This window comes from Trichosurus vulpecula, chromosome 3, assembly GCF_011100635.1.
Source record: "Trichosurus vulpecula isolate mTriVul1 chromosome 3, mTriVul1.pri, whole genome shotgun sequence".
NCBI classification, from domain to species: Eukaryota; Metazoa; Chordata; class Mammalia; order Diprotodontia; family Phalangeridae; genus Trichosurus; species Trichosurus vulpecula.
Window position 1 is genome coordinate 46,028,117 of NC_050575.1, and position 144,179 is coordinate 46,172,295.

General features: G+C 37.0%; 2 protein-coding genes across 2 annotated transcripts; one reads left to right on the forward strand and one right to left on the reverse strand.

Moving 5' to 3' along the window:
- Positions 1–10,475: 10,475 nt before the first annotated feature.
- SNX6 (sorting nexin 6) lies at positions 10,476–118,574 on the forward strand. Its single transcript, XM_036750319.1, has 13 exons — positions 10,476–10,502; positions 10,678–10,725; positions 51,999–52,103; positions 52,997–53,107; positions 57,111–57,232; positions 58,820–58,943; positions 81,888–81,993; positions 83,672–83,747; positions 86,951–86,990; positions 96,594–96,680; positions 98,699–98,858; positions 98,946–99,031; positions 117,452–118,574. Exons 1-13 carry the CDS (start codon positions 10,497–10,499, stop codon positions 117,503–117,505), a joined length of 1,125 nt encoding a protein of 374 aa, XP_036606214.1. The 5' UTR covers positions 10,476–10,496; the 3' UTR covers positions 117,506–118,574.
- Positions 46,748–47,615, reverse strand: LOC118842967 (proteasome subunit beta type-1-like). The gene has a single exon (XM_036750320.1). The coding sequence runs from the start codon at positions 47,591–47,593 to the stop codon at positions 46,859–46,861; it is 735 nt and encodes a 244-aa protein (XP_036606215.1). The 5' UTR covers positions 47,594–47,615; the 3' UTR covers positions 46,748–46,858.
- Positions 118,575–144,179: the final 25,605 nt, after the last annotated feature.

The window sequence follows — 144,179 nt, forward strand, 5'->3', positions numbered from 1 at the left end:
TCCATATACACAAATCCAGCAGTCAGTTAAGTGAAGCTGTCAGGCAAACCCATGGAGGGGTTGCTTCAATGGGTGCAGGACTCACCCATAGCAGAAAGAAACTTGAAGTCCCAGCAAGAGGGATAAGGTCAAGTTGGCCCAGTGGGCAAGGCTTTGTGAGGGCCTACCAAGACAAGGCTCAAGATTAACCAGGTGGGGAAATTTCCTTTTCAAAAAGGAAATATACAATGGGGAAATAAAGTCAAAGGATCCTACCTTAGGCCATGCCAAGGTTGCCCCCAAAACTTTTCCCAGGCTCAGACATCTACCTTTAGCAATTCCCAGACTGCAGCACATGGATTTTCTACTATTGGTTTCATGATAATTCAGACAACTATCCTTTTAATCAAAGCTCAAAACAACAGTAAATTACAGTCCCCAAAATTTTTATCCCATATAGCAAAATTTCACTAACCACAATGTAGGGTTTGAATATCTTTCCTGATGTTTCCCTAACAGTTAAAATCTCATTTATTGTTTACTTATAAATTAAAATTAACCATATTTTGAGGCTTCAGACACACAGCAAATACCTGATAGTTGACTTACAAATTACGCTACACACTTTCATAATAGACAAAAAATTTTCAAATGAAAATTTACTATTACAATACATTTATCATCATCATCATTATCATCATTTTTATCTGTTGTATAAGAAAATATACCTTATTAAATTTTAAGCTTTCAAATATCTATTTTTAACACATCTTTTGAAAAGCTCAATTCCTGTATAATAGTATCCATATTAAAAAGTTGCTTTGTCGAACAGCATTTCTATTATAACAGTTCCTCAAATTTCACAATGTAAGAGAATTTATAAATGCAACAATAACATAAACAATATCATGTATTTAAAACATGAAACAAAACTTCAGATGACATCAATTCAATTAATGGCATTTCCAAATTATCTTACATAAAAATCACTAATCTTATTACCTTTGACATTTTAAACTCACTTGAGAGTTATCAGGAATGGTGTTCCATTATATTCAATTTTAAAGGTAATAATTATGTAGTACTTAGCATATATTAGTCACTGTGTTAAGCACTTTAAAATCATTATATTATTTTGGTCCTCACAACAACCTTGGGAGGTGGGTACCATTACTATTTTTCTCTTTATAGATTAGGAAACTGGGACAAGCAGAGATAAGATAACTTGCTTAATATTACATAGCTAATGAGTTTCTGTGACCAGAAGGTAATTCAAGTTTCCCTACATTTTTCCAGCATTTTTTCCCCTAACACCTTCATTTGGGAACCTGATCTTAGGTGAGAGAGGTTAACAGGATCAGAGGGAGAAGGTCTCTGAACTAGGGGAGTCACAGGAGATCTTTGGTTTAAACAATCTTTTCTCTTTTCATGGTCAAGGAAAGGTTAACAAGAGGTAGCTATAAGGTGCGATTGTTGGCCCCTTCCTTTAGCAAAGATGAGCAATTGTGAGAAAACTCCTTGCATCAATCCTTGGATCTGAGTTTCTGGTCAGCATAACATAGGTCCTTGGTTGAGGATCTCTAAACAGCACATAGAAATGGTCTAGTTTCCCAGCATTCAGGGTTAATTTCAAACAGTGCAATAAGGTTTTCTCCAAATTCCCATAATTGCGTAATTACATTAAATCAGGTACAGATCAAACTACTTAGAGGGCTCACAATGGGCTAGTTTTGAAAAGGGAGATTTACATGTCACCAAGGTAACCAAGAAAACTTAAACAAAAACATCATGAAACAAAAGACAATAGAGTAATTATCACCAATATTAACTAACATCAAATCTTCTTGTATCCTAGTATCCCATTCTCAATGCTCATTTAACTAGCATGTTTTGAGTCCGAAATGTCTCATGACAGCTGGTCCCTAGATATATTTTCTTGGACAACAGGCTTTATCCTCAGGACAGCTCTGAAGGGGCTCTGTTTCCTTAGTTCCAAATCTAGAGGTTCTTAGATATTCTGACTTAAAAGTACAATCATTTAAATTGAGTACTTCAAGTCTGAAACTTCAGAGAATTTCAGTTTAAATACCATTGGCTGTTTCTGTCCTTATCTCAACCCTGTACCTGATACAAGAATCTTTAAAAATTCATGAGGATCCAACTGTAAAATGAATTCCTCTGCCCTTTAATATGCTCAGAAAGATGCTTTAAAAATGGGAAACTAATTTCACTTTCTTTACCATTATCAACACAATTTATTTGCAAAATCCTTAATCCAATTTATTACTTAATCCATACTTAAAACATACTTAAAGCCTACCTTTCCATGATAAATTTGGAAACCAATCATATACATATGTATATAATTCTTAGAGACAACAGTCTAATCCTTTTGCTTTTCTCAAAATGTAGTATTCCATCTAATTAGAGAACTTTTTCATTACATCTTCTTCCTATTTGTCTAATCATTTTGGTTGTAAGGAGCTATATACCTATATTTTTCCTCTTCACTCTGGGATTACTTTCAAACTAGCTTCTTTCCTTCATTGCTTTGAACAATGAGACTATCCATCTTCAGGGTATTTTAACTTTTATAGAATCTAATTTTTTTAAACAAATTCACTAAGATATTTCAGAACAGAGTGAGTTTCTAGAATTACTCAAAATCCCAGGAGTTCCCCCCTGCAATCTTAAAAATAATAAATCTTCAAGCTCCTTAATAGTTAATCTCCAAACCTTTGAAATCTACCAAGATGTTCTTAGGAGTTTTTTCTTATAACCTAATCTCCTGTGGAAAGCCTAAAGTGGGAATTAGTCCTGATTACAAGACAATTGCAATAAGCATGAAAGTTTATTAATCTTTCCCAGTGTTTTAAAGTCTTAGTCTACAACCCTTAGAAGTTTTTCTGGCTGGCTGCATTTTAAATCTTTAAAGATAACAGAATCTACAAACAACACAAACATAATGCAAAACAAGATTTTCATACATTTTACAAAGACACAAACACAAGTTTTTCTTAAGAGAATCCAAGTTCTGAAAGGCTTCTTGCATGGTGGTTTTGAGTAGCCATTTATTAAAAACATTCCATTCAGGGTTTTTAATTTTTTTGCTGGCTTCAACAAGACATTTGTTAAGGCAATTTATTTTATCCCCATCTGAAGAACTCCAAGTTGGCCAATGGTGACGTGGGTCATCTTGCGTCAATTTCTGCCAATTAATTACATACGTGTAGGACTGGATTGCCAAAACATGCAGTAGGCTACTGTCCAGACAGGAGAACAATTATTAACCTTTTTCTCAGAGTTATTATTATCTATGGTGTGAGATAGGCAGCTCTAAGGCTATAGAAGTACAACAGAAAGTTTCTAAAGCCGAAGAACTACAACAGATGGCTTGTAGTCAGGAACAGGAGCTCTTACCCATAGGTTCCTCCTAGTGAATCACCTTCTGAGGCCTTTACCAAGTCTTCACTCAACAGAAAGAGATGAGAGTCCAGAATTGGAGTTGGGGCAGAAGACTCACCACACAATCATCCACAGAGGATGGAACACAAAGCGTTTTTGCTGGCCAAGCTCAGTCTCAGTGGTGATAGTGGGTAATGATCCCAAACCCACAATCCACTTCTGACACTGATTAATTGTCAATTTGATGATTTGAGGCACAGTTTCCTCCTTAACAAAGGGGATGAAGTCACAGTTTAAGTGCAAAACCAGAAGCATTTACTGGGTGAATGCAGCACATGTGCATGCAGAGAACAGTAGAACCTTGTCTGCTGCTCTAAAGATTAGGGGTTTAGGAGGTGGTTTATATGGTCTTACAACAAAGTGAGGAAGGAGAATAGGAAGAATTCAGAATGCCCAGAACAAAGACATTTGTGAAAGTTCTGTCCATCTGGGGTCGGTACGAATCAGTTTGAGCCAGCCCTGTGGTTGCTGGCACAGCAGAGGTGTTCTTAGTTCACCCAGTGGACACCACAAAGGACCACTGGTGTGTCAAACTTAAGCAACACTCATTCTGCCTCCTGATTGGCTAATTTTGATTCCCAGGTTTGATTCAGCCTCTCCTGGTTAATAAGGGAGCTCAAGCAAATCAAGTAAACTCGGTTTTCATTCCATTTTTACAGTGGTGATGGCCCAGGATGCAGTTGATGACTTTGGTGTATTCGATGTCTGACCAAGCTCTAAGCATTCCACAATGCCTGCTTTGGCTGCCTTCGTGGACAATATGCCCATGTTAGGGGAAGTCTTCATATGCTGGAGGTAGACCCTCAACCTGGTTTAGCCCTTCTGCTGATATGGTTTTACTGGGGTGTGGCCACTGCATATGCTACAGCTTCTTGGAACATGTGAGAGTTATGTGACAGGTGGACACCAAAGGTGTATGAGCAACCTGGAAAACGGCTTGCCAACTCCTCACACCAGAAAGGTCCTCCTGAACACCCCCATAACTCTTATTTTTTTGTTGAAGGACCTTTTCTATTTTTCCTGATTGATAAATGAATTTCTATTGTGACTACAAGAAACCATTTAGAATAAGATAAACCATTCAATGGGTCAATTTATATTTCATCAAGGCTCACCAGAGAAGCCCAAGTAGCCCCATCTGCTGTTCTGCTTTTGGAAAATGAGGGTTAATTCAGACAAAGGAACTTCACTCAGCTGATTCAGTTTGGAGTATCCTTAGTGTAGCACCAGTTGAATATCCTTCTCTTTCTGTGGCTACAAAAATCTCCTTTTGTTAACTTTTGAAGGATAATCATGTCTCCTTTTGTTCCAATACTGAATGAACCTGCATATTTTATTGTGATATTGAATATGGCACTGGCCTGAGCCAGACTAGAACATGCAATGCTTACCACAGTGCTTGACACTGTTTAGGTATTAATTCCTTACAATCCAGCTTCAAAATTCCTCTTTCTAAAGCCAATAATGATGTCTTAGTTGCCAAATCCAATGTTGTTGTTTTTTTCTCAATCATTCTCCTTTACCTCTGCACCTTTTGACATTATGGCTCACCCTTTCCTCTTTGATACAGTCTTCTCTAGGTTTTTGGGATATCACTCTCTCCTGGTTCTCCTCCTACCTGTCTGACCATTCCTTCTCAGTCTTCTTTTTGTTGGATCATCTTTGAATTCACACCCCTTAACAGAAGATACCCTTCAGGGTTGGTGCTGGACCTTTTTCTCTTCTCCCTCCCTTCATTTGGTGATTTCATCAGCTCCTATGGATTTAATTGCCAGATCTATGTTGATAATTCTTTAATCTACCTATCTGTTTCAACAATCCAGCTAGTGGCTGCTGTGGGGGTGTAAAACCAACCACAACTAGCTCACAGAATGTTGCAAGCCCAGGTTCTTTTGATCTGCTTTACCAAGGAAAGCAATGTTAAGGGGTTAACAATCTTACTTTAATCCAGCATACAAATATCATTCACTTAGTTCAGGGGAAAAAACCAGTACCCTGAACTTCAGAGCAAATACAAACAAATTACAAACATACATTTATAAACAGACCAAATATAATTCATAGTTACCAACATCTGAGTTCAGCTGGGAGCTCGAAAACGGCTGGCTCAGAGTCACACATCACTATTGCTGCAGCTCAGAGCTCCGAAAAAAGAAAGCCAACTCCTGGTTTTATATATCTTGTTCAGGGTCAAAGGTGAGTCACACATGAGACTTACCCACGTGACCTAAAATCGTCATAAAAATGAGACTTAAACCCACGTGATCTAAAAGCCTCTGACGTCACAAACATGTCACTCAAACTCATGTAAACTAGGCTTTCCCTTGAGGCAAGGAGGCCATCAAAGACTCCTAATTTAATCAAGGAAACAAAGGCCAAACTCTTCAAGAGCACTTAGTTGAATAAGTGCTAAGAGCCCATCTTGATTCCCAGCACACTATTCTGCCCAAACTCTCTCCTGTCAGTCTCACATCTCCAACTGCCTTTCATACATCTCAAATAGGATGTTTAGTAGACACCTTAAATTTAACACATTCAAAATGGAACTGATTACTTTTTTCCCTTAAAACTCTGCCCATTCCTACTTTACCTATTACCACAAAGGGCAACACCATCCTCCCAGTCCCTCAGGCTCATAACCTAGGTGTCATCCTTAACTCATTACTACCTTTCAGCCCCTATATTCAATCTATTGCCAACGCCTGATGAGTTCATCTTTCAAATTATGTCCCCTTCTCTCCTTTGATACTGCCAGTACATTAGCCCTGGAAGTCAATCCCTTATACCTAGACTATTGTAATAGTCTGCTGGTAGATCTGCCTGCCTCAAGTCTCTCCCAACTCCAATCCATCCTCCAGTCAGATACTAGTGATTTTCCTAAAGCACAGGTCTGGTCATGTCACCCCCTCACATTCAATAAACTCCACTGTAACCTATTACCTCCAGGAGCAAATACAACATGCTCTGTCATTCAAAGTTCTTCATAACCTAGCCCCCTTCTATCTGTCCACTCTTCTTACACCTTCCTCCCTAATATGTTCTTTTTGATCCAGGAACCCTGGCTTCCTGGCAGTTCCGTGAATAAGACACTCCATCTCTTGCCTCTGGGCATTCTCTCTGGCTGTCCCCCATGCCTGGGACACTCTCTCCCCTGGCTTCCTTTAAGTCACAACTAAATTCCTACCTTTTTCAAGAAGCCTTCCCCAAACCCTCTTAATATTAGTGCTTTCCCTCTGTTAATTATTTCCTATTTATCCTCCATATAGTTTGCTTTGTATATATTCATTTGCATGTTGGTTCCCCTATTAGATTGCCTTTTTTTGTATCACCAGTCCCTGGCACATAATAAGTGCTTAATAAATTTTGATCTATTGATTACAATTAATTGGTCAGAGTATTGGCTCTGGAGTCAAAGCACCTGGATTTAAATCACATCTCTACCACTTAAGTGTTACTTTGAACAAATCACTTCACCTCCTTCAGTCTGTTTCTTCAACTGTAAAATTAAGGGATCAAACATGATGGTCTTTATTATCCCTTCCAGTTTATAGGCCTTTAAATTGAATTGAATTCAGAGCCAAGTTCTTTGCTTCATTTCAAAATGATAATCTGGAAATGGAATGTCATACTTGACTTCTGACCAGGCCTAGTTCCTGAGGTACTATTCCAGGAGAAAGACAAGTTCGTTGTTGCAAAAGCCCTGGCACAGTCAACTGAGAGGCCAGATACCTGAGTTTTGTTTTCTTTTTCCTTGAGGCAAACAGAGTTAAGTGACTTGCCTAGGGTCACACAGCTAGAAAGTGTCTGATGCTGAATTTGAATTCAGGTCTGGTGCTCTATCCACTGTGCCACCTAGCTGCCCCAAGTTTTCAATAATGAAATAGGTTCTTTGTTTTTCTTTCTTTTCCAGTGCAGGCTGGAAGTATGGAGGCTGCTCATGGGCCTGATTCCTCTATCGATTTACATGCGAGATTTTACCTGTTCCTTTTGCAACTAGATGAGTTTGACCCTCCTTAGGCAACTGCTATGCTGGAGATTCAGCATATTAATCTTGAACTTAATGAAGAAACCTAATCATGATAGCCCACTTGTATTTCCAAGCGTAAAATATCTGCCAGTCTCATCCCTGGCCCTGTCTCCCCTCCTCCCACTCCTCAGTAACTGGATTACAAGTATGAACTACCCCAGCTAATGGTTAAAGAAGCTTGAAAACTTGTTGCCTTTCTTAAATCATTTGGTGAAACAACGCAGTATGGGAAGTGCCTACCTACAGATATAACGATAGATTCTGAAGGAGGTTTCCAAATCTGATCCTTAGGTACTAATCTTGAGGTGATAGAGGGGAGAGTATAAGGAGCCTACACACAATTCCATAATAAGGAGGCTTCTAAATTCAGCCCTTCAGAAAAACTGGAGTTGCAGAGACTCACAGGACCTATTAAGATGTTTTCATAGACCAAGCTGAAACTTTATTCATCTTGTGACTTGTATATAGAATATACCCCTTGGCTGCCTTAGAACATAATTAAGGAATTATTAAGGAAATGAGCTTGTAGCAATTAAAAGGGGCGGGGGAATGACTATCCTGCCAAGGCTATACAAAGGTAAGATTTGACGTTTATTTGTATTGAATTTCAGCAGCTAGTTAGGGCAGTGGATAGAGCACTGTGCCTGGAGTCAGCAAGACCTGAGTTCAAATCCAGACTCAGACACTAGTTGTGTGACCCTGGGAAAACTTAACTCTGTTTGTGTCAGTTTCCTTATCTGTAAATGAGCTGGAGAAGGAAAGGGCAAACCATTATAGTATCTTTGCCAAGAAAATCCCAAAGGGAGTCATGAGGAGTCAGATATAACTGATCAACAATAAAACAATTGAGTTTTATCTTATTAGATGCAGGCCAATTTTCTAATCTTTTATTATCTTTTTGGACCTTGTCATCCAGAATGATGGTCATCTCTCTTTGCTTTGTGCCATTGTAAATCTGATAAGAATTTCATCTATGTTAAATTTCACCTATGTAGGTTCTAATAGAAACATCTTCATAGAGCACTCCAATGGAGACCTCCAGCCAAGTTGACTTGAACCATTAACAGCTACACTTTAAGTCATGCCATTCAATGAATTGCAAATCTACATTTCTCTATCTTTTCCATAAGAGGAATATGATAGTTTATTAAAAGTTAACATCCTGTTACAATAACTAGGTCATTTTAAGCTGGGGAGCGGGGGGAGGCAATATAATAGTCCCTAAGGTCCATTTGATTTCCTTCTCTTTGGCTTGGGGAATATATTCTTGATGAAAAGTTCAGTTCAATCACTGAGCCCTCAATTAGGAATAATCCCTAATTCCTTGAAAGAGGTTGGGTTTTCTATATAACCTTGCATTTATTTAAATCTATCACTAGTTAAGCTTTGGTCTTTTTGTGGAGGCAAAATCCCATTTACTAGAAACGTGGTTTAATGCAATAGCCTCTTTGTGGAGGCAAACTCCCATTTACTAGAAGCATGTGGTTAATAAAACGTGTGGTTAATAATAATAAAAATAAATCTATAGTGTCTATAGATAAGACATTGGGACAGGGAGTTGGGGGAAAAGCTGACCTTTTCTTGGAACTTCTTTTGAAGAGGTTTTGGGCAGAGGTTAAGGGTGCTGGGACCCTGATTATGCCAAGGCAGAGTTGCCTGGGAGGAATTCACACACTCAAGCCATCTTTCAGTCAAGAGACAGTTTATTGTAACTCCAGCAAAATCCCTTTGGGGAACTTGAGCTCTAACAGGGGTAAATCTAGAACTTATATAGAAAAGGGACATGGAAAGGAATTCCAGGATACTAATTAGGTAATTTAAGGGTCCATGTGTTTTTGGGAGGGAGTATACCAGATATTGAGGCAGTTATCAGAGGCATTAAATCTTGGTGAATCTGGTGCCAAAGAGGGAGTCCTTGGGTCAGTATTCCTGTCTCTGTTCTGATAAGGGAATTACAAAGAAAGGCCTACAACAAGGGAAAATTTCCGGGAGGGAGGGACCTTGAGACACAACCTTAAAGTTTTTTGGAGTCCAAGTCCCACCACCAGATCACTTTCAGCATGCATCCTCCTCTCCCCATGCCTGTAAATAAAGCCTTTCCCCATTATAAGCCCTTCCTATTACAGATCAGTCTACTTTTTGCTTCAAGCTTGCTCCAGTCTCTCCAATCTAGAGATCAGAATTTCTTATTTCTAATTCTGAGATAGCTTCTACCTTTTATTTGAACTCCTCTAATTGAGACCCAGTCTGTCACATAATGACTCTGATCAATTCAAGAAGGCGAACATGCCCTATTCCCATTCAGTTTTGATTATTTGAAATTTTTTTAAAGCATACTCCCCTAATTAGGGCACTAGAGATAGAGTAGTTTTGATTCTACGGTGTATTAAGATCTAGATAAACTCTATAGCATTTCCCAGATCTACATGTCAGAAACCCCAAAAAGTGAAAATTTTAAAATAAAATAAAAGTTAGTGTGGAATGACTTGTTTTTAATGAAGGGATGCCTGGCTATTGGTGATCATGGATTTTGTTTGAAAATGTTCACTAAGCATATCCTTAAAGATGGAGCCTTTCTACAGTTTCCCCAGGAATCCCTGCCCATCTCACTGGCTTACAGTTTGCAGACGTTGTTTTCTTCCCATTGGGGAAAATTAGATCATTTGTAAAAGGAGGTCAGAACCCGTGAAGATTTCAATTGAAAACTGATGGGAAGATTTCAATTTCCCTCCGATTCCTATACGTACGGACAGTGGTTGTGAAGAAGAGCCCCAGACAAACTGAGAACACCCGCCTCCTGGAGGGGTAGAGATGAGACGAGTTAGAGATGAAGTTGTCAGGGTGTTTCCATAGTCTCTACATTCTTTTCCCCCTCAGGAGACAAGCAGCTCCACAGCCCAGGCGGCCAGCAGCTGGAACTCCTATGTCTAGGACCGGATGTCTCTTCCGCCCCGCCTGCCTCCTGCCGACTTCCCCCGCCCTCCGCTTCCTGCGCGCATGCGCGGGCCCTTGGCTTGGAGCAGCCATGATGGTGGGTGTTTTCGGCTCCTTGGAGCGTCCGGGCGCGCGGCCGGGGCCGTGGGGACAGCGGGACAGCAAACGGGGAAAGATGGGGGGGCTGCTCCCGCTTCGCACTAACTTCTCTCCTTTGTATTTCCCCTTCCTCACATTCTTCCTGGGTGCCCCCGGCGCCGCCAACCCTGCAGGAAGGCCTGGACGACGGCCCTGACTTCCTCTCTGAGGAGGACCGCGGAGTAAGTTTTGCTTGGTTTACCTCTGGCGTCCCCTCCTCTTTTTGGGGGGGTGGCTCGGGAGGGCACCTCTTTTGTCTGCTCCTGCACTTCTGGCTCTTGACCAGCCTTACGCTCTGCTTCTGCCGGCCTCCCTGCTTCGCCCCGCCCTTCTGCAATTCGCCTTCTTTAGGGGACGCCCCTCTTCCTGTGTCCCCGGGAGTTTTAACCTGCCCTTTTGCTTTTCGTTCCTCCATCTCTACCTTCTTGGGCTGCCTTGTGTTGAGGTTCCCGGCTACGCCGAGTTCTCAACCCGCCCCGCAGTCTATTTCTTCTAAGAGGCTGAGAGTGAGACCTGGGCCGATCTTGTTGTCTTTCCCTGTTCCTGCATCACTGCCTCACTACTTGAGGCTTACCATTCCACTCCAGTGTGCATGAAAATTCATCCTTCTACCGTCCAAGGTGGTTTTATGTGAATTTGTATATTCCCCTACACACTCTTATGCCTCTTAATCACTCCAAAACAACATTTTTAGCAAGTTTCAGTTTCCAGACCTTAACTCCATACCTCTAATAATCTGGTAAGTTTAAAAAGTATGTATATACAAAAATGACTGTAGTTGAGAACATCTGACACTATGAAAACTTTCTTTTGCCCTAGTAAGAGAACATTCTACTCCTCAGAGTAATTATTTCAGAAGTGGTCCCCGGAGATCCCTAAACTTCTCTTACCCCATTTTCCGTTGCTGAAGGGTAAGGTCTCAACTGTACCTTGCAAATGTGATCTTTACAGTTATCAATGATGATTAGTATAGCCTAGCAAGGTTTCCACTGATTTACAGTCAGTACTTGGTTTTCAGGTGATTATTTTCCAAAAGTATTTGCATTTTGCAAATCTTTATTTATTTATATTTATCTTAGATTATGTAGGAACTGTGAAAAATTGGTGAATTCTTCATAGATAACATTAAGGATAGCATATTAATAATATAGGAAGACATTGAGAGAAGGGCAATTGTTTTTTGTTATAAGACATTGATACAAAAATGCAAAAAAAAATCTGATAGAAAAATCAGATTTCTAAACTTGGTCAGATGACAGTAATGCGTAAATTATAATCTCTATTCAAATATGAGAAGAATTTATTGTTTTGGGGAACTCCCCACCAACGCATATCCCAACCATTAGTGACTTACTAGACTTACCAACTTAGGGAGTTGTGGTTTTTTTTATTTTTTTATTTTTTTTTTTAATTATTGTTCAGTCACAACCAGCTCTTCAGGACCCTATTTTGGGGTTTCTTGGCAAAGATACTGGAGTAAATTCGCCACTTCCTTCTTCAGCTTGTTTTACAGATGAGAACTGAGGCAAACAGGGTTGAGTGACTTCCCCAGGATCACATAGCTAGTGAGGTCAGATTTGAACTCAGAAGATGAATCTTCCTGACTCCAGGCCCTGCTCTGTATCCCCTATGTTTTATAACTGTTGATTGGTTTAAAAAAATGCAGTTTTTTTGCCATCTTAAGACCTTATCTTAATTTTTTGTTTGTGTTGCAAAGGACAATGAAGTTAATTGGCTAGGTATCCAGTCAGTTAAAATATGGGAAAATGATGCCAAACTCTTCAAATACTCCTTAGTGAAGCTGTTTTCTGATCTTTTGACAATTTCCTGATCCAATTTATGATGACCTTGCCCTCTACCACATATAGCACTTTTTGTTCCTCTCACATGCACTTATTTTATAAGATATTTTAATGTTACATTCCTTTATTGTTTCTTATCTAAGCATTGTATATCACCTCCTATGGTGATAGGCACAGGTAGTGCTTAAATAATTATTTACTTAGTTAAATCAGCAAAAGTTATTTAATAAGTTGAAGTAAGCTGTTTCATTGGGCAGCTAAACTGATTTTTTTCTTTCTTAAGTCAAAATCACAGCAAAGGGCACTTGCTTGCCAACTGTAAACCAAATAATTTTGAGTGGTAAATTATATATAATGGTGCTAAAGTAGTACATGTGTTTATTTATGCCATTAACAGTTGCTTAATGGAGTTCTTAACCTTTGGGGGTGATGGAACCCCTCCTCAGAATGTTGTCAAATGCATAAAATAAAATACATAGAATTACAAAGGAAACTAATAGTGATGAAATAAAGGTGAATTTTTTTTTTCTCTCCTGAAACCAATGACTCCCTGAAATCTATCCATGGATCCTTTGGGGAAGCAATAGAGCTAGGTTATATAACCCTTTGATGAATGGAACTGGAAGTTTGTGAAAAGTGTGTCCATTTAAAAAAAAATTATAGGATTAGAAAAGAATGTTTGAAAAGGAGATATTTTCTTAATGACAAACCTTTTAAATGAGAATAGGCAAATACTACCATGAATTTGGACAGTGATTATATTTTGATAAATTGATATTTAAATTTTTTTAATTAACAAAAATCTATTATCTCTCCTCCAATTCTTGCCCCGGTTTGAAGTTGATAAAGGAGAACCTTGTAATAAGTATGCACAGTGAACAAAACAAATTCCTGCACTGGCCATTTCTCAAAACTATGTCTCATTCTGCATTGTGTGTCAAGAGATGAGTAGCTTACTTTATAGTCTGTCCTCTGAAATCATGGTTGGTCATTGCATCAATTCAGAGTTCTTTAGTCTTTCCAAGTCCTTTGTTTTTACAGTGTTGTTACTGTATGGATTGTTATTTTAACTTCATCGTGCACCAATTTTCACACAAATCTCAGATTTCTCTGAAATTATCTTTCATCATTTCTTACTGCACAGTAGTGTTCAATACATTAATATACCATAATTTGTTCAACTGTTCCCCAAGGGCACCTCCTTAGTTTCTAGTTTTTTACCACTACAACAAGAATTGATGTAAACCTTTCAGTACATATGAGTTCTTTTCCTTTCTTTGGGAGTATTATTGTGTCAAAGAATACAGTATGTACAAGTTTGTGACTTTTTTGTCGTAGTTCCAAGTTGCTTTCAAAAGCTCTGGACCAGTTCATTAATGTGCTTGTTTGGCAAGCCCCTCTAAGGTGTCATTTTCCTTTTTTAGCGAACTTTCTCAACCTCATGGATATGATGTGGTGCCTCTGAGTTGCTTTAATTTACTTTTCTCTTATTTTTGATTTGGAACCTTTTTTTATGTGACTATTGATAGCTAACACTTTTTCCTTAGAAGGTTGCCTATTTTGTATCCTTTATTTATTGATTGGTATTGGCTTTTATTGTTAGAAATTTGAATCAGTTAGGAGACCTTTAACAAATAACGTGCTGCTAAGATTTTTTTCCCCAGTTAATTGTTTAGTTTTTTAATCTTAGCTATGTTAGGGTAAAACTTCAATTTTACATAATCAAAATTGTCCCTTTCTGTGGTTCTCTTTATTTCTTACTTGATTTTGTTTGCTCACCCTCCCTAGATTTGAAAGTCAATTTCTTTCTCACACCTCTGATTCATTTATGATTCATCTAAGTCACAGGTGTCAGAGGGTGTTAAGATGTAATTGGGAAATGTTTAACAAAAAAAAAATACCATACAACACAGGTAGTGGTGGTTTTCGAAGTCAGTATGCACGCAGCACCTCTGCTGTAAGTCATATGCCCATTTGGAGCTTATCTAACTAAGTATAAACCAACATCTACAGTCCTTTCCACTTTTGAATAGCTTTAACTGATAGGAAGTTTCCCATTATATCAGCCCTTTATAGGAAAAGGGTTAGATGTTGCTTTAAACTTAGTTTCTGCTGAACTCCTTTCCAGTTTTCCTAGCAGTTTTTGTGGAATAGTGAGTTCTTTCCCCAGTAACTGAGGTCTTTGGGTTATCAAAAACTAGGCTACAATGTTCCTTTGTTTCTCTATGGTAGATTACTCTTTTCAATCTACAAAGTAATCCTCTAGTATTTTAGGATGGCTCTGAATGAGTAAATTAATTTAGGTAGTATTGACACTTTTATATTGACTTGGACTTACCCATTGGTATTGAAAATTTTTAAATTCTTTTGTGAATTTATAAGTTTCTTTTGAGTGGAGATTGTATTATTTTTTTTCTGCAGTGGTAACCTTCCTTTCATCTTAGCACTTAATTGACATTCAATAAGTGATAATTGATTAAATTTAATTCAAGAGGTTTAAAGGAAGAGAGTAAAGAAATATTCATCCCCAATAAATATTTATTGAGGATCTATAACTAATAGTCTTCAAGTCTTAGTTCAAATCCCCTCTGCGAAGGCCTTCCCTCTAAGATTACCCTCCATTTACACTATATTTTTATACTCTGCCTATCTTGTATGTACATTGTTATTTACATATTATTCTCTCCCATTAAGATCAGAGATGTTGATTTTTGCCTTACCTTGTATCAGTACTGCTTAGTATAGTACCTGGCACACAAGCTCTAAATAAATGCTTCTTGCCTGACTAATGAGGGAACTCGTCTTATTCTTCCTGACTGGGGACTGTAGAGCTGGGTGAGTGCAGAAATGAAACTAACTTGGTCAAATATAATATTTCCTTAAGATGTGTTTGAAAGTTTGGCTTAAAACACTTGTGGGTTAGGTCATTAGACTTTAATTTTTTTGTTGTAACTTAAGAGCAAAACCAAGTATACAGAATAAAAATAAAACTTTAACATAAAACCTTTAACATTTAACAAAATATAATAAATTAACAGACATAATTTGTTTGCTTTTTCTTTTATATCCATCTGAAGTTCTTTTGCCTTTAACTTTATTAAAGCTTAAAACAGCACTGAAACTTCTGGGATACCTTGTGTGTGGTGTGTGTATGTATGTCTTCTAGCATCGGTGTGATTAGTCCCCCAGATTGGGGAGCCACCAGGTTTCCTAAGGAGGGACAAAGTTGGAAACAGATTAGATCCCTACTAGTGAGATCAAACCCATGAGGAGCCATTGTACTTCCAACCTGGGTGAGGTAGGGAGAGCCACCTTCTCTCTCTTTTTTTTTTTTTTAGATCTCTTTTGGGAACCTAACTGTCCCCCTGTTGTGTTAGCTATTTTGGATCATCTTTATTTTTGATAAGCACACTGTTTAAGACTTTGATAAAACTGTCAAGGCAGAGCCAAGCACAGATCCCTAGCAGTCTTAATTAGAGACCTCCTTCCACGTTGACATTAAACCTTTAATCACTAATGTTTGGGTCTGACTGTTCAACTGGTTTTAAATTCAACTAACTTTTATAGTTTAGCCCATATCTCTCGATCCTGAGGTGTGTAGATAGCATAGGAAACTATCAAATGCTTTGCTAAAATCTGTGTAAACTGTATCTCTTGATCTACCAATCTAATCAGTACATCAAGAACCAGTGATTTTATCAGTATGGAAAGGGCATTCCTTGATGCATATTACAGCTTGTCAGAAACATAGGTTTTAGGTAATTGAGTGAGTCTTAGAGAGGTTAACTGACTTGCTTAAAATAATTATGACTAGGAAATGTCAAGAAAAGGAATTTGACTCTTAAATACAGTACTTTATTCACTATGCCACATTTGTTCCCTGTCAATATGAGACCAAGGAGTCTGCTGTTACTTGTTTTTAATGAAGCCATATCTAGATGTTTATTAACCACAGAACTTTGCCAAGAATTGATGTTAAGTTCTCTGTCATAGTTTGCTGACTTTTTTCCTTTTTCCAAAAATCAGACATCTGTCCATCTGCAGCCTTGCTGTACCTCTCCTGTTCTTTCTGAAATCTTTGACGATAGCTCTGCAATCACATCCAATGATTTTTTTCAGTTCCTTGGGATGTAGTTTTTCTGAGCCTGGTTACTTGAACTCAGCTCATCCAGGGCTATAGGCGCATTCTTGGTGTCTACTTGTTTGTCTTAAGTGGCAACTTTTAGCCATTTTTAGTCTCTTTTTTCAATCTAGAAATTCTCTTCGGAACAGAAAGTAGAAAAGTAAAAATTGCATAGTTGTAAGTTGTCAATTTTTATCTCCCCATCAACTTTGAGCAGTTCTTTGAGCCTCTTTTCTCCCAATATACTGCCCCAAAATCATTTTTGTTGTCGATGTCATTCTTAGCTATATTCAACTCGTTCTGAGCTTTACTGATTCTAATAGAATTCTTTATGACTATATATGACTTTTGTACTTTACTTTTGCTAGCCTGCATGACTCTTTACAGTCTAAGTTGATCGGGAAATTCTTTGTATAGCCTCCTTAGTTTCTTTAGATAATTCTGTATTTTTTTCTCTTACTGGAAATTTTTTCTCATTTTGCCTTCAGAATTTCATTCTAAGAGAGCTTGCTTCCCCCTATAGAATTTTAGTTCCATAGGAGCCTACCTAACTTTTCTCTGAACACTTTGAAATCAGGTATCCCAAAATCAAGGGTACAGAAGCCTATGCTCACCTTACCTAGAGGTTTTCATCATTGTACCTCAGATATGTTACTGGGCATATACATAATTATATGAAGCATCTCTAATTGTCGCTGTGCCAAGTAGTGTGCTAGACTCTTCACAGTCACAGACAAAAGTGAAACTATTCCTTCCCGGAAGGAGCTTGCATTCAATAAAGGGAGACAATATGTACAATTGCACATACACAATTCTTGGACGTATCAAGAAAGATCTGTTATAGGAGGGTAGCCATGTGAGCTGATGTGTTGGAGTTGTCTGAGATAAATAAGGTGTCGGGTAGAATTTCAACCCAAATCATGCTGCCTCCATTTATTAGAATTATGTCCAGAATAGCAGTTTCTTTGATTGATTTTTCCACCTTTGGAAGGATGAAATTATTATTAAGTAGGTTGAGATACTACTTTTGACAGAGAGCGCTCCAGTAGATTTTCAGAGAATGGATGTCCTATATAACTACTATGTCATACCCCTGTGGCTGACTTGTGACCTTTTGGACAAATTCCTCATCCTTTCTTCCTTAAATTCTTTTAGTCTTTAGTGTACTCTGATAACAGTATTGCTTCTGTTTTCTCTTTCATTGAAATTCATGCTCATGCTTTATTTCTACCAAGCTTCCACAGCAGAATGAAGTCATATATTCCCTCTGCTTCTCTTTTGTCTTTTTCTTTTTGAGGCTTGATGATTTTTTTACCATAATATTTATTTCCATATATACACCTCCCTCCTCCCACGCCCATCCCTCCTTCAAGTTTTTCTTTTTCTTCTTTGGTTTTACTTTTAGGACCTTCTGAGTCTTAATTCAGTGCCATTTCACCAGAAACCAAAAGACAGGCTAAATATACATAATTTGGTTTAACATGCCTTCATCTTTTTAGCCACATCTGCACACAATAAGGTATCTTCCTCTGTGTGAAGGACAGAACATTGCCCTGGGAAGTGTCAGCCTTGGATTACTCCCCAGTAATCTTAGATTATTTGTCCTTTGTTCCTGCTAACATGCTTTTGAATGAAGATGGAGAAAATAATGAAACTGTGTTAACTGGCTCCAACATAAATTTATGTTATATTATCTCAACCGGATCCTACCCAACTGCAAGGTAATCCTTTTACGTCTCCCTAACTGTTGCACTATCCTATTTAACGCAGGAGTTTTTCCAAAACATTTTATTCCTCCTCAAACAAATCAATCAAAATTGCACATTTTATCTCCTGAAATTATCTCTGTTTGGCTAAGAACTCTTCCACATCCATAGCTGTGAAATCTTCCTCCTGTCCTGCTCCTCAAATTTGTTTATGGTAAGACCATTTATATCTAGGGTGTATCTCCATTTGGAACTTATCGTACAGTGTGGCCTAAGATGTTAATCTAACCCTAATTTCTCTCAGACTACTTAACCATTTTCCCAATATTTTTTGTTGTTGTTGTTGAATAGTGAGTTCTTACTCACCTAGTTGGTGTTCTGAGGTATAGCAAACACAGTTGTTTCTGGAAACAATTCATTTCATTGATCAACATTTTCATTTTTTAACCACCACCAAACTATTTTGATGATTAGTACTTTACATGAGTTTCTTTCAGATTAATTTTTTTTCATATGACACTTAGTAGTTTAGTATGGTACTGAATCTGTAAATTTATGTAGGTAGTATTGTCATTTTTGTTACATTAGTATGCATGGTCTACTGACAAGCAATTATTCAATCATTTCAGTCTGTACAAAGAGATTTATAATTATGTTTATTTCGTCTTTGTATGTCTTGTTAGGTATTTTGTACTCTATAATTATTTTGAATGGAATTTCACTTTCTTGCTCTCTCTTGGTTTTGTTAATAATATTCCAAGTGGCTAATGTTTTTCATGGGTTTATTTTACATCCTGTTACGCAACTGAATTTAGCCATTAGTTGTTTCTGTTAATTTTTAGTTGACTCTTTTAGGAGATTTTCTAGGTAGATCATACCACCCGAAAAAAGTGATAGCTTTGTTAATTCTTTTGCATATTCCCTCAATTTTTCTTTTCTTGTCTTATGACAGTGGTGACAGTGAATATTCTTGCTCTTCCTCTGCCTTTATTGGAAAGGCATCTAGAGTTTCATCATCTCAGTTAATGATAGCTCTTGGTTTTAGATAGAAAAATATCGATTCAAATCTACCAGAACAATTTTTTTTAACATTGGATATCCAAGCCATTTCTGGCCTAGAAAGAATGAAGTATTCAGAATTGTCCTCATGACCTTGTGACATCCCTGCCCCCAAGACAATTTTAGATAATGTTACTCTTTTAAGGACAAATCTTGAAGACAATCACAGTATCTAAAAATTGCAATTGAGTAAGAAATTCCAATTCTTTCCTGTACTAACTGTCCTAAAGGAATTAATAGGACTTCTCTCATCCATCAATATTAAAATGTCTCCTGAATTGGAAAGGAGAATATCTTCTGAATAATAAAAGAGGATTCTTCTCTTTAATTGAAACAGCAGACTGGTCCTTTTTAAGGAGAGATAAAGAAAATTAGACTTCCTTAGAATGGTCAGTATCCCAATTAACTTAAGGAATGTGTTCTAAATTACCATTCTTAGTCCATTTTCTTATAAGAGACTGTTTTGCCCTCAAACTATCCCACCTTCAAACCCAGGAAGTCTTGAACTTTTTTCCACTTTTTTTTTAAGACCAGAAAAATATTGCTTTGATATTTTCAGTTTTACAAATGAGGAATTACCACACCATGGTAAGGTAAAGGTCATTGTGATTGTGTTTTCTAGATTTTTTTGTTTGTTTTACATAAAAGGGTATTTTCCCCTTTTCTTTGTTTTTTTAAAATTTTATTTTTATTTTCAGTTCAAAATTCATTCACTCCCTTAACCTCCTGCCCTACCCTTTGAAAAGACAAGAAATACAATATTTTTATATTAGCCATATTCTGGGGTGTGGGGGCAGAGTAAGCAAGAAAAATAAAGAGGAAAAAAATGTGCTTCAGTCTGTTCTCTGAGTCCATCAGTTTACTATCTGAAGGGTGATAACATTTTTCATTATAAGTCCTTTGGAATTTCATGAATTGTTGTATTTATCGGAATTACTTGTCTTTCACAGTTAATTATTTTTGAAATGTTGCTGTTAACATGTAAGTTGTTTTTTTTTTTTTGGTTCTGCCCACTTCTCTTTTCATCACTTTATACAAGTCTTCCCAAGTTTTTCTGAAACCATTCCTTTTATCATTTTTTACAGCACAATAGTTTTCCATCACATTTTTATATCAAAAGCTGTTCAGCCATTGCCCAGTTGATGGGCATCCTCTCAGTTTGCAGTTCTTTTGCCACCACAAAAAGAGCTGCTATAAATATTTGTTTTTATAGGTCTTTTTTCTTTGACTTCTTTGGGGTATAAACCTAGTAGTAGTATTGATGGGCAGTTTTATATCCCTTTGGGCATAATTCCAAATCATTCTCCAGGATGGTAAATAGTCCAAAATGGTACATGATTGGACGTTCACAGCTCCACCAACAGTGCATTGATTTTCCCATATCCCCTCCAGCATTTGTCATTTTCCTTTTCTGTCATCTTCGCCAGTTTGTTGAGTGTAAAGTAGTACTTAGAGTTGTTTTAATATGCATTTCTCTCATTATTAGGGCTTTAGAGAATTTTTTCATGTGATTGTTGATAGCTTTGATATCTTCCTCTGAAAACTGCCTGTTTATATCCTTTGACCATTTATAAATTGGGGAATGGTTCTGATTTTTATAAATTTGACTAAGTTCCCTATATAATTGAGAAATGAGACCTTTATCAGGGAAACTTGATATAAAATTTCCCCAGTTTCCTAATTTTCTTCTAATTTTGGCAGCATTGGATTTTTTGGTGCAAAAACTTTCTGATTTTATGTAATCACAATTATACATTTTATCTCCTGTGAATCTCTCTCTTATTTGGTCAGTAACTCTCCTACCCATAGATCTGACAGGTAATTTCTTCCATGTTCCTCTAATTTGGTTATGGTATGACACTTTATGTCATATAATGAGTTCTTGACACAAAAGCTTGGATCTTTGGGTTCATGAAGAACTAGGCTAATGTGCTAACTTGTACCTCTATATTATGTACATAATCTGTTGATCACCTACTCTATTTCTTATCTATATCAAACTCTTTGATGATTACTTCAGGGCCCCATTCCTTCATATTTTTTTTCCTTTATTACCTTGATATTCTTCTAGGTCTGTAAAGTAATTCATTGGCAGTGTGATTGGAATTACATTGAATAAATTAATTTAGGTAGTATTTTTCCAATTGTTTAGCTTTGTCTTTATATGAAGAGTGTTTTGTAATTATGTTCATATAAATCTTGTATGTGTCTTGTACTTTATTCTGCCTGCAGTTATTTCAAATGGAATTTCTCTATCTCTTCCTGCTGGGTTTTGTTAGTAATATATAGAAATGATGATACATGTAGATTTATTTATATTGTAGCTTTGCCGAAATTGTTCATTGTTTGATCTAGTGTTTTAGTTATTTCTCTGGAATTCTCTAAGTATACCATCATATCATTTGCAAAAGAGTAATATTAATGAATATGGATGCAAAAATCCTAAATAAAATACTAGGTTATATCGCCAATGCGATACCCACAGTGGCTGCTATGAATATGCCGACATATTGCCAGGTTTGAATCGCAAGATACAACAGATTCTTTTCATCGAAGACAAAACTAAAACATTTATTCAAACACCAGAAAGCCAAATCCATTATAGCAACAAAGAAATCTGTGTACATTATCAGTGAAGGGGGCACTACCATCCCCAAGCCTTCCCTCTAGCTTCCCCACAAACTCCCTCAAGCAAGATCACTCCCTCACTTACACTAGCTGCTCTGCTCTCTTTAACTCCTCTCTCTCCCAGCTCCAACTTACTCTGTCTCCCAGCTCTTACTCACTTCAACTTCCTCCTCTACCTCTTCCTACTCCATGCATTCATCAAGCTCCTCCTACCAAGACTTATATGACTCAGGCTTCTGTGTGGCTCAAGCAGGTCACATAGGCCTATTAATGGATGAGAAAGATCTTCCCGTTCTATTAATAGACATTTGGCCCCAAGATCTTTCATATTCATTAAATAGTTCAATGGGAGTTTAGGGGTAACTGGTATCAACAGAACTGGAGGGATTATAACAGTGATAACATAAAATAAGCACATAGAACAATATCTTAGGGTGGGGCTTGAGCACATGCACCCCATCATTCACTTCTCAAACGAATTGGGCCCAAAGTCCCTTGCAGGAAGAGGCAAAAATCTGTTCATCCATAGCTACTTCCTGCTGAGATTGGACATAGTGCTGTCCTTGTCCCAAGAGGTCATATTCGAGGGGTCATTTCTTTAGCTGGTATCCAGAGCTTGGTCGGTTCCAGGTCCAGGGGTGACACAGCACAGTCTTGGACAGGGGGTGACATCCGGCTCAAGTGGTCAGGCATCTACAAGTAGAGGGTACTAAGCCTATAGGAAACAAATCTAGCAAACAAGTTGAACAGACAAAAAGCCAAAAAGAATAAGGAGACAATAACCAGAAGCAGGGTAGATATAGGGTCAGCTGTGCTTCTGGAGTCCATGAACCCATTATCATAGCCAAATTCTTGGTAAAATATATGAGTTAAAGGTACAATTTCATAATCCTCTTCTCCCAAATAAAAAACAGTTGCAGTATTATGTTTCCCATGTCGTATAATTTCCACAGCTTGAACTAGTCTGTCATTTTTACAAAACTATAGGTTCTTCACCTAAATTTTGCAACACCATAATAATTTCTCCTTGATAATTGGAATCTATTACTCCTGCCAATACATGTATTCCTCGAGCTGCTAACCCTAATTTAGGTAATATCCATCCAAGATGAGTGTTAGGGATTCTTGTACATATTCCAGTAGAGATTTTCCTTATTTCTTTTCTATCCAACCAAAAGTCCTCTAAACAATGTAAATCATATCCTTCCAAACCAGGTGTTCCTGGATGTGGTACTGGGACATCTTGCCTCACAGGCCAATACTCAATATTAGCAATCTTATGTGTTTGTTGTTTTCTAATTTGCAGATCTGGGGTCATCATTCTGGCTAGATGTATATTTTCTCCCAATGGTCTATTATTCAAATTATGTAAAGCAGTAAACAAATATCTTTCCAATGTTGATAAGTATTATTAGAACTTAATTTCCTTAACTGTTCTTTCAATAATCCATTCATTCTTTCAATTAACCAAGATGCTTGTGGATTATACGGAATGTGGTATATCCATTCTATATTATTTAATATACAATATCGCTTTATTTCATTACCTTTGAAATGTGACCCATTGTCACTTTGAATCTGCATTGGGGTTCCATAATATAGATTTATGATATTTAGAGTTTTACAGGTGTCTTTCTGGGTCACGTTCTTATAAGGACAAGCCACTAGTACACCTGAATGGGTGTCAACACAAGTGCATATAAATTTGCACTCTTTGTGTTGGGGTAGTAGTCTAATATAATCTATGTGCCTCATTTGCGCTGGAACTTTTCCCCTTGCTATCTCTCCAGTTACTACCCAAGGAACAGTTCATTCCTTTTCCAATTGACGTATATAACATTCCTCCACTACTTGTTTTAACAATGAATGAGAGATACTAATACCTTGATCTTGAGCCCACTGATGTGTGACCTGAATCCCTAAAGGGCCTGCCATTTGATGGACCCATTTTGCTAGTACTGGATCATCAGTTGGTTTCAGAGTAGGAACAATATATTGAGTAACAGTCTTTGGTAGTTGATCAGCATGTACATTGTATTCACGTTCTGCTGTGGTGAGGGCCACATGAGCAACTACATGAAAAACTAACAAATTAGTAACCAGAGACATGTCCCATGTATCTTCCCATAATTCTTTGCCCCAGACTTGTTTGCCATGTATTTCCCAATTTTAATTTTTCCACATGGGCATCCATGTAGCTAACAATGTCTTTTATGGCCCAAATATTTTGCTGACCATGTATGTCTCTTGTTAAGTTTATCATATCCCTCATTCCATTTTACCAAGAACTGTACCACCTGTTGCTTTGGTTCAGGGGGTATGTCGTTTCCCTCAGTATCTATGTTTCCTATAGATTGTTGTGAAGCAGAAATTCCACTTTTGCATGTTTTAGATCTATTTGGAATATATCACTTCTATTTAATTATGCTAGCTTCTTGTGCATGTCCAATTCTGTGAGAAGCTGGGGTACTCATTACATGCAAGTCATAATCAGGATTCCAGGCCTTAATATTACTTCATGGCCCAGAGTCAGTTGTTCAGTCTCTACCAAAGCCCAATATGCAGCTAACAACAGCTTTTCAAAAGCAGTATATTGAACTCCAGATGAAGGGAGTTTTCCTAGACCAAAATCCTAAGGATACATTTCGGCTTTGTCGTTTTTGCCATAAATTCCAGTTAGCATGTTCATCCTGTACAGTCACTTGTAATTCCACCGGGCCACTTCGCATAAGCCATAAATCTAGGCCCAATTATATAGCAGCCTTGGCTTCTTAAAAAGCTTTACTCTGCTCAAGTCCCCAATCAAATTCATATCTCTTCCTAGTAATTTCATATAAGGGTTTCAAAATCTGTCCTAACTTAACTTCACTTAATTGTGAAATCTCATCCAGTACCTTCAAAAGAGGGTGCCCGATTTCTCCAATTAGTATAGTCAGAATTAGGTGCCTATAAGCAGGAGGAGCCATCTTCAGTCTTATATTTCTGTGAGGAACCGTTAAGGGAGTGCTATGATAAGCTTCTGGGTCTCTGACCAGTATTGCTGTTTTCATTACCTCTTTAACTTTCTCATACAGTCTAAGTGAATACCAGGGTCTGTCTCCATTAGGCCACGTAGTGAGTGGGATATTGCTTACTGCATTCTTCTGCAGCCAAAGCTAACAAATTAGTTCCCTTGTTATCTCCTTGCCTATGGTAATCGCTAAAAGATTGCTGTACAAAAGGATTCTGACTAAAACCTGTGAATTTCAAACCATCTGTGTTATCTATAGATCCGCCTCTGACCCCTTCATCACTAATTCTCACCATCCAAGATACTAAGGATTCTCCCATTTTGGGGGTGAATTGACTTGGAATATCTGTGACCTCCTGCTGAGTAAAGTCCTCAATTACTTCCCTAAACACTCTGTGGCCCCCCTGGTTCTCCTGCTTCCTTCTTAGTATTCCATAAACATCTGCATTCCTAGAAATCTCTTCATCTGTATCTTCCTACCAAATGTCTGGGTCACAGTCAAGCCCAGTCTGTGCAAGGGCTGCATGCATCTTCCTCTTGTTAACTTTTCATTTCTTTTTCTGAGCTGAATTCATACTTACTTTTTCTTCTACTGGCTGAAACTTTCTAGCTTGCCCTTCTAAAGGAAAATTTGAATGCTGTAGCATAAAAAGCTTCTCATGCAAATCAGCTAACTCCTTTTTCATCTGAACCTTTTCCTTCAGCAGTTTGTCTCCGCTTTTACATAAAATAACTGTTAGCAAAGCCCAGCCTCTTCTGCGCACCCCTGCCATTTCTTTCCCCAGTTCTATTGGTATTCTTTGCAAACATCTTTCTAAATCTCTGGGTTCTACCTTCTGTAGCCTCAGGTCCCAGTTTTCACAGAGAGTGAAAGTCCTCTGCTTTTAGCCCATTTTCTCACCAGGGAGGAACAAGGTAAATCCTCCCAGCCCAGGATACCCATTTCCTTCCCTAAAGCCTACCTATCTCCAAGTAAAGGTTTTGTATCTTGCAATCCTGATTGTGATGCCAAATATATTGCCAATGTGATACCCACAGCATCTGTTATGAGTATGCTGGTGTATTCCCAGGTATAAATCGCAAGATATATAGCACTCTTTTCATTGAAGACGAAACCAAAACATTTATTCAAACACTAGAAAGCCAAATCTATCATAGTAACAGAGACATCTGTGCACATTATCAATGAAGGGGGCACCACCATCCCCAAGCCTTACTCTCTGTATGACTTCCCCACAAACTCCCTCAAGCAAAATCACTCCCTCTCTCACTCAGGCTGGCTGCTCTGCTCTCTGACTCCTGTCTCTCCCAGCTCGGACTCAATCCAACTTTCTCCTCCACCCATTCAGCAAGCTTCTCCCACCACAGGCTCATTTGACTTAAGCAGGTCCATTAGGCCTATTAAATGGATGGAAAAGATCTTCCCATTCCATTAACATCACATAGGTAAAAGATTACAACATATTACAAAGATTAAACATTATGACCAAGTGAGATTTATCCCAGGAATATAGTGATGATTTAATATAAGGAAAACTATTAACAATTGATTATAAAAAGTTTAAAATAATAACAATTATATCATTAGAGGCAGAAAAGTGTTTTGGTAATGAGTGGTAACACTCATGTCTATTAAAAAACACCTTAAAATATAGGTATACATGAATTTTTTTTCCTTAAATTGAAAAAAAAAGCATTTACCTAAAACCATAAGCAAGCATTATTTGTCATAGGGATAATTTAGAAGCCTTCCCAGTAAGATTAGGTATGAAACAAGGACAATATAATGATATACTGGGGAAATCTCAAAGGCTCAATTAAAAAGTTAGTTGAAATAATTTTAGCGAATAAATTTTAGCAAAATGAGATATATCTGCATAAATCATCAGCATTCTCATATATCACAAACAAAACCCATCAAGAAGAGATAGTAGAAGATATCCCATATAAAATAACCCCAGACTAGACAGTATGAAATACCTGGGAGTACACTTGCTAAAACAAACCCAGGAACTGTATAAGCAAAATTATAAAAAAGTTTTTGTACAAGTAAAATCAAATTTAAATAATTGGAGAAATATTTATGGTTCATGGGTAGGTAGGGTCAGTAAACTTAAGGTGTGACAATTTTACATAATTTAATTTATACAATCCCGTCTCAATGAAATTACCAAAAAAATTTTTACTGAATTAGAAAAAATAATAAAATTCATTTGTAAAAGCAAAAATAGCGAAAACAATATCAAAGGAAATAATGAAAAAAATGTAAAGGAAGTTCAGCTATACCGCATCTTAAATTATGTATAAGGTAGTAATGAAAATTAGCTGGTACTAGCTAAAAAAATAGAAAGGTAGATCAGTGAAACAGCAGCAAATGAATATAGTAACTTTGTGTTTGACAGATGTAAAAATCTAATCTTTGGGAATAAGAATTACTTGTTAAAAGCTGGGAAAACTAGGAAATAATATGGCAGAAATTGGGCATGGACCAATATCTTACACCATTTACCAAAATAAGGTCAAAATGGATACGTGGCAACCAAGATTAGGAGGGAAGCAGAAAACTGGGAAAGAATTTTTACAATCAATGGCTCTGATAAATGTCTCATTTCTAAAATATATAGGGAACTGAGCTAAATACATAGGAATACAAGTCGTTTCCCAATTGATAAATGGTCAAAGGATATGAACAGACAGTTTTCAAAGGAAGAAATTAAAGCTATCTATAGTCATATCAAAAAATGCTCTAAATCACTATTAATCAGAGAAATGCAAATCAAAACAACTCTTAGGTACTACATCATACCTCTCAGATTGGCTAACATGACAAAACAGGAAAATTATAAATGCTGGAGAAGATGTGGCAAAATTGGAACACTAATGTATTGTTGGTGTAATTGTGAATTGATCTAACCATTTTGGAGAACAATTTGAAACTATGCCCAAAGGGCTATAAAAATGTACGTACCCTTTGGCCCAGCAATACCACTTTTATGGCTGTATCCTAAAGAGATTATAAAAAAAGAAGAAAGACCCATGTGTACAAAAGTATGTGTAGCAGCTGTTTTTGTGGTGGCAAAGAATTGGAAATTGAGAGGAAGCCCATCAACTGGGGAATGGCTCAACAAGATGCAGTATATGAATGTAATGGAATACTATTGTGCTATAAGAAATGAAGAGCAGAAAAACCTGGAAAGACTTATATGAACTGATGCTGAGTGAGGTGAGCAGAACCAGGAGAACATTGCACACAGCTACAGCTACATTGAGCAATGACTAACTTTGATAGACTTAGCTCTTCTCAGCAATGCAACATTCTAAGAGAGCTCCAAAAGTCTCATGATAGAAAATGCTATCCACATCCAGAGAAAGAATTGTGGAGTCTTGAAAGTAGATCAAACCATACTACTTGCACTCTCTCTTTTTATTTTATTTTGTTTTGTTTCTTCATTCTCATGGTTCATCCCATTGGTTCTAATTCTTCTATACAACATGACTAATGTGAAGATATGTTTAATATGAATGTATATGTAGAGCCTATATCAGGTTGCATGCCATCTTGGGAAAGGGGTTGGGGAGAGAAGCAGAGAAAACTTAAAATTCAAAAGCTTGTGAAACTGAATGTTGAAAACTAAAAATAAATTTTTTTTAAAAATGGATACATGACCTAGATCTAAAGACAGCTATTACAAGAAAAATTCAAGAGCAAGGAACATACTACTTATCAGATTTATATATTGGAGAATAGTTTATGAATAAATTAGATAGGGAGCAGAGTGAGGTATAAAGTGATTAATTTCAATTACAGTTATCCCTTCCACATTGCTATGGATGTGGTACCCTCATGATCTGGAAGATTTGCCCAAAAGTTTTTGACCCTCCCTTCGTGCTAGAGAAGAAGTGTCAATTTCTTTTTTTCCTTTTATGGGGTGTTTAATTTCTTATTCCAACCCGTGATTTATGCCGATCCCCATACTGCTGTAGGGAAAGTTGTGATGTGGAAGGGATAACTATACATTGTTTAAAGGTTTTTGTAGTAATAAATGTAGAAGGAAAGCAGAAAATTGGGGGAATTTTTTTATAGTTTCTCAGTTAAAAGTCTTATATCTCATATATAAAGAACTTTTTCGAATCTATAAGAATATGAGTCATTCCCCTGTTGATAAATGGTAAAAGGATATGAATAGGTATTTTCCAGTGAAGAAATCAAAACAATTTATCATCATTATTTAGAGAAATGCAAATTAAAACAACCTTGACATATTTTACACCTATCAAACTGGCTAACATGATTGAAGGGGAAAGTGACAAATGATGTAGGGAGTGTGGAAAAATTGGGACACTGATTCACTGTTGGTGCACTGGTGAACTGATGCAACCATTCTGGAGAGCAATGTGGAATTATGCTCAAAGGTTATTAAAATGCCTGTATACTCTTTGACCTAGTAATACCACTATTAGGTCTGTTTCCAAAGATGGTTAGGGAAAAAGGAAAAGAACCAATAAGTTCTAAAATATTTTAGCAACTTTCTTTGTGGTGGCAAAGAACTAGAAGTTACAGGGATGCCCGTGAATTGGGGAATGGCTGAACAAGTTGTAGTATATGATCATGATGGAAGACTACTGTGCTATAAGAAATGATGAGCTCATTGATTTTAGAAAACGTGGGTAGACTCATATGAAATAATGAAGAGTGAAATGGACAGAACCAAGAGAACTTTGTCTACGGTAACAGCAATATTGTTTTTTGAACAACTTTGAATGACTAAGTCATTTTGACTACTATAAATATCCAAGTTAATTATAAAGGACCTCAGAAGGAAGGTACTATCTGCATCCAGAGAAAGAACTGAGAAGTAGAAATATATATAAATACACACACACACGCACACACACTTTGTATAGAAGAATTTTACATATACATGCATATCTGTCTAATGGTAGCCATGTCTATGGGAGGTGGATGGGGGGGGGCGGGAGAAAAGAAAAAAAGAAATTTACACAATAACTTTATTACGTATTTTAAAGGAATAGCAAGTTGTCTATGATCGATTTGCAGTTTCATGTGCAATCATCTTTTTTTTTTACTATGTTGTGGAAATGCTTGTTTTATTTCATAAATTTAAAATTAAATAAATTTTTTAAAAGAGGAATAGTTTTGTTCCCTTAATCCTTCTATTTCTTTTTGAGGATTTTTGAGCCTCTTCATGTGATGTAATTTACCCTATTCTGCCTCCCTCTTTCCTCTTCTCTCAGTACAATCCTTTTTACCTCTCACTTAATTTTTTATCATCACATGGAAGTCAGTTTATACCCACACACTCTGTCTACATATACCCCTTCTCACTGCCCTATTAAAGATATAGTTCTCATGAGTTACAAGTATCATCTTCCCGTGTAGGGATGGAAACAGTTAAACCTTATTGAATAACTTGTTTATTTTCTTTTCTGTGTACCTTTTTATGCTTGTCTTCAGTCTTGTATTTGAAGATTGAATTTTCTGTTTGGCTGTAATCTTTTCATCAGGAATGGTCGAAAGTCCTGTATTTCATTGAATGTCCATGTTTTCCCCAGAAAGATTATGCTCAGTTTTGCTAGGTAAGTGATTCTTGGTTGTAATCCAAGCTCCTTTGCCTCCCAAAATATTATATTTCAGGTCCTTGAGTCCTTTAATGTAGAAGCTGCTAAATCCTATGTAATTCTAGCTATGGCTCCATGATATTATATCAATTATTTCTTTCTGGCTGCTTGCAGTATTTTTTCCTTGACCTGATAATTCTGGAATTTGACTACAGTATTCCTTGGAGTTTTCATTTTGGGATCTCTTTACAAGGTGATCAGTGGATTATTTCAGTGACTATTTTACCCTTTGTTTCTATGACATCAGGGCAATTTGCCTTGATAATTTCTTGAAAGCAGCTGTCCAGGCCCTTTTTGTAATCATGGATTTCAGATAGTCCAGTAATTCTTAAATTGTCTCTCCTAGATCTGTTTTCCAGGTCAGTTGTTTTTCCAATGAGGCATTTTACATTTTCTTCTATTTTTTTCATTCTTTTGATTTTGTTTGACTGACTCTTGATGTTGCATAGAGTCACTAGCTTCCACTTGCCCGATTCTAATTTTTAAGGAATTATTTTCTTCTCTTATCTTGTGTGCCTCTTTTTCCATTTGGCCAATTCTACCTTTTAAGGAGTTATTTTCTTACTGGGCTTTTTTACATTTGGCCTATTGCATTTTTTATGGAATTGTTCTCTTCAGTCAGTTTTTGTCCTTCCTTGCATACCTCTCATTTCTTTTCCCAGTTTTCCTTCTACCTTTCTTATTTGACTTTTCAAATCCTTCCTGAGCTCTTACAAGAAGGCTTTTTGGACTTGAGAGCAATTTGTATTCCCCTTTGAGGTTTCAGATGTAGGTATATTGACAATGTTATCCTCTTCCCTATCACCATGGTAAATTTCTGTTGTCAAGGTTCTTTTTATTTCTTACCCTTTTTTTTTTGGCCTAATTCATGTCTTCTAAAGTTGAGCTTTCCTTCTGGAGGTACAGGGAGCACTGTCCCAAGCTTCTTGTGCTAGGAGCCAGGGCCTTGGTCACTGGCTTTCTGAGCAGGGGCCTCAGGTGCTGGCAGCTTGCTTACTGGGCTGGCATGGCATGGCCTAGTTGCACCTGTTGTTGCCCAGTTTCTGGGGCTGGCAACCTGTGTTCTACCCTGGTGCTTAGAGGCCTTATGGCTGGGCTGCTGAGCCAGAAGAGAGGCTTGCTGATCTGTGCTGTGGCTAAGAGCCTTCCTCTGGCTCCCCCAGACACTGTCGGGGTTGGGCTGCGCTCCCCTGTAACCCGAGTCAGACCTTTCCTGAAGTCCTTCTAAGTTATCTTAAGCTGGAAAATTGTTTCATGCCATATTTAGGTTCTGTTGCTCTAGAATACATTTAGAGGCTTGGTTTAACATTTTTGAGGGAAACTGGGAAGAGCTCAGACAACTTTCTGACTTTTCTCCGCCATCTTAATTTTGTTTATTCTTAGCTGAATTCCTCAGTGTGTCAGATCTTCCTGGCTCCTAATACATATTTTTAACCTGGAACCTCAGGACTTTGGCCATGGCATTCTTGAGAATATTCAATTTGATGTTTCATTCAGGACATGATTGGCAGATTCTCCTTATTTTGACTTTATGATCTGGTTGTAATAGATTGAGACAGTATCTTTTTATGATTTCTTGAAATGTGGTATCCAGGTTTTTGTTGTTGTTCGTGCTTTCAAGAAGTCAGATAGTTCTTAAAATGATCTCTCCTTGACCTGTTTTGTAGTTTGGTTGTTTTTGGTGGGAGATTTACTTTTTCCCCAAGCCTTTTTACTTTGTTCTAATATTTCTTTGTCTCATGCAGTTACTGAGTTCTGATTGCTTCATTATATTTTTTGGAGCCTACTACTTGTATAAGGGCTTCCACCTTCTGTCCTTTTATTAATAAAAAAATGTTTCTCATATATAGATTATGTTCTAAAGACTGTTTTCGCTACAGTTCAAAAGTTTTAGTATATGGTCTCTTTGTTGTCATTTTTAATGAAATTATTAGCGTTTTTTGTTTTGATTTTTTGACCCGTCATTTCTTTAGAATTAAATTTAGAGTCCAATTAGTTTTTTATTTCATTTTTCAATCCATCAGTATCCCATTATTCAATATAACTTTTATTGCTTTGTGGTTCAAAAAAAATGAGTTTAATTTTTTACATTAGCGTGTAAGGTTTTTATCCCCTTATTCATGGTTAATTTTTATTATGATGCCATATTTAGCTAAGAAATCTGTATACTCCTATTCCCATTCAGTATTCTCCAGAGGGCTATCATTTCTAACTTTGTTAAAATCATATTCAAGCCCTTCACTTTTTTTTTTTGCAGTGAGAGAGAAGGGGTAGATAATCCTTGGACTGTGAGGGGTGAGATTCACCTGTATTTTTCTATTTCTCTATGTAACTAATGTAACTTTTCCTTTAAGTGTTTAGATACTAAGTCATTTGATACATATATGTTAAGTCTGTTTTTGCTGTTTTGTCCAAGATCATAATTTTTCCCTGTCTTTTCTTACTTCAGCTGAACTACTTCAACAATAGATTATGGTCTAGCCTCTTATTTTAATTCTTCATCTTTCTGTTTCAGGTCTAGAAAAACAACATATAGTTGGACTCTCCAACCTCATTTTCTGGATTGGGAATTTGTGCTTGAACTCCACACTGATCCCTTTCATACTCTTGGATAGGTCTCCTATGCAGTCTAAATAATGCTACTTCCATTGTGAATGTGGTGGCTAGGAACGAGCCCTAACCTCAGTAGGCATCCCTAGCTTCTTACTCAGTCTTCTTATGATTGGGCTCAGGATTTAGTTTCTCTTTGGTCCTCCACTTTCCTTTGCACTGTACCCAACTGAAGGTTAGTAACATCTCTTTTTGTAGCCCTGACAAGCCCCAGCTGGATGTTGTCAGTTGAAAGATCAGGATCCCTGGGCCTATAGCTTCTACTTAGGTTTGGATAACATGAATTTGTACTGTCACCCATTCAGTGTGGTTTTGTGACTTCTTCCAGCTCTGTTCAAGATCATGTGAATGAGAGTCAGAGAGGCTAAATAGTGGGAGAAATTCAGGGCTTAGATTTGGCAAGGGATGAACAGTCCAGGGGAGAATGAATGAGGGACTAGATGATAGAATAAACCTGAATTGTTAACTATAGGGTCAATGTTGGAAGAGGACAAAAGTATAACCAGAGTAGTCAGCCTTGCAAAGTACTGAGAGATGTATCGGGGGTTATAGTGAAGATAAAATATTTTTTTAGCTAAGATAATTCTCCCTTGCTTGTTCTTAGTCCCTCATTTTGGATTTAAGTGAGGGAGGGCTGTGCAGAGTCATCAGTCTCACTTTCTCCTCTGGAGCCATCTGAGTCCAGTGGCAAGATATGGATCAGGACAGCTGGAGATGGCCCTGGATGCAGTGAGAGACTTTGGCCTTTTTAAGCTAAAGTCTTCACTTCCCTGATGTCATGGTCCTCTTAAAGAATGAAAGACAAACAATAATCTTTGTGAGTAGCTGTAGGAGCTGGCCCGTTGAAACTCAACTGGAACTGGCCAGTTGGGCAAAACAGTTCCATCTGGTGTTCTCACTCTCTCTCTCAATCTCAATGTAAATAACAATTATTTGTTTTAATCAAAAACCCTGAGGGTCTTCCCCTCTCAGATTTTTTTTTTTTGACTAGGTAATAGAGTCCATTCTCCACTTCATTTCTTACCTATCTTTAATCACTGAATGGGCATTGCTTCATTCACACTGAGACCCGTTAAAGACCTTGGCTTTATAAAGGCCAAGATCTCCCACTATATCCAGGGCCATCTCCAGTTGTCCTGATCTGTATCTTGCCACTGGCCCCAGATGGATCCGGAGGAGAAAGCGAGACTGGTGACTTTGCATAGCCCTCCCTCATTTAAGTCCAATTCACTTACATGTCATGGCATCACTTCCATGATGTCATGGTTCTCTTTGAGAATGAAGCACTAACAACAATAATCATTGTTACAATGTTATTGTATTGCTATAGCTAGCATATGTGGCACCATCTCAAACACAGTGGTTATTCTTGCTTTACCCTTAATTTTATTGGAAAAGCTTATAATGTTTCTCCAGTACATGTGATATGTAACATTTGAGTTTAAAGAAATGATGATGGTTTTAGTGGTGGAAGAGGAAGAGAAGGAAGAAATAAAATGTGATATTACTGAATGACTTTAATGTGTGTGTGAACGTGTGCATGTGTATACAGAGAGGGAGAGAAAGTCGTTATATATAGCATATAGACAGCTAGGTAGAATGGTGGATAGAATGCTGGCCCTAGAATCATCTTCCTGACTTTAAATTAGACCTCAGACACCTACTAGCTGTGTGACCCTGGGCAAGTCACTTAACCCTGTTTGCCTTAGTTTCCTCATCTTTAGAATGAACTGGAGAAGGAGATGACAAACCACTCTACTATCTTTGCCAAGAAAACCCCAAATGGGGTCGTGAAGGATGAGGACATGCCTGAACGACTACAAAATCTGCCTTCGGCTCTTCATTCACCCAGATAGTCATATTTAAACACTACCCTACCCCCTACAAATGAAGATCTTGAATGTATTTTTTAAAATGGTTTTCCCCCAATTATATATAAAACAATTTTTAACATTTGTTGAATTCCATCAATTTTTTCTCAGGAGGCAGATAGCACTTTTCATCACGAGGCCTTTGGGATTTCCTTGGATCATTGTATTGCTGAGAATAGCGAAGTCATTCAGTTGTTCATTGTATAATATTGCTTTTACTGTGTACAGTGTTTTCTTGTTTCAGCTACTCAACTCTATATCAGTTCATGTAAGCCTTTCCAGGTTTTTCTGAAAGCATCCCGCTTGTCATTTCTTATGGCACAACAATATTCCATTATAACCATATGTCACAACTTGTTCAGCCATTCTGCAGTTGATGGACAGCCCCTCAATTTCCAATTCTCAGTCACTACAAAAAGAGCTGCTATAAGTATTTTTGTACAAATAGGTCTTTTTCCCCTTTTTTGGATGTCTTTGGGATATAGACCTAGCAGTGGTATTGCTGGATCAAAGAATATGCCCAGCTTTGTAGCCCTTTGCATGTAGTTCCAAATTGCTCTCCCGAATGGTTGGATCAGTTCACAACTCCACTAACAGTTTTCCTACATCCCCTCCAACATTTATCATTTTCCTTTTCTGTCATATTATCTAATCTGATAGGTGTGAGGTGCTGCCTCAGAGTTATTTTAATTTGTATTTCTCTAATCACTAGTGATTTATATTATTTTTTCACATGACTATAGATAGCTTTGGTATCTTTGAAAACTGCCTGTTTGTATCCTTTGACCATTTATCAATTGGGGAATGACTTGTACGTATTATTAATTGACTCAGTTCTCTATATATTTGAGACATGAGGCCTTAAGATCAGAGGTACTTGATGTAAAAATTTTTTTCTAGTCTTTGGCATTTTCATTTTGATTGAATTGATTTTGTTTGTACAAAAGCTTTTTAATTTTATATAATCAAAATTACCCCTTTTATATTTTGTTATGTAATCTACTTCTTGTTCCTGAATTCTTCCCTTATCCATAGACCTGACATTTAAACTATCCCATGCTTTGCTTTGTCTAAATCGTGTACCCATTTTCACTTTATCTTTGTATACACCATGAGATATTGGTCCATACATAATTTCTGCCAAACTCCTTTCCAATATCCCAGTAGTTTTTTGTCAAATGCCAAATTTTTGTCCCCCCAAATTTGGGTCTTCGCGTTTATCAAACACAAAATTACTGTGCTCATTTTCTATTTTTTAACATGCACCTAATATATTCCACTGATTCTACCACTCAGTTTTGTAGCCAGTACTAAATTGTTTGATGATTACCATTTCATAATACAGTTTGAGATCTGGTGTGTTTAGGCCATCTACCTTTGCAATTTTTTCCCATTAATTCCCTTGATATTCTTGGCCTTTTATTCTAACAGATGAATTTCATTGTTATTTTTTTTGTAGCTCTGCAAAATAATTTTTGGTAGTTGATTGGTATTGTCATGGAATAAATAGAAATTGTTTAGATCTGACTTTATTTGTGCTAGGAATAAAATTTTCTGAAAGAATGAGAAAGACTCCCAAGGTAGATGAGGCAAGCTCATTTATTCTACAATTCTTGCAAGAAGTGGGATATGCTGCCTGAACAACAACACATCAAAAGTGAAAGCCAGCAGTTTAAATCCCGTCCCGAAACTCAAAGTCCCTCCCTTATTTCCTCATTGTCTGAGTACTCTGATGTGTACAACTTCCCTATACGCCTACTTCGTGTTTCCCCCTTAACATGTTCCCTCCTCCCCCCACATACATCCACATAGATTTCATGTGCATTAAAATGAGCCTTAACTCCTCTGGGGGAGGAGAAGATACTATTAATGAAGCAACTAAGCATAGGTATTTGAAGCCTGGCTGACCCAGTTACCCTATTTTAACCACAGACTTGGTTGAGACTGATTTGCCCCCTTTTCCGAGAATTGTTTTTGCAAAAAGAGGATAGTTCTTTGAAAAGAAAACCCACTTCCCTGCATCTGTGTGAAAACATAATTTTTTTATGCCTCACATTTGTATGAAACATGTTCTGTAATTTTGTTCACATAGTTCCTGGGTTTGTCTTGGCAGGTAGAGTCTTTTTTTTTTTTAATTATTGTATTTTTATATTGTCTGTAATTGTTTTTAGTGGAATTTCTTTTTCTATCTCTTGCTGCTAAAATTTATTAGTAATATGTAGAAATGGTGATGATTTGTGTGGATTTATTTTATATCCTTCAGAGTTGCTAAAGTTGTTAACTATTTCAGATTTTTAGTTGATTATGTAGGATTCTTCAAGTATATAATCTACAAAGAGTGAAATTTTTGTTTCCTCATTGCCTAGACTAACTCCTTCAATTTCTTTTTCTTGTCTTTGCTATTGCTAGAAGTTCCAGTAACAGTATTGAGTAATATTGGTGACAGCGAGCATCATTGTTTCACCCTTGATCTTATTGGGAAGATTTCTAGTGTATCATGATTACAGATAATGCTTGTTGATGGTTATAGATCGATACTAAGTATCATTTTAAGGAAAGCTCCATTTAATCCAATGCTGTCTAATGTTTTCAATAGGAATGAGTGTTTCTTAAATAGTTTTACCTAACTTAGAAGTGATAATTTTGAGTTCCAAATTCTCTCCTTTCCACTCCTCTCCTACCCATTGTGAAGGCAACAAATATGATATCAATACTCTGTGAAATCATGTAAAACATTGCCATGTTAGTCATGTTGCAAAAAAGAAAGTTCAAAAATTATTCTTCAGCCTTCATTCGGATGCTTATCAGTTCTTTCTTTGGAAATAGATAGCATTTTTCATCATAAGTCTTTTGGTCTTGGATTATCTTGGATCATTGTATTGATCAGAATAGCTAAGTCATTCACATTTGATTATCATATAATATTATTACTGTATACAATATTCTATCTTCCTTCATTTATCCCCTTTCCTTCCAACTTCCCCTTTGGGTAAGATAGATTTCTATATCCACTGACTGTCTGGGTTTTTCCCTCTTTGAGCCAATTCCAATGAGAGTGAGGTTCAAGTTTTGCCTGCCCATCCTATCTACCCATCTTTCCCTACACTGTAAAAACTCTTCTTGAGTACATCTTTAATGTGAGATAGTTTTTCCTATTCTTCTTCTACTTTCCTCCTTCTCCAAGGACAGCCTTCTTTCTCACCTCTTAACTCTTTTTTTTTTTTTTGAGGTCATCTCATCATAGTCAACTCACACACATCTGTCTGTCTGTACTAACTGCTCTAATAACGATAAAGTGCTTAGGAATTATAAGTATCATCTTCCCATATAGCAATGTAAACAATTTAACCTTATTGAGTCCCTTATGATTTCTCTTAAATGTTTACCTTTTTAGGCTTGTTTTGAGTCTTGCATTTGAATGTCATATTTCCTGTTTAGCTCTGATCTTTTCATCAGGAATGCATGAAAGTCCTCTATTTTATTAAATGTTTGTTTTTTCCCCCCCAAAGGATTATACTAAGTTTTGCTGGGTAGATTTTTCCTCATCCTAATCCTAGCTCCATTGCCTTCTAGATTATCCTGTTCCAAGCCCTTTGTTCCTTTAATGTGGAAACTACTAAATCTTGTTTGTTCCTGACTGTGGCTTCACAGTGTTTGAATTGTTTCTTTCTGGCTGTTAGAAATATTTTCTCCTTGACCTGGGAGCTCTGGAATTTGGCTACAGTATTCCTGGAATTCTTCATTTTTGGCTCTTCCAGGTGGCAATCAGTGCATTCTTTTCATTTCTATTTTACCCTCTGGATCTAAGATATCAGGACAATTTTCCATGATCATTTCTTGAAATAATATGTCAAGGCTCTTTTTTATTGACTTTCAGCCAGAATAGTAATTCTTAAATCATCTCTTTTTGATCTGTTATCCAGGTCAATTGTTTTTCCAATGAGGGATTTCAAAATTTTTTTCTATTTTTTTCATTCTTCTGAGTTTATTGTGTCTTGAAGTCTCATGGAATCATTAGCTTCCACTTGCGCAATTCTAATTTTTAAGGAGTTATTTTCATCAGTGAGCTTTTGTGCATGTTTTTTTCATTTGACCAATGCTGCATTTTAAGGAGTTCTTTTCTTCAGTGAATTTTTGTGCGTCTTTTACTATTTGACCAATTCTGTTTTATAAATAGGTGTTATTTTCTTGAGTATTTTTTGTGCCTCTTTTACGAAGCTGTTGATTCTCTTGTCATAATTTTCTTACATCACTCTCATTTTGTTTCTAATTTTTTTTCTTCTACCTCTCTTATTTGCTTTTTAAAATCTTTTTTGAGCTCTTCCAGAAAATTTTATTTGGCTTGTGTATAATTCACATTTTTTTCCTTGAGGGTTTGTTTGTAGCTTTTTTGATATTGTTATATTTTTTCTGAGTTTGTGTCATGATCTTCCCTGTCACCATAGTTGCTTTTTATGATCAGGTTCTTTTTTGTTGTTGTTTACTCATTTTCCTGGGTAGAGAGAGCACTGTTCCTTAAGCTTCAGGCTTTTCTTGTTGTTTTCAGAGCTATTTCTGGGGATCTGTATGTTTTCGGTGCTTCCTAGGTGGTATTATCCAAGGAAAGGTGTGGTCCCTCTTCTCCTGGCCTGTGTCTTTCTTTCCTGTCCTTTTCTCTTTTTTTTTTAAATAGTATTTTATTTTCTCCATTTACATGAAAGTTTTGAGTTCCAAATTTTCTCCCCTTCCCCCCCTAGATGGTTAGCAATTTGGTATAAATTATATATGTGCAATCATGTAAAACATATTTCCATATTAGTTATGTTGTAAAAGAAGAAATGAAAAAAGAAAACAAAAAAAGTAAAGAATGTGAGAATAGTATACTTCCATCTGCATTCAGACTCCATCAGTTCTTTCTCTGGATGTAAATAGCAGTTTTCCTCATGAAACCTTTGCAATTGCCTTCAATCATTGTATTGCTGGCACTAAGTCATTCATATTCATCATCATACAGTGTTACAGTTAATTTGTACAATATTCTCCTGATTCTGCTCACTTCACCTTTATCAGTTCATGTAAGTCTTTCCAGGCCTTTCTAAAATCTGCCTGCTCATCATTTCTTATAGTACTGTGGTGGTCGATTACATTGTTCAGCCATTCCCCAATTGATGGACATCCCTTCAATTTCTAATTCTTTGCCACCACAGAAAGAGCTGCTACAAATATTTTTGTACAAGGAGGTCCTTTTCCCCTTTTTTTGATCTTTTTGGGATACAGATCCTAGTAGGGGGTATGCACAGTTTGATTGCCCTGGGCATAGTTCCAAATTGCTCTCCAAAATGTTTGAGTTGGTTCACAACTCCAACAAGTCTGGTCTGTGTCTTTACACAGGAAGGAGCTTTGTGTGATCAGAGCCCCTACTTCTTGTGAGTGACACAAGCATTCTTTTCCACCCTGGAGCTGTTACCTGTTACTCTTCTGTTGCTAGTGTTTCTCTTCATTCTAGAACTGCTGCCTGGAACTACATATGGGAAATGCAACAGGGTCCTGAGCACAGTGTCCTCAAATGATCCTCTGTGATCTCTGTTTGACCAGTTGTTTGAGCCTCTTATCGTCTGGGCTGCCAAAGCTGCTGCTGCCGTTGTTGCAGCTGCCTCCAAGGCCTGCTGCTGGTGTTGCCTTGGCATGTTGCTGTACCCTGGACCAGCTGCCACCCCGGTGTCACTCACCTCTCCTTCAGATTTCCTAAGTTGTCATGGCTAAAAAATGTATTACCCCGACCTTTTGTTGACTCAGAGAGTTCTATAAGTTATTCACATTTTTTACATCATCATGTGTTTGTGGGAGATTTGATTTTTTAATAATTTTTTTAAAAGAAAAAATGAAAGACAAAAATTGAAGTCAGCAAAACGCTTCGATACATTAAAAAAAAGTCTGGAAATATATACAAAATTCCATACCCCTGGCCTGTGCTAAAGAGTGCAATGGAGGTATCTTACTTTGGTGGGAAAAGACATGCTTTTTTTAAAATGTGCTTCTGCAGTATTTACCTTTGATTGATTTGTGATGGTTCCATTTATATTGTTTTTGTCATTATGTATTTGGGTGTATATGGTGACTTCCTTCTCATCAACTGCAACTTGTTTTTGCAAAAGCTTCTCAGTTCAGTGTAGTCAAAATTATCCATTTTATCATTCATAATTGCCTATGTCTTTTGGTAAAGAATCCATGTCCTATCCATAGCTATTGAAAAAAAAAATATATATATATATATATTTTTTTTTAAGTGGCATAATCTTCTAATATTAAGGCCATTACACATTTTTAATTCATTAAGGAATGTGGCAGAAGATGTTGGTGTAAGCCTAATTTTATCAGACTGCTTTCCAGTTTTCCCAGAGACCATTGATTGTATCTCCATTTTCTAGGTTATTTGTCTTTGATTTTGAAGGCCTTGCTTATTTCTTCAAATTTTTCTTTTCTTTATTCTTTTTTTTTTTACCTGGCTTCAATATTTCTTGTTCTAATCATTGAATTTTAAACTTTTTCCTTTTATTCTTTTGCTTGAGTTTTGTAGTTTTGTTTTAAATCAACAAACTCAGTAGTTGGCAAATGTCAGCTTATTGTGTGCCAGGTACTCTGATAAGTGCTGGAGATAGAAATACAAACAAAGACAGTCCCTTTGTCAGTTTTTGATTAGTGTAAGCAATCTAATTGGGGAAGACAACAGACAAAAGGAGGCTGAAAAGCTGGAGGAAAGGAGATTGCCTGAGAAGTCCAAATGTCAACGGAAAATGGGGACAAGACTATGCTGATAATAAAGGCCCTGGGAGCCAAGATGGTGGAGTAAGCAGTAAGTTGCTCTCTGTCCCCCTGATTGACATCTAAAAACCCAGAAAATATCGCCCCAGGAAGAATCCTGTAACAGTGTAGCTAGCAGAAAAATGCGGAGAAGCAGTCTGTTAGCTCAAGAGGTTTGGGGGATCAGTGGGAAAGGTCCCTTTCGCCCTGGTGGAAGAGGAGTGCAGTCTAGGACCTGATGCATCACAGCAAGCTCCACCTCAGCAAACCAGTGGGAGATCCTGATCCCCAGGGTGGTGGTGCAGGCAAGCACCAATACCAGGCCCCCAAATGCTTTGGCACAGCCAGGGAAACTGGCACACTCTAGCTCAAAGAACCACCACATGTGTTGGTGGGCAGGTGTCTTCCAGAAAATGAACTTCCTTGTACTTCAGGACAGCTCCAGGTGGGCAAGCAGCCTCCAGCAGCTAAACCCCCATGTACTTCAATGCAGCCCTGGCCAAAAAGGTGTCCTCTAGTTGGGAGTCCTCCAGCAGTCAGACCCCACCACCCACCGACCCTGCGAGGTTTAGTGTAACCCTGGGTAAACATAGGAAAACCCCATGTAGTTTCAGCACATGCCAGACACCACCACTAGGACCCCAGCTCAGCACCAGGTAAGCTGCCAGACCCCTACAGCATCCAGCTGCCAGCTCTTGGCACCCCAGCACACAAAGCCAGTGACCAGGCCTCTGGCCCCCCAGCACAAGAAGCTTGAACAGTGCCCTCTGTGCTCCAGCAGGAGAGCTCAACTTTAAAAGCCAAGAATTAGGCAAACATCATGAGCAAAAAGCAGAAATTGACACTGACCATGGATTCTTTCTACAGGGCAGGGAAGATCAAAGCACAAATTCAGAAAGAGCCCTATATTGTCAATATACCTACATCTGAAACTTCAAAGGGGAATATGAACTGGTCTCAAGCCCAAAAAGCCTTCTTGGAAGAGCTCAAGAAGGATTTAAAAAGTCAAATAAGAGAGCTAGAAGAAAAATTGGGAAAAGTAATGAAAGGTATGCAAGAGAGAGTCAACAGCTTGGAAAAGGAAGGACAAAAATTGATTGTAGACAACAATTCCTTAAAAAGTACAGTTGGCCAAATGGGAAAAGATCCACTGACGGAAAAAAACTTCTTAAAAAGTAGAATTAGCCAAATGGAAAAGAAGGCACAAAAAACTCATTGACAAGAACTCCTTAAGTAGAATTGGCCAAATGGAAAGGATGGTACAGAATCTAATGGAAGAAAACAATTGTTAAAAATCACAATTGAGCAAGTAGAAGGTAGTGATTCTATGAGACCTCAAGAATCCATCAAACAAAATCCAAAAAATAGAAGAAAATGTAAAATACCTTATTGGGAAAACAAATGACCTGGAAAATAGATTCAGGAGAGATAAAGAATTCTTGGTCTACCTGAAAGCCATGATCACAAAAAGAGACTGGACAGCAGCTTTCAAGATACTATCAAGGAGAAGCTATCCTGATGTCCTAGAACCAGGGGGTAAAATAGTCATTGAAAGAATCCACCAATCTCTTCTGAAAGAGATCCCAAAATGAAAACTCCAAGGAATATCATAGCCAAATTCCAGAATTATCCAGTCAAGGAGAAAATACTGCAAACAGCCAGAAAGAAACAATTTCAGTATCATGGAACCACAGTCAGGATTATGCAGAACCTTCCAGCTTCTACATTTAAAGATCAGAGGATTTGGAATATGATATTCCTCTACTTCTCTTACTCAGTTTTCACAATCCTTTTGAACTCTTCCATTGCCTGAGACCAATTTATATTTTTCTTAAAGGATTTGGATGTAGGAGTTTTGACTTTGTTAGCTTCTCCTGGGTGTGTTTTTTGATCTTTCTTCTCACCATAGTAACTTTCAGTAATCAAGAGTTTGGTGGGTTTTTTTTTTTCCGTTTGCTTATTTTCCCAGATTATTAGTTGACTTTTTAAGTCTTTGTTAAGATAAGGAGTTTGTGCTGCTGTTTTCAGAGATACTTCCAGAAACCTGTAAGTCTTCAGTTTCTTCCAAAGTGGTATGATCTAAGGAGAGGTGTTCACTACTCTCCTGGCTTGGGCTCTGATCTTTGATTGGCCACAAGCACTTTTCCACCCTGGAACTGTGAAGAAAATTCCCCCTTCACTGTGGCCACAAGCTCTACTATGCTAGTACTCCTCACCTTGGAACTGCAATCTAGGACTGTGACCTTCGTCTGAATATTAGCAAAGCAATACAGTCCTGCCTCAGAGCTAGCAAAAAGACCCCTGTAATCTCCTTCTAACCAGTGTTCGATCCCCTGGCTGTCTGTGGGTTGAGAGCTTGGGAAGCAGCTGGTGCCAGTGCTGATTCAGGCACTCCCAAGTCCTGCTCCTGGTTTGCTGGGCCCGAGGCTGTGCTGGCATGGCCTGCACTGGACTGTACTCCACTCTCACCCGGGTGAGATGGACCTTTCCTGTTGCTCTTCTAAGTTGTCTTTGGCATCTATGGGCTGAGCAGTCTGGAAACCGCTACTGCTGTGAGTGAATCAGTCACCCTGAGGTCTTCTCGGGTTTTTTTAGTGCCTGGTCTGCCCTGGAACAGCCTGCTCATCCTGATGCAACAGACCTTTCCTTCTGGCCTTCCAAGTTGTCTTGGGCTAGAAATTTGTTTCACTTAATTGTTTTATGGGTTCTGCTGCTCTAGAATTTTAGAGTCGTTTTTTAAAGATATTTGAAGTGGTTTAGGGGAGTGCTCAGATGTCCCCTACCTTTACTCTATCATCTTAGCTCCACCTTGTGGAATATGATATTCTGTAAGGCAAATGAGTTTGGATTAAAATCAACTACCCAGCAAAATTGGACATAATCTTTCAGGGGAGGAGTGGATATTTGATGAAATAGGGGATTTCCAAATTTTCCTGATGAAAAATTCAGAACTGAACAGACAATTTATCTTCAAATAAAATCCTCAAGAAAAGCATAAAAAGGTAAACAAGAAAAAAATGTTATTCAATAAGAGTAAACTGTCTGTACATCTTCATGGAAAGATGGTACTTGGAACTCTTGAGAACTATATCTTCATTATGGCATTTTGAAGGGGTATACATAGAGGGTGTGGGTATAATTTGATTTTGATGTGATGATAAAAAAAAATTAAGGGGTGAAAAAAAGATTGTACTGGGAGAAGAGGAAAAGAGTAAATTACATCACATGAAATGGCACAAAGACCTATTACAGTAGAGGAAAAGAAGGGAGAGGGGCAAATATTGTTTGAATTTTACTCTCATCAAATTTGGCTCAACGAGGGAGTATCATTCACAATCAATTGAGTGTAGAAATCTAGCTTACTCTAAAGGAAGTAGGAGCACAAAGTAGGAAGAAAAGGGAGTGGGTCGATAGAAGAGAGGGAAAGAAAAGGGATGGGGGCTGTTAGGAGGGAGGCAGTGGTCAGAAGCAAGACAGGTGAGAAAGAAAAGGGAGAAAAGAGAGAGGAAAATATAAATACGTAAAATAGGGTGGAAAGACAGTAATCATAACTGATTGTGGATGGGATGAATTCTCCCATAAAATGGAAGCAGATAGCAGAGTGGATTAAGAATGATAGTCCCACTATGTGTTGTTTATAAGAAACACATTTGAAGCAGAGGGATGCACACAGAGTAAAGGTAAAGGGCTGGAGCAGAGTGTATTATGCTTTAGCTGAAGTAAAAAAAGCAGGGGTACCTGTCCTGATCTCAGACAAAGCAAAAGCAAAAATAGATCTAATTAAAATAAGGAAGGAAACTACATCCTGCTGAAAGGTACCATAGACAATGAAGTAATATCAATACTAAACATACATGCATCCAAATTCTAGGGAGTTAAAAGAAATAGACAGCAGAACTATACTAGTAGAAGACCTCAATCTCCCCCTCTCAGAACTAGATAAATCTATCAACAAAATAAAAAAATTGAAGTGAATGAAATTTTAGAAAAGTTAGATATGATAGACCTCTGGAGAAAACCGAATGGTGGATAGAAAGAATTATACCTTTTTAGCACCATACATAACACCTACGCAAAAATTGACCATGTATTCGGGCATTAAAAACCTCAATCCATTGCAGAAAGAAATATTAAATGCATCCTTTTCAGACCATGATGCAGTAAAAATTGCATGTAATAAAAGGTCATGGAAAGACAGACTAAAAATGAATAGGAAACTAATCTTAAAGAATGAGTGGGTCAAACCATAAGTCATAGAAACAATCAACAACATCATCCAACAGAATGACAATGGTGAGACAACATAGCAAATCTTATAGAATGTGGCAAAAGCAGTTCTTAGGGGGAATTTTATATCTCAATGCTTATGTGATTAAAATGGAGAAAGACAAAATCAATAAATTGATAAGCAACTAAAAAAGCTAGAAAAAGAACAAGTTAAAAATCCCCAAATACCAAATTAGAAATTCTGAAAACCAAAGGAGTGATTAATAAAATTGAAATTAAGAAAACTATTGAACTAATAAAACTATGAGCTAGTTTTATGGAAAAAATAAAATAGATAAACCTTTGGTTAATTTCATTTAAAAGAGAGAAGAAAACCAAATTACCAGTATCAAAAAAGAAAAGGGTGAATTCACCACCAATGAAGAGGAAATTAAAACAGCAATTAGGAGCTATCTTGCCCAACTGTATGCCAATAAATCTGACAATCTAAGTGAAATGGATAAATATTTACAATATAAATTTCCCAGATGAACAGAAGAGGAAATAAAATACTTATCCCCATTTCAGAAAAAGAAATTGAACAAGCCATCACTGAAGTACCTAAGAAAATATATCCAGGACCATGTGGATTTACAAGTGAATTCTATCAAACATTTAAAGAACAATTGATTACAATACTACATAAACTATTTGGGAAAATGGGTGAAGGAGTTTTACCAATTTCTTTTTATTTTTATTTTTTTTTCACTTTCCAACAACATTTTAATAAGACAAATTAGTCATACAATGTTACAAGTAGACTAAATCTTGCAAAAACTGAGATCATGTTTTCAAATGATTAAGGGTAATAGTGTACAAATCAATCCTTCCTTAATGGAACGGTCTCCTCTTTAATGCCATCTTTAGTAACAGTGCAAATCTTAAGTGCGTCCCCGGTGTATACATCTCTCTCAGCTGCAGAAATAAAGACAACCTTCACTAGCTGCATGGCCCTTTCCAAGGACAGAGGAACATGCTCCACATTCTGCATGTTCTTAAAACCAACCTGATTGTCAAGCAGAGGCTGAAGCATAGCACTTGAGGATCCTCCAGCCTTGAAAGAGTCTCTCTGATAAGATCCTACAGGATTAAAACTGTACACAGCTCCTTTCCCTTCTTCATCAAGTCCACCAATGATGTTATAAACATAGTAAGGAAAGAAACGTCTTGAATAGAGGATTGTAGACAACATTGCTGCAATTGCTCCTGTTGTCATGGCCTTATTATTGGAATGCTTGTACATCTTTAATCTTGCTTCAATAATTTTAGTAAGTGTAAGGCAGTCTCCATGAAAACCACTGCATCCAATGACTGTTTTGTCTGTTAGTTTATAATATTTGGGACTATCCCGAGTGTGAATTGAAAAACCTTCACTCAGTCGGGTATCAGAGGCAACAATGGAAAAATCTTCTCCAGCAATTGCCAAAACAGTCCCTCCATTGAAGACGTAGGGCGAGAAGCGGCGCTGCGTGGGGCCCGCTCTGCTGTGAGGCTCCAGCTCCCACTCCGTCCCGGGCCCCGGGTACATAGCGGCAAAGGGGGAAGCGGACAACATCCTGAGGTGGCGGCAACCAGAACTGCTCCGCCGGCTGCTGTCTCACCCCAATTTCTTTTTATGATACAAATATGGTGCTGATATGTAAACTGAGAAGAGCCAAACCTGAGAAAGAAAATTATAGACCAATTTCCGTAATGAATATAAATGCAAAAATTCTAAATGTTAGCGAAGAGACTACAGCAACTTATCATGAGGATAATACACTGACCTCTTGGGATTTATACTAGGAATGGAAGGCTGGTATATTAGAACTATCAGCATAATTGACCATATCGATCACAAAACAAAAATCATCATCTTGCAGGAAAAGCTTTTGACAAAATACAACACTCATCCGTATTAAATACACTAGAGAGCATAGGAATAAATGGAGTCTTCTTTACAATGATAAGTAGCATCTACCTAAAACCATCAGCAAGCATTATATTTAACTGGGACAAGCTACAGTAAGATCAGGGGTGAAACAAGGATGTCCATTATCACCACTGTTATTCACTATTGTACTACGAATGTTTTCTGTAGCAATAAAAAAAGAAAAAGAAATTGAAGGAATTAGAATAGTCAGTGAGAAAACAAAGTTTTTAGTTGATTCTCTAAGTATGTCATCCTATCGTCTGGAAAGAATTAGAGAATCCCGGAGAATCAACTAAAAACTACTTGAAATGATAACTTAAGCAAAGTTGCAGGACATTAAAAAAAAAAAACCACATAAACCATCAGCATGTCTGTATCTTACTAACAAAGCCCAACAGCAAGAGATAGAGAAATTCTATTTGAAGTCACTGTAGACATAAAATATTTGGAAGTCTGCCTGCCAAGACAAACCGAGGAACTATATGAACACAATTATAAAACACTTCACACAAATAAAGTTCGATCTAAGTAATTGGAAAAAAATAATTGGTTGCTCATGAGTAGATGAAGCTAATATAATAAAAATGACAATTCTGCCTATATTAATTTACTTGTTCAGTGCCATGCCAATTAAACTACCAAAAAAGGTCTAGAATCTCGAGGGAATTAATGAAAAGAAAGGCAAGGGAAGGTGGCCTAGCTGTACCAGATGTTAAACTGTAGTACAAAGCAGCAGTCATCAAAACTACTTGGTACTGGCTAAGAAACAGAGTAGTGTATCAGTGAAATAGGTTAGGTACACAAGACACAATAGTCAGTGACTATAGTAATCTACTGTGTGACAAACCCGGAGACTCCAGCTTCAAGGATAAGAATTCACTAACAAAAACTGGGAAAACAGGATGGCAGAAACTATTATGCCATATACCAAGATAAGTCAAAATGGGTACATGATTTAGATAAAAAGGCTGGTACTATAAGCAAATTAGGAGAGCAAGGAATAGTTTACCTGTCAGATTTATGGAGAACAGAAGAAAAATTTTTGTATGAATAAAGCTAATGCAACCAAGACTAGAAGGGAAGCAGAAAGCTAGGAAACAATTTGTACTGCTTGTGTTTCTGATAAAGGCCTCATTTCTAAAATACATAGAGAGCTCTGTCAAATTTGTAAGACTACAAGTCATTTCCCTATTGAGAAGCAATCAAAGGATATGAACGGGCAGTTTTCAGAGGAACAAGTTGAAGCTATCTATAGTCATGAAAAAATGCTCTAAATCACTATTGATTAGAGAAATGCAAATCAAAATAACTGAGGTACCACATCACACCTATCAGATTGGCTAATGTGACAAAACAGGAAAATGATAAATGTTGGGCAAGATGTGGAAAAATTGGAGCACATTCATTGTTGGGAGGAATTGTGAAATGATCCAACTATTCTGGAGAGAAATTTGGAGCTATGTCCAAAGGGCTATAAAAATGTGCAATACCCTTTGATGCAGCAATACCATGTCTAGGTCTGTATCCCAAAGAGATCATAAAAAAGCAAAAAGGACCCATATTTACAAACATTTCTAGCAGCTCGTTTTGTGGTGGCCAAAAATTGAAAGTTGAGGGGATTCCCATCCATTGGGGAATGGCTGAACAAGTTGGGGTATATGAATGTGATGGAATACTATTCTTACGTAAGAATGATGAGCCAGCAGACTTAAGGAATTCCTTTAAAGAGTTGCGTGAATGGATGCTCAGTGAAGTGAGCAGAACCAGGAGAACATTGTACACAGTAAAAGGGATGTTGTGCAGTGACTAACTTTGATAGATTTTCCTTTTCTCAGCCATACAGGGATCTAAGACAGCTCCAAAAGACTCATGATGGAAATTGCCACCCACATCCAGAAAAAGAACTGTGAAGTCCGAATGCAGATTGAAGGATGCTGTTTACTCTTTTTTTTTTCATGTTGTCTTTTTTTGTTGTTTCTTCTTTCTTGGGGTTTCTCCCAATGGTTTTAATTCTTCTGACTAATGTGAAAATATGTTTACAATGAATGTGTCTGTGTAGCCTATGTCAGATTGCATGCTGTCTTGGTGAGGAGAAAGGGGATAAAATTTAGAACTCAAAATATTATGAGACTGGATTTTGAAAACTAAAATAAAGGAGAAGAAAAATAGGCCCTGGAGCCAATGTCCTGTCCTCCGGTCATAGGGTCCAATTAGAGGGGCAGAAAGTGTTGATAAAATGAGATGACCAGGCAGATTCATTGACATTCCTTGTTTTTGTTTAAGAACTCTTATTTCAACCCACAGAAATAGGGACAGGATAGGGATGGAGATGTATTTGGAAATGAATATAAAATCAGAAGGTAACAATTTTTTTTAATGAATTCTTATATTACTCCTTCATACTTCCTTCAGTTCTTCTGTTAGACCTGTCTACCCCTTGGGGGTGGGGAGAGGCGGGGGGTGGTTCTTGTGGCTATTCAAGTCTCTTTTCTTAAGTTCTTTTGCAGCTAAAACAGAATTTTTTTTTATTTTTTATTTTTTTGCAGCAGTGGTCAAGAAGTTACTTAACTTCTCCAAGCAGCATTTTTTTTTTAGTTAAATAGCTACCTTAGAGGGTTTTTACAAGGATCATGTGATAGTAAAGCACTTTGTAGACTTTAAAGAGCTGCATAAATATTGGTTAACATTACTATAATTATGATGGGTATGATCTTAATTAAATTGAGTTCATATAGGAATTTTCCAGGGGAAGGTTACCGTTCAGCTATTATTTTCTTATGTATTATGTATTATAAGCATATATTCTCTGTACTCTTTGAATGAAATGACTGCTTTTTATAATTTCATGAAGTATAGCGGTTAAAATATCATCTGTCCCTGAAAGCATTTTCAGAGCAACTTCAGTAGTAAACAGGATGACAGAGATTTTTTTTTTAATCTTATGCCCAGATTGTTTTGATTTCTTCTACTAGGTCTTTATATTGTGAAAACTTTTCATTCCTTATAGTTTGTTTCTAACATGCCAGAATCTATTTATAATGTTATTCTTTAATGTTTATGGATCAGTGTTGTGTCCAGGTGTTTGCGAGCAACAGTTTTTTCTGTGATGATGCTCTGGTTCCCATGCAGTTAATTTTTTAAGTTCTCTACCACATTTTGAGGTCTTTATTTGTAGTATAAAGAGTTTTATTTGAGTTCTTTTTCTCTTTCAGGACTTTTTTTGTTACAAATTTTTTTTTATTATTCTTTCATTGTATTAATAATTTTCTTTGCCTCCTTGTTTCAGCAGCATGTCTGCTAGGTTTTTCTTTGGGGGCTTAATTCATGGAATTCTATTTACTGAGGCTTGAAAGATTCTGGTTGAATGTCTGCTTTCACTGAGATGTTGAGTGGAAGCCCTTGGTATGGGGGTTTGTTATACTTGTAGTTTGATCAGTAATCTCTCTCATTGGAAATGGTATCCAGTAGTACACTCCTTTGATACTTTTTCCATGATTACCTTTGGATGTTTTCTTTTCTTCCCTTTGTGTTATACCTTGATTTGGCACATTCCTTGCTGTTTTGAGTTGGTAAGGGGCAGCTTCAATTAGCCATAATCTCTGACTAACCAAGTTAAATTAATCCCAGTTAAGGCAGCCATTTAAAAACACTATATTGTATTGCTTTTTCTACAGATTTTAAACTGCTAGTAATTTTAGAAGACTTCTAATATAATGGATATTATAAATTCTACCCCTTATACAGAGCTCTAGAGAATCGTTGTTTGCTTTGATGTGAATTACTCAGCCTTACTGGAAAATTTAGTTGGACAGAATCAAAGATGGTTTGGAAAGCCTTTTTACTTATGATATATCCCAAATAGTCTCCCTTCTTTTCCCTTTCCCTCCCCCCTCCACCCTTCTCTTTCTCTTTCTCTTCCCCAAAGTTTTTTGTCTTAAAGTTCTCTTGTTGCATGGGGGTGGGAAAGGAAAAGAATATGAAATACTATTTAAATACTATTTTAAAATTCAATATTTTTATTAAGGTGTTGTTGATTTTCTTTGTCTAGCTTAGAGCAATAAATGTAGATCTCCAAAGTGATGCTGCCCTGCAAGTGGATATTTCTGATGCTCTTAGTGAGAGGGATAAAGTGAAATTCACTGTTCACACAAAGGTAAATTTGTTCCTCCTCCCTCCCCCCTTTTTGGATTAATTCATAGCTGTTTCTTGTTAATGCTGCTGGGCCAGAATGCATTTGTCTGGACTGTTGTTTTGAGAAAAGGGTAATAAATTAACCAGAAAAGAAATATATTTAGTTTATAATTAACTATTACATTCTTTTAGCAGAATAAGTATTAGGGAAAATACAGACTTCATTGATTTAAGAATATTTTCTGTGTAGACTCTGAAGGTATTAAAAACTTAATACTCTAAATCAGTGGTGTCAAACTCATACGATAAATAAGGATCCCTTGTGGGCCCATATTGGAAAACCACATATTGACATTGTCTGTGTTTCATAGTATATTCATTTTGTTAAATATTTCTCAGTTACATTTTAATCTTGTTCCTCTGCGCTTAGGAGTGTTGTAAACCACATGTTTGATGTGTTGTAGGAAACATGTTTGACACTTCTACTCTAGATCATTAGATAGTATTTTTTATTTTAGTTATCTATATTCTGATATTCTGATCACTTTCCACTTTTTTTTTCCATTTTAAAGTTAAACTGCTATCTTTTAAATTCCCTTTTGACATATATTTCCTTCCTAGGCACCTTTACTAATTTTGAACCAATTTTTCCTTTGAATGGTTGAGCTCAGTATTTATTGAAAGTGACTTTTAAATCATGTAGTAGTCCAACAAAATAAGACCATGGCCACTTATATTCCCAAATACCATTGTAGTAATTTGTATCTTTTTCTGTTTTGTATTTTTCCTAATAAAATAAAAGTCTGAAATATTCTTTTCCTTGAAGAATAATCTTCATTTGAAATTAAGATATAATCATATCTGTAAAAATTTTGAACATTTTTTTTTCACTCAAAAGGATCTCTATCTTTGCAGAGTTCATTACCAAATTTTAAACAAAATGAATTTTCTGTTGTTCGGCAACATGAAGAATTTATATGGCTTCATGATTCCTTTGTTGAAAATGAAGATTATGCAGGTTACATTGTAAGTACTTTGGTTGCTTTTTTTTTTAAGCCCTGATTTGTATAATTAATTAAAGGTTCTTGTTATGAATTAAATTTTTTTGTGCTTTCAGTGAAATGATCCAGTTTCTAATACTGCCTTTCATGCTTGAAGTTATCCTTTTGTATGGGTAGAAAGGAGAGACATCTCCCCTGGGCTTTTTCATCATTTAGATATTATTTTAAAGGCCTTTTCTTTTTTTTTTTAAACTGGACCTATGATTTAAAATTCCTTCTAACAGTAGATCTGCACCTGCTTTACAACTTGTGATTTTTACTGTTACCTGGGTAACGTACCTGTATGTGTCAGAGATGGGACTGGAACCCAGGTCTTCCAGACTCTAAGACCATCTTTATTCACTGTGCTACACTGCCTCTTTAAATTGTACTTAATAGAACACTGTTCATTTCAATAAACCACTTTTAAAGTTATAATTCTTAAAATTAAGTTTAATTTCTCGTCACTTTGAAAAAACTGAGTTAGTTTAATTATAAAGAACATGGTACCAGTTTAATTATCTTAAGTTCTAACTTATTTTAATTTGTTATATGGTATTATTTTAGGGACTGAATATCTCAATAGATGTCATTCATATAGTGCTTTTTAGAAGCACTTCACAAATACTATCTCATGTTATTTTCACAACAACCCTGGGGTGTAGGTGCTATTAATAACACCATTTTACAAATGAAGAAAATGAAGCAGACAGGTTAAGTGACTTACACACAGCTAAGTATCTGAGGCTTTCTTTGAACATATCTTCCTGTCTCCAAGTTCAACATTCTATCCACTGTATCACTTAGCCTAGGTGGTTATATGATGAAAAGAAATGTCTGTTATGACAGTTGTCTTCAATGCTAGCATTTTATTCTGATTTGGTTTGACTTTTTATTTTGTAGAATCATAGTCTTTTCAAGTTGGAATGTACCTTAGAGGTCATCTAGCCCAAACTCCTACCCAGTTCAAGAAGTCTTCCTTCTGTGTTCCTCTGAACATTTCCTGTAATGAGTTCATAATTTATTTCATAAAGCAGGCGGTTGCATATTGCAAGTTGTTAGAAGGTTTTTTTAATTTTCACCTTCGAATCCTAGTTCTGTTGTTAGGTGCTACAGAGAATCAACTATTCCACATCACAGTCACATAAATATTTAAAGACAGCTCTCTGTCTTTCCCACTAAGTCTGCCTGGTTCCCTTCATATGCCAGTCCTCTTAAAATGTGAAACATAGTACATTCTACTCCAAGACCAGTGTACAGGGTACATTAAAAGTATTATGTTTACTTGTCCTGAACACTGTGCTTTTAGTAATAGTTTTGGCAACCATGTCATTTACTTTGTATTAATTTTATATTATATTGTATTATTTTTTATATTAATTTCATAATGACCGTAAAACCTTTACTACTTCTCTCAACTTTTCTTGTCTGTTTCTTATAGTATAGCATATTTGCATATGGAATGTTGCAAGTAAATTGACTCAGTTAAATCTGACTTAATGCTAGAAATCAATAACTGTTCTGTGCTTTATTTTGTTTATGTGACATTTTTGTGGCTCAGTGGCATTTGTCCATAAGATCAGTTTTCTAACCTTTTACCTTTATTAAAAAGAATAAATAGTAATATTAATGTTAGCTAACATTGTTACCTTAATGTTTGCGAAATATTCCTCATACCTCTGTGAAATAGGTGTTATTATCTTCACTTTACAAGTGAGGAAACTGAGGCAGACAACGATTAAATGACTTGTCCTGGGTTATACACCTGCTAAGTAGCTGAGGCAGAATTTGAATTGTGGCCTTCTTGTCTCTCGCTCCTGGGTGAAAATCTTTTTATGATATATATTTAAAGTATGCATTTTAGTTCCAACCAACTTAAGGTAATCACTTTTAAGGTTCCATAATGTTTAATTAAAGTAGGGATTTCTTATGATAGAATTAATGAGATGATCAGGAACAGTTCTTTCTTTTATAGAAATCGTAATTATTGAGTTCTGAATTCATTTCCAACCTTTCTTCATTTTTTCTCTCTGAACCATCGTCTTATACCAGTAATATGTTTTTTTAAATCAGTCAGCAAGCATTTGTTAAATGCCTTAATCTTGGTCCTCAGATAAAACCAAAATTAAGTAGTCCCTGCTCTCAAGGAGCTTATTTTTTTGGAAAGCATTATCCCTACCTCATCCCCAGGATTAATCGTAATACCTAGGTTTATAGAAACTAGAGCCAGAGGTTATCTCTTCCAGCCCTTAGGTGAAAAAACTGAGAGAGTGATTTGCTTAAGATTACAAGGATAGTAAGTAGAGCTGGATTTTTAACTCTTCTCTGATTTCAGTGCTCTTGCTACTTCATCATAGAGGCCGTTTCCCCCATCTTTTATTAGATCATTTAATCCTTGCCTCTTAGAATACTTTTCTTCCCTTTTAAACTCAACCATTTTTTCTACTCTCTCATTAAGTCTTTGTCTAATACCTATCCTCATTCCTTTATGCTCACCTTCTGTTAAATCTTCTGTTTCCCTGAGATATACAATCTTCCCTTCCCATTTACAATCACCCACCCCTATCTAATTTTTCAGAGTTAATCTCTAACATACATTCTCTCCTTTTTGCTTAGTTCTTTCTTGCTTTCTCCTCTTAAGTCATCTTAAGCTCCAGAATTAAATCATCTTGGGCATCCAGTATTCATCTCCAGGACAACTACAACTTACTTGACTATAGGGTGGAGTCCACTAGAGATTTTTAGCACCAAAAACCTAATTCTGTAATCAGGTGATACAAGAGAACCAGTAGGCCAATAAATCTCAATCCCTGTCTCTCTCTCTCTCTCTCTCTCTCTCTCTCTCTCTCTGCATGTGTGTGTGTGTGTTTGTGTGCATGCATATATAATATGTATATGCATGCATATAAAACTACTGCCTGATATTGGTGTAGCTATAACTAGCATATAAAATAACTGGTGACTGCCTGCCAGCAAGGATTTTTTTCTGTTCCAGTTGTGTGTGATTTTCTTTGATATGGGGAGTTTTCTCTCTTCTCCTTGTAGATATTGAAAGGTTAAATTATTTATTCTAGGTCATATAGCTATTACGTGCTAAACACAAGATTCAACTCTACTTTCTCCCTGATGCTAAGGCCAACCTTATATCTACTAACCTGTGTTGCAACATTTAATAATTGTAAAATAGTGATGTGGCCAAAACACTTGAATTCCTGATCATGTAGCCTTCTACTGAAAAATATGCAGAAAACTTGCCTTATAGCCTTCAAAACATTATGAGTACCGCCTCATTTTTTTAGTCAGTCATTCTTAAAATCTTTTCATTCTTTCTTAAGTCTTCTTCCCCTAACTAATCAGTGTCTCTTAGATCCTACTGTTTTCTTGATGGCATAAGACTACTAACAGAATAAAGTGGTTGCAAAGTAATTGGGATTATATAGTCTCTATGGTTCTCGTCTAGCCCTATCTTATTATGAGTCTATTAGAACAAAGTAAAGTTAATAATTTTATTTAGCCTTTGCCATGGTCTAAGTATTTTTGAGATAGCTCCAATTCTGGGCTATTGTGTGGTATATGGCTATATATAGACTGACTACAGGAAGCATTGTTCTAATCAGTGATGTTACAAAGACTATTGATTGGGAAATAGTAAAAGGCTTCACTTTTTTCCCCCTTGACCTAAAGGGAACCCCTGATGACCATTAATTTAATTAAAGGAATGATTTTTTTAATTGCACAAAATAGTAAAAATTAAAATTTGATACATGTTTAATCTGAATTTATTTTGGGTCAGTCAGGTTTTTAGGACGTTCTTGAGAAATTTTGAGGACCCAGTTTAATTCATTGCAATATTCCTTCAGATTTTGCAGTGCTTCCAAATTGCTAGACTGATTCCAGAATTGACTCTAAGCCTAAATCTTTGACTAGCTATATGCAATGAAACAACTTAAAACTGAGTAGCTGTCCATTCCTGAATGATACCATTCCAGATACCACCAGCACCACCAAGACCTGATTTCGATGCTTCAAGAGAAAAACTACAGAAACTTGGTGAAGGAGAAGGGTCAATGACTAAGGAAGAATTCACAAAGATGAAACAAGAACTGGAAGCGTATGTACATCTTTTTTTCCCAGTCATTTTTGGTAAATATGCTTTCATTATGATGTCTTTTTGAATGTTCTCTGCTCTATTGTTCTTCTGATCATTTCAGTACGATAACCCTTTCCGGAACATTCAGGTTTGCACATTCACCAATACTCCATAACAAATGTTAACTATCATGATCAGAGCCAGCAGGAAAATTGTAGCAATTATTGCTCCCACAGTGAAAATTATTTAAATGATTGTTTTAAATCTATTCTGCCAAAATACTTTATTCATAGGCTTACAAAAATAATTGCTGAACATGTTTAACTCTTAAAAACTTCAACTGTTGTCAACCTGGTTCTTTTTCCAGCATGAAATTTCTGTTTCCTCATATAATTTTGCAGTATGCTACTCATTACAAGTATCTTAATATCCAAAATACACATCTTATTTTGTCTTCTTTTTTTTCCTGTCCCAATGTTAATAAACTGCTTCTGGACATAAAAACAAAAAAAACATTAGTGTATAATGAGCAAAATAGCCATGGCATAGGAGCTCTTTTCCCTTTATTTTTGTGATGTAATTCTAAACATACCATATATTTATTATCAAAAAAAAGTTAAAGCAATTGATATTTTACATTTATACTTTGTCCAAAGTATAGAGACTTTCCCTTTTTTTTCCTGAGGAAAAATATATTTTATTTTGATACAATTTTTATTTTTTATGTCAATTTAGGCTTTGCTCTGTGCTAGTTCTCTGCATTATGAGAATCACACAGAGTACTGATTTTCCTTTAGTCATTTCCATCCATTTCTCTCAATTCTTTTTTTTGTCATTTCTGCCCTTCATATATGTCCTTTCACATTTGGTTTCCATTTCCAAGTATATATTCACATTGCTACTAGGCACTTCTGCATTTCAAACTGCCAAGAAAAATCTAGTTTCGGAAAACTGGATTCTTTTTTGTTTGTTTTTTTTTAGAAACTGTCTACAAGAAGTAGTCTGTTAGCAGATGTATATATATACTTACAGATTGTAAAATTGAAAAACTGGAAATTAACAGAACACACTTATATTGAAGAGTCTGTGATTTTCCAGTGGCCCTGATCATGATTCTTTTGTGGTCTGGTTAGGGGTTGGATAACACAGAAACCTTGGGTTTCTTCTACTGCCACCTCCATCCTCTGCATCCTTCTTTTTTGTCTTCACTGAATGACTACTCTCACAGAGATCAAACTTCTCCCAACATTGATCCTGCTGGTTTCCTGGTATGTAAAACTTATGATCCTTCTTGCACGTAGTGAAGCAAGAGTATCAACTAGGTCTTTTTTTTTTTAAAGCATATTTTTTGTGGTACCAGAAACTTGACACACTTGTAATAATGATGTGGTTGGAAATTATTAAATACCACCTTTTTGTAATAAAATAAAATCTAAAGAGCCACAAATATACTTAGGTTTAATAAGCTTCAGAGGCAAGGTTTTGCATTTTTGATAAAAAGTTTAACACTTTTGTTTACCGTGAGTGTAATACTTTTGTCTCTTCTGTTAGCACATTTGATTATTTGAGTTGATTGACTTAACCTTTAATTCTATTCATTATTTCCAGTGAGTATTTGGCAATATTCAAGAAGACAGTTGCAATGCATGAAGTCTTCTTGTGTCGTGTTGCAGCACATCCTGTTTTGAGAAAAGATTTAAATTTTCATGTCTTCTTGGAATATAATCAGGATGTGAGTATTGATTGACTTGATTGAAGCAATTATCAAGGCTTATTTCCAAGATATTTTGGAAAAGGGTTAGGTGTATTTAGAATAAGAATTTAGAAAATTCTTATTTAAAAGATTTTGAAATATAGTGCCCCAGGAGTAAGGCAATATTTCAGAAATTTGAAAAAAAACTTGAAGGAATGGGAATTCTTCTGATATATGGATACTGGGGTTGATTTTCTTAATGTGTGAATCTAAGTAATTGATAATGCCATATTAGGGATTCTCTTAATGGGATAAGATATGCTTCCTTTATTATGTTTTCTTCTTCATATTCTTTCTCTTCAGTCCAAAGGAGGCTAGAATTGTAGACTTACGAACCTTCAAATAAAAAATCTTAAGTTTTAAAAATAAAACTTTTAAAAGTTGTGGTAGAGGGATGTCAGTCAATAAATATTTATTGAGCTCCTACTCTGAGTCAGGCATGGTGCCAGGCATTGGGGAAACAAAACAAGGTAAAAGAGCTCACAGTTCAGTGAGTGAGACGACATGCAAACAACTACATACATATGAGATATATAGAGGATAAATTAGAGATGATCGACAAAGGGAAGACACTAGTATTAAGGGGAATCAAGAAACGTGACTTATAAAAAGTGTAATCTTAGTTGGAACTACAAGAAAGCCAGGGAGGATAGATGAATGGGGATAAGGAGAGAGAATTTCAGGCATAGGTGAAAAATCATGAAGTCAAGAAATGGAGTATTTTATTCAAGGAACAGCAAGGAAGCCAGTGTCACTGAATTGCTGAATGTGGTGGAGGGTATAAGGAAGATTTTAGGAAGCACCCAGGTTGTGAAAGGCCTTAAAAGTCAAGCAACTTTTATGTTTGATCTTGAGGGAAATAGGGAGTCACTGTAATTTATTCAAGCACAGGAAATTGATGTGGTGATGTTAAATATTAATTATTATGGGAACAAAAATAGAATTGATGTTCTCCTTTTGTTATTTTTCCTGTATATTACTACTTGTACATAGGAATTATGTATAGATGTGCCTGGCTGACCTAGTTTCAATAGGTAAAGGGATTAAACATGTAATTTTATTTGTTTAGGCAACTCCCATCTACTAGTTAGGGTCAGCATCCAACCTGCAACTTAGAGTCTTGAGGAGTTGTATCAGGGGCAGGTCTTCTTGGCTCAAAGACTATATAGGAAGTATAAGTCATGAATAAATCTTAAAATTGAGGATAAAATTTTCTGCCATTCATATATTTGTGCTAGGACAGAAAGTCATCAAATTCAACAGTATTTAAGCATCTAATGTGCTAGGGTATCAATATAAAAATGACAGTGCCTACTTTCAAGGGCAGCTAGGTTGCACGGTGAATAGAGTGCTCGGCCTAGAGTCAAAAAGACTCATCATTCCACTCATTCTTTAGCTAACAGTTCAGATTTCACTCTATTCCTTTTTGAAAGTCAGGACATATTTTGCTCTTTCTCGGTTCTTATTCAATAGCCTTTCAGATGTTACTATCGGCAGCTCAGCAGTTAAACCCACCAGTCCTTCTAATGTGCTTGGATGTATTTTGTCTGGGGCTGGTGACATGAACTTATCAAGGGCAACTAGGTGCCATCTTACTCTTTCATTATCTAGGATTCCATTTACTTAATCCAACCCCCTACAAAGTAGAGGGAGAGTTGGTGCACTCAGTGTAGCCTTTGAGGCTGAGATTCAATGGAGTATGAATTATTTCTCAGCTGCTTGTCCTAATTTTGGCCTGACAGTCAACACCAAGAAAACAGAGGCTCTCCACCAGTCAGCATTAACACCATTCATATGTGGAACCATTGGTTACAGCAAATAGAGAAATTCTGAATGCTCTCAATAAGTTCACTTACCTTGGCAGTATACTTTCCAGTGATGTACACATAGATCTTGGGGTTGACACACATATTGCCAGAGCTAGCTCAGTGTTTGGGAGGTTCCAAAGGAAAGGGTGGGAGAGAAGAGGTATTAGGCTGCTTCTAGACTAAAGCAGTCTACCAGTACCATACCAGGAAAGTGAATCACTTCCATCTGAATTGTCTTAGGAAGATTCTGAAGAGCACCTGGCAAGATAAAGTACCTTTTTTGAGCTGAACTGCCAAGCATTCACACTTATCTGCAGATGGGCTGGCCATGTTGTTTAAATGCCAAACATACATTTACCTAAAAGACTATTTTATGAAGAATTCACACAAGGCAGGAGCTAACATGGAAGTCAGAGGAAGCAATAGCAGAATACTCTCAAAGTCTCTCTGCAGAGCTTTGGAATTGATTGAGAGACATGGGAGACACTGGTGCAGTACTGCCCAGAATAGTGTGCCTGTATCAAGGATGGTGCTGTGCTGTATGAGCAAAACAGAATTGCAGTAGCTCAAAAGAAATGTGAGATAGGCAAATTTAAAAACATCCCCATACAGACCGTTTGTGCCTGACCTGTAGTCTTCTCAGCCACAGTTGGAGCACTGTACATTGAATCCAACATAGTGATATTTGGTTCCTCTTAGAGTACAAAAGACAACAACTGACAACCAACCAGATCCGTAGCCTTTAAGAAGGAAGAACCGAATGAATGAAGAACAAACAAGTAAAGGCAAAAATACTCTCTCCCTTCCTCCCCACCCTCATTTCTCCTTCCAGGTTTAAAAAGTATAGTATTCAGGACCAAGGTGAAGATAGGCCTACTCAGATCCATTGTGTTCAGTTCTTGGTGCCACATTTCTAGAAGGACTTTGATAAACTGGAAAATGTCCAGAGGAAGGTGGTCCTGTGAAAGATGTGATATATGGAGAAGAGAGAAGAGAAAACTTAGGGGGAATATGATGGTGGTCTTGAAGTATGTGAAAGGTTGCTCATTTGAAGAAGGACTAGACTTTTTCTTCTTGGCCCCAGAGATTCAAAATTAGGAATAATGGCTAAAAATGACAAAGAGGTAAATGTAGGATAGATAGATTTTTTTTTTAAACTGGCCAACATTTAGAGCTAACCAAAAGTGGAATGGGATGCCTTAGAAGGCCCTCCTTCACTAAAGGTCTTGATGAAGAGGCTGGATAACCACTTTGGTAGGTATGTTTTCAGTATTTTTATTCAGGTATATATGTTGGTCCAAATGACCTTTGAAGTGTTCTTGCAGACAAATTTGGAGAGTCTGAAACTCAAAAGGAGTACCACAAGCAAATGTAAAATGTAATCTATCTTCCAGTATTAATATAATTATATATTTCGTTAGTGACAGTTATGTCGTTTCTCTTCAGTAGATACTTAAGGAAGTGGCAATAGCTAAAGTTGGAAAGAGTACCTAAGGTGCACTAAATACATATAGAAAATGAATCTATACTTAAAACAATTTTACATGCACCCAGGGATTGGTTTTTAGGATATGATAGAGGGACTGATTCCAGAAGAATGGGAAAGATGGTACTTTAACTCCCACAAAAAAAAAGGCAGCCAAGGAAATAATAGTAGATATCAATCCATGTGCCTACTTTTCTCACTGAGCTAAAATCTTTTTGGGAAATGGTCTAAGGCACACAGCAAAGGTATCTTTGATGAAACCATAAGAAAGGAACATTCAAGCTTTTTCATATAATTTTCTATAGCGCACTATATTTTATGGACACAGAAGAGGAAATAAGAACTCATTTTGCCTGTGGTTTTTTTTTTAAAGCAATTTTCTGATAGAACAAAATGTTAAAATAATGAGATTTTGTGAGAGATCTGACTACAGGGTTGAGTTTATGCAGCACTTTACTTAGGAGCACCAATCTGGCCATAAAGCAGAAAGAAATATAATTACGTATGGTGTTCATTTGTGTCATACTAATTATCCTGCTCAGTCTTCAAATTGAGGTGATCTTCCACTCTGTTGTGAGGTGTCCAAATGGCATTAATCCATCTGCATGCGTGTTCCTGTGTGTGCGTACGTGCATGTGTGTAAAGGGAAACACCTTATGCACAGTCAGTGAACTGGGCATAGAATAGAAAGAGATGGTGCTAGGTTGTTTTGAGGAAATTACTTGTTTTTTCCAATATTTCTCACTGCTGAGAAATCAAAATTGCAGTTGAACCATCATGGTTATTACTGATGATGGCTTGCATGGGAAAAGTATAAGAGGTATCATCAAAGTGATGTATGACCAGAAAAGGAATGGATTTTGTTATATGTCATTTTTGGAAGAGCTTGGGCAAGAACTCTGCATGAAAAGATATGGAGGTATTTTAATCTGTACCAGAGGTAGAGAAAGAAACTCATCGATGAGGTTAGATCAGTCAGAGTGAGTGTGTCTATGTATGTATCTGCAATTTTTTTATTTGCAAGAGGTCTTACTTTTTAGGGATATGGCCCATCATTAATGTGTTTTTGAAGTGATATAACTTGGTTAAAGTACCTGGTCATTAATGAAATCCAGAGTAGTTTTAGAAAAAAAAATTGTGTGTGTGTGTACATTCAAAATTTTCATTTTTGAAAATACTAGATATAAATTTGAGTTGTGAGCTAGTCCCTAAATGAGAACCTAATAAGTGTCCATCTAACACATGGCAATATAAAGCTTAATTAGGATGAAGTGGAAACAGGTTATGGATTTGAAGATAAGAAAGAGAACTAGAATTAGTAGATAGTAATTCTGTGTTAATTTTTCAGAGAATTATGTAATAGAAAATATTAAGTAGCCACTATGAAAAAGCTTCTTTATGTATTACTTACTATGCCTTTTTTGGTATATTATTTGTGTTAACTAGACTGAAGTTGTCAATCTTTATGAGGTAGCATAATCTTCCTAGTCCTCTTATGTGGGTGGTGATTGGGTAAAGATCAAACTAGAATAATTTCTTAAATTTCTTGTAGCACAGTTACTGTAAGTTGCTTTTCCCAGTGATGTTTACATATTAGTAAAAACGAGGAGTTGAACAAGTATCCTAGTATATTATATATCAATTCTCCAAACATCAGCAAATTTAAAAATCAGATGATCGATTGCAAATGGTGAGTAAGCCATAGAAGAGTTGGTTGATGTGCCCTTTTCAATAAGAATATCTGTACTTATTTTATTGTGGTTCTAGAGAATTGGAAAACAGCTGGCCAATTATGGGAAAGGAAAGGTAGGCCAAAGAGGGATGAGGGGACAGACAGAAGTATCTAAGAAAATAGTGGTTTCCATTTTGATGCTTCAAGCATTAAAGGCACTGCTTCCTATTTATACTGAAAATGGCTTTTTAAAATTTCTGTATTTTTCAGTTGAGTGTACGTGGAAAAAATAAGAAAGAGAAACTTGAAGATTTCTTTAAAAATATGGTTAAGTCAGCAGATGGTGTCATTGTTTCAGGGGTAAAGGTAAGATTTGGTTTGCAATAATAATAGTTTTAGTATTTGTTCTTTTCAATTCAATAAACATGTTTAAGGCATTGTGCTGTGGTACTGAAGACAAAAATGAGACATGGAACCTGGGTTCATAGAGCTCCTATTCTGTTGGGAGTCATCTTCACAGAGATAGTTGTACTCATAGGAACTGATGAAATCACTCAGGTATAAAGTATAAGAGAAGAGGACCTAGTACATAACCTTGATGATGTCCGCACTTTGGGGGCAGGTGAATTATGATTAGCAAAGGAGATAAAGACATTGTCTTCCATTTTTTTCATTCCTTTACTTCCGCTTCATCATTTCTTGATTTCTCATAAGGTCCCTAACTTCCACTTGCTCCCTAATTTTTAAGGTAGTATTTTCTTCAGTGGTCTTTTGATCTTCTTTTCCATTTGGCTAATTCTGCCTTTCGAGGCATTCTTTTCCTCATTGGCTTTTTGGAGCTTTTTTGACATTTGAGTTAGTCTGTTCTTTAAGGTGCTGTTTTCTTCAGTATTTTTTTGGGTCTCCTTTAGCAAGTCATTGACTTGTTTTTCATGATTTTCTTGCATCACTTTTATTTTTCCTCCCAATTTTTCCTCTACTTCTCTTACTTGCTTTTCCAAATCCTTTTCGAGTTCTTCCATGGCCTGAGACCAATTCATGTCTTTCTTGGAGGCTTTTGATGTAGGCTCTTTGACTTTGTTGACTTCTTCTGGATGTATGTTTAGAACTTCTTTGTCACCGAAAAAGGAATCTAGAGTTTAACTTTGAGTCTGAGTTCGTTTTTGCTGCCTGTTCATGTTCCCAGCCAACTACTTGATCCTTGAGCTTTTTGTCAGGATATGACTGCTTGTAGAGTAGAGAGTACTTTGTCCCAAGCTTTAGGGTCCAAGCACTCCTGTTTTCAGAGGTGCTTCTACTATTCCACCGTCACCCCAGGCTCTGTCGCCACAGCGCTCCTCCTCCCCCAAGAACCGCCAACCAGGGCTGCAATACAGATCCAAGCAGGGCACGGCCAGAGAATCTGCTTTTGTGCCCACAGAGCGCTCCTTGCACTCCTGCTGTGATCCGCTGCTAGATTCCTCCCACCATGTGAGCCAGGGACTTGAGAAGCAGCTGATGCTGGGACTCTGGAATCAGCCTCAGGAGTTTCCTGTTGCTGCTATGGCCACTGCTGCAGCACCTCCTCCACCCCCAGGGCTGGTGATTGGACCACGCTGAACTCCATTCCACAGTTTCCCTCTAACCTGCTCTTTGGCGTTTGTAGTTTGAGAAGTCTGGTAACTACCACAGCTCACTGATTCATGGCCCCAAGGCTGACTCCAGGTCTGGTATGTCCTGGCGTGGCCCACGCTGGGCTGTACTCCACTCCCAGCACAGTGCGATAGACCATTCCCGGTGACCATCCAGGCTCTCCTGGCCTGGAGACCTGTTTCCCCCTGCTATTTCGTGGGTTCCACAGCTCTGGAATTTGTTCAGAGCCATTTTTTACAGTTGTGTGGAGGGATTTGGTGGGGAGCTTAGGCAAGTCCCTGCTTTCCAGCTGCCGTCTTGGCTCCGCCTTGATTCACTTTTAAATATATCTGGTCCTGGTGCTTTTTTTCTTAGGAAGCTCATTTTTGCCTTCTTCAATTTCTTTTTCTAAAATAGCCTTATTTAGGTATAGATACTCTGTTTCCTCTTCTGTTAATCTAGGTATTTTATATTTTTGTAATTATTCTTGCATTTAACTTAAATTGTTAAATGTATTGTCATATAATTGGGCAAAATAACTTGTTATAATTTAATTTCATCTTTGTTAGTGGTATATTCACCCTTTCCTTTTTAAATACCTGAGATTTGGTTTTCTTTTTTTTTTTTAAATCAAATTAACCAGTGGTTTATCTATTTTATTAATTTTTTCATAAAATCAAATCCTAGTTTTATTTGTTAATTCAATGGTTTTCTTACACTCAATTTTATGAATCTCACCTTTAATTTTTAAGATTTCCATTTTAGTATTTAATTGGAGATTTTTGGCTTGTTCTTTTTCTGGTTTAATTGCACACTTACTTCATTGGTCTGCTCTTTCTGTACTGATGGAAGCATTTAGAGATATAAATTTTCCTCTGGTCACTGCTTTTGCTCTATTCCATTGGGTTTGGTATGTTGTCTCATTATTGTCATTCTCTTCAATGAAATTATTGATTGTTTATTTGATGTGTTCTTTAACCCACTTATTTTTTAAGATGAGATGTTTGATCTCCAGTTAATTTTTGATCTACATTTCTGTGGTCTCTTATTAAGTACAATTTTTATTGCATTGTGATCTCAAAGTTATCCTTAGTATTTCTGCTTTTAACTATAAAATTTTTATACACTAATACAGGGCTGTCCAAAATACAGCCTGTGAGCGGCCTGCAGTGCAATTTTATGCAGTGTGCCTGTAGGTTTTAATTTTCACGAGCAAAAAAATAAAATAATATTTTGCATGGAATACATATTAGATTTTTAAATTCCATCACTAATAAATAATCTCGTTGATGTTGATTTTCTTTGGTGTTTTTAAGCAGTATTACGGACGGAACATATCACGTGGAATTTTCAATCGATCTGTGGGATGTGTTCCATCTCTATGATGCAGACTAATCAGTATGCACATACCTTTATACTTTTGTGTTGTCACATTGTTGTTTTGTATTTGCTTTTGTGCTTTGCACATTTGCCTATTGTATTGATGATGCGGGTTCCCCCACTTTCTATTAGTGTACTGTATTTTTTATTCTGGGTATGGCCCTCAAATAATCATTTTATTGTAATGGGGCCCTAAGATAACCTAAGGTTGGACAGCCCTGCACTAGTATATGGTCAGTTTTTTTTTTTTTAAGGTGCCATGAATTGCTGAGAAAAGGTGTATTCCTTTGTATTTCCATCCAATTCCCCCTGATACCTATAGTATCTAGCTTATCTAGAGTTCTATCACTTCCTTGACTTCTTTCTTTTTATTTTTGGTTATATTTATCTAGTTCTGAGAGGGGAAGATTAAAGTTCCCCCACTGTTAAATAGTACTCCTATCTAACTCCATCTGTAATTCATTTAACTTCTTTTAAAAGTTTAGATGGTACAGTATTTGGTGCATGCAGGTTCAGTATTGCTATTGCTTCATTGTCTATGGTACCTTTTATCAAAATGTAGTTATCCTCTGAGATCCTAATTGCTCTCCCTTCCTTTTTTGCATAAGTTGAAGCTGATAAATTCTACTCCAACCTTCCATTTTAACTCTGTTAACAACTTTCTAAAAAAAATTCATTGGTGCCTTTTGTTTATTCGTCATTACTATTTCAAGATATACTCCACCATTGATTAGACACCTCTTTATATCAAAAAAAAAAAGTTAAAAACAATTAGTAGAGTGGTTGTGTTTAACAGTATGGTTATCTAGCCCCTAGCCCTGTCTATATTCTTTGGAGCCATAGTTGGTTTTGGTTTTGTTTTGCTTTTTCATTTATTCAGTTTGGCCTTTTAGTGGTTTTCATTTATGTTGCTTTAGTCATTTTATATGGTTTTTTAAAATTGTGCTTATTTTACTCTTCATGAGTTCATATAAATATTCCCAATTGACACTGATTTTTATATCTTGTGGGCTGGAGATTTTTTTATTTGTGGAAATTAACTAGTTATTTCAGCTCTTTTCAATAAATAATATTTTATAGAACTATGTATGTAAGAGGGGAATAGTCTACTAATAATTGGGTTTGTTTAGCGTTCGCTAAGTCACGGGGAGGATTCTGTTGTTGTGTTGTTATTCAGTTCTTTCAGTCATGTCTAACTCTTAGTGACCCCATTTGGAGTTTTCTTGGCAAAGATAATAGAGTGGTTTGCCATTTCCATCTCCAGCTCATTTTACAGATGATGCAAGCAGGGTTAAGTGATTTGCTCAGGGTCACACAGCTAGTAAGTGTCCGAAGCTGGATTTTAACTCAGGAAGATTTTTTTTGATTCTTTTTTGATTCCAGGCCCAGCAGTCTATCCACTGTGCCATCTAGCTGCCCCTGCTGGGGAGAATTTACCTTCAGAAATAGGGGTTGATAGATGTAATGGGGTTATTAAAAAAAATGATTGTTTTCTTTCTCCCAAACTCCTCTCCTTCTTTCTTATTTGGATATTCAAATGTATTTGTGATCTCATAGATTTAGGAATTCCCTCCAACAAAGTAGATTACATTTCAACTATGCCTGTTCATGCTGTGCCTGTCTTTTCTTAAAGATCCCAAAAGTTCATTACAGGGAATCTACTCATTGTGCCTTCCCTATTTTCTCTGGACATTTCAGTGGAAGACTGTGGTTGTCAGCCTGTTTGTTATTACCCCTTCTTGCCACCATATCAGCCCATCTTTTCTTCCTTCTAATGTTCTTCTTTACAGTTCCTCATTGGTTACAGACTACATATTTACCATTTACACCTTTTCATTGCCCTCTGTGTGTTCTTTGTCTTCGTTCTTTAGAAGTAATGGTGTTCATGTCTCACTGACGTATAGCATCACCTATAAAATGTTAGGGCCAACTAGTTGGCACAATGAACAGAGCACTGGACCTGGAGTCAGGAAGACATGAAAATCTGGCCTCGGATACTTACTAGCTCTGCGACCTTAGACAAGTCGCTTAACTTCTGTTTGTACTAGTTTCCTCACTGTAAAATGGGAATAATGATAGTATCTACCTTCCAGGGTTCTTGTGAGGATCAAATGAAGTAATATTTATAAATTGTATAATACAATGCCCGGAACGGGGGTGGGGACCCCATATGTGGTCCTCTAGGTCCTCAAGTGTGGCCCTTTGAATGAATCCAGACTTCACAGAACAAATCCCCTTTAAAAGGATTCATTCTGTAAAACTTGGATTTGGTCAGAAAGCTGCACCCGAGGACCTACAAGACCAGATGTCGCATCAAGGCTGCTGGTTCCCCACCCCTAGCCTAGAACGGGGCTGTCCAAAATGTGGCCCTCAGTGAGATTTGTGCAGCCTACCTACAAACATAGAAACTTACACAAATGTTTTAGTAAACTATCACAGAGCTCTCACTGAAATGGCAAATCAAAATACATTGTCTATTGTTTCAGTAAAAACCTAAGGTTGGACAGCTCTGGCTTAGAACATTAAGTGCGATAATAGTAATTAAGTGCGATAAGTAAGTGCGATATATATGTTACCTATTAGTAGTTGTTTTGAAAAGATGAAACTTGAGAGCATTAAAAGACCTTTTCATCTTCTGAAAGCAATCAGGCTCTCACCTCCTTATCAACTCTGGTCCCAGCACATTGTTGCTGGCATACATACAACTTTGGACAAGTTCTACAGGATGTATATTGCAAATGCATGTTGAAATCTTGGAAATACATTCTTCATCCATTTAGTCTTTACTGTGTGGATAAATAGATCAAATTCCTTTAAGTTGTTACAGAACTGTTCCAGAAAGCTTTGCTTCATGTGGTCATCACAGTGTCAACCATATGATCTCGACAACATCACCATTCACAGGGAATCCTTCTTAGACCCAGACTCTGGATTAGATTTCCTCTGTCACAGGGGGAAATAAATTTGGCAAGCTTATAGTCTCTTTGTTTAATGCTTCACCTGATGTTTATTATCTTATTGAAGTATACTTTAGCCACATAATAAGAAAACAGGAATCATTGAAAAAGACACTCATGTTGGGAAAGATTGAAGGCAAAAGGAAAAGGGGGTGGCAGAGGATGAGATGGATAGAATAGTGTCATGGAAACAACGAACATGAACTCAGACTTTGAGAGAGAGTGGAGGATAGAAGGGCCTGGGGTTAGGCTACGGTCCATAGAGTCACAAAGAGTCAGAAACGACTGAACAACAACATTCATGTTATTTCATTACTCAAGGAATCCTGAATGATCTTCCTCTATCTATCCCCATATCCAGTCTGTTGCCTGTCCACTTCACCTTGGCCATATCTCTTGAATACACTCTCTTCTTTTCTCTGACACTGCCACTAGTTCAAGCCCTCATCACATTACACCTTGATTGTTTCAATTACCTGCCGATGGGTCTGCCTGCTTCAGGTGTCTCTTCACTGTAATACATCCTCCATTCGACCACTAAAGTGATTTTCCTGAATACAGGTCTGAATATGTCATTCACCTTCTCCCCCCCGTCCCTAGCTGCCACACAATAAACTCCAGTGGCTTCCTGTTGCTACTAGGAACAAATACAAAATGCTCTGTTTGGCATTCAGAGCCCTTCATAACCTAGCCCTCTTCTGCCTTTCCTGTCTTCTTTGACCTTATTCTCTGACACATACTCTTGATCTAGTGACATTGGCCTCCTGGCTGTTCCAAAACAAGATACTTCATCTCTCAACTCCAGGCATTCTTTTCTCTCTGATTATCCCCCATACCTGAAATCCTCTCCTTTCTCCCCTCTGACTACTGACCTCCCTGGTTCCTTAAAGCCCTGACTAAAATCCCACCTTTTATAGGAAGCCTTCCCTACTTCCTCTTATCTTCAATGTCTTTTATCTTTTTATTTCATATTTATCCTGTACATAGCTTGCTTTGTATACATTGGTTTGCATGTTTTTTTCCTTTATTAGATTGTAAGCTCAAGGTTACAGACTGTCTTTTGCTTTTTTTTGTGTGTTCTCAGTACTTAACACAGTGGCTGGTACATAGCAGTGTTTTTGGCCAACATAATATTCACGGCACCAACGGTAATTATGAATATGCTGGCATAGTTCTGAGTTGCAAAATATAACAGACTCCCTATGTGGAAGACAGAACCAAAATATTTATTCAAACACCAGAAAGCCACATTCATCAAAGCAACAAAGAAGTTTATACATATTATCACTGCAGGGGCCACCACCATCCCAAAGCCTTCGCCCTGCTGAGGCCTTCCCGCAAACAAAAATTCACAGCCAACTGCCTGCTTGACTGCTTCCCCTCTCTCCCTCACCTCTAACTGTTCTGACCAACTTCCTCCCTTCTCCACTCTTCCTGTTCCCCCCTTCGTGCTCCATCCTTTCTGTTCCACCTGTTCAGCAAACTCCTCCAACCACAGGCTTCATGTAACTTAGGCTTCCATGTGACTTTAGCAGGTCACCAGGGGCCTGTTAATGGATGGGAAGGATCTTTCCATTAAGCAAAAATACATTAACAGTATATTTGGCCCCAGTATCTTTTGTATCCATTATGTAGGTCAATGGGGTAACTGGTGTCAACAGAACTTAACAATAGTATAATAGGGACAACACAAAATAAGCCACATAAAACAATATCGTAGGGTGGGGCTTGAGCACAAGCACCCCATCATTCTTCCCTCGAAAGGATGGGTCCCAAAATCTTGGGGTAAGGGGCAATGGTCTCTTCTTCCATGGCTACTTCCTGCTGAAATTGGACATGGAGCTGTCCCTGCCCCAAGAGGTCCCATTCCTGAGGTCAGTTCTTTAGCTGGCATCCAGAGCTTGGTCAACACCAGGTCCAGGGGTGACACATTGCAGTTGTGGACAGGGGGTGACATCCACCTTAAGCTATCAGGCATCTGCAGGTGGAGGATACTAAGCCTGCAGGAAACAAATCTAGCAAACAAGTTTAACAGACAAAAAGCCAAAAAGAAACAAGGAGGCAATAACCAGAAGCAAGGTAGATAGAGGGTTAGCTGTGCTTCTGGAGTTCATGAACCCACTGTCATAGCCTCATTCACAGAATATATGAGTTAAGGGTAAATTTAGTAATCATCTTCTGAATAAACAACAGTTACAGTGTTATCCTTCCCATGGGCTATAGTTTCCACAGCCTTTAGAACATTGTCTGGCTTCCATAAGTAAAACCAAATCCTTCAGATTCTCTGATAGTTTTTTCAGAAGGAGGGGGAGTTTTCACAAGGTTCTTCACCTAAATTTTGGAATGTCACAGTAATTTCTCCTTGATAATTAGGATCTATCACTCCAGCCAATAGCTGTATCCCTTGAGCTGCTAATCCTGATTTAGGTGATATCCGTCCAAAATGATTCTTAGGGATTCTCATACATATTCCAGTAGAGATTTTCCTTATTTCTTCCAACCAAAATGTAAATCATATCCTGCAGAGCCAGGTATTCCTGGATACAGTGGCAGGACATCTTGCCTCACCGTCTGATGCTCAATATTTAGGATCATTTGTTTTTGTTGTTTTTTAATTTGCAGATTTGGGGTTGTCATTCTGGCTAGAAGTGTGCTTTCTCCCAATGGTGTTATTCAAATTGTATAAAGCAGTAAACAAATTATCCTTCCAATGTTGGTACGAATTAATAGAACTTCACTTTCTTAATTGTTCTTTCAATAATCCATTCATTCTTTCAGTTAACCCAGATGCTTGTGGATTATATGGAATATGATATATCAATTCTGTATTGTTTAGTATACAATATCTCTTCTTTTCATTACCTTTGAAATGTGACCCATTGTCACTTTGAATCTGCATTGGGGTTCAATAATACAGATTTATGACATCTAGAGTTTTACAGGTGTTTTCTGGGTTGCATTTTTATAAGGACAAGCCACTAGTACACCTGAATAGGTGTCAACACAAGTACATATAAATTTCCCTCCTTTATCTTGGAGTAGTGGTCCAATACAATCTATTTGCCAAATTTGCACTGGAACTTTTCCCCTTGCTGTCTCTCCAGTTACTACCCGAGGAACAGTTCTTTCCTTTTCCAGTTGACATATATAGCATTCCTCTGCTTCTTGTTTTAACAATGAATGAGAGATACTAATACCTCAATCTTGTGCCCATTGGTGTGTAGCCTGGACCCCTAAATGGCCGGACGTTTGAATGAATCCACTTTGCTAGTACTGGATCATCACTTGGTGTCAGAGTAGGGAGAATATGTTGAGTAGCAATCTTTGCTAGTCGATCAGCACGTGCATTGTACTTACATTCTAGTGTGAGGGCCACATGAGCATCTGCATGAAAAACTGACAAATTAGTAACCAAAGACATGGCCCATATTGACTTCCCACAATTCTTTGCCCCACACTTGTTTATTTTTCCACATAGGCATCCATGTAGCTAGCCCATTAGCTACCACCCATGAATCAGTGAATATATGATATTGACCTTCTTGTTCTGTTTTGATAGCTTAATGTACTGCCATAAGTTCAGCCTATTTACTACTTCCACCCATCCCAGTACTTTCCAAAGTCTGCCTAGTACATGGGTTATATAGGCTACTGCTATCTTTTGTGGCCCAGATATTTTGCTGTCCCATCAGTAAACCATGCGTGTTTCTTTTGTTCTTCAGTTAATTCATCATATCAGGCACTTAATAAATGTCACCTGATTGATATATAGGTGGGAGATACCTGGTTGCAAAGGATTCTGTAAGAACGGAGCTAAAGTGATGCAGTTAAGGGAGCATGTTTGTCAGTCTCTTCCAATGTTCCCTTCTAAACAACTTTAAGAAAATATGTTAAATCAAATTCTAAGGAGCATAACCGACAGAAAGTCACAGTAAGTTGCATTTCTAGTCCAGGACAATTTAGAATGATAGAGAGGTTTGTAGCACTGGGGTGAGGGCTGGCCCAAAGTACAGCACAGTGGAAATCACACCAACTGCAGGCCTTCACGGTAATAGCAGCCATAAGGGGAACACCCAGCATCCATGAACAATGAGGGGATTGAGCACCTGCTCAAAACAAGATTACAGAAGAGTCTGTGTGAGTACTGGGCCCATGATCTGGTCCCATTTGGCAACTCCTTTGCCCATTACACAGTTCCAGATTGTAGTTCCAAGGCAGAGAGGCAATTGTGGTAATCAGGGAGCAAGGGTTTTATCTCCCAGTTGTCACAGTTCCAGGGAAATGAGGAGTTGTGGTTGCAAAGGAGCAAGGGCATTATTTGGGTAAGGACAGTAAGCACAGACTAGGAAAGCACTGAAAACTTACAGGCTCCCACCCCTAATAGCTAACTGTAAAAACAGCTAAGACATAAAAACTTGATGCTCAGGACTGTTAGCCCCTCTACCTCCAACTCTGCGACCGGTCAGCAGAGCCAAACGCTAAAATAAAGTTCAAATTAAAAAAAAATATTCTGGGAAAATGAGTAAACAAAAGTAAGCTAAAGATAGTATCAGAGAAACAGAAACCCAGTTGTATTTTCCCAAAATCCCTCTCCAAACAAATTTAAAATAAGACCTCAAATCAAATTTTGGAGTGGCAGAACCAACAAAAGGTCATTTTTGAGAAATTTTCCATGCTAAGACATCTGAGGTCACATAAAGGCAATCAGTGAATGGGAAGATCTTTCCCTCCCATTCACTGGGCTTTGGGGGCAGGGCTTTCAGAGTGCTGGGGGGAATGGCTAGGACTGGAGCCAATGGTAGGCACCTGAGTTTTGGTGACATGAAGCCTGTGGTGGGAGGAGCTTGCTGAACGGTTGGAGTAGAGCTAAGAGGCAGTTGATGAGAGCAGTTAAGAGCTTAAGGAGAGAGGAAGCAGTCAGCTAGCTGGAACACAGTTTGGAGATTGCAGCGGAAGTGGTGGCGACGGTGGCAGGCGCTACAAAAAAGCAGGACTGACCCTCATGGAGACCAGAGAGTGCTGAGCAGGGGCTTCAGGCCAGTGTGTGGTCTTCTTGCTGGAGGGCCCTGGCATTGGGGGGGGGGGGGAAGCACCAGTATGGTTTGGCTTGCTGCCATAATGTTTTTGTGGCCTCCTGGTCACTGTTGTGAGATGGGCATACTGGTTTTAGAAGGTTCTTGCCAGGATGTTGAATTGGAGACACTGGTCCATGGGTCTGCTACTTTTGAGTTTCAATAAATGCTTTAACTCCTCTGCCTTCTACTTAGAGAATTCCTTATGTCCTGTGATTCTGGACCATTCAGGCATATTCATGGTTATCTTTGAAGTTATGAATTCTGCCTTAATGATATAGATCAGCAGGTCTGTGACACTGGGGTGGGGGGCCAGCCCATAGTGCACAAGGTGGTAGCGTCAGCACCAGACCTTGAAAGTGTCTGTGACAGCAACTGCAGCGACTACTTTAGGAGCTGTCCTCCTAGAGATGATAAAGGGCTGGACAACTCGTCAGAAAGAGATTACAGGGGATTCCCTGCTGGTACTTATCGACAACTCTATTGCTCATATCTAGTTCTGTGTCACAGTTCCAAGGAGGAGAGAAGCACTTGTGGATGGTCACAAGGGAGTAGGGGCCCTGGCAGCAGTTCCAAGGAAGAGAGGAACCTACTAGCATTTGTGGCCACAGAGAGCTGGAGACCTGGTCCTAGTTCTGGGGCCAAGAGGCATGCTAGTGCTTGCAGCAGCAAAGGAGCATGGGCCTTTCCTGTGTAAAGCCCAGAGCACATACCAGGAGAGGTGATCACATTTCCCCCTATATCATATCTCCTTGGAAGCACCAAAAACTTGACACAAGAAATAGCTCTCAAAACAGTAGCATAAAAAAGCCGCCTTAAGCTTGGGGCAGTGCCCTTCCGCCCCCTGGTGAGCAGAGTCCTACATGAAGTTCAAATGAGCAAACAACAAAAAAAACTTGACCATAAAAAGCTACTACAGTGGCACAGAAGACCAAGATACAAACAGAAGAAAATAAGAACATAAAAGCAGCTATAAGCAAAGCCTCAAAACAGAAAAAAAAGAAAAAGAAAATGCTAGGTGGAAATGAGCCCAACAAGATTTGCTTGAAGATAAAGAAAAAGATAAGAGCTGGGAATGAGAATGATGCAAAAAAATTATGAAAAGACAATTAGCTTAGTAATAGGGACACCAAAAAATATTGAAATAAATAATAAATTTAAAAACAAATTGGCCAGATGGTAAAAGAGGGATAAAAATTCACCAAAGAAAAGAACTCCTTAAAAAGCAAGATTGGCCAAATGGAACAAGAGGTACAATAACTCACTGAGGAAAAGAATTCTTTAAAAAAAAAAAATTATGCAAGAGAAAGCCAATGATTCTGTGAGATATCAACAATGTAAACAAAGTCAAAATAATGAAAAAATATGAAATATCTTATCAAAAAAAATCCTCACCTGGAAAGTAGATTAAAGAGAGAGAATTTAAGACTTAGTGGACTGCCAGAAAGCCGTTACTCAAAAAAAGGGGAAAAAAAAAGTCTAGCCATCATATTTCAAGAAAACATCAAGGAAATCAATTCATATATGTTAAAAACCATAGGGTCAAATATAAATGGAAAGAATCTACCCATACCTTCCTGAAAGAGATCTCAGAACAAAGGCTCTCAGGAATATTATAGCCAAATTTGAGAGCTCCCAGATCAAAGAGAAAATACTGCAAACATTTTGGGAGGAAAAGAATTCAGATATTGTGGAGCCAGAGTCAGGATCATACAAGAGTTAGCATCTTCCACACTGCAAGACAGGAGAGGCTTGGAATATGATATTCTAGAAGGCAAAGGAATTAAGATTACAATCAAGAATCATCGAGCAAAACTGAGTTATACTCCTTCAGGGAAAAAAGTGGATATTTAATGAAATAGAGGGCTTGCAAGCATTCCTGATGAAAAGAACAGCCTTAATGGAGAAGTTGACATTCAAACACAAGACTCGAGAGGCATAAAAAGGATATGAAAGACCAAAGGACGTACACATACACTCAGTTGGGTATAGAAATCTAACTTACCCAATAGGAAAGTAGGAGGGAAAGGGGATAAGCAAAGGGAGGGTAGATTTTAAAGGGAGGGCAGGGTATGGATTAATGGAGCCAGTGGTCAAAAGGAAAGCATTATGGAAGAGGAACAGGATAAAAAGAGAAGGATAAAGAGAAGAAAATGGGATGGGGGGGGCAAATTAAAAAAAAAGTGTGATGGCTCACCTGCAAAATGCAATTGGATAGTCAAATGGATTAGAAATCAGAATCCAACACTGTTGTGTACAAGAGCCACACTTGAAACAGAAAGACACACAAAGGGCTGGAGCTGAATCTAATATGCTTTAACTGAAGTAAAAAAAGACAGTAGAAGCAATCATGGTCCCAGACAAAGCAAACGCAAAAATAGACCTAATTAAAAGAGATGATCTGGGGAACTATAGTTTGCTAAAAGATACTACAGACAATAGGTCACCTAGGTGGTGTGGTGGATAAAGTGCTGGACCTGAAGATAAGAATTCAAATCCAGCCTCAGACATTTACTAGCTATGTGACCCTGGGCAGGTCACTTCACCATGTTGCCTCAGTTTCTGTAAAGTGACCTGGAGAAGGAAATGGCAAACCACTCTAGTATCTTTGCTAAGAAAATCCTCGGTGGAGTCACAAAAAGTTGATTAGGACTAAAGAGAGCTAATATCAAAAATGTTTATAGCAAGTTTCTCTGAAAAAGACCTTGTTTCTCAAATATATGAGGAACTAAGTCAAATTTGTAAAAATAAGATCTTTTCCCCAGATCATAAATTATCAAAGGGTATGAACAGGCAGTTTTCAAGAGAAGAAAGCAAAAATCTTTATAGTTATGAAAAAAATGCTCTAAAGCACTACTGATTAGAAGAGAAAGGAAAATTAAAACAAACTGTGAGGTACCACCTCACACCTATCAGAAATGGCAGATGCTGGAGTGGATGAAGTAAAAATAGGTACACTAATGAATTGCTGGTTGAGTAGTGAACTGGTCAAATCATTATAGAGGACAAGTTGGACTGGGCCAGAAGTTCTTTAAATAAAAAAAAAAGTGCATACCTTTTGGCCAAACAGTACCACTATTAGGTCTGTATCCCAAAGAGATCAAAGGGAAAGGAAAAGGACCTATATGTACAAGAATATTTATAGCATCTTTTTGTGGCGGCAAAGTATTGGAAATTAAGGGGATACTCATCAATGGAGGAATAGTTGAGCAAGTTATGGTATATGTGATTGTGATGGAGTAATATTGTATTGTAGGAAATGACAAGGAGGAGTGGTTTCAGATAAAAACATTGCTAGGTCTTTATGAACTGATGCAAAGTTAAGTGAGAAGAACAGGCATATCATTGTGCACACTATCAGTAAAATGATGAAGATTAACTGTGAAAGACTTGGCTACTCTGATCAATAAAATGAAATGCTCTGAATCACTAAAACAGCTCTGAGGTACCACTTCATACCTGCCAGTTGGGCTAATATTACCAAAAAGGAAAATGACAAATGTTGGAGGGAATATAGAAAAATAGGGACATTAAGGTACTGTTAGTGGAGCTATGAATTGGTCCAACCATTCTGGAGAACATGATCCAGAAATACTACTATTAGGTCTATATCCCAAAGAAATAAAAGGGAAAGGACCTATTGTACAAAAATATTTACAGTAGCTCATTTTGTGGTGGCAAAGAATTGAAAATTAACGGGATGCCTATCAATTGGGGAAATCGCTGGACAAGTTATGTATGATTATAATGTAATGGTAAAGAAAGCTTTGCAAGATATCCAACTTAGCTCAGTCATACCTAGGGTAGAAATGGAAGGATTAGAAATAATAAAAATGATAAAGATATGCAAAAATCATTTTAGCTAATTGCTTTCTCCACCAATAATAGTGGAACCCCACTTTGACTACTAGAGCAGTAGCCAATAGTAATAGTGCTATAAGGAAAGACAAGCCGAATTATTTCAGAAAAACCTGCAGAGACTTATGAACATAAGACTGTGATGGAGTACTGTTGTGCTAGAAAAATGAGGAAGGGGATAGTTTCAGAAAAACCTGGAAAGATTTCCCAGAACTGTTGCAAAGTTAAATACAATAATATTGTAATAAGAATTGTCTGTGAAAGATAGCTGCTCTGATCAATATAATGATCCATGATAATTCCAAAGAACTCATGATGAAAAATTCTAACCACCTTCAGAGAGAGAACTCATGAAGTCTTGAGTACAGAATGAAGCATATTTTTTCACTTTATTTTTCTTGCCTTTATTTCCCCAAGATGCTTTAATAACTTCTTTATTTTGTTTTTAACATTCACTTCCATAAGATTTTGAGTTTTTTATTTTTTCCCTCCCCAATCCCTTCCCAAGATGGCATGCAATCTGATACAGGCTCTACTTATACGTTCATATTAAACATTTTCACATTAGTCATGATGTAAAGAAGAGTTAGGACTAATGGGAGGAACCAGGAGAAAGAAGAAACAACAAAAGGAGATCAAATAGTATGCTTCCATCTGCATTCAGACTTCAGAGTTCTTTCTCTGGGTGTGGATAACATATTCCATCATTAGTCTTTTGGAGTTTTCTTAGATCCTTGCATTGCTGAGAAAAGCTAGGTCTGTCAAGGTCACTCATCACACAGTGTGGCTGTTACTGTGTACAATGTTCTCCTGGTTCTGCTCCCTTCACTCTGCATCAGTTCATACAACATTTTCAGGTTTTTCTGAAGTCTGCCTGCTCATCATTTCTTAAAGTGCAATAATATTACATTACATTTATATGCCACAACTTGTTCAGCCATTCCCCAACTGATGACATCCCCTCAATTTCCAATTCTTTACCTGAATTGCCACAAAAATAGCATCTATTAAATATTTTTGTATGTGTGGGTCCTTTTCCCGTTTTTATGATCTCTGTGGGATACAGATCTAGAAGTGGTATTGCTGGGTCAAAGGGTATGCACAATTTTATAGCCCTTTAAGCATAGTTCCAAATTCCCCAAGATGTTTTTCATGATTTCACATGTGTAATTGATATATAGTTTGTCTTTCCAGTCAGTGGGGGAGGGACTTGCAAAGAGGGAGAGAATTTGAAACTCAATAAAAATTTTTAAAAGATTAAGCACAATGGATTCTTCTGTTTTCAACATCATTCATTTTAGAAATGGTAAAGATGTAGTTCATCGTTGAATTAGCTTCCAAAAGCTTACATGTTCTCTACTAATTATACTTATGAGGGATACTCTTGCTTCCTATATTGATGTCTCAATATTTCTGTGTATGTGAGAGAGTGAGAATTATAGATCAATAGTTATTGATGTTCTCTCAGTCAGCTTTTTTCAGTATTAATAAAGACATTTTCTCAATGCTTTTAGTAACTTTCCCTTCCTTCAGACACATCATATATCAGTCTTTCAGTGTTTTTGTAATATTTTCTCATCTTCCAATGCAGATTTGATAGACAGCTATGTACATAGATAGTTAATTAGTCCAACTCAGTTGTTTTACCTTTCTTTGTTCTCTTCAATACCATTTCTCCTTCTATAAAGTATGCCTGAGACTTAGTGTCTCAGTGGGGTTCCACTGTTATTGGTGGAGAAAGCAATTAGCTAAAATGATTTTTGTATATCTTTTTCGCTTTTATTTCTAGTTGTGTTGATAAGCAAAATGAGCTCCTTAGCACTTAGTTCAACAAGTGCCCTTGAAGAGTTTGGCTTTTGTTTGCTTTGAGTAATTCAGTGTATTTCATTGAGTCTTACTAAGTGCTAAGCCCCAGGCTCAAACTCCGATTAGGTGTAAAATCTATGCGGGTGTGGATTGGCAACTAAGGTGGGGCCCAAAGTGGGGCTAACTCCAGGGAGGGCCTAGTTTACATATCTGGTACAGCAGAGGCTTTTAGACCATGTGGGTTTAAGTCCGCCTGTTTGTGACGATTCTAGGTCACGTGGGTGAGTCACATGTGTGACTCACCCCTGACGCTGAAAAAGATATAAAACTAGGGGTTGGCCTCCTCTTCTCTGGAGCTCTTTGCCGCAGCAGTGGTGGTACGTGACTCTGGGCTACCCCTTGTTCTGAGCTTGGGTCTGTCTGTTGATGTTTGTAATTTGTTTGTATTTTGTTCTGAAGTTCAGGGTGCTGGATTTTTCCCCTGAACTAAGTGAATGCTGTCTGTATGCTGGATTAAAGTAAACTTGTCAACCCCTTCGCCTTGCTTTCCTTTGTTAAGCAGATCAAAAGAACCTGTGCTGTTGGCAGCTTTCTGGGTGCTGGCTGTGGGTGGATCTTACACCCCCACAGAAGCTGCTAGCTGGATTGTTGAAACACTAGTCCTTCCATTTCTGACCTTGAACATCCTAGGTATGATTGAGCTAAGTTGAATATCTTGCAAAGCTTTCTTTAAGCTAATTTTACTCTCCACTACTTCTCTGCTTCATTTTTTTTTGAGGGGGGAAGGCAGGGCAGTTGGGGTTAAGTGACTTGCCCAGGGTCATACTGCTAGTAAGTGTGTCAAGTGTCTGAGGCCGGATTTGAAGTCAGGTCCTCCTGACTCCAGGGCCGGTGCTGTACTCACTGCTGCCCCCAGTCTGCTTCATTTTCCATTATATTTTGCAAATAAGTTTATTTTTGAATGGCATAATTCTACAAGTACATTGCATAAGGCTATATCTTGAGGGCCACATACAAATGTGAATCTTCTAAGGCTCTCTGCACAGATAGTTAAAATCAAATGACTACTTTTCATCCTCTTAAATGAGGGTATATGAAGTGTACAAGATTATCTTTAAGTATTCACTGATTTGTTCTCCTTGTTGTTCAAGAGATTCTCAAAAGTCTTCTCCAGCATCACAATTCAGAAGCATCAATTCTGCAAGTGCTCAGGTTTCCTTGTAGTCTGACTTTAGACTATGTAAAAATCTTGTTTTTCTGTTTTGATCTACAGGATGTAGATGATTTCTTTGAACATGAGCGAACATTCCTTTTAGAATATCATAACCGAGTTAAGGACGCATCTGCCAAATCAGATAGGATGACAAGGTCACATAAAAGTAAGTATTAACTTTCTGAAGAGAAACCTAGAATAAACTTAATGTAGTAAAAGTTACTTATCTTGTGCAGTTGGCAATTTCCTTAGCATAGAAATATTTTTGTTTTTAAATCAATAAATGCACAACTTGAATGTAAAGACCTGATATAACAGTAAACTGTGTGTGTGGCTAATAAATGCTTTAATAGGAAGGAGGAAATTGGAGGAGGCTATTGCTTGGTAACCAGTAAAGTTCTGATTTTTTGCCATTCCTTTTTGGAGTATTTGAAAGTTATATTTTATTATGTTCTTCTCGAGGAAACTTCTGTCTATAATATGTAGTGTAGTTCTTCTTAAATACAGAGAAAATACTTTTTATGCTGTTTCTACAAACAGAAAGTAGCATTCTGGACGAAAAGTTAGGAGACTTAAGTGTTTTTTCCCCAGCTCCCGTATTGTTATACTGAAAAGCCATGGGCAAATAACTTAATTTGTTTTGCTTTCATTTCTTTGTAGTGTATTTACACACACATACCCACATACCTATATATGTATGTATATGCACACGCACACACACATATACATATATGTGTCAATCTTTATTTTCTTTAAATTATGATAAATAAAAGCAGGCATTTCTGCATCAAAGAAGGTCCTGTGCTCTGAGAGCAAAGCAAAATCCCAGTAGCACACAGGAAATGTGAGATGCCCAAATCTAAAGACATCACCATCCCAGATTTTCAAATGGACTATTTATGCACAACCTGTGGTAGAGACTTCCAAGCTCATATTGGACTTTTCACTCATAGTCAAAAACACTGTACCTAGACCCTAACATTGTGATGTCATTGGTCCTCTTCAAGTACAAAGGATGAACACCAACAACATAAACGCAGGAAACTCAGTAAACTTTATATGATCTCATCTTGATTAGTATTTAAAGAGGTGATTCTATTAGCTGCATATATCCAAGAAAATCCTAGAGTTTCTCCCTTGGAAAATATTATTATTATGGTCCATGCAGTCATGAAGAGTCAAACATGACTGAACGATTGAACAACCACCAAAAAACCTCAAGTAGTCAAAGTTAATTAACCAGCAAAATGAAAATATCTCTTGAGTTTTCAGTTCATACTTAACCTAGCAAGCTACAAGATTTTTAAATTTACTTATTTCTTTATCAAAAATCAGAATTCATGGCTATGAAAATAGTAAATTTAGGTTTGCCCAAAATGATGTGTCTGCGAGAGATTTCAGAATGTGCAGAATGAGAAATACATTTCCAAATCCAGGGTTTGTGGTAGAGAAAGCTTATTCAGAAGGGATTTTCCTTGGAATAACAATAAGTATGTAAAATTTTGATTTGGGATTAAATAGAAATCTATCCATGAATTGTTAGAATAGTAATTGGATATTAAGTTACTTTAAAGAAATTTTACATTTATAGAAAACTTGGAGTTTTATGATAATTTGAGCTACTAATGTGGAGAATTTTAATATATGATAAGTTTGCCTTGAACCTCATTCAAGGGGCTTTATTATTGGCATCACTAGATACACCTTTTTATAACACTTTAAAAGTTGTGTGGATGGCATAGGCTTAGAAGACAATGTTGTGTAAGTCTTAACTATGTTTATTCTCTAGCACTTAATTTTCATTTCTGTTGGAATGATATAGTAAATCTTCAAAATTTTCTTAGGTGCTGCAGATGATTACAATAGAATTGGATCTTCACTGTATGCATTAGGAACACAAGATTCTACAGATATATGCAAGTAAGCACTAAATAGTATTAAAGATAAAGCAAAGGAAAATTGCTAAATAACAGTCTCAGCCCATATACCTCCAACCTAGCATAATGAAATTCATTTTTTCTCATTCAGCATGTATCTGTATCAAGAAAATTTTGCTGAATGTGCTCTATTAGTATTCTGTCCTCATTTCTCTCCTGTTCACTTATCACAGGAATATGAGACATATATTGTTTTCACAATCTAATCTATTTCATTTGATAAAAATTGGCAGAATTTTTTTTCTTGAATTCTTATTAAGTCTTGTAAGTTATTATGTGTTCCTTTGAGAAAATTTTATTAAAATAAAGAATACCAGTTTCAAATTCATAATCAGTAGGATTATTGTGGTTCAGATGTTGTATCCCTAAAGAAAGTTTTTTAACATGATTTATTCTACATTTTATAATTTAGCGAATATGCATTTGGTAACTGAGAAGTTACTAATATGAAATTGACAATAGAGTAGATTACTTAGAAAGTTTGATTGCATAACTATCCTATGATAGCGGGGTTACTTAAGTTGATTTGAGCTATATCTTAAGTACATTGTAAGCCCCACTCTTAATGGAAAAGCATTTCAGCTTTTCATTCTTAGATCTATTTTTTTTTAATTATAGAAAAAATTTGAGAGTTAATTATTCCATACCTTTTCCCAAAATCTTCTCTGAACTATGACATAACAATTTTCAGGAGAAATTCAAGATCCAGAATTCTAAACAGGGCAGAATAGGCTAGAAGTTTCACTTTTATTTACATTACTCAGTACAGAAGAAAAACAATTGATTAATAGTTCATTTTTCACTTTCTAGTGATAAAACATGGATTAATAGTTGATAACAAGATAGGGATTATGTCTTCATGGAAATGGGAAATTACTTGTTTCATTAACTTTTTTACATTAACATTAACTGAGTTATTGACAAGGTATTAAACAGGAAGTTGTGTTTGCCAGAGGTTCTGGAGGTGTCACTTAGAAGATCTAAAAAAAATAAAGATGTTATATTGATTGCTCCATTCAATGAACATTAAACATATCCTGTGTACAGAGTATTGTTGTAGGCACTAGGGGAAATAGAAAATTTATGGTTTCTTTGTTTCTGAAAGCTTAGTATAAAAGAAGACAAACTGTAATACAAATATTAAATGAAACATGTATTCAAGAATATAAAATAGTGCTGTGTGAGGGCCAAGGAAGAGGGTTACTTCTGGTGGTGGGTTGAAAGGAGTAGACTCAAGGATTCATAGAAGGGGTGCCTTTTGAGTTGGGCTTTAAAGAATTCAGCAGGCAAAGAGGGATAAGGAGAAGCCATTCCAGATACACAAATGGAGGAGAGTTCCTTGTTATCCAAATGATCCTATACATGATGAAGTTCTAATTGTATCTTGCCCTAGAAAACACTACAAGGTATACAGTAATGAGAAAAAAGAAAAGATTCATGTAGTCTTCCATATTGGAAAAGTAAAAGGAGAGCAAAATGCCTATTGCCCAAATTGTGACATGTAGCCAGACAGGCTGTCTTATATGTGGAGGCAGCTAAGTGGCTCAGTAGATAAGAGCATTAGGCCTGGAATTAGGAAGACCTCAGTTCAAATTTTACCTCAAACACTTACTAGTTGTGCGACCTTTGACAAATAATTTAACCTCTGTCTGCCTTAATCCACTTGAGAAGGAGGTGGCAAACCACTCCAGTATCTTTGCCAAGAAAATCCCATGGCATCCTATGATCCCACGGGGTCACAAAGAGTAGGACATGACTGAATGACTGAACAACAACAGTCAACATATGCTGCTGGAATAATGAATTGGATCTTGAATTGAAGTTCAGACTGGAGTTGCATTTGGGAAAATTCATCAACTATTATTGTGGCCAAAAGCCCATCTGAGTGATTTTATATGGTTGCAAATTATGGAAATCCAGTCTATCAGAAGAAGTAAAATGACAGCTCTAAGGGCAGAGGAAAAGTTCATCATGGCCATGTGTAGCCTGCAATGTATTTGCCAACAAGATTAGTTTATTAAAAACAATGTAGAATGTGTTGAATATCGTTAAAGTTGTATGTGACCAAAAATCTAAGTGGGCAAATAATAATATATCAAGAATTAGAAAACAGATGGACCACTTAAGTGACACATTGCTACTCCTTACATACTGTAATGAAGAGCAAGAGAAAGGCCTCCAGAGCATTGGATAGGTAGTATGTGGAGAATTTATGGGAAACTATGAACTAGAATTGCATAAAATAAATATTATATATATGAAGGCTATTATTTTACTTTTCCCACACTAGTATTTCTCTGATTGTAGTAATTCATTCAATTGAATACAGTACCATCTATACTCTTAAAACTGATGTTACCAGCTTTACATTTGATTTCTTTTTAGTGTGTGGTGGTGTTACCAACTTGAAGTATAGAATGATTCTTTGATAGAAAGTTGAAAGTGTTTTATTCCCCTATTACTATGTAGGAACAAACCAGTCTTTGGAAACACATAAGGCATAGTTTTTAATCCTCAAATATCTGAAGCGTTTCTGTACCTTCATTGTTTTCCCTTTAATTGGATGGAAAGAATGAGCTGTTTTACCTCTACTCCTTAGTATTTTATTTGCACATTAACTTTTGAGGGAGATGAATAGTTTTGATGAAATATGGTTCATTACTAAAGGGCATAAAGATATGTGTGTTTAGTTTGTGGTTTAGTGTGCCTTCTTGACACAAAAGGCTTTCACTGAAAGATTTGAAATATAGTGATTTTTTTCTGTAACCTTCAACAGATTTCAATTTGTACATGAATCAAAGTAAGAACTAGTATCCTTGCATGTACTAGTGACTAACAAAATCTCTGGCTTTAATGATAACTTACATTTAAATCTTGCTTTAAAAATGGCTAAATTATTTCCAAATATTATTTCAAGCCTCAAAACAACCTTGTGAAGTGTAGGTTATCATCCCTATTCTATAGTTAAGGAAACTAAGACCCAGAGAGGATATGTTACGTGCCTGTTGTCATACCACTAGTAAGTGTCAGAGGTAGGATTTAGACTTAGATCTCTCTGACTCCAGGTCTAGCTCTCTAGCAAATGCTCGCAATTAATTTGGATGTTTGAGCAATTCTGTGAAGACTTGAAGTGGGAAAGTATTGATATCCAAGGAAGCAACTGATAAAAATCTTTTTTCCTTCCAGATTTTTTCTTAAAGTTTCAGAATTGTTTGATAAGACAAGGGTAAGTCCCATTAATTAAGATTTGAGAATCTAAACTGTGCATGCAGTAAGACTTTAAGATCCCTTTGTGTTTTAGCAAAAAAGGTTGGTTATAGTTTAACAGTATAGATTCTGCCGAAAGCTATTATCCAGGAGTTAATTTTGAATGTAATATGTTTTATTCTTTGCCAAATATTTGTGTTTGAAATAAGAAATGTATTTTTGTTGTTCTTATCATCTAAATACTTATTTTAGCTTGCCTCCATTGTCTCATTTTGATATGAAAATATCTCTGAGTTCTTAAAGGCTGTCAAGTGGAAATCTCATTTTTTAAAGATGGTTCTTGGCAAGTCTTACTGAACTAGAAAGGATTCAAGTATGGAACTCTTAATGCCTGGAAAAAAAATCAGAGGAACTCATCACAAGGTTGGCTAGAAAGTATATTTCCAGCACATAGCAAATACTTAATAAATGCTTATTGACTCAACTTAAGAAAATCTCTAAGTCAATGTAGAAGAATTCTGATCCAAGTCGCTGTCCACACTGACCAAGTCAGCTTACATTTTACAAAGACTCTTACTGGAGTTCTTGTTTTCTTTTATGGTAGACCGGTGGGCTTTTTAACCTTTGCCAAGACTTCTGCTTTAGCACCTTGTGATACACTTATCAGCAAATGAATGATACAGTTATTATGCAGGTACTAAATTGTTTGGAAGGCTTTAATCACAGTAGTTACTATCTTAATAATATTGACATAATATCCTTTATGTTTTATATTCCATATGTGATTACAAGGGCTGGTTTGCAAAAAAAATATTGTTTATTTCATTCATGGGTGACTAAGCTGGGAGCAGTGATTAATCCTGTGCACATCAGATTTTGACTTGACAGTGCCAGGTGATTTCAGTTTATTTCAGAGACAAATGACACAAGAAAAAAAAAATTTGAGTAACAATTAACATGCTACCTGTGGTCCATTTTTCATATGTTAGGGCATGGTTGTTATGGATATCAAGCCTAAAAAAAAGGTTAAAAATATTCAAAAACCTTATGGTTTCCCTTAAAAACCATTAGGGATCTACCATCCATGAATAAAGCTCAAAAATTTTCAATTTTATGTATATATTTTTAGACTCTGACACCTCTTAGGGTAACATGTTTACTACTGCTTTGTATGTAAATTTATTTGTCTTAAATTTATGCATTTCAAGTTTCAAGGACCCTCCTTTTTTCTGGAATTGGTTAAACAAGACCAGGTTTACCATTTCCCTTTTATGTTTATACTATATTGGACTATATCACCTTTTACCTCTTTTCAAACTATCATATGACAGTACTCTTCTCTTGAAATGTTTTAGTTGTCTGTTGATTCTTTTCAAATCAGCAATATATTTTCCTTCACAAATATGACAATAATTATTCATAAACACTTGTGGTAAATCACAGCACCAAAAATGAAGTAGAGTCCATAGTGAACTGCAAAGTAAAGAAAAGCAAATAGTAGAGTGATATTCTTAAAGTGTGTGTGATATTGAAATGGATAAACATAAACAATATATATAAGACAACAGGATACTATCCATTTTTAGACTCGATTTGAGAGGTAAAATTAGAAAACCACAATGTTGATTTACAAGATTAGAAAGTTGCTATGGAGGAAGGTTAAAAATAAATGCAGTATACACACACACACGTACACACATTGTGTACGTGTGTGTGTGTGTGTGTGTGTGTGTCAGTAATGATGATTAAAAAAACATCCATTTCTACTGAGGACATTTGGTTCAAATCGGAACAGAAATGCTTTGAAGTAGATGTAAGAAGAAATTCCTGGCAGTGAGGTTTTAAATTCTAGAAAAGGTACAAAGAAACCCTTTCAGCAAGGTCTTTTAAAAATTTAAAAGAAAAAAAGAAAGAAACATTGAGAGGAAGAGTTCAGATTTGTTTTATGGCAATAATAAGTTAATCTTGATACCTCTCCCTGGCCCCCAGAGGCAATCATAGCAAAATTTTTTTATTAACATTTGGTATACTCTTGAGAAGTTAATTTTATTTTTTTAATTTATTTAATATATTTAGTTTTCAGCATTGATTTTCACAAAAGTTTGAATTACAAATTTTTTTCCCCATTTCTACCCTCCCCCCACTCCAAGGTGGCGTATATTCTGGTTGCCCTGTTCCCCAGTCAGCCCTCCCATCTGTCACCCCACTCCCCTCCCATCCCCCTTTCCCTTCTTCTCTTGTAGGGCAAGATAAATTTCTATGCCCCATTGCCTGTGTATCTTACTTCCTAGTTGCATGCAAAAACTTTTTTTTGTTGTTGTTGTTTTTGAACGTCTGTTTTTAAACCTTTGAGTTCCAAATTCTCTCCCCTTTTCCCTCCCCACTCACCCTCCCTAAGAAGAGAAACAATTCAACATAGGCCACATGCGTATCATTATGTAAAACCCTTCCACAATACTCATGTTCTGAAAGATTAACTGTGTTTTGCTCCTTCCTAACCTATCCCCTTTTATTGAATTTTCTCCCTTGACCCTGTCCCTTTTCGAAAGTGTTTGTTTTTTTATTTTGCCCAATTGTATGCCCATAAATTTGACAACCTTAGAGATATGGATGAATATCTACAAAAACATAAACTGCCCAGGTTAACAGAAAAGGAAGTAAAATTTCTAAATAAGCCCATCCATCTCAGAAAAAGAAATTGAGCATGCCATCAATGAACTCCCTAGGAAAAAATCTCCAGGGCCAGATGGTTTTACATGTGAATTCTATCAAACATTTAAAGAACAACTAATTCCAATACTTTGCAGACTATTTGAGAAAATAGGTGTAGAAAGAGTCCTAACAAATTCTTTTTATGACACAAATATGGTACTAATACCCAAACCAGGTAGAGTCAAAACAGAGAAAGAAAATTATAGACCAATTTCTCTAATGAATATTGATGCAAAAATTTTAAATAAAATATTAGCAAAAAGATTGCAGCAACTTATCACGAGAATAATACACTATAACCAGGTAGGATTTATTCCAGGAATGCAAGGCTGGTTCAATATTAGGAAAACTATTAGCATAATTGACCATATGAACAACAAAACTAGCAGAAACCATATGATCATCTCAATAGATGCAGAAAAAGCCTTTGACAAAGTACAACACCCATTCCTATTAGAAAGCATAGGAATAAATGGAACCTTCCTTAAAATTATAACTAGCATCTACCTAAAACCATCAACAAACGTTATTTGTAATGGGGATAAGCTAAATGCATTCCCAATAAGATCAGGGGTGAAACAAGGATGTCCATTATCACCCCTGCTATTCAATTTGGTACTGGAAATGTTAGCTGTAGCAATAAGAGAAGAAAAAGAAATTGAAGGAATTAGAATAGGAAACGAAAGTGTTTGTTTTTGATTACCTCCTCCCCCCGTCTGCCCTCCCTTCTATCATCCCCCCTTTTTTATCTTCCTCCTTCTTCCCTGTGGGGTAAGATATCCAATTGAGTGTGTAAGGTATTCCCTTCTCAGGTCAAATCCAGTGAGAGCAAGATTTACTCATTCTCCCTCACCTGCCCCCTCTTCCCTTCCTACAGAACCACTTTTTCTTGCCACTTTTATGCGAGATAATTTACCCCATTTTATCTCTCGCTTTCTCCCTCTCTCAATATAGTCCTCTCTTATCCCTTAAATTGATTTTATTTTTTTAGATATCATCCCTTCATATTCAACTCACCCTGTGCCCTTTGTGTGTACATATATATATACACACACACACACACACACACACACACACACACACACACGTACATGTATACATACATAGATACACACATATGTGTATATATATGTATACACATACATATATGTGCATATTCCTTTCAGCTACTATGATATTGAGATCTCATGAATCATACACTTCATCTTTCTATGTAGCAATGTAAACAAAACAGTTCAACTTTAGTAAGTCCCTTATGATTTCTCTTTCTTGTCTACTTTTTCATGCTTCTCTTTATTCTTGTGTTTGAAAGTCAGATTTTCTCTTCAGCTCTGGTCTTTTCACTGAGAAAGCTTGAAAATCCAAATTTTGCCTTGGAGCATGATACTCAGTTTTGCTGGGTAGGTGATTCTTGATTTTAATCCTAACTCCATTGACCTCCAGAATATCGTATTCCAAGCCCTTCGGTCCCTTAATGTGGAAACTGCCAGATCCTGTGTTATCCTGATTGTTTTTCCACAATATTCAAATTGTTTCTTTCTGGCTGCTTGCAGTATTTTCTCCTTGACCTGGGAGCTCTGGAATTTGGCAACAATGTTCCTAGGAGTTTTTTGGGGGGGATCTATTTGAGGAGGCAATCTGTGGATTCTTTCAATTTCTATTTTACCCTCTGGCTCTAGAATATCAGGGCAGTTCTCCTTGATAATTTCTTGAAAGATGATGTCTAGGCTCTTTTTTTGATCATGGCTTTCAGGTAGTCCAATAATTTTTAAATTATCTCTCCTGGATCTATATTCTAGGTCAGTGGTTTTTCCAATGAGATATTTGACATTGTCTTCCACTTTTTCATTCCTTTGGTTCTGTTTTATAATACCTTGATTTCTCATAAAGTCACTAGCTTCCACTTGCTCCAATCTAATTTTTAAGATAGTATTTTCTTCATTGGTCTTTTGGACCTCCTTTTCCATTTGGCTAATTCTGCCTTTCAAGGCATTCTTCTCCTCATTGGCTTTTTGGAGCTCTTTTGCCATTTGAGTTAGTCTATTTTGTAAAGTGTTGTTTTCTTCAATATTTTTTTCAGTATTTTTTTGGGTCTCCTTTAGCAAGTCATTGACTTGTTTTTCATGGTTTTCTCGCATCCTTCTCATTCCTCTTCCCAATTTTTCCTCTACTCCTCTAATGTGCTTTTCCCCATCCTTTTTGAACTCTTCCATGGCCTGAGACCAGTTCATGTTTTTCTTGGAGGCTTTTGGTGTAGGCTCTTGCACTTTGTTGACTTCTTCAGGCCATATGTTTTGGTCTTCTCTGTCACCAAAGAAAGATTCCAAAGTCTGAGACTGAATCTGGGTGCTTTTTCGCTGCCTGGCCATGTTCCCATCCAACTTACTTGACCCTTGAGTTTTTCGTCGGGGTGTGACTGCTTGTAGAGCAAAGAATACTTTGTTCCAAGCTTGAGGAGATGTACCGTTGATTTCAGAGCTATTTCTATACAACTGGCTCTGCCACCCCAGCACTCCTCCTTCCTCAAGAACCCTCAATCCGGACCTGATGCAAATCTTCCACAGGCTCTTCACTCCTACTCTGATCCGCCACTTAATTCCTCCCACTCGGTGGGCCTGGGGCCGGAAGTAACTGCAGCTGTAGTTCTGTAGCTGCACCTCCCCCGCTGCCCCTGCAGCTGTTGCCGACCTGTGAACTCTGTCCCCCCCCTCAGCTTTTCCCACTAACCTTATCTGTTGTCTTTGGTGTTTGTGGGTTGAGAAGTCTGGTAACTGCCACAGCTCACTGATTCAGGGTGCTAGGGCCTGTTCTGCCCAGCTCCTGGTCTGGCTGGTCCTGCTGCCTCCCACTCTGAGCTCTGCTCCCCTCCACTCCATGTGCGATAGACCTCATCCAGTGACCATCCAGGCTGTCCTGGGCTGGATCCCTGCTTCCCTCTGCTATTTTGTGGGTTCTGCAGTTCTAGAATTTCTTCAGAGCCATTTTTTACAGGTTTTTGGAGGGACGTGGTGGGGAGCTCATGCAAGTCCCTGCTTTCCAGCTGCCATCTTGGCTCCACCCCCGGATGTCCAAGAAGTTAATTTTAGACTTTACATATCAGTTTTGAACCCCTTTAAGTGGTGCTAATAGGAAAAGTAGCCATTTTGTAGAGGAAAGTAGTGAAAATCGATTTTTGAAGTCCTATAACTTTTAAAATATTATATGGAAATGTCATTTTCTTTATATAATTTCTCTGAGGGCATCTAGTTCAGTATTAATATAGGATTCTCTTCTATAACACAGCCAACAAGTGGACATTTGTCCTCAACTTTAATATTTCCAGTAAAAAGGAGTTCTATCACCTTAAAAGGCAGCCCATTCCATTTTTAACAGCTGTAATGTTCATATTCTTCATACTGATCTGAAATCCGTTTATTGATCCTAGTTTGGAAAAACACAAAATATACTTAATCCTTCCTAATGACTATCCTTCAGCTATTTAAAGAAAACTGTCTTCTTCCCCTCAAGTCTTATCTTTTCCAGGCTAAACCCAATCCCTTATGACCAAATTAGTATATTTTTTTACATTATACATAACATAATAAATTTTCACCCATCTTAATGTTTTGTTACTAACATTCATGTAACTGAGAGGGGACTCTACAACAGATAAGAATTGTGCATCCTGTAAGAAACTTAAAGGATTTTCCTGGTTCTCTAGATGAGGAGTCTAGGACAGAGTGTTTTAAAGTATATCTGTGACATGTATGTTCCAGTTCTAAGCATTTTGGATGACTAGAAATTCTGAATCATGAGTATCTAGATATGAGACATTTTGCTACTTCTCGATATACATGAGTCTTCCTAATTTGATTTTGTAACAATTTGGAAAGAGGACAATATGAAGTTTACCTTTGCATAAAATAACTTTTCTTTATTATAAAAATCAGTCTATAACAGTTAAAATGACAAAGTGATAGGGGATCATGAATCTAAAATCTCAAAAGGACCTTAGAGGTTATCTAGTTCAACCCCTTTATTTTACAGTGAATAAACTAAGGCCCAGCAAGGTTAAGTCACTTGCCAAAGGTTACTTTCAGTTTTTAAAAACTTGAAAAAATAATCCTTTTTCAAGCATTTCATTCTAGATCATAATAGAGTCAGTACACTAATTACAAATCATTACTAATGAAGCAGGTAGCCCAAGCACCTTTAATAATAAAACACTTTTAGTTTGTTCACTGTACTTATATTAAATAAAATTCTCTAATCCAAATTTCTTGCTAATTCCAACTGTATTACCTAGCTAATAAAAAAATTAGTGAGGTGGGGCAGCTAGGTGGCGCAGTGAGTAGAGCACCAGCCCTGGAGTTAGGAGGACCTGAGTTCAAATCCTGCCTCAGACACTTGACACTTGTACTAGCTGTGTGACCTTGGGCAAGTCACTTAACCCCAATTGCCCTGCCAAAAAGCAAAAAAAAAAAAAAAAAGTTAAAAAAAATTAGTGAGGATTTTGTTGAAAAAACAACCTGTAACATATCTTGTTTCATAAGTAAATAAAATCTTATAATGAAATCCTAATATTTGATGTTAGGAAAGAACTTTAATCAAAATTGTAATAGAAGGATAGAACTTATAAATTATAGTTAATGGAGAGTTCCTATGCCTATTATCTATTCCTATCTATTTTTTATCTATTATCTATTAATTATCTATTCCTGTCCTATTATCTTGAGCATCAGCTGCCTCCAACAAGTTTTTGTTAAATAATAACGTGCGTCAATTCATGATTTAATAAATGTCTGTAAAATAATCATTCTTGTTAATTTATAACAAGAACTATATACATTAATATACATTACATTACTATATACTATAATGTATATACTATACTTAATATATACTTAATTTATAGCAAGAACTATATACATTAACTATACATTACATTACTATATACTATAATGTATATACTATAAATTACATTAAGAGTTTCACTTAGACTAAATATGATTATAATTTGTGCATTTGTATTTTCTTGCATCATAAAGCTATGATTGGGTAACAGAGTTTTGCTTTGGAATAACCTACCATGTAGGAACTCTTTGTAGGTTATGTATCTTTTATGTATGCACACTAAGAATATATGTTGTGCTTTAATTTATCCAAGTATTAAATACCAAAATATATTGTTTCTATATAGTACTTTTAATTTGTATCATGTAGAACAGGGCTGTCCAACCTCAGGTTTTTATCAAAACAATAGACAAAGTATTTTGATTTGCCATTTTAGTGAGAACTCTATGGAAGCACTACTAAAGCATTTATGTAAATTTCTGTGCTTGTAGGTGGGCTGCATAAATCTGAGAGCGCATGGGGTCCTGGGCCGCATTTTGGACAGCCCTGATATAGAAGAAGATCTAATTTGTAATTGCAGGAACTTGGCATCAGTACATTTTTGTGGTACACTGTGCCATTAATTGAAAGCATAATTTATAGATATAGATATTTTGAACTTCAGAAACTCAAAAGCAGAGTATTCTTTGCGGTATCCCTGCAGTTTTAATTGAAAGTCTAATTTGCTAGAATAAAAGACCAAAACAAGTCTGGAAAGCAGCATAGTTAGAAAGTTGTCCTCAGAGCCAGAAAGACTAGATTAAAGACCTGTTTTTGATGTGTGCTGGCTTTGTAACCATGGGCAAATGAGGTAATGTCCCAGTGCTTTAGGCAGCCTAACTAGGATAGAAACTGCAGAGAAGGGTGCTGACCTGCACTGGTAGAAGGAGTTACACTTAGCCAGAAATTCCCTATAGCAATGACCTCACTATATACAGATATATAAGATGACATGTTTTAGGGATAAATTTTACCCTTTGATTTAAAAAGCCGGTTTCACATGGATACGTTGTAAAATGCACAGCTAAGCAACAGTACATTTGAAAAAGACTTAGGTTTTTAGCAGACTATCAATTTAGCAGTGTGATATGGAAACCAACCCCACCCCCACCCCCATCCCCCAAAAAAAAACACCTAAAAAATGTGAGACTAAATTAAGAGAGGTGGAGTATTTGGTACCAGAAACTTGATATAGTCCTGTTATACTCTGCCCTAGTCACCTTTAGGAAAAATATTAATAATCGAGAGAGTAGCCAAAGGAGGGTAGCCAGGATGGTGAATGGCCCTGGCATTATGTCATGAGGATTAGCTAAAGGAACTAGAGATGTTTAGTTAGGTAAGATAAGACATCATTGCTCTTGCTAAGCATCTGAAGGGCTGTTGGGGAAGTAGTAGATTTGTTACACTTGGCCCCAGGAGGCTGGACTAGCAGTGGATAAAAGTGGCAAAGAGACAAATTTAGGTTCAAAATAAGGTAAAACTTACTAACATTTAATTTTTGAAAAACAGAAGGGCGTCCTTGTAAGGTAACAGGTTCTTCCTAATTTGAGATCTTCAGGGAAGGGTTGAAGGCTCACTTGTCAAGTAATATTTGAATATGGGTTTGGCTAGCTGACTTCTGAGGTCTCTTCCAGCTCTGAGGTTATGTGATTCTATAGAAGTTATCTGCTTCATTTAACTGATTTTGGTTTCCTCTACTGACAAAGAATAGGCATGGAAAGGGAGAGTATTTTGAAAAATATTTTTTAAAATATAAGCGTTTTCTATAACTATTTAAATTTCTTGTAGTGACTTAGTAGGAGGAGTTCTTAACCTTTTTTGTGTCATAGATACCTTTGGCAATCTGGTAAAGCCTATGGACTTCTTAGAATGTTTTTAAGTATATAAAGTAAAATACATAGGATTACAAAGAAAGCCAATTATATTGAAATATAATCACCACAGTATTTAAAAAACAACCCAACATTAAGAATTCCTAAAGTAGAGGGAACTGAAAGGTGTGTATTTGCTTACAAAAACAATGCTTTTACTCTTTCAGAAGATAGAAGCACGAGTATCTGCTGATGAGGACCTCAAACTTTCTGACCTTCTAAAATATTACTTAAGGGAATCTCAAGCTGCTAAGGTGACTTTGTTGTTCAGTTTTCTTTGAGATGTTTTATGAGCGAGTAAACATTATTAGTCTTATGCCTCATATCCTATATACTGCCTCTCTAAAACTTCCATGACTGCAGCGAGGAAATTCGGTTTCTTGTGAATTCTATAAATTTCCATTAGGTTAACCAGAAATGTCTCTAAACAAAAACATTTTGGGTCTCTAAGAAATTTCCAATTTGCTATAATTCCACTAAGGAAAAGAAAGTCATTAAAAAAGCTTTCTAGCATTTAGCTTCAGAACGTTTATTTAAACTTTTAATGAGAATGAAAATGACTATGGGAATGCTTTAAATCAGGGCTGTCCAGCCTTAGGTTTTTATTGAAACAGTAGACAGTATATTTTGATTTGCCATTTTAGTGAGAGCTCTGGGGTAGCTCGGCTTTGTTTACTAAAGCGCTTATGTAAATTTCTATGCTTGTAGGTGGGCTGCATAAAATCTGCACTGCGGGCCACTTTTTGGACAGCCCTGCTTTAAATACTGCCTACAAAAATCAGCATCAAATAGTCCAGATTTAATGTTAACTTATAAAGTAGGTGAGTCTGAGTGCCAGTGCCTTCTTATTTCATATCAAATTCTCACAAGAGTATACAAATGTACACTTAATATTTCATTTTGCAAGAATAATTTCTATAATAAATGGTTTTTAATAAATCATGTCTTGTAAGCTGCTTACATTTCAAAAAGTGCAATAGGAAAATACGGTATATAGGAGATAACTGAAAAAAGTCATTCAAAATAAAATTCTAATCAGAATTTTCAGTAACTATAGGAAAAAAATCACCTCAGATACATTTATTTTGTGAAATGCACTGTAATTTCAAAATAGTTTAAAGTGTTTACTTTATTCATAACTAAAGAGAATTTGATTTTTAAGCTTAAGGATGTTGAATTTCTTCATCTCATGTAAATATAACTTAATTCAGAAAATATTAAGCATCTACTCTATTCAAGTCACTGTGCTAAGTAAAAATCTATTCTCATTCAATAATATTGAGAGACAAGATTTATAGAATACTGGCCTCAGGCCAGTAGGTTCCAAATCCTGCCTCAGACACTTATTAGCTATGTGACCTTAACATGTGTTGTTAAGTCATGTGCAGCACCTTTATGTACTGCAGTTTCCTCAGCTATCCTATCTAACAAGGTTCTTGAAAGGATCAAATGAAATAACATGGAAAATGCTTTGGAAACCTTTAAGCACTATAGAAATGCAGGCTGTAAAACTTGCCAAGAAAACCCTTATTTCATGTTATATACAAGAGGGAAGAAAGGTGTAAGAATTAGAAGGAAAAATGAAGTAATGTTTACTGAGGCTACATTTTCAAACTCAGTATAATGCAAGTATCTGTATCATCTTACAATTTACAAAAGTACTGTCATACAGTTTATATTGCTTCATTTTCACATTATCTATGAAATGTGGCAAACATTAATTTTTCCCATTTTATAAGCATGAAGCTGAGGCTCAATCATGGTTGCTATGTGACTTCCCAAAGTTAAAGATTTCAAAGAGGGTCAGGATTCAGACTTCTAGTCCACTACTAAGAAAGCTGCTATTCTCCTTGATAACACAGGTATCTTTGCAAAAAAAAAAAAATTCACTTGGAACTTCAGCTTTATAAACTATTAAATTTACTACTTTATAATGGAATTTATCTTTCAAATAAGCTATGTTTCTACAATTAAGATAGGCATGTTCCATTTTTCATGATTTTAATGAGTTTCTTAAGTATTAACACAAGACTTATGCACATTTTTCACACACACACACACAAACTCACACGATGTGGCATATACACCATGTTTGTTCCCAGGTCTCTTTTTATGAGAGAGCTCTTATTTTCCTTTCTTTGTATTTATATGATAAAAAAAATTAATGAAGTCTTACAAAAAGCAAAATTCACTTTAAGTGCTAAACTAAATGATTGAAAATAATAACTATGAGCTTTTGACATGTATTACTTTGAAGCATGCTATTTTATAGGATCTCCTGTACAGAAGATCTAGGTCACTAGTGGATTATGAAAATGCTAATAAGGCACTGGATAAAGCAAGAGCCAAAAATAAAGATGTTCTACAGGCTGAAACCTCTCAGCAAGTGTGTTGTCAGAAATTTGAAAAGATATCAGAATCTGCAAAGCAAGGTACTGCCCTTGTAATCTTTGTTTATAGGAAATGTCCCAAACTAATAGGTAAATTAAATTTTAAATCTTAATTTTTTTCTTTTGTAGAACTTATTGACTTTAAGACAAGAAGAGTTGCTGCATTCAGAAAAAATTTAGTGGAACTGGCAGAACTGGAACTAAAACATGCAAAGGTATTAAAACATTTTAAAGATATCAGTTGAGCTATTTATAAATACCGGTTGAACTATGAAAAAAGACAGGAAAAGAGGCAGGGTTAGGATTTCATTGGTATGCAGAGCTCCCAGTGATGAAATTCTCTACCATTTCAGGCTAGTATCCCCAGTGCAATGAAGTGTTTCTTCCCCCAATCCCCCAGTTTATTAAGAATTGCTTATTTTTAAAATTTTGAGTTCCAGATTTTCTCTTTAATCCCTCCTTAACCCACTGAGAAGGCAAGCAATATAATCTCAATTGCACATATGAAAACATGCCACGCACATTTTCGTATTAGCCATGTTGCAAAAACAAGTCAGAAAAAGAAAGTGAGAAAATTACACTTCAGTTCACACTGAAAGTTCATCAGTTCTCTAGGCAAGTGAATGACATTTTTCATCAAGAGTGCTTTGTAATTGTCCGAGAGTAGCAAAGTCTTTTTACAGTTGATTGTTACAGTATTGTTGTTACTGTGTAAAATGGTCTCCTAGTTCTTTTCACTTTACAGCAGTTTATATTGATGTTCCCAGGTTTTTGTGAAATGACCCCTCTCATTCTGTATAGTGTATTCTGTTGAAATCATATACCCCAACTTGTTTAGCCATTCCCCTTCAATTTCCAATTCTTTGCACCACAAAAAGAGCTGCTATAAATATATTTTTTAACATATATAAGTCCTCACTTTTTTTTGATCTCTTTGGTATTGCTGAGACAAAGGGTATGTATGGTTTTATAGCCCTTTCGGAATAGTTCCAAATTGTTCTCCAGAATAGTTGAACCAGTTCTCAACTACACTAAGAGTTCATTAGTGTGCCTATTTTCTCACATCTCCTTCAGCATTTCTCATTTCTGATAAGTATGAGATAATATCTCAAAGTAATTTTCCTGTCTCTAATCAATAGTGATTTTGAGTATTTTTTCATATGACTCTAGATTGATTTTTTTTTCTTCTGAAAGCTGCTTGTTCATATCCTTTATTTCTCAATTGGGGAAATGGCTCTTATTTTTATAAATTTGACTCAGTTCTTTGTTGCTGTTCAGGTGTTTCAGTCATGTTCAACTATTCATATCTCATTTGGGGTTTTCTTAGCGAAGGTACTGGAGTGATTTGCCATTTTGTTCTCCCAATTCATTTTACAGATGAGGACCTCTAGTAAACAACAGGGTAGGTAACTTGCCCACAGCCAGTAAATGCCTGAGGCTAGATTTGAACTCATGAAGATTAGTCTTCCTGATTGTACACCCACTACTCTATGCAGTACCCCGCCTAGCTTCCCAATTCTATATTCAGTATATATTTGATAAATGAGGCCTTATCAGAGAAACTTGCTGTTAAAAAAAATGTTGATACTATTTCATTGGCTACGGTGCTTTTTATAGTAAAATGAAGTTTACCTGATTATCTCTTTTAATTAGGTCTATTCTTGCTTTGTCTGAGATCATGATTGCTACTTCTGCCTTTCTTACTTCAGCTGAAGCATAATAGATTCTGCACCAGTCCCTTATTTTAACCCTTTGTATGTATCTATTAAACTACATATTGTTGGATTCTGTTCTCTAATCCATTTGGCTGTTTCATGACTGAGTTCATCACATTCCCATTCATGATTATTTAACTGTATTTCCCTACATCCTATTTTCTTCTATGTATCCTTCTCCTTTTGTCTTTTTACGGAATCCCTCCTCAAAAATCTATTTTGTTTCTAACCACTGCCTCCCTTAATCTGTTCCCCCACCTTTTATCAACCCTACATTTTTCTTATTCCCTTCTCTTACTTCCCTGTTGTGTAAGATAAATTTCTATATCCAACTGAGTATGTATATTTATACATATTTTTTGCTATTTGACCAATTTAAATGAGGGTAAGATTGAAGCATTGCCCACTTGCACCCCTCATTTTCCCATCCATTGAAAAAGCTCTTCCTTGTGGGCTTCTTTTGCATGAAGTAGTTTTTCCCCTTATTCCTCTCCTCTCCTCTCCTTCTCCCAATACATCCCTCTTTTTCACTCCATTTTTTTTAGGTCATCAGAGCATAATTGACTCATCAGTTCCTTCTGCCTATCTATACTCCTTCTAACTGATAAACGATGATAAAGTTCTTAGGAGTTACCTTCCCACATCGGAATGTAAACAGTTTAACGTTAATGAGTCCCTTAGGATTTCTTTTCATGTTTACCTTTTTATGCTTCTCTTGAGTGGTGTGTTTGAATGTCACAGTTTCCATTCAGTTCTGGTCTTTTCATCATGAATGCTTGAAAGCCCTGTATTTCATTAAATGTCTGTTTCCCCCCCTAAAGGATTGTGCTCAGTTTTGCTGGGTAGATTCTTCTTTATTGTAATCCTAGCTCCTTTGCTTTCTAGAATATCATATTCCAAATCCTTCCTCTCCTAAATCTTGTGTGATCTTGACTGTGGTATTTGAATTCTTTTTTCTGGATGTTTGCAATATTTTTTTCTTGACCTCGGAACTCTGGAATGTGGCTGTAGTCTTCCTGAGAGTTTTCATTTTGGGATCTCTTTTAGGAGATGATTGATGGATTCTTTCCATTTCTATTTTACCCTCTGCATCTAAGATATGAGGCAGGTTTGCTTTATAATTTCTTGAAATATGGTGAATACATGGAACTTATAATGCTTGATGTAATATGATAATTTTTTAAATTTTATTTACAACTTATTTTCTACATCATAGTAATTTCACCTTTAAGACTCCCCAAGAGAACCTTTCCCCATGCTGTTGAACTCCCTTTGTGACAAAGAAAAACACTTAGGCAAATTTAGTAGACATTGCCTAATCCAATGGTGATGTATCATATTCCACATCCTTAATCACCCACCTCTGCTGAGATGAAGGAAAACATGTTCATCATTTCTCCTGGACTGAGATCACCACTATAATTAATTAGGTTGATTTCCTTTGAGGGTTGTTTTTGTTTATGTTACTGGATTATAATTATTATTTTTCTCAATTTGTTTACTTATTCATCGGTTCTTATAAATATTCTCTTTTTTCTGAATTTCTCATATTCTTAATTTTTAATGTATAATAATATTCCATAGGTGATGCAGTGCATAGAGTGCCAGTCCCTGAGGCAGGATGACCTGAGTTAAAACATGGCCTTAGACGTTTATTAGCTGTGTGACCCTGGGCAGGTCACTTAACCTTGTTTGCCTCTGTTTCCTCAAATGTAAAATGAGCTGGATAAGGAAATGGCAAACCACTGTAGTATCTTTGTCAAGAAAACCCTAAATGGAGTCATGAAGAATTGGACCTGACTGAAATGACTGAAAAACAGCAACAATATAACAGTTTTTTCAGCCACCTGCAAATTGATGGATATGCCATTTCTTTCCAAGTTTTTGCTACCTCTATAAACGTTGCCATGAATATTTTGGCATATCAGTGCTTTAAATTTTTGCTGTTGATCTCCTTGTTATATGCTCATTAGTTGGATGACTGAGAAAAAGAGGACTTTTCTTGAATGATGTGAAGTTTTTATCAAGAATGGTTGGATCATTAAACACCCAAATTGGAAATCCAGAAAATCAAAGAAATTAATAAAACTGAATGTAAGAAAATAAATGAAGTAGCAGATGCAACCAGTAGCTGGTTTTATGGAAAAGACAGTGAAATAGATAAACCACTGGTTAATTTGATTTAGAAAGGAAAGAAGAAAACAAAATTGCCAACATCAAAAATGAAAAGGGTGAATTCATCACCAATGAGCGTGAAATTAAAGCAATTATGGGGACTATTTTGCCCAGTTATGTGCCAGTAAATCTAAGTCTAAGCGAAATGGATAGCTATTTTAAAAATATAAATTGTCCAAATTAACAGAAGAGGAAATAGAATACTTAAAATTACTCCATTTCAGAAAAAGAAATTGAACAAACCATAATAAACTCCCCAAGAAAAAAATACCCAGAAACAAATAGATTCACAAGTGAATTCTACCCAACGTTTAAAGAACAATTAATTCTAGTACTACATAAACTGTTTGGAAAAATATGTGGAGTCCTACTACATTCCTTTTCTGACACAAATATCATTTGATATCTCGACCAGGAAGAGCAAAAACAAAGAAAGGAAAAAAAGACCAATATCCCTAATGAACATGGATGAAAAATTTTAATTAAAATACAAGCAATTAGATAATAGCAGTATATCACAAAGATCATACATTATGACTAGGTGGGATTTATACCAGGAATGCAAGACAGGTTCAATATTAGGAAAACTGCTAGACCGTGTCAATTTAAAAAAAAAACAAATCATATGATTATCTCAGTAGGTATAGGCTTTGATAAAATACAACACTATTCCTATTAAAAACACTAGAAAGTACAGAAATAAATCAAGCTTTCCTTGAAATGATAAATAGTGTCTATGTCAAGCCATCAGCAAGCATTAATATGTAACAGGGATAAGCTAAAGCCTTCCCAGGAATATCAAAGTTAAAAAGCATGGATGTCCATTATTGTTATCACTATTATTCAGTATTGAAGATATAAACAGGTAATGAGGATATAAAATTATCACTGCATATGATATGATCGTATACTCAGAGAATCGTATATAATCAGTTAAGAACTGCTTAAAACTATTATTTTAGCCAAGTTGCAGGATATAAAGATAAAGCATAAATGATCAGAATTTCTGTTTATTACCAGCCAAATAAAGCAGGAAGAAAAAGAAATTTCATTTAAAATAACTGCAGACAATATAAAAATAGTCACAAGTCTACTGCCAAGAAAAACCCAGGAACTATATGAACACAATTACAAAACAACTTCTCACACAAGTATAAAGTCAAATCTAAATAATTGCAGAAATATTAATTGCTAAGGGGTAGGCTGAGGCAATATAATAAAAATGAGAATTCTTCCTAATTTTAATTTATTTATTCAGTACCATGTCAATCATTCTACCAAAAAATTACAGAGCTAAGAAAAATACTAACAGAATTGACACAGAAGAACAAAAGGTCGAGAATATCAAGGGAATCAGTGAAGATAACATGATCCTTAAGAAGGTGGCCTAGTAGTAACAGATCTCACAAACTATATTTCAAAGCAGTAATCATCACAACAATCTGGTACTGGCTAAGAAATAGAGTGGTAGATCAGTGAAATAGAGTAGGTACACAATACATACAAGCAACTATAGTAATCTAGTGTTCTGTAATTGCAAAGAACCAAGCTTTTGGGACAAGAACTCAATATTTGGTAAAAGTTGGGAAAATTAGAGAGCAGTTTGGCAATAACTAGGTATAGATGAACTTTTCACACTGTATACCAAGGTATGGTCAAAATGAGTACTAAAAGAGTTTTGCCCAAACAAAACCAATGTAGCCAAGATTAGAATGAAAGCAGGAAACTGGGGAAAACGTTTTACAGCAAATTTATCTGATAAAAGTCTCATTTTTTTTAATTTAATTTTTATTTTTAGTTTACAACACTCAGTTCCACAAGTTTTTGAACTCCAAATTTTCCCTCCTCCCACCCCCAAACAGCATGTAATCCGATATAGGTTCTACATATACTTTCACATTAAACTTATTTTCACAATAGTCAAGAAGAATTATAACCAATGGAATGAACCATGAGAAAGAAGGAACAAGGCCAAAAAAGGAAAAAAAAAAAAGAAGAAAGAGCAAATAGTTTGCTTCAATCTGCATTCAAACTGTGTAATTCTTTCTCTGGATATGGATGGCTTTTTCCATCATGAGTCTTTTGGAGCTGTCTTAGAACCTTGCTGGGAAGAGTCAAGTCTATCAGAGTTAGTCATCACAGGTACCATGTGTCTCTAATCTTGTATAATGTTCTCCTGGTTCTGGTCCCCTCACTTAGCATGAGATCACATAAGTCTTTCCAGGTTATTGTGAAGTCCATCTGCTCCTCATTTCTTATAACAGAATAGTATTCCATTACATTCATATACCACAACTTGTTAAGCCATTCCTCAATTGATGGGCAGTCCCTTGATTTCCCATTCTTTGCAACTTTGCTCAAGTTATTATTTCAAGTAGTTTTTGACTTGATTCTCTAGGATTCTCTAAGTAAATCATCATATCATCTGCAAAAAGTGACAACTTAATTTTTTCTTTGCTTATTCTAAGTCTTTCAGTTTCTTTTTCTTATTGCTAAAGCTAACATTTCTGGTACCAAATTGAATAATAGGGGTGATGATGGACATCCTTGTTTCACCCCCGATCTTACTGGAAATGCTTCTAGCTTATCCTCATTGCATATAATGCTTGCTGATGGTTTTAGGTAGATGCTACTTATGATTTTAAGGAAGACCCCATTCATTCCTATTTTCTAGTGTTTTTTTAATCAAGATTTAATTTCTGAAAACATTAATGTTTAATTAATTGTAATTATACCACCTCTACCTACAAGGAACATTTCTTGTACTACATTAAATCATCACTGTTTTATAACTAATCTCTAGTTAAGTCCAAACATAAAAAACAATACATCCAATCAAAAAGTAATGACTGACACCTAAAAAATGCTAATTATTGTTAAAGTAAAATACAAAAGCTTTCAGACTTCACAAATGTTATAACAACAAGATAAATGATTCAAGTAGAGTGGTATTTTAAAGTTATTCCAACAATAAGCATGGGTGCATGTTGTACTTTGTAATTGTTCCCTTTCAATCTTTACTTTGTAAACATTTTATCACTAGACCAGGGCAGTCCAACCTTAGGTTTTTATTGAAACAATAGACAATATATTTTGATTTGCCATTTTAGTGAGAGCTCTGCGGTAGCTCAGCTTCATTTACTAAAGCATTTATGTAAATTTCTATACTTGTCGGTAGGCCTCAAATCGCACTGCGGGCCTCATTTTGGACAGCCCTGCACTAGACAATAAATTATGGAGTTGCTGATTAAATGGCACTTAATTATTAAAACTGGGAAAGTAAAAGCAATAATCCCATGAACTGCTTTGTTTTGTCAAAAACAATCCTTTACAAAATAATCTAAAACACTTAATTTAAGTGAGTCATCCAATCATCCGCTATAAGTTTTTGCATTTTTAAAAAAACAGTAGTTTCCTTCAAGGCATATCATTGTTTATAAGCCTGAACTTTTGTTTTTCTTTTAATATTCTTTGAATGTCTACTACTGAGCATTTTGGTCTTTAAAGCACTACACAATGAAGTTCCCTTTAAAACAGATTAACAGACTTGATTTAGGGATGGCTAAGATCTCTTTTAAATTCTCTCTTTTCTATTTTGATTTATAAAGTAGAGGTGATCTGTTATATAAGGGCCTAAAGCAAATTATATCCAAGTAGATTTTCCTAAAAATCCAATGTTTGCAATAGCATTTCTTTAAAAAAAAAAAAAAACTTGTCAAAAATTTGGGTGTTTATTTAAAAAGAGGAAAAATAAATGAGATTAAAAGGAGAAGATTTAAAGAAAACTTTAACCTATAAACCTTCTAAATCTTTTTTCAAGTTACAAGTATTAGTAAGACTGGCATTAACATTGTAATTGCAGCAGAGCTTACATATGCTTAACATACCTTTAAATGTTGTCCCTCTCGGGAACCATTAGCTGAACCTTGGCATTTTCTATCCAACTGGTTAATTCTGACTTTGCCCCACCCCCACTTCAATGAGTTACTTTCAAAGTTACGGGGTTGTTGCGATATTTAAAGTTTTGTTTTTCTGAAGTGGAATCCAATAACCTTTGCATATCTGTTATTGTTCAGAGTTAATGGTAGTGGAGGGAAAGGACTAGATACAACACTGCATAAAGATCATAAATTCAAAAGAATATTGTAAACAGAAAGAAATCAAAGTTTAAAGAATAAAAGGTTTAAATAATTTTGAATACAAGTAATACCATCTATAATACAAGGACAGAAAACACATGGAAAATTGAGAGCTGTAGTTCTGAAGTATTTTTTAAAATTCAAAAACCCTTAGAATTCAGGGCATGAAAATAAATGGAAAATGGAAAACAGTGCAATAATATGACCCTAGTAAGAAACTTATTATTAATAAATAATCCCAAACAAAATGAAGTTTCACAAAATCTCATCTTTCATATGTGTGTGTGTATGTGTGTGTGTGTGTGTATATATATATGTATGTATGTATGTATGTATGTATGTTACACTACAGATATCAAACCATTTCTTCCTTCCAGGGCATTAGACTGCCAAAGCTTCACGCAATGCACATTTTACTTCTCTATCGCATCTAGGTTGGTAGCATTAGTTAGAAATCAGAAGTATTATAGAGAATCTGTAGCCACTAGAGTGATCTCCATTCTCATGTGCAGCAAATGACCTAGAGCTAAGCCAGTCATTTTTTACTTGTATACATATGTTTCCATCATAAAAAACTCCATCGTAAACTTTCCATCATAAAAAAGATCCTGTTATGCTCTCTGCTTTTACTGTAATGTGTTTCACAAAGCGTCCGTGTAGTTCAACATATTTTAAAAGTAATTTTTTATTAATTTATTCTTTTTAGTTTACAACACTCAGTTCCACGAATTTTTTAGTTCCATATTTTCTACTCCCTCTCCTCCCCCAGCACTCCCCCGCAAGAGTGCTATCAAGTGCCTTTAATGAGTCTGTAATCTGATACAGGTTCTACATATACCTTCACATTAAACTTCTTTTCCCAATAATCAAATTGTAAAGAAGAATTATAACCAATGAAATGAACCATGAGAAAGATGTAAGAAAACCAAAAATAAAATTTAAAAAAGAGAGCGAATAATTTGCTTGAATCTGCATTCAGATTCTGTAATTATTTCTCAGGATGTGAATAGCCTTTTCCATCAGGAGTCTTTTGGAGCTGTCTTCGAACCTTGCATTGTTGAGAAGAGTCAAGTCTATCAAAGGTAGACATCACAGAAGCAATATATCTGTAGTTCTGTTTAATATTCTCCAGGTTCTGGTCCCTTCACTCACCATCAGATCATATAAGACTCTCTAGGTTCTCATAAAATCCATCTGCTCCTCATTTCTTATAGCAGAATAGTATCCCATTACATTCATATACCACAATTTGTTTAGCCATTGCCCAATTGATGGGCATCCCCTTGATTTCCCTTTCTTTGCCACCACAAAAAAAGCTGCTACAAATATTTTTCTACATATGGGTCCTTTTCCCACTTCTTTGATGTCTTTGGGATACAGCCCTAGAAGTGGTATTGCTGGGTCAAAAGGTGTGTACGTTTTTGTAGCCCTTTGGGCATAGTTCCAAATTGCTCTCCAGAATGGTTGGATCAATTCACAACTCCACCAACAATGCAGTAGTGTTCCAATTTTCCCACATCTTTTCCAGCATTTATAATTTTCCTGTTTTGACATGTTAGCCAATATGACAGGAGAGATGTGATGCCTAAGGGTTGTTTTGATTTGCATTTCTCTAGAGCATTTTTTTATATGACTATAGATATCTTTAATTTCTTCCTCTGAAAACTGCCTATTCATATCCTTTGACCGTTTATCAATTCAGGAATGACTTGTATTCTTATGCTTTGACTCAGTTCCCTGTGTTTTCAGTTTAATGTCATCAAAATTAGTCATTTTGCATTTTGTAATGATTTCTATCTCTTCTTTAGTCATAAATTCTTCCCTTCCCCATAAGTCTGACAAGTAAACTATTCCTTGCTCTCTTGTTTCAACAATCCGGCTAGCAGCTGCTGTGGGGGGTGTAAAACCAACAACAACCAGCTCACAGAACGCTACAAGTCCAGGTTCTTTTGATCTTCTTTACTATGGAAAGCAATGTTAAAGGGTTAACAATCTTACTTTAATCCAACATACAAATATCATTCACTCAGTTCAGGAGGAAAAGCCAGCAGCCTGAGCTTCAAAGCAAATATAAATTACAAACATCAACAGACAGACCTTGTCTGATTCAAATCTGATATCCATAAAATTTTGAGTTACAAATTTTCTCCCTATTTCTACCCTCCCCCCACTCCAAGATAGCATATATTCTGATTGCCCCATTCCCCAGTCAGCCCTCCCTTCTATCACACTCCCCCCCCCATCCCCTTACTTTCTTGTAGGGCAGGATAGATTTCTATGCCCCATTCCCTATATATCTTATTTCTCATTTACATACAAAAGCAACTTTTTTTTTGAGCATCTGCTTTTAAAATTTTGAGTTCCAAATTCTTTCCCCTCTTCCCTTCCCACCTACCCTCCCTAAGAAGGCAAAAAATTCAACATAGATCACACATGTATCATTATGCAGAACACTTCCACAGTAATCATGTTGTGAAAGACTAACTATATTTCTCTCCATCCCATTCCGTCCCCTGTATTCAGTTTTCTCCCTTGACCCTGTCCCTTTTCAGAAGTGTTTGCTTTTGATTACCTCTTCCCCCATCTGCCCTCCCTTCTATCACCCCCCCCCTTTTTTTAATCCCCTTCCCCCTACTTTCCTGTGGGGCAAGATACACAATTGAGTGTGTATGTTATTCACTCCTCAAGTCAAATCCGACGAGAGCAAGATTCACTCATTCCCCCTCACCTGCCCGCTCTTCTCTTCCAACAGAACTGCTTTTTCTTGCCACTTTTAGGTGAGATAATTTGCCCCATTCTATCTCTCCCTTTCTTCCTCTCTCAATATATTCTTCTCTCATCTCTTAATTTTATTTTGTTTTTTTAGATATCATCCCTTCATTTTCAACTCACCCTGTGCCCTTTGTCTATATATATGTATATTGTCTTCAACTACCCTAATACTGAGAAAAGTCTCATGAATTACACACGTCATCTTTCCATGTAGGAATGTGAACAAAACAGTTCAACAGTAAGTCCCTTATGATTTCTCTTTCTTGATTACCTTTTCATGCTTCTCTTGATTCTTGTGTTTGAAAGTCAGATTTTCTATTCAGCTCTGGTCTTTTCACTGAGAAAGCTTGAAAGTCCTCTGTTTCATTGAAAATTCATATTTTGCCTTGAAGCATTATACTCAGTTTTGCTGGGTAGGTGATTCTTGGTTTTAATCCTAGCTACTTTGACCTCCAGAATATCATCGATCCCTTAATGTAGAAGCTGCTAGATCTTGTGTTACCCTGGTTGTATTTCCACAGTACTCAAATTGTTTCTTTCTGGCTGCTTGCAGTATTTTCTCCTTGACCTGGGAACTCTGGAATTTGGCAATATTCCTAGGAGTTTTCTTTTTAGGATCTTTTTCAAGAGGCGATCAGTGGATTCTTTTGATTTCTACTTGACCCTCTGGCTCTAGAATATCAGGGAAGTTTTCCTTGATAATTTCTTGAAAGATGATATCTAGGTTCCTTTTTTGATCATGGCTTTCAGGTACTCCAGTAATTTTTAAATTGTCTCTCCTGGATCTATTCTCCAGGTCAGTGGTTTTTCCAATGAGATATTTCACATTGTCTTCCATTTTTGCATTCCTTTGGTTCTGTTTTATAATATCTTGATTTCTCATAAAGTCACTAGCTTCCACTTGCTCCAATCTGATTTTTAAGGTGGTATTTTCTTCAGTGGTCTTTTGGATCTCCTTTTCCATTTGGCTAATTCTGCCTTTCAAGGCATTCTTCTCCTCATTGACTTTTTGAAGCTCTTTTGCCATTTGGGTTAGTCTACTTTTTAAGGTGTTATTTTCTTCAGTATTTTTTTGGATCTCCTTTAGCTAGTCATTGACTTGTTTTTCATGGTTTTCTCGCATCCTTCTCATTTCTCCTCCCAATTTTTGTTCTACTTCTCTGACTTGCTTTTCCAAATCCTTTTTGAGCTCTTCCATGGCCTGAAACCAATTCATATCTTTCTTGGAGGCTTTTGATGTAGGTTCTTTAACTTTGTTGACTTCTTCTGGCTGCGTGTTTTGATCTTCTTTGTCACCAAAAAAAAGATTCTGTAGTCTGAGTCTGCGTCCTTTTTTGCTGCCTGTTCATGTTCCCAGCCAACTACTTGACCCTTGAGCTTTTTTGTCAGGATATGGTTGCTTGTAGAGTAGAGAGTATTTTGTCCCAAGCTTTAGGGTCCAAGCATTCCTGTTTTCAGAGCTACTTCTACTACTCTACCGTCACCCCAGGTTCTGTCACCACAGTTCTCCTCTTCCCCCTGGAACCGCCAACCAGGATTACGACCCAGATCCAACCAGGGCAAAGCTGCATGTGTGCCGGCAAAGCACTCCTTGCACTCCCACTCTGATCTACCACATGATTCCTCCCTTCTTGTTTATTTTGAGGTTAGATTTATCAAGTTTAGAGAGGGGGAGGTCCCCCACTGATATAATTTTGCTGTCTTTTCCTTGCTGTAACTCCCTTAACTTCTCCTCTTAGAATTTGAATGCTGTTCCACTTTTTGCATATATATTAAATAATGACATTGCTTCATTGTCTATGATGCCTTTTAGCAGGATATAGGTTCCTTCCGTATCTCTTTTAATCAGATCTGTCTTTGCTTTGTCTGACATGAGGATTGCTACCCCTGCTTTTTTTACTTCAGCTGAAACATAATATGTTCTACTCCAAGCTTTTACCTTTTGCCCTGTGTGTATCTCTCTGTTTCAAATATGTTTCTTGTAAACAACATATTGTAGGATTATGGTTTTTAATCGATTCTGATCTCTGCTTGCGTTTTATGGGAGAGTTCATCCCATTCACATTCACTGTTATGATTACCATCTGTGTCTTTTTCTCCATTCTATTCCCACCCCACCCTCCCCCCGTTTATGCTTTTGTTTCTCCCTTCTCCCTTCCCATCCTCAAAAGAGTTTTGCTTTTGACCACCACCTCTGTCAGTAGTCCCTCCCTATCAGCCATCCTCCCTAATCTTACCCTTTTCCCCTTGCTACTTCTTCCCTTCCCTCTAATCCTTTCTGTCCCTTTTCTTTCCCCTTTCCCCTCCTACTGCCTGTAGGACAAGTTTGATTTCTATACTTATCAGTGTATGTTATTCCCTCCTTGAACTAAGTCTGATGAGAGTAAAGGTTTTGCAAACACAACTCTTCTTCCTCCCTTATTTCCCTCTACTATGTTTTTGTGCCTCTTCATTTGATATAATTTACCCTTTTCTGCCTCCTCCTTACCTCTTCTCGCATTACAATCCCTTTGCACCCCTTAATTATATTTTTTTACAATCACATCAGTTAATTTATACCCACGCCCTCTGTGTATATCCCTTTTAAGTATTGTTATAACTATACCATTGTCAAGGTTAACAAGTATCATCCTCCCATATAGGGATGTAAACAATTTGCCCTTATTGGATAACATGGTTTATTTTTTTCCTGTTTACTTTTTATGCCTGTCTTCAGTCTTGTATTTGAAGATCAAATTTTCCATTGAGCTCTGTCCTTTTCATCAGGAAGGTCTGAAATTCCTTTATTTCACTGAATGTCCATCTCCTTGCCTGAATGATTATGTTCAGTTTTGCTGGGTAGTTGTTCCTTGGTTGTAGTCCAGGCTCCTTTACCTTTTGGAGCATCTAATTCCAATCCCTCTGATCTTTTAATGTAGAAGCTGCAAGGTCCTGTTGTATCCCCGCTATAGTTCCATGATATTTGAATTGTTTCTTTCTGGCTGCTTGCAGTATTTTCTCCTTGACCTGATAGTTCTGTAGTTTGGCTACAATATTCCTTGGAGTTTTCGGTTTAGGATCTCTTTCAGGGAGTGATTGGTGAATTCTTTCGATGACTATTTTACCTTCTGGTTCTAGGATCTCAGGACAGTTTTCCTTAATGATTTCTTGAAAGATAATGTCCAGGCTCATTTTTTATCATGGCTTTCCAATAGACCAATAATTCTTAGTTTATCTCTCCTGAATCTATTTTCCAGGTCACTTTTTCCAATGAGATATTATATGTTTTCTTCTATTTTTTCATTTTTTAGATTTTGTTTGACTGATTCACTTCTACTTGCCCAGTTCTATTGTGCAGGCTCATTTTTCATCGTGGCTTTCCAATAGACCAGTAATTCCTATTTTTTAACACATTGTTTTCTTCAAATAGCTTCTTTCCATTTGGCCAGTTTTACTTTTCAAGGAGTTATTTTCTCTTGCTAGTTTCTGTACCTCCTTATCCATTTTAATTTTTAAAGATTTGTACTCATCGGTGAATTTTTTTCCATTTTTTCTTTTACGTCTCTAATTTTGCTTTTAAAATCTTTTTTGAGCTCTTCTAGGAATGCTTTTTGGGCTTGAGACCAGTACATATTCCCTTTTGAGGTTTCAGATGTGGGTATAGTGTCAATGATGTCCTCTTGTGAATTCATATTTTGATCTTCCCTGACTCCATAGTAAGATTCTATGGTCTTTACTTTTCTAGTTTGCTTCTTCATAGTGGTTGCCCTTTTCCTGCCTTTTAAAATGGATCCCTGCTTCTGTGGCACAGGGGGCTCTTTCCCAAGCTTCTTTGGCTGGGAACTAGGAGCCTTGTTGTTGGTTTCGTGTGTTGTGATCTCTGGTTTTCTCAGCTAGAAGCTATATAGTGCCGCAGTTCACCTGGTGCTGAGCTGAAGCTGGCTGGTGTGTGCCAGGGATCAAGGCTGGTGAAGTCTTTCTGTGTTTCCCCTGGGGTTATACTGAAGCTCCTGGTGTGAGGTGTGGGGGAGGGGTGGCTGGCTGCTGGAAATCTCCTCTTCCCCTAAGGCTGCAGCATGCCATGGGTGGTCCCAGCTATTGTCTGCACTGGTGTCTGCCAATTCCCCTGGCTGTGCAAAGAGCCTTGGCCCTTTCTGGCTCCATTCCCCTGGGGCTCAGGAACTCACACTGGTTTCCTGAGGTGGGGCTTGCTTGTATGCCTCCCATTCTGTCCTGGTCGCCTTCCACCACAGCAAGAAGGACCCTTCTCCCTAGCTTCCCAAGGTAAAAGACTGCTGTGCCCCTACTTCTGGCTCCACTATTCCAGGAGTTTTCCTAGGGAAGTATTCTCTGAGTTATTCAAGATCAGCAAGGGAGGGATGGGAAGCACTTACACTTTACACATGGCTACCAAAAATTCAAGGAGGTGACTTTCATATATTTAGTCTAGCCCTAGGAGTAGCTACTGCTGGTGCTCACAGACTCTATGCTTCTGTCTCACCCAGCCCCAACAGACTCCTGTCCTACACCGAGAGGCTTGGTACTCACCCCTGTTGTTGGTGATTTAGCCCACCAGGCCTGCTCCCACTCCAGTATGGTTGGGTATAGTTCCGCACATTCAGCATTCTCCCAGCCCGGTGCAAAAGATCCTTCCCATCTACCTTCCTGACTCTCCTGGGCTGGAAATCTGCTGCAGTCTATCTCTTAGTGGGTTTTACCTCTCTCAAGTTTTTTCAGGTTCACTTTCACTGAAAGAATTTGTAAGAGAGCTCGGATATGTCCCTACTTTCACTCTGCCTTCTTGGCTGCCATTTCTCAGATATATAGAAAAGTTAATCAGATTTTTAAGAGGATCATTCCCTACTTGATAAATGGTCAAAATATATGAACAGGCACTTTTCAGAAGAAGAAATCAAAGCTTTCTATAGTCATATGAAAAATGGTCTAAATCGCTATTGATTAGGGAAATGCAAATTGAAAAAACTCCAAGGTAACACCTCACACCTATCAGATTGGCTAATATGACAAAACAGAAAAATATAAATTGTCCATATTAACAAAAGAGGAAATAGAATACTTAACCTCATTTCAGAAAAAGAAATTAAACAAGCCATAATAATTTCCCCAAGAAAAACAACTCTGAGGTACCACTACAGACATATCAGATTGGTTAATATGACAGAAAAGGAAAAGTATAAATGTTGGAGAGATTGTGAGAAAATTGGGACACTAACTTACTGTTGGTGGAGTTGTGAACTCATCAAGCATTCTTGAAAGTACTTTGGAGCTTATGCCTACCCTTTGACCCAGCAATATCCCAAAGAGATCAAAGGAAAAAGGACCTATATGTACTGTCAAGATTAAATTAAGGTACACTGAGGCACAAGGTTCCAAACTTGTTCAATTTATTGTTAAGGCGGACAGTTACCAATAAAATTGTTTTCTTGCTTCCTCAGCCAGCTAAAAGACCATGAAGTAGGGGCTTACTAGCTTTTATGTAGTTTTGGGGAGTATAAGAGAACAAGCTATGGGAAGCATCACAGATAGAAAGTCTAAATGTTAGACTCTAAAATATTGTTGCTGATGGAAAACAAGAGAATTAAATGGAAGTCTCAAATATCAGACTAGCAACATGCTCTCCTTCCATCTTGTTATTATGGAAAGCTCATTGATGATGTTCACCTACAAGGCTAGTTAGTGTCACAGGGATATAAGACCTTATTTCCTGACCCCCACTTGCATCTGGCAAGGTTTGTTAGGGCAATAACAATTGTCTCTTAATTGTGCATGGGCAGTAAGATGTATAGAAATAATATATTTCTTTGAATTAAAGTGATTTATGGGACAATAGCTCAGAGAGGAACACTGAACTTCTGAACTCATGATCTTCTGCCCTTCTGCCCTTAGGCAAAGAAACATGGCTCAGGCATTTACTGAATAGAATCACTTACAGAATGGAATGAAATATAAAATGCTAAGTGAATATTTTATTTTATGAATCCAAAAATATTTTATAGCAACTTTTTTATTATGGCAAAGAATTGGAAATTGAGCACACATCCATCAATTGGGGGATGAATGAAAAAGTTGTATATGGTTGTGATAGAATTGTTGTAGTATGAGGAACAAAAAGGCAGATGTCTTCAGAAAAATCTGGATAGATTTATATTAATTGATGCAAGGTGAAGTGAGCAGAACCAGGAGAGCATTGTACACAGTAATAGCAATATTGTTCAGTAATCAGCTGTGAATGACTTAGCTATTGTGATCAAAGACAGTGCTGAAGGACTTATGATGAAAAATGCTATCTACCTCCACAGAAAGAACTTAATGTGGAGTGAAGAAAAATTCTATACTAGCAATATTGGTGGGACACACACACACACACACACACACACACACACACACACACGAATGAATAAAAGTATGATATCTACCTCCAGAGAAAGAATGCAGATGGAAACATAATTTTTTTTTTGCTGTTTTTTTGTGGGGGGGAAACATGGCTAATACGGAAATATGTTTCACATGATTTCTCATGTATAACTGATATCACATTTCTTGCCTTCACAATGGGTCAAGGAGGGCTGAGAGGGAGAGAATTTAGAAATGTGTTCTGCATGACTTTGCATATAAAATTAATGTAATATTGTTTGCCTTCTCAGTGGGAGGCTGAATGGAAGGAGAGAATTTGGAACTCAGCGTTTTTAAAATGTTAAAAATAAAATTTTAAAATATGGGGAAAAAATGAAAACAGCTAAAGGACTGAGGAAGTTAGAATGTTGGGGAACCGTGAAGATAGGGTGTTTGAAGGAACATCAACGTGTTTTCATTTACTCAGTTGGCTGTTTTACTCTGAACTTCCTCAGAATCTCATCATCCTGCAGAATTACATCAACCCCTAAACTTACACCTCCTCACTACCCCTTACTCCTATATCTCCTCCGTCTGATTGAAAAGGGTAGAGAATTGACAGTAGAGAGCTCCTCCCAGATTTTCTATTTAAGGAAACCGCAAACTGGGCTTTCATCTTCTTTTCCTGTGTTGTCTTCCCCCATTAGATCATGAGTTTCTTGACTGTCTTTTGCCTTTCTTTGTATCTCCAGCCCTTATCACAGTGCCTGTCTATCAAATAGTAGGTGCTTAATAATTGTTTGTTAACTGACTGACATGTATGTTAAAATCCCTTAATAGAAGAACATAGGTATAAAAGAACACCCTACTGTGCACCCAAGGAGTATACTAAGGTATTGCTTTAGAAAATTCAGAAACTGATTCTTTGTCCCTCTGGTTATCCCACTAGTGTACAGTAGTATAGTGGTATTTGAGGGTCAGAAGACCTGAGTTTGAATCTTGTCTCTTGTTACAGTGTGACTTTGGGCAAGTCATTTGACCTTTCTGTACCTTAGTATCCTTACCTGTAAAACAATATGGTTTAAATAAGAGGTACCTGTTTTTGCCACCACTAGTTCTAAAATTTTATGACTTAATGGTTCTTTGAATTTAATAAAATTTGTTGAAGAATGTAATATATAATTCAGAATAAACAATTTCCTATGGGTTGAATTTTTTTTTTAAGATCAAATGTTGGGGCAACTAGGTGGCTCAGTGAGTAGAGCACTGGCCCTGGAGTCAGGAGGACCTGAGTTCAAATGTGGCCTCAGACGCTTAGCACACTTACTAGCTGTGCGACCTTGGGCATGTCACTTAACCCCAACTGCCCTGCCTTCCCCCCTCTCCAAAAAAAGAAAAAAGATTGAATGTTATTTGGTTTCTAGGTTTTAAATATGGTTTTAGTTGTATTTTTCCAATAACGTGTCTGAATTCATTAACTTTTGTTTTCTCTATTTTCTAGGGTAATTTACAGCTGCTGCAAAGCTGTCTGGCAGTGCTAAATGGAGATACCTAAATTACACTCCATGTTCCTGTTAACAAGGGCTGCCTTCCTTTGGATTATTTTGTTGTTGTTGCTGTTGTTGTTGTTGTTGTTGATGATGATGATGATGATGGCCTCCTAACATTTACAGAGCATTGGAGGAAAAAATCAGCTGAGAAAATGCACATAATCTTCTGATTTTAGACAATGGATTAATACTACTCTCAAATGATTCCTGAGTATATAATGCTACTCTGCTCAGAAATACACATATTCACATGTACATTTATTTAATCACTGTATACTTTTCTTGTTCAGAAACCAAAAGTTGTTTTCTTGTCAAAGTAGGCAATATGATTATGTTCATGTTATAAGTATACTTACATGCAGCTGCCAATCTTATTTTTTTAATTATCCATTTGATCAAATGGGATATACATTTCCCTTGGCTATGTTTCAGTACTGTTACTATAAAGCATTGTTTACTCATGTATATTTGCAGAGCATCTTGATTTAGCTTATTTTTAGTTAACGAACATTTCTTAGAAATTTTAAAACAGATGTTATATGATCTCTCATGATTTTTGAAGAAAAGCAAATGCATTAGTATGTTTGCCTTAACTTGTAGACTAATCCTTATTATTGTAAAATAAACAGTGATAACAGTGATATTTTTAAACTATGTAGTCATTGTATCACTATGAAATTTGCAATTGCTCTAGTAAACCTACTCATTTGTTAGGCTTTACAATGCAGGTTCAGTTTTTAAAAGTGATATATTGAACCAAGCACACCGGTCCCTTTGCAAAAAAAAAAAAAAAACAGTAAGTAAGGTATACCTCTTCTCTCTTAACACATTCAAAGATAAACCAATTTAAATACCTAATTACAAAATATGGAAGCACAAAGTTGACATTGGGAATTACAGAGCTTAGATTTGGATTTAGTCATCAAGCTAGCTTTATGGTTTATGCTATCTGACTGCCTGGTGCTTGATTCCCCAACTTCTAGTTTGATTTGAATGAAGATATTTGGTAGATTTTGGTTGAAAATCAGTATATAGAAACATTTGTTGTCACAAATTAAAATTGGTTTTAACCTTTATAATGTGAATGACCATTATGTTTACTGGCTTCAAGTTTTGTTGAGTTCAGTTTGATTTTCTCACTTTTTTGACCATTCTTTCCTTTGAAAGCATTTGGGGTTAGGAAAAAACCTAATGAGTTGGCTAGTTTACTTTCCCTGCATTGTAGCAGGTTTGTTTACATTTTCCTAAACCATTCCTGATGAATGCTTAATCTCACTCTCAAATATTTCCAGTGCTGGTGATTCCACAATCTATTTCTACGTTCTATTGCCTAACTATTGTTTCTAGTTAAATGTTTTTTGACTTTCTTAAATATATCTGATGGCATTTAAGCTATTCCTTTATTGTTTTTTTTTTGTTGTTGTTTTGTTTTGTTTTTTTGTCATCTGTCATAGTTGTCATGGGCTAAGAAGACCTGGGCTTTGGTCCTTTGTGTAACTTTTCTTTGATGAAATAGGATTATAGCTTCTGGATTTTAAAATACAACTTCATTTATTGCCTTGGTGGCCTTGGGCATGTTAGTTAACCTCTGCCTCAGTTTCTCCAGCTATAAAAGAAATTTACCTACCTCACAGGGGTGTTGTGAGGATTAATAAATGTTTTTTAACTATTTTGAAAATATAAAGGTACTATGTGAATGCTAAACAATAATATGGAACAAAAAATGCAAAATCTGGGCATCTACTGTTAGTTAAGCTTTTTATACTGAGGTCGACCTTTGTTTTAGTTAGGAGAAGCATTATAATTTTCACTTTGCCCTTCTTGGCATGCTGAAAATTTCTTGTGTTTGACAGTGCTTAATTAATAAATAAAATCATTCATTATTTCAAAGAGCCTTTTCCTTCCCTTTAACAGAATCCATATTCTACTTAAAGGGTTTATGTATTCCTTTCTTTTTAAGTATTTAAAGTGGAAAAGCTCTTTTTTCCCCTTTTTATATAGGGTGCCATAATAATGGTAGCATAACAGTCACATGGCTATGAAGGTTTATTTTTGCCAAAAATGAATTATTAGCTTTCCTTTTAGAGTGACTAAATATCTTTTGCTAGTTCTCTAAAATCAGATTTGTGCAATGATAAAAAAAAATCAACCTTTGACTAGTCAACAGTATGAATAGCTAGTTTTCAATTCTGATCTTTGATCCGTAAACCTTTCTGTTATAGGAAGGACTTAAACACCCATACCCTCTTAGTTGTTGCTGAACAAGTTGCTGAACATTTGACAAAGGAAATTTTCTTTGCCCTAACAATAAGAATATACCTACAAGGATACAATGGCATTTAATAAACACTGAGCCCCTCATCTCCATCTTGAAATTTATTGGTCGATCGTCAGGGTATGACAACTCACATGGTCTCAGACACCTGCCAAATCTGAGAGGTCTAGATTTCTTAGACTTGACTAGGACTTCTTATGTTATGTCTTTTGACCAGGAAGGTGTGTCAGGGAAATTGAGACCGATCAGGTTATATAGGGGAAGGAAGCAAATTGCATCAAGAAAATCATGAGCTTTTCATACTTCTTGAAGGAGAAAATGTGAGTATGATACTCAAAAAGATTTGTAAAATCCACCTTTTTAACATTTTATTGTGTGCTTTACGGGACATAAAATCAGAAATCATGTGTATGCTTAGACTTCAAGAGGCTCAAATTAGACTTTCTTTTACCTCTAAGTAGTTCCGCTACCTCTAGTCTGTCACTCTTGCCTCACCTTCTTTCACATGTATAGGTTAAACTATTTCTTTTCCTCTACCCTGGCTCTCACATGCCCCCATACCTCACCCTGAATTACCCCATCCACTACCTTCTACCTTTGCTTCTACTCCAGTGCTTCCAGATAACACTTAAAGTCATAGGTAAAGCTTACTGTCCATAACAAATTAGTTAATTAATTTCAACTGGGTCCTACACTTGTTACCTCCACCAATACTCCTCAGTTATATGCAGTCTGGCTTCTTTTTGCACCACTTAACTGAAACTGTTGTCTCCAAAACTATCAATAATCTCTTACCAACTAAATCTGGTGTCTTCTACTCAGTCCTCATCCTACTTGACTGCTCTCTAGCTTTTAACCAACCCCTTCTTGATATTTTTGACTTCCATAACACTGTTCTTGACCACTATTACATGGGTTCAGTTACCATCTTTACACAAATGCCTCCAAGTTCTTTATGTTTCTGCTTTTACAGTGATGACTACATCCTGAACATCTCCATCTGAATGGGTCATGGGCCCTTCAAACTCAATATATCCAAAATAAAATTCATTATAAATTCTCCACAATCTGGCTGTAGCTTATTTTTCAGAATTACATAATTAGTATTCCCTTTCACATACCTTAGCAGCCATACATGACTACCAAGTTTTTCCTCAAATTCAAAATTCTATCTCTTGCCTCTTTGTGCAGGTTGTTCCCTGTGCCTTGCAACCACTTCCTCCTCATCTGTATCTTAGAACCTTTAGTTTACTATAAAATAACTTAAGACTCCCTGAAGCCTTTCTGATAACTGTACTTGTTACTATTCAGGTTATCTTTGGTATACTTGTCTTTGTACTTGTTTCCCCTCCAGTAGGAACCCTCGAATAAGAGGAAGAGGAAATTTTATTTTTGTCGTCGTGTCCACAGCACCTAGCACACAGTTCCTTGCACATGGTATATTTCCAATATTTGATGGATTCAAGTCAGTTGACTAAAGGGTCTGGCCAGGTGACATCTAAGGTTTCTATCTAATTCTAAGGTTCCATGAGCCCTATTACTAGAATTGGAGTATAACAGCCATAAAATCAGAAGCAGAAATTATTGATGGAGAGCTACCTAAGCTATACATACTTGGATTATTCAATTACCCTACTTAGATTAAATTGGTCCCTAGGTCTCAGAACTAGAATATTGGGATTCATTGTCCCTAACTGAAAAATGTGGAAAACCATATTATGACACCACTGCCTCTTTCAGGGCTTATCTGACAGCATGTGGGGCATTGGAAATTGACCTGACTTCCTTTATCAGTGGGACCCAAAGATATTTACCCTTTCTCCTGGTGACCAGTATAACTCAAGACACTGGTTTGAGACCAAGGAATACCTCTTTAAGTTGTTTACTATGGACACTAATAATTAATAATGTTAATAAAGATGATGTATCTATGGTGATAATGTTCTTTCTCATGGATCTTTAAAATATAGGACTCTCCCCATTATTCACCTAGATGGACAGCTGAACCATAAAATAGGCAGGCCTTTGTAGGAAATAAAGGCCTAAACTATTTGGAGGATTGATGTGTTCATACCAGATCTTGGGGAGTGGTAGGTCAACGGAAGCAAGAATAACTGGGGACCCGACTGAGGTGGGAGAAGAGAGCCGGGAAGATCCCAGACACTTAAGAGGAATCCAGCTAGATGAGTGCAATAGCAGAAGTATGGCAGCAAGTTACAGGTGGAACTCCAAGCAGATGCTTCATGCAGATGCAGTGACAGCAAATTAGGTCTCCCTGAAAGAGTAGAATATGGCATTTAGGTAGTTTAGTGGATACAGAGTAGATGAAGATCCAAATAAGGGGTCAGCAAACTGATCATTACAGTAGTAAGAAGGAAAAGGCAAGTAAGAAGGAGGGAGAATAAAAGGGTGATTTTGTATATTCATACAAAAAGTATGACGAAGCTCAAAAGTCCTTGTAGTCTAGGATTGGTTAAAATAAATGTAAACAGGTATAGGGAAGCTCCTGGTGTCAGTTCTTAAAGGCCATGTCAGGGAAGAGTGAGGTCTGATAGGTTATCCTAGGACTTGCCTATATGAGTATGGAAAAGAGTATCACCTGTAGATCGTTTATTAGACAAAATATTTGCTCGAGGCAAGCCATGAAACAAGTCACCACTATTATAAAAATGTTAATTAATGTACATAATGATGACCCTATGTCACCAGCAATAGGTTTCACAAACTTTAATTGTAATAAAATACATAATACATGTTAGATGTCTATCCCAAATAATTAAAGCAAAGCTTTGGTCCTTGGGTAATTGAAACAACATCTGGATGGTGCTGGGGAAATGAAATGTTATAAAACCTTTAATTCAATTAACTATAAATTCAGTATATGTACATATATGTTAATTATCTATTTGTGATTATTTTTTATGGTTTCTAAGTAGTTGCTCCATGGATTTATTTAATAAGCATAAGTAGAAATGGCAGTAATCATCTACTTTGTGTTATTGGAGGAAATTCACTTGGAAAAATCATCCCTGAGAGAACTACTCCACCTTTTGTTACTGTTACTGAGTCTTTTTCAGTTATGTCCAACTCTTCATTGCCCTTTTGGGTGTTTTCTAAGCAAAAATACTGAAGTGGTTTGCCATTTCCGTCTCTAGCTCATTTTACAGATTGAGGTACTGAGGCAAATTGGATTAAGTGACTTGCCCAAGGTCACATAGCTAGTAATTGTCTGAGACCAGATTTGAACTAGTCAAGTATTCCTGACTAGGCATAGCACTGCACCAGCTAGCTATGCATAATAATAACTAGCATTAATATAGTGCTTTAAGGTTTGCAAAGCACTTTACACATTAACAATTCCTTTCATTAAAACCATTTAAATAGCCCCAGATAAAAGCAGCAATCATAACTGGGAATGGAATGGAATGGAATACGCTCACGCATGAAGTGGAAGAAGATAATACAATGGATTAGAAACCAAAATCTGACATGTTCACAAGAAACACACTTGAAACAGAAAGATAGACATAGAATATATGATGCTTCAGCTGAAGTTAAAAAACAAATGCAGAGGTAGCAATCATCTCAGACAAGCCAAAAATAAAAATTGAATTATTTAAAAGAGATAAGGAAACTACATTTTGTTAAAAGGCACCATAGACAATGAATCAATAATATAATGCTGAACATACAAGTACCAATTGCCATAGCATCCAAATTCTTAAAAGAAATGTTAAATGAGTTAAAGGAGCAACTAGGTAGTAAAACTCTAGTAGCCTCATTTTACCTCTCTCAAGCCCAGATAAATCTAACTATAAAATGAGATAGTAGTTAAAGAAAACTTGGACCTCTGGAGAATATTGAGTGGCAGTAGAAGAGAGTATATCTCTTTCTCAGCTGTGCATGGTATCTTCACAAAAATTAAGCGTGTATCAAGGCATAAAAATTTCACAAGCATGCAGAAAAGAAGAAATATTAAATGCATCTTTTTCTGACCATAGTGCAATAAAATGACATTCAACAGAGGACCTTTAAATTATAGATTAAAAATTATTTGGAAACTAAATAACTTGATCATTAAAAGTCAAACAAGAAATTATGGAAATAATAGGTTTCATTAAAGATGATGAGACTATACCAAAATTTGTGGAGTGCAGCCAAAGCAGTATGGGGGAAGGGGAAGAGTATATGTATATGTGTATATATATATGTGTGTGTATGTGTGTGTGTGTGTGTGTGTGTATATATATATATATATATTACATGCACACATATAGATACATGCTTACATGAATAAAAAAAACAAGTAAATCATCAAATTTGGCATGCAACTAAAAAAATAGGAAAACAACACATTTAAACCCTCAATTAAAAAAACAAATCCTGGAAATCAAGGGAGAATTTTTTTTATTTCTTTTTTAAAATTACAAAGTAGGAGCTGGTTTTTTTAAATAATAAAATAGATAAGCCATTGTCTGATTTGATTTTTTAAAATCAAATTACTGGTATCAAAAATGAAAAAGTGAATCCACAACCAATGAAGAGGAAATAAAAGCAATTTTTAGGAACTACATTCCAATAAAATTGGCTAAATTTATAAAAACACAAAAGTGCCCAGGTTAATGGAACAGAAAGTAGACTGTTCAACCCTATTTTAGAAAACGAAATTAGACAAGCCATAAATGAGTTCTTTAAGGAGGAAAAAATAAAAAAGCCCAGGGGGCAGCTAGGTGGTGCAGTGAGTAGAGCACTGGCCCTGGAGTTGGGAGGACCTGAGTTCAAATCCAGCCTCAGACACTGGACATACTTACTAGCTGTGTGACCTTGGGCAAGTCATTTAACCCCAATTGCCCTGCCCCCCCAAAAAAATTTAGTTCAAAATAAAAAATCCCAGGACCAGATGTATTTGCATGTGAATTTTAACAAACATTTAAAGAACCATTAATTCCAATACCTCATATTGAATAAGTAGGTAAAGGACTCCTACTAAATTCTTTTCTATGTCACAAATATGGTCTTGATACCTAAATCAAAGAGTCAAGACAAAAAACTATAGACCAATTTCCCCAGTGAATTTTGATGTAAAAAAAAAATTAAAATACAAGTAAGATTATAACAATATATCACAAAGCTCATATACTATGATTTATAGCAGAAATGCATGCCTGGTTCAAAATTAGGAAAACTAAAAGTAAAATTGATGATATTAATGACAAAAACAATAAAAAACATTTTTTTAATAGATGCAGAAAGTTTTTGACAAAATACAACACCCGTTCCTGTTAAAGGAAAAAAAAAAACACCTATAAGCACTGAAATAAATACAGCTTTCCTCTGCAAGCATTATCTATAATGAAAAAAAAAAACAAACTAGAAGCCTTTCCAATTAAATCAGAGAGGAAGCAAGGATGTTCATTGTCACCATTATTGTTCAATATTATACTAGACATGCTAGCTATAGCAATAAGACACACACACCCACACACACAAAAGGAATTGAAAGAGACCAAGAGGAACCAAAACTCACTTTTACAGATGATATGATAGTTTACTAGAGAACCCCATTAGATTGTAAGCTCCTTGAGGGCAGAGATTGTCCTTGCCTCTTTTTGGATTCCCAGTGTTTAGCATACTGTCTAGTACATAATGAGCATCTAATAAATATTTGTTGATTGATTAATGACATAGTATATTCACATTGTTCTCTCCTAGCTGGATAGCCACAGTTTTACTCTAATCTCCCAGTGGTGGGAATGCCAGTGGTAAGATAGAAGCATCATCAGAAGTACTGTACCACCCATTTCCTACTTCAATTATATTATTCCATTTAAACTTTGCATTATTATCCCCAATCGTGGGCTAGGCCCTCCTCAGGTCAGTCTCCTGGTGGTTTAGACTTAATATTAGAATGAATCAATGGTCTTTGAACAGGCAACAAAATATTTGCTTGTCCAAAGAAGGGGATTCAACAGAACATCCCTTACTCAGAATATTGTACTGATTCAGCTGAACTCATCTAAACTTGCTCTGTGTTGTCCATGGTGGTCTACCAGCCATGAATCAGAAAGAGGCTAGAGGTATTAGTGGCTGGTACTGAGTACAAAAACTCCAGGAAATGATGTAAGGTACCTGAGACTAAAGGATGGGTTCAAAACCATTTACAGAAAATAAGTAGCTCAGCCCATATGGCAGAGAACTGTCTACCACAACTTCGCTACTGAGAGAGTCAAGACAAAGGCTTTCTGGCCCTTGACCTTTCCATCAAATGTAAGAATTTTTACCTTATTTCCCTGATCAAATTCCAAAATAATAATTTTCAGTTCCTTGCAAAGCATCTTCAGTGTATACTGTTGTTTGTTCCTTGTTTACTTTAATACCTATGTAATATGTAGATTAATTTAAGTAGAATTGTCATTTGTATTCTATTGGTTTGACCTACCCATGAACTATTAATATTTTTCCAATTGTTTAGATCTGAGTTAATTTGTGCAAAAAAATGTTGTATAGTTGTCTTCCTATAGCTCCTAGGCTTCTCCTGGTCGGTAGACTCCCAAATATTTTATATTGTCTACAGTTATTTTAAATGGAATTTCTCTTTCTATCTCTTGCTGCTGGACTTTGTTGATAATATATAGAAATGCTGATGATTTATATGGGTTTATTTTGTAACCTTAAACTTTGCTAAAGCTGTTAATAATTTCAAGTAGTTCAGTAAAAAAATTTTTTGGTAGTTCGATTGGTATGGCACTGAATAGATAGATTAATTTAGGTAGAATTGTCATTTTTATTATATTAGCTCAGCCTAACCATGAGCAACTGATATTTCTCCATTTATTTAGATCTGATTTTATTCGCGTGAAAAGTGTTTCATAGTTATGTTCATATAGGCCCTGGGTTTGTCTTGGCAAATAGACTCCCAGATATTTTATAGTGCCTTCAGTAACTTTGAATGGAATTTCTCTTTCTATCTCTTGCTGTTGGGCTTTGTCAGTAATGTATAGGAATGCTGAGGATTTATGTGGGTTTATTTTATATCCTGCAACTTTGCTAAAGTTGTTTATTATTTCAAGTAGTTTTTTACTTGATTCTCTAGATAAATCATCATATCATCTGCAAAAAGTGATAATTTAGTTTCTTCTTTTCCTATTCTAATTCCTTCAATTTCTTTTTCTTTTCTTATTGTTATTGCTAACATTTCTAGTATAATATTAAATAATAGAGGTGATAATGAGCATCCTTGCTTCACCTCTGATTGTATTCGGAAGGCTTCTAGCTGATCCTAATTACAGATCATGCTTGCTGATAGTTATAAATAAATCTTATTTATCATTTTAAGGTAAGCTTCATTTATCCCTATGTTCTATAGTGTTTTTAATAGGAATGAGTGCTGTATTTTGTCAGTCTTTTTTGTATTTATTCATATAATCATATTATTTCTGTTGTCTTTGTTATTGATATGGTCGATTATGCTGATAATCTTCCTAATATTGAACTAGTCCTGCATTCCCGGTATAAATCTGACCTGGTCATAGTGTATGATCCTTGTGACATATTGCTGTAATCTCTCTGCTACTATTGTATTTAAAATTTTTGCATCAATATTCATTAGGGAAATTGATCTACAATTTTCTTTCTCTGTTTTGGCTCTTTCTGGTTTTGGTTTCAGCACCATATTTGTGTCATGAAAGGAATTTGGCAGGACTCCACCTTCACTTGTTTTTCTAAATTGTTTGTATAATATTGGGATTAATTTTTCTTTAAATGTTTGGTAGAATTTGCTTGTCAGTCCATCTAGTCTTGGGGACTTTCTCTTAAGAAGCTCATTGATGGCTTGGTCAATTTCTTTTTCTAAGATTGGGTTATTTAAGTATTTTATTTCTTCTGTTAATCTAGGTAATTTATATTTTTGTAGTTATTCTTCCATTTCATTTATATGGTCAAATTTATTGCCATGTGATTGGGCAAAGAGCTCCTAACAATTGTCTTAATTTCCTCTTCATTGGTGGTGAATTCATCCCTTTCATTTTTGATACTAGTAATTTGGTTTTCTTTCCTTTTTTAATCAAATTAACCAATGCTTTATCTATTTTATTGATTTTTTTTTATAAAACCACCTTCCAGTTTTATTTATTAGTTTGATGGTTTTTCTTTCAGTTTTATCAATTTCTCCTTTGATTTTCAGGATTTCCAATTTGGTGTTTAATTGGGAATTTTTTGTTTCTTTTTTTTTTTAGTTTTTTTTTTAATTGCATGCCCAATTTATGTGTCTGCTCTTTATTTTATTTTTCTAAGCAATTAGAAATATAAATTTTCCCCTAAGTACCACTTTGGCTATGTCCCATAAAGTTTGATATGTTGTCTCATTGTTGTCATTTTCTTTAATGAAATTATCAATTGTTTCTATGATTTGTTCTTAAACCTACTTTTTTGGATTATATTATTTAATTTCCAATTAATTTTTAATCTCTTGTCCATTGTTGAATGTAATTTTTATTACATTATGATCTGAAAATGTTGTGTTTACTATTTCTGCTTCTCTGCATTTGGCTGTAAGGTTTTTATGTCCTAATATGTGGTCCGTTTTTGTGTAGGTGCCATGTACTGCTGAGAAAAGGTATATTCCTTTCTATTTCCATTCAGTTTTCTCCAGAGCGCTATCACATCTAACTTTTCCAGAATTTTATTCACTACATTAATCTCTTTCTTTTTTTTTAGGTTAGATTTATCTAGGTCTGAGAAGGAAACGTTCATATGCCCCACTTGTATAGTTTTATTATCTATATCCTTCTGTAACTCATTCAACTTCTCCTTCAAAAATTTGGATGCTATACCATTTGATGCATATATGTTTAGTATTGATATGACTTCATTGTCTATGGTACCTTTCAGCAAGATATAGTTTCCTTCTTTATCTCTGTTAATTAGGTCTGATTTTGCTTTTTCTTTGTTTGAGATCCTGATTGCTCTCCCTGCTTTCTTTTTTTTACTTAAGCTGAAGCATAACAGATTCTGCTTCAGCCCCTTACCTTTACTAGGCATGTGTCTCTGTGCTTCAAATGTGTTTCCTATAAACAGTGTATTGTAGGATTCCAGGTTTTAAACTATTCTGTGATTTGCTTCCATTTTATGGGTGAGTTCATTCCATTCACATTTACTTAGTTATGACTACTAACTGCGTATTTCCCTCCATCCTATTTTCCCCATTTTCCTTTTCTCTCTCTCTCTCACCTTTCACCCTGTCTCTCCCCACAATTACTTTTGACCACCACCTCCCCCAATTCAACCTCTCTTCTATCAGTTGTCCCCTCCCCTTCCCTTATCCTCATCCTTTCCTCCTTCCCTATAGCATAAGATAGATTCCTATACCCAACTAACGGTGTGTGTATTATTTCCTCTTTGAGCCAATTCTGTTGAGAGTAAGATTCAATCATTGCTTACAACCACCCCTCCCCTTGATCTTCCTTTACACTGTAGTAATTCTTTTATACGTTTTCTCCCAGTGCAATCCTCTTTCTCACCCCTTAATTTTGTTTGTTTTTTTCTATCATTCCATCATAGTTAGCTCACACCTGCACTGTCTTTTTTTTATCCTTTTAATTGACTTAAGAGTGGTAAAATTCTTAAAACAAGAGAACATAGCCGTGATAAAGTGGGTAACCTTTCCTTCTGCCTCAATTTTGCCCAGGGCTCAGTGAGAGAGGTGGAGAAAGTGGGAGCGCTGCCAAGCCCCAGGCTTTCCCTTCCTTCCAAGTCTTGAGAAGACTGGAGGACAAGGTACTGGGAGGAGGCCTTTTCCAACCTCGGGGATAATCCTTCCTCCAATGTCCCTCCTGGTTACATGCTGGGCATGGTCCTGGAGGCCTGGATCCCAGAGGCTTCTTCCAGGGGGGCACCCTAGAGGGGCACTCCTTAGACCAGTGACCCTCCTTGTGGCATCAAAAGCAGGTTTCCCCACTGCCCAAGCCAATAGGCTTCGAAGGGGGCTCCCTGGAGGGGCGCTCCTTGGGTCTTTTCCTGGCCATGGCAGCAGCCAAGAATTGAACATGTTCTCTGTCTCTAGCTCTTTCCCTGCATTTTCTTTCCTCTGCTGCAACCAGGTCTCTATTGTTATACACACCAAAGGCCAAGCCCAGTAATTGGGCCTGAGGTGTTTGGGGTCCCATTGCCAATTTCTGCAGTTTCCTCCTTATATCTGGGGCAGACTGATTAACGAAATACATGTTAAGTATTGCCACCCCTTCAATAGAATCAGGATCCAAAGTTGTATACTTCTTAATAGCTTCTACTAGCCGGGCTTGGAAAAGAGCAGGGTTTTCCTTTTCTCCCTGAGTAACTTCCCTAATTTTTTGAAAATTTATTTGCTTTTGAAATGCAGTTCTTAGGCCTTCTAACAGGCAAATTATCATATGGTCTCTCTTTTCTCTATCCTCACTCCTTTGATAATTCCATCCTGGGTCACTAGTGAGAACAGCAGCTGTTCCTGGGGGTGTTTTATGGGGTTATTGCTAGCCAAACTGTCCCCAAATTTTTGAGCATGTTCCCATATTCTCCTCTTCTCCTCAGTGGTACAACAGGTAGAGAAAAGGATATGCAAATCACACCAAGAAAGTTCAAATTGCAGGGACAGATCCCTAAAACCCTCAGTAAACTTAGTGGGATCTTCTGAGTATCTCCCCAGTTTTTCTTTAATTTGGATGAGATCTGAAATGGAGAATGGAACATGCACTCTCCTTGTCCCAGCAGGGAAGGCAGGTATTTCCCTCAGGGGAAAAAGCCTTGAAGGCACTGTGGGACCTGGAGCTTGGGGAGGGATATAGGAAGTCCCGCTTCTGGTGAGGGAGGGGCTGGGAGCTGCCGGCTGACCTAGATTAGACTGCAAGGCCAGGGCATCTGGCTGGCAAGGGAGAAGATCAGCTAGTACCTGAGGAGGGGTAGGGGTCAGAGAGGGAGGTACCAAAGAGACCTGAGTGAGAGCCACCTCAGAGAGAGGGGCCAAGGGAGGAGGTACCACCATGGGGGCAGGGCCTGAGGCTGGAACCTGAGTAGGTGTCCCTTCAGGGTAAGGGGCCACAGAGGAAGACACTTCAACCAGACCCTTGGCAGGGAGGGGCAGGGGCCATGGGAGGAGATGCAGGGTAGGAGACTTGGACCGTGAAGGAGGCAGGAAAAGAGGAGGGTTGCACTACAGGAAACCAACAGAAAGAGGGGGTGGCCAAGGCAGGGGGAGCATAGGAAACAAGGGTGCTCCGGGGAGGTTGGGGAGCAGGAGGGGCTGGGGCTGAAGCCCTGGGACCCAGAAGGAGGGGGTTATCCAAAATGTCCTGTTGACCCCTAGCTATGAGCATCTTACAATCTTTTCTGAGAACGGGGTTCCGAGAGAGCTCCACGAAGATCATTATGTAAGGAATTTCTGTCCATGTTCTTTCTTGCTGACAATATAATTTTAACTGTAAAAGAGTATTATATTGTAAAATCCCAAAATAAGGCCACTCTTCATGGCCTTCTAGGCGATATTGTGGCCAAGCAGTATTGCAAAGGTATATCAGCTTTTTCTAAGTTCTTTAGAGAACTTAAATTTTTTCCAATTTTGTAAAAGACAGCCCAAGGGTGAATTTTGGGGGATTGAGGAGAATTGACCCATTGTGAGCCCAGGGGGCTGGAAGTCCCTTCCTCTGCAAGGAGGATCTGGGAGTAAGCCTCAAAAAGGAACAAAGCAAGACAGGAAAAAACAAACACAAAAAGGTACCTGAGATTTTCCCATTCTCTAGTGCTGAGAGAATTGGGAAAATTGGGGGCACACTTCCAGATAGGTCCTTGTCCTCTATGCTTCAGAAGGTGTGCCCAGGTCCATGGCCTCGAAAGTAAACCACTGGACCGAGAACCTGAGAGCGTCAGGCTGAGTCTGAGACAGCGAGCAGCTGTCTGACCTTCCAGTCTCGGCTGGAGAAAAACTTGAGATGAGCAGTATTCCTGGTCAGGGAACCAAAAATGAAGAGGTTTTTGTAAATGATGATTGTAGGGGAACCACAGGTTTCTAGGGGTGACCACCGCGGCCCCAAAATACCTACACGCCAGGTCCTGCCGAGAGAATTCGACTCAAGCCTTCTTAGCCAAGGGAAAAGAGAAAGTTTATTAGGGATTCACCACAATGGGCTGTCTTAAGAAATACCCCCCTTTGTGACTCCTGTTTCCACAAGCGGGCCAGATTCAACCTACTGAATTAGATTGAATCTGAGCACCTTCATAGAGGCAAGATGGAGATTATATACACAAAGATTGTAGGAGGGATTGAGGGGTGGTCTGGGGTGACTAGAGGAGGGATTTAGGGAGGGTCTTGAGCGGAAGTCTAAGGAGGATAAGGTGGGGTCAGAGTCCAGGAACCTAGAGAATGGAATTAAGGATGGGAAGTAGCTGAAGGCACGGATATCAACAGTATCAAGGTTGGGAAGTAACTGAAGGCATGCATATCTAAAGTAACAATAGAGGGAGAGATTTGGGCCTAATGATACTGTAAGGCTTGTGGCGTTAGGGGAAGGCCAGATCTAGTTGGAAGATTCAAGGACAGTTCAAGGGGGCTCCCAAAGACTGTATTCCAGATTCAAGGGGGTTCCCAGAGACTGTGCCCTCATCACCAGGATGTAATTAAAATATTTACATGTTGTTATTTGGCGATATCTGGCCATACCTGATGATTTGAGGTGGTTTTTAAATACCAAAAGTAATAAGATCAATAATTTCTATATGTAATAATCTGGAAATGTAATTGATGTCATCTTATTTCTAAATTGTATTGTATTTCTTAAGTTCTCTTAGGTTGTAAAATTTGAGAGACTATTGTGAGGTAGAAATGGTGTTAAAGCAATTTTTAAAAATCTGAATTTTGTTGTGTATGGATTAGTTTTTTTAAGGTTGTGATAAAAATGTGATAATTTGAAACTGTTGTATTTGGTTATAAACAAGTAATAATAATATAGCAAATTTTATGAAAATGTATATGGTAGTTTAAAGTTATAGTTTCAACATATTAATGATGAGATGAATGATTTTATGCAGGGTGATTTAGAAATGCATTTGCCTAAATTGATAATGGGTTGTTTAAAAAACAATTTCTTTTACCTAAATGTTGTTAGGAATTGTACTGTCAGAGAAAAATGATGAATGGTTTAATAAGCTGTTCTATTGGACCATTTCTGTAACTTAAGAAATCATAAACTTCCAAGTTTTGTCTTTATTTAAAAGGAAGTTTCAGTTAAAATTGTTTTGCTATAAAATATTTATAAAAGTATGTTTGTGAAAGGAAACTTGGTAATTATGCAAGGAAGGACCTTATTTAAGATCTCCTTTTGTAATTTTTGTCAATTATTTTACAAGAGGTTGTAGTAACAATTGCTAGCAGCTGCTGTGGGGGTGTAAGATCCACCAACAACCAGCACCCAGAAAGCTGCCAACAGAGGTTCTTTGACCTGCTTTTCTAAGGAAAGCAACTTTAAGGGGTTAACAATCTCAGTTTAATCAAACATACAAATATCATTCACTTAGTTCAAGGGAAAAAGCCAGCACCCCGAACTTCAAAGCAAATACAAACAAATTACAAACATCAACAGACAGACCTTGTCTGATTCAAATCACAATTCATAGTTACCAGAGAAACCAAAATCTGGGTTGCAAAGCTGGGGGGTAGTTTGCAGCTTGCCCAGAGTCTCAACACTCCTTCCATGAGTATGCCCCAAAAGTCAAACACTAAGCTGTCCTCAATTATATCCTGTTCAGAGCCCTGAGGGCTCTGACCTCACCCAGGCTGGTTGTGAGATAGTTCCCCATCCCCAGTATCACATCATATACAAATTAATGACTCCCAATTGTCTCTGTGCTGAGAAATAACTAAGACAAAAAGATCCCACTTTATCTGCCCCATTCAAACAAAGGCCAGAATCATTAACAGCACTTAAGAGCAGAAAAGCAAAAAATCCCACCTTAATGACTATTACAGAGATTTTATGACCACAAATTTTGGCACTTTGTGATATCTAGGAATTTAGTTGTACTTTGGGAATTTATGAAAAAGAAATTTCTCTTATAATCTAGATGTTAGGTTAAGAATTGTGCAAAAAAAAAAAAAGAAAAAATGAATGAATTTGGATAAACTTCTAAGCTTTGCCTATATTTCAGTTCTTATAAACCCTGTGCAAAAGGTTTCTGTGTTGTGGAATTCCTATTGAGCAAATGAGGATCCTTGGGAAAATATAGGGGTGTGATTTTCAAGCCTGTATCATCTAAGGATATATTTACATATGTTAATCTGGAGGTTTATATACTACTACATTCACTATGTATGTGAGATTCCAGAATGTAATTAATTTCTAGTGATATATTTAAAAACAAGCTAAGGAAAGGATACTGAATGAATTTTGAAGGCCTGGTAAACTTTGTTATTGTGATAAGACTAGTTTAATTAGGAATGTTCTTGATTAAGGGGGAAAAAAACTGAACTTCCTCTCCAAGGTAAACACTTTTTGGTACTTAAGAATTTATGATGGCACTTTGGGAATTTGTGAATGAATCCAAATATGCAAACAATTCCAAACAAATATACAAACAAATCCAAAATACAGACAATTTGACAAGACAGCTAAAATCCCTTTTTTGCCTAGACTATTAATATGGAAATCTTTTTTTTCCAATTGCAGATTTTTCTTCACATGGTTCACACCACTGCCCGCCCCACCCCCACACATACACTCCCTTTTGATGCTTTAAATAGTTTGTGTATCCAGGGATCCTGGGAAGTTTCAACATGCCATCTCTGATTTGAAACACTAGTATTTCCTTTGCACTGAGGGATATTTCCATGCCTGCAAGCCTATTTCTTGCCTGCCTCTTATATAGGTGCCTTGCCTTCTTCATCTTCCTTCACAAATGAGGAGAAAAAATTAAAATGTGGGTTTTGGGGACTTATTTATTCATCCAGAGTTTTGGAGAGTCAAATTCTCCATTCTTTCACAGTTATAACTGATGCAGTTTACTGGTTCGGGGACCCCAAAACTATCATCATACAGGGTGGAGTTATCTGGAAAGAATTCTCGGACTCAAGCAGTCTTTTAATCAAACTTTTAGCAAAAGTTTATTGTAGCACTAATAAAGCAGGCGGAGCTCCTTAGCTAACTTGCAATCTAACAGGAGTGAATCTAAAGCTTATATAGAAAAAGTATGGTGAATGGTGTGCCAAGTATACTGATTAGGTGGTCTGGGGTGGGATCAAGGAGTGGTCAGCTCTTAAAGGAACACACTGTTTCTGTACCTTGGGTGCAGGAGTCATTCACTACCGACATGGATGTCCTGTTTGTACAAAATAGCCTCAGGAGCTGATGTCTATAGCTGGACATCTATATTGTATGTGGTAACTGTGGGCACCAGTACACGATAGTTCTGCTGGTACAAGATATCTTAGGAGTCAGTACAAGATAGTCCTGTTTATACAAAGTAAATTCTATAGAGGTCAATTTGTTGCTGTAACAGGGAGAGATAGTTTGCTTCACTGGGGTTCAATCATGAGTTATTTCCAGAGATAGAGTCTTTAGGCTGGGGAGAGATATGGTCCTAGGGCTTAGAGTCCAAGTACCCCATTCCAGCCCACTACCAGGCAGTGCCTGTTGCTGATGTCTATGGGGGAGGAGTCCTCAGGAATAGAAAATTAGAAGGAGTTCATTTTTTGAAAATGCCAGGACTTGGGCAGCTTGGTGATACAGTGAATAGAACACTGGCCCTGGAGTCAGGAAGACCTGAGTTCAGATACTTGATACTTTCCAGCTGTGTGACCTTGTGTAATAACAATTTAGATTTGAAGATCTTTCCCACCCATTAATAGGCCATGTGACCTGCTTACATCACAGGAAGCCTAAGTCACATGTGGTGGGAGTATCTTGCTGAGAGGAAAATAAAAGTGTGTCACAGGAAATGCTGAGAGAGAGAGCAGTTACAGCTGAGGGGAAAAAGGAGATGTGTGGTGTGCTGTGAATGTATTTGTGGGAAGACCCCAGCAGGGGGTGGATGGTTTGGGGATGACAAGGCTCCATGCAGTGATATTGTGTTTTAAGTTCCTTGCTGTTATGATAAAGTGGGCTTTCTGGTTTTGGGAGTTGGTTGCTGCTTGGATGGGGCAGACTTATTGATTATGGTGTTTGGTCCTCTGGTGTCTGAATAAATGTTTTACTTCTGCATTCTACATGGAGAGTCTCTCATATTTTGCAATACAGAACTACATAGGCATATTCACAATTATCATCAATACTGTGTTTATTGCCTTGCTAATACACATTGGGCAAGTCACATAACCCCAATTGCTTTGCATTCCTCCCTCCAAAAAAAAAGAAAGAAAGAAAATGCCAAGACTGAAAACATCTTAATGGGCTGGGTCCACAAAGGGACCAGCCTGGATTTCAAGATGAAGGACACTTTTATTGATGACTTTTGTAGTAAAAGCAGACAAATCTCATAGGCTCACATCACCAAAAGGGGATGGGCCATTGCATCTCAACTCCTTCCCCGTTGGAAATCATAAGGAAATAAGATTAGAGATAAAACGGATGGAATGCAAGGCCAATGTGACTACCTGTAACTACATACTAATTATCAGGTAGTGGATAAGCTCAAAAGTATAATGAAGCAGACTGACTATTGTCTCCTCCAACCTATTAATTAATACTATCCAAAAAAAAACAAGACAAACTGGAAACAGTGGTTATTGCTACTGTGTATATGATCTCTGTAATGTTTGTACTAGCCAACTAAATATACTAAAGCTTCCCTTTTTCACAGGGGAACAATATGATGGAGTAGCACAACAACTAGCCAATCAGGAGGACTTCTAATGCCCAAGGCTGATTGTCATACCATTGATCCTTAGCTGAACTCAAAGATGCCTCCAACTGCTGAAACCAGTCTTGACCAACTCAGAGAGAAATGCAAATATCTTGCTTTCTGACTTATCTAAAGAGCAACAATCCTCTTGCCTTCTGAATTATTGTATTTACAGACATCTTCTCCCTATACCCTCCACTTCCTGCCTGACTTTCCAACCAAAAAGTCCTAAATACCTCAAATATGTATAAATACCTCCCTTTCCCACTCCCCTTTGAGCAGATTAGAAAATTGTCTCACTGCTCTAGCTTCTTCTCAGGCAATAAATACAGTTATAATCTTTGTAAACTGTGTCCTGACTCTGGCTCATTCCAGGTCCCCCTTTTGAACCTGGGGTTTCGTTCATTTTAGCAGTTCACAGGGATTTTTATTTTAACACTACATAAATTTCAAGAGTAGGAGAATATACAATAATAATAACAATAATAATATCATGGGAGAAAAACTTTAGAACTCTGATTCAGGGCAATAATGTTCAATCCAAATGAAGATGAAACATGCATTTCACCTGTTGACAGAGAAAGGATAAACTAAAATGCAGAAAGAGACATAGGTTTTTGGACTACAAGAATCATAAGACTGAAGTTAAACTTGCCCAACACATTAAGCATATAGAGATGGAGTTCATAGCTTCTCATGACCATGTCATGAAAAATGAGGGGCTTCTAATGGAGTAAATGAAAAGGGTTCTACTGATTGGAGGAAATGCTAGTCCACAGCTGAGAACAGGGTGTCTAGGTGGTGCAGTGCTGACCCCTGAGGCTGGAAGACTCATTTTCTGAGTTCAAATCTTGCCTTACTTGCCACACTTACTATCTGTGTGACCCTGGGCAAGTCACCTAATCTCTCAATTCCTCATCTAAAAAATTAGCTGGAAAAGGAAATGGCAAACCACTCCAATATCTTTACCAAGAAAACCCCAAATGGGATCATGAAGTCAGACAGAACTGAAAGCAATTGGCCAAGATGGCGGCTGGAAAGCAGGAACTTGCTTGAGGTCTACCCCAGCTAGGTCCCTCCAAACACCTATAAAAATGGCTCTGAACAAATTCTAGAACTGCAGAACCCATGATATAGCAGAGGGGAGAAGGGCTCCAGCCCAGGACATCCTGTACAGAAGCAAAGATCAATTGGTTGGGCTTATCAGTTCAGAGCTAATTTGGGAATATGGTTAGATTCAGGGGTGCGACTGTCCTGTGACTCGGGGTGGTCCACTTCCTAGAATGGGTGGCCCTCAGAGGCGTGATCATCCTGTGACACAGGGTGGTCTGTTTTCTAGAATGGGTGGATGGTACAGGGTAGAGTTCCCCAGAAAGTAACCCCCACTTGATCTATGGTCTGAGTTGGGGGAGGGGGGGAACCAAGCTTGGTCAGCAGAATAGCTGCACCATAACCCAGGGTGTGGAGCTACTTGGTAACTGGGGGTTTTTCCATAAAATAAACTTTATGCCTTACCCTAGCAGATAATGCTGATATAGAGAGAATATACAAAATGCTGAGTCATAAGGAAAGGGGGGGGGGGCGGGGTCAGGGGACTAGCCTTGGGTAACACCCAGAATTATGCCTTAAGCTCTTTCAAGCCATTTCAGGGTGCAGGGCAGAGACAAAGACAAGAATATAAAGGGGATTAGTGGTGGGGTTAATGATGGGCTTCAATTTAGGTGTAATACTTCCAGCCTCAGGCCCACCTGGTGGGAGGAATTAAGTGGCAGATCTGAGCAGGAGTGCAGAGCCAGCTTAGATCAGAGTCTGGTCCCAGTTGGTAGGTCTTGGGGGAGGAGTATCGCTGGTGGGGCAGAGCTTGCTGTGTAGAAATAGCTCTGAAAACAACAGTGCAGCCCCTCAAACTTGGGACAAAGTACTCTCTACTCTACAAGCAGTCATAACCCAACAAAAAACTCAAGAGTCAAGTAAGTTGCCTGGTAACATGGCCAGGCAGTGAAAATGCTCTCAGTTTGAGACTTAGACTTTGGAATCTTTCCTTGGTGACAAAGAAGACCAAAACATACAGCCAGAAGAAGTCAACAAAGTCAAAGAGCCTACAACAAAAGCCTCCAAGAAAAACATGAACTGGTCTCAGGCCATGGAAGAGCTCAAAAAGGATTTGGAAAAGCAAGTTAGAGAAGTAGAGGAAAAATTGGGAAGAGAAATGAGAAGGATGCAAGAAAACCATGAAAAATAAGTCAATGAATGGCTAAAGGAGACCCCCAAAAAATACTGAAGAAAATAACACCTTAAAAAATAGACTAACTCAGAGGGGCTGAGCCAAGATGGCGGCTGGAAAGTAGGGACTAGCGTGACCTCCCTACCGAGTCCCTCCAAAAACCTATAAAAATGGCTTGGAACCAATTCTAGAACTGCAGAACACACAAAACAGCAGAGGGAAGCAGGGCTCCAGCCCAGGACAGCCTGGATGGTCTCTGGGTAAGGTCTATCCCACACGGAGCTAGAAGCTGGGAGCTGGGAACGGAGTGAAGCAGAGCCCAGCCTGAGCGGCGCGGACCAACCAGATCAGGAGCCGGGCGGAGCGGGCCCTAGCGCCCTGAATCAGTGAGCTGCAGCAGTTACCTGACTTCTCAACCCACAAACACCAAAGACAGCGAAGAAGGTTAGTGGGAAAAGCTGCGGGAGTGGAAGGAGTTCGCGGTTCGGCTTCCAGCCCCGGGGGCAGTGGAGGTGGGGCAGCTACAGCTGTTGTTGCTTCTGGCCCCAGGCCCACCTGGTGGGAGGAATTAAGTGGCAGATCAGAGCAGGAGTGCAGAGCCTGCTGAAGATCTAAGCCCAGTCCGGGTTGGGGGTTCTTGGGGAAGGAGCAGTGCTGGTGTGGCAGAGGAGGCACATCCCCCCCAAATGTGGAACATAGAACTCTTTAGTCTACAAGCAGTCATACCCCACTGAAAAACTCAAGGATCAAGTTAGTTGGCTGGGAATATGGCCAGGTAGCAAAAACGCACCCAGATTCAGTTTCAGACTTTGCATTCTTTCTTTGGTGACAAAGAACACCAAAACATACAGACAGAAGTTAACAAAGTCAAAGAGCCTACAACAGAAACCTCCAAGAAAAACATGAACTGGTCCCAGGCCATGGAAGAGCTCAAAAAGGATTTGGAAAAGCAAGTTAGAGAAGTAGAGGAAAAATTGGGAAGAGAAATGAGAAGGATGTGAGAAAACCATGTCAATGACTTGCTAAAGGAGACCCAAAAAAATACTGAAAAATACACTGAAGAAAACAACACCTTAAAAAACAGACTAACTCAAATGGCAAAAGAGCTCCAAAAAGCCAATGAGGAGAAGAATGCCTTGAAAGGCAGAATTATCCAAATGGAAAAGGAGGTCCAAAAGACCACTGAAGAAAATACTACTTTAAAAATTAGATTGGAGCAAGTGGAAGCTAGTGACTTCATGAGAAATAGTATAAAACAGAACCAAAGGAATGAAAAAATGGAAGACAATGTGAAATATCTCACTGGAAAAATCACTGACCTGGAAAATAGATCCAGGAGAGATCATTTCAAAATTATTGGAGTACCTGAAAGCCATGATCAAAAAAAGAGCCTAGATATCATCTTTCAAGAAATTATCAAGGAGAACTGCCCTGATGTTCTAGAGCCACAGGGCAAAATAGAAATTGAAAGAATCCACCGATAGCCTCCTCAAAAAGATCCCAAACAGAAAACTCCTAGGAATATTGTTGCCAAATTCCAGAGCTCCCAGGTCAAGGAGAAAATACTGCAAGCAGCCAGAAAGAAACAATTTGAGTATTGTGGAAAAGCAATCAGCATAACACAGGATCTAGCAGCTTCCACATTAAGGGACCAAAGGGCTTGGAATACGATATTCCAGAGGTCAATGGAGCTAGGATTAAAACCAAGAATCACCTACCCAGCAAAACTGAGTATCATGCTCCAAGGCAAAATATGGATTTTCAACAAAATAGAGGACTTTCAAGCTTTCTCAGTGAAAAGACCAGAGCTGAATAGAAAATTTGACTTTCAAACACAAGAATCAAGAGAAGCACGAAAAGGTAAACAAGAAAATCGTAAGGGACTTACTAAAGTTGAACTGTTTTGTTTACATTCCTATATGGAAAGATGATGTGTATGATTCATGAGACCTCAGTATCATAGTAGCTGAAAGAATATGCATATGTATATATGTGTATGTATATATATATACACATGTGTGTGTGTCAATGTATGCATATATGTAGGTATGTGTATGTATATATATATATGTGTGTGTGTGTGTGTATACACACACACACACACACACACGGCACATGGTAAGTTGAATATGAAAATCAAATTAAGGGATAAGGGATAAGAGAGGAATATACTGAGAGAGGGAGAGATAGAATGGGGTAAATTATCTCACATAAAAGTGGCAAGAAAAAGCAGTTCTGTAGGAAGGGAAGAGGGAGCATGTGAGGGGGAATGAGTAAATCTTGCTCACCTCAGATTTGACCTCAGGAGGGAATACCGTACACACTCAATTGGGTATCTTACCCCACAGGAAAGAAGGAAGAAGAAGATAAAAAAGGGGGGATGATAGAAGGGTGGGCAGACAGGGAGGAGGTAATCAAAAACAAACACTTTCGAAAAGGGACAGGGTCAAGGGAGAAAATTCAATAAAGGGGGATAGGTTAGGAAGGAGCAAAACATAGTTAATCTTTCACAACATGAGTATTGTGGAAGGGCTTTACATAATGATATGCATGTGGCCTATGTTGAATTGCTTGCCTTCTTAGGGAGGGTGGGTGGGAAGGGAAGAGGGGAGAGAATTTGGAACTCAAAGTTTTAAAAACAGACATTCAAAAACAAAAAAAAAAGTTTTTGCATGCAACTAGGAAATAAGATACACAGGCAATGGGGCGTAGAAATTTATCTTGCCCTACAAGAGAAGAAGGGAAAGGGGGATGGGAGGGGCAGTGGGTTGACAGAAGGGAGGGCTGACTGGGGGGGCAACCAGAATATATGCCATCTTGGTGTGGGCAGGAGGGTAGAAACGGGGAGAAAAATTGATAATTCAAGCTCTTGTGTAAATCAATGCTGAAAACTAAATATATTAAATAAAAATAAAATTAAATTTAAAAATTTGAAAAAAAAATGTAAGAATTTAAAAAATAAAAATAAATTAATTAATTAAAATAAAAGGCCTACGTAGGTTTGAATCTTGGGGAAAATAAAAAAACAGATGTTCAAAAAAAAGTTTTCACATGCAACTAGGAAGTAAGATATACAGTCAATGGGGCATAGAAATTTATCTTGCCCTACAAGAAAGTAAGGGAATAGAGAATGGGGGGGAGTGGTTGACAGAAGGGAGGGCTGACTGGGGAATGGGGCAGCCAGAATACATGCCATCTTGGAGTGGGGGGAGGGTGGAAATGGGCAGAAAATTTGTAATTCAAACTCATGTGAAAATCAATGCTGAAAAGTAAAAATATTAAATAAATTAATTAAAAAAAACTGAAAGCAATTGAATAACAATTACTATGTTGGTATTGATTCATTATCTATTGTGCCTTTAATTATAATATAATTTCCTTCTCCTTATCTTATTGTCAAACTCTGAAAATAAATGTCCAAAGAGTCACACAGGTTATTAAATCATTTGTCAACTCTTGAAAAATAATGCAAAATGAAATAAAACCAAAGAGTTCCCAGGTGTTATAGGCAATAGGCCTTCTTTATTTTGTTGGAGGAGGGAATCTAGACATGCATGCTGGTGTGCACCCTAGGACTGAGGAGACCCAAAGCAGCAAGGCTGAGCCTTGATACAGATAGTAGTGGCTAGACAAAAAAACAGGCAGTTGAGCTATAGCTGTGGCAATGAGGGGTTAACAATGGCAAGGTTGATTCATAGCAGGGCTTCATGACTGCAGATGCTCATCTGAGCCCAGCGACCACTTGGGGCTTCTGTGAAACAATTCTGGGATTTTGCTTCAGTAGAGTTCATCCAGAGGGTGAGCGCAAAGGATTATTGGTAAACCAAGCCTGATAGGTTTTAGCTCTGGAAACAGGGTGTCTCCTAATAATAAAAAAAAGAGGAGTGAAAAGAGAGGGGTGGTTTCAGCATGGGGAACCTGACATTATATTTACTACAGCCTTATTGAAATCATGACTGCTACCTCTGCTATTTTTAGTTCAGCTGAAGCATAGATTTTGCTTCAGCCCCTTGTTTTAATTCCAAGTGATTTTTTTTCACGTGTTGCTTATAAACAATATATATTTGGATTCTGCTTTCTAATCCATTCTGCTATTCATTTCCTTTTTACAAGTGAGTTCATAACTGATAGTTAAGATTGTTAACCTTGTATTTACCTCTATCAGGTACAGAGGGTATTCAAGGAGGACTAGTACCTCTGGTATAAAGAGCTTCTTGGGCCCTTTTCAGGACTTTTCATCCATCCATCTGGCACTCAACTGTTTCAACAATCTGGCTAGTAGCTGCTGTGAGGGTATAAAGCCAACAACAACCAGCTCACAGAACACTGCAAGCTCAGGTGTCCTTTTCATCTGCTTTACTAAGGAAAGCAATGTTAAGGGGTTAACAATCTTACTTTAATCCAGCATACAAGTATCATTTACTGAGTTCAGGGGAAAAAACCAGTAGTACCCTGAATTACAGACCAAATACAATTCGTAGTTATCAACATCTGAGTCTCTACAGACGGGGAGCTCATTACAACAGCTGGCTCTGAGTCGCATGCCACTTCTGTTGTGGCTCAGAGCTCCAAGCAAGAACACTAACCTCTGCACTTATATATCCTGTTCAGGGCCCCCAAAGGGGGCTGACCTTACCCAGGCTGGGCATGGAAAATTTCCCTACCCCCAATATCACATCAGATACAAATCAATGGCTCCCAATTGTCTTAGTGCTAAGAAATACAAAAACATCCCACTTTATCTGCCCCATTCAAACAAAGGCCAGAATCATTAAAGGTCAACAGCAAAAAATCCCACCTTAATTACTATTACATTAACTCTCACCTGTGGCCCCAAAAATCTATAGCATGACCAGGGGATAAAGCCTGGTAAAATTGTCTCAGCAGATGAGTTAAATCAGGTTGAGGGTAACTGACAGGACTTAGACTTACCTGGGAGTTAGGAGGATGTCTACCCCAAGAATGTGAAGACTTCCCACAGTGGAAAGGGTAGATGAGAACAATTTCTTCCAAAGGCAAACTGAAGCAGGCATCGTAGAGTGCTTAGAGATTGGTCAGACACCAAAGATGCCAAGGTCATCCTCTATATCCCAGGATATCGCCAGTTATCTTGACTTTTGTTCTGCCACTGGACTTCAATGACTCTGGAAGAGAGAGTGGGACTGATGACATTTCACAACTCCAGCTCACTTAAACTCAACTCACAAGTCAAGACATCACCACATGATATCATTGATCCTCTTCAAGGAGGATGAAAAACTTCTATTTGCTCCCATCTCTTTACATACAAGAAGGTAGTAGAAGAGAGAGTTTGCCTGACACT

Excerpts from the sequence above, each read along its gene's own strand:
- SNX6 (XM_036750319.1), top strand. Across the intron at positions 81,994-83,671 it reads GATGACAAGGTCACATAAAA|GTGCTGCAGATGATTACAAT; the intron begins GTAAGTATTAAC and ends AAATTTTCTTAG. Across the intron at positions 83,748-86,950 it reads GATTCTACAGATATATGCAA|ATTTTTTCTTAAAGTTTCAG; the intron begins GTAAGCACTAAA and ends TTTTCCTTCCAG.
- LOC118842967 (XM_036750320.1), bottom strand. The coding sequence starts at position 47,593 with ATGTTGTCCGCTTCCCCCTTTGCCGCTATGTACCCGGGGCCCGGGACG.